Source organism: Alligator mississippiensis, chromosome 1 (genome assembly GCF_030867095.1).
Source record: "Alligator mississippiensis isolate rAllMis1 chromosome 1, rAllMis1, whole genome shotgun sequence".
NCBI classification, from domain to species: Eukaryota; Metazoa; Chordata; order Crocodylia; family Alligatoridae; genus Alligator; species Alligator mississippiensis.
Genome location: NC_081824.1, coordinates 412,855,568 through 412,995,241, shown reverse-complemented (window position 1 = coordinate 412,995,241; position 139,674 = coordinate 412,855,568). Strand labels below are relative to the sequence as shown.

At 44.9% G+C, this 139,674-nt stretch overlaps 1 long non-coding RNA gene across 1 annotated transcript; it reads left to right on the top strand.

The window, feature by feature from the left end:
- Positions 1 to 18,850: 18,850 nt before the first annotated feature.
- Positions 18,851 to 107,160, top strand: LOC132250227 (uncharacterized). Its single transcript, XR_009461877.1, has 3 exons — positions 18,851 to 19,121; positions 79,750 to 80,139; positions 106,573 to 107,160. It is a non-coding gene; the product is annotated as an uncharacterized LOC132250227 (long non-coding RNA).
- The last annotated feature ends 32,514 nt before the right edge of the window (positions 107,161 to 139,674 follow it).

Below are 139,674 nucleotides of genomic sequence, written 5' to 3'. Positions count from 1 at the left end.
GAGTGTGTATGCCTAGTAGGGGTGTATGCACCTAGTAAGTGTATGTGTGCTTAACTGATTTTTATATGTGCATGTGCAATTGTACACCATACCCTCCTGTCTAACAGTGCAATATTGAGATCCTGAGCATTGGCCTGACCCCTCAGGGCAACAATGGTGTAGAAACAATCTGTAAGTCTAAAGAGAGATCAATGGTGATGAAGGGAAATGGAAATGATCAGCTGAAACTCGAAGGATTTGAGCAGCTCACAAAGGGTGTTTTAAAGGCACCCATTTTATCACTCCAATCTGCTATATGAACTTGAGTGCAGGGCCCAGTTTATTAAAATACTGTTCTTCTACTACGCTTCTGTTACATATTTAATTTCATTTTGTAATGCTGTTTTTTGCATAATTGTTGACATTTTCTTTCATCGCCTGTACCTTGAGAACAATCTGTGTTAAATAGAAAAAACAAAACAACTACCCCAGGCGTATTAAGTTACTAGGAAGCTGAAGGGGACAAAAAGAATCAGGTTCCTACAAAAGGTAAGGACAAAGACTGAAGTCTGGAGATTCTGGCATTTAAGTTCACAGGAGTTTCTAATCCATGTTGCTGTTGAATGCAGAGGGCTGGTAACAATTGCACCTTGGAATAAAAGCCTACAGACATCTTTTGCTGAACTGAGCAAGGCAAACACTGACTGGTGACTATAGCATGTAAAATAGGGCATTAAAGCTGTAATTCACAGTCAGTTCTCTTATAGCAAAGTCATAAATGAACAAGAGTATATTGATATTATAAGCTGAGACTTGTGGTAGAGGTGATATTTTTTATTAGACCAAGTAGATTTTTGCAAAAAAATTCTTTAATTGCAAGTGTTTGGGCACTATGGGTGGGTCTTCCTAAAACCAATTAATAAAAAGGAAAACTTCACCTCAGAGCTTCCTGCGTGTGTTTTTTCTTGCCTGTCATGACTTGATGGGAGTTTATTCAAAATATGAAACACAGATAGCTTGGTGTTCTTAATTACAGTTGAAGTCAGTCTTCTTATACTTTTATTTCTCTAAGTGCCTTTTTATCTAGGTCCTCACTTACGCTCTGAGAGCGAAGCCAATGCTGATGAATAGACAACACAAGCCTTCAAGGTACCATGCCATTAAGGAAAAAACCCACAAAAAACCCACCACATGGGACTAATCACAAATAAGTCTATTTGCAATGTGGGGCTTTCAGTTTTCTGCCCCTCGCTCTCTGTGCCGCGGAACACTTGACCCAGTCTATTTATCATCTGGCTAGCAGTGCATTAAAAAAAAAAAGTCTCGAAATAAAGTCAGTCTACCTGGTCCTGGGTGTAGACAAACTTATCTCCAGTTGTACCTTTCCTTAGCCGCTTCTCATTACTCACCTCCAAGGGGGACATCGCTCTGCGGCTTCTCTCATGCCTCCGCACAAATTCAGCTCCATTGCTCTCCATCTCTGGGCCATGGATCTCTCTATTCCTCTTCTGGGGGCAGTCTTAATGCACTCCTTGGCTTGTAAAAGCCTGTCAGTTTCAATTAATAATTTTCAAGTCTCCCAGTGTGGCAAATGTTCCTGGCGCTGGCTGATGACATCATCATCTCTGGCATCTCATCCCTGCTCAGGTAAGTTTCTTTTCCTTTAACTGTTTGCAGTAACAGGGCCATGGGCTCCCTGTTACAGGCACAAACAACCGTCATCAGGCACTGGAGAAAAGATTGTAAAAGTTCTCCTGGGTACAAATGAAAGTTCATATTTCATAGGAGTTCACAGAGGAGTCAATAGATGGAACTCTTATCTGGACAGGCATTTCTTATCTGGTGAAGTATCTCTGAGCTTTGCTGTAATGGACTTTCTGTACTCAAAGCTTCTGAGTGGATGTACTAGATTTTACACCCAAAGCAGGCAGGTGAGGAGTAGGTTGACCTTAGCTTGGCTGGGATCTTCCTTGGGCATGAGTAAGATTTCTGTAAATGTGGATGACAAGAGGGGTATGGGCATTGTAATAAGGGCTCCTAGCCCTTGTTACTCTGTTGGGGAGCAGTGCTTCATGACTTCAGGGTTACAGGCAGCAGTGATACATGGCTGCAGTCTCCAAAGCTAAAGATCTGAGGTAACAGGGATAAGGCTGCTATTTACATAATGAGCAGAGATCCTGTTTTCTCTGATTTAAAAAAATTCCCCAATTTTTGGTTAAAAATGAAGTAACCTCAAATCCACATTTTTCTGTGATTAAAATTAAAAACACCACTAATATGTATTCCTGATAATGAGGAACCCCTGACCAGAAGGGGTGGAGCCTAAGGGCCATAAAAGCCCAGCTCCTGGACTGAAGAGCCAGTCTGTTCCAGGCTGGGCTTGGGGCAGGTGCTTCTTGCAGGGCTGGAGTGAGAAGTCCTTCTTCAAATATGTGGGAAGTTGGAAAAACAACAAGGGCAACATTGGACCCTTGCTGAACCAAATAGGGCAGCTGACAACTGACACCCAGGAAAAAGCTAAACTTTTTCAACAATTACTTTGCATTGGTTTTCCACCAGCCCAAGGAGATCACCTTGATTGATGACACAGGACTACCAGGGTAAGGGTGATCATATGCCTATAATTGATGAAGATCTTGTGAGGGAACAGCTTAAGAGGATGGGCATCCACAAGTCAGCTGGCTGAGAGAGAATGCACCTGAGTGCTAAAAGAGTCGGATGACATCATGGCACAACAAATGGCAAGGATATTTGAGAACTTGTGGTGCTCAGGAGAGGTTCTTGAATATAGGCACCACATTGGCCCTCTGCCAATCTTCAAGGAATGAAGGAAGGAAAATCGAGGGAACTACAGGGCAATCATTTTGACCTCAATCCCTGGAAAGATCTTGGAAAAAATCATCAAAGAAACCATCAACAACAGGCTAATGGAAGGCAATGTTCTGAGAGATGGCCAACTTCATTGCAGGTAGATCTTGTCTGACCAACCTCATTTCCTTCTATGACCAGGTGATGCATCACTTGGACAAAGGAGAAGAGATTGATGTCATATATTTAGATTTCAAAAAAGCCTTTGACTTGGTCTCCCATGATGTCCTCATGGTAAAATTGGGGAACTGCAGCCTCAACAACCTTATGGTTCGATGGCTGGGGAACTGGCTCTGTGGTCAGACCCAGAGAGTGATAGTTGATGGAACTGAGTCAACATGGCACATAGTAACTAATGGCACCTCCCAGGGCTCAGTACTTGGGCCAGTACTCTTTAATATATTCATAAATGATCTGGATTTGGGGGTCAGAAGTGGACTGGCTAAATTCACAGATGGCACCAAATTATGGGGAAGCATGGTCACTCTGGATGATAGACTGGCAATTTAGGCCAACCTGGACAGGCTCACAAGGTGAGCAGACCAAAACGTGATGACATTCAACACAGAGAAATGCAAGGTGCTCCACCTTGGGAGGAAACCCTGCAACATACTTATAGGCTTGGCAGTGCTACACTCACTAGCACCATGACCGAAAGTGACTTGGGGGTCATGATTAACCACAAGATGAACATGAGCTACCAGTGTGATGCTGCAGCTGGCAAAGCAAATAAAATCCTGGCTTGCATCTACCAATGTATCTCAGGCAAGACCCTAGAAGTCATCCTCTTTCTCACTTTACTCAGCTTTGGTGAGGCCGCAGCTGGAGTACTGCATCCAATTCTGGGATCTTCACTTTAGAAAGGATGTGGAGAAGCTTGAGAGCGCCTAGAGGAGAGCTACACACATGATTAGGTCAAGAGAGCAGGCCTCATGAGGAGAGGCTGAAAGGCATGGGACTTTTCAGCCTGGAGAAGCGAAGGCTCAAGGGTGACTTGGCGGCAGCCTATGAGTATCTAAGGGGTGTGCATCAGGAACTGGGAAAATGTCTGTTCACCAGGGCACCACAAGTGAAGACCAGGTCTAACAGTCCCAAACTACTGGAAGATCATTTTAGACTGGAGATAATGAAAAACTTCTTTACCGTCCGAGTATCCAGATTCTGGATTAGACTCCACTCAGAAGTGGTGCAAACACCTACTATGGATACCTTTAAGAAATGCTTGGATGCTTATCTTGCAGGGATGATTTGACCCCAGCTGACTTCCTGCCCTGTGGGCAGGGGACTGGACCCAGTAATCTCACAAGGTCCCTTCCAGTCATAATTGTCGGGGCCGAGGGGCTGTGGCCAGCAGCCTGGGCATGTGGGCCAGGGAAAAGGTCGGCATGGCGAAATAGAATTAGGCACTGACATAGATTCATAGATGTTAGGGTCGGAAGGGACCTCAATAGATCATCGAGTCCGACCCCCTGCATAAGCAGGAAAGAGTGCTGGGTCTAGATGACCCCAGCTAGATACTCATCTAACCTCCTCTTGAAGACCCCCAGGGTAGGGGAGAGCACCACCCCCCTTGGGAGCCTGTTCCAGATCTTGGCCACTCGAACTGTGAAGAAGTTCTTCCTAATGTCCAATCTAAATCTGCTCTCTGCTAGCTTGTGGCCATTATTTCTTGTAACCCCCGGGGGCGCCTTGGTGAATAAATACTCACCAATTCCCTTCTGTGCCCCCATGATGAACTTATAGGCAGCCACAAGGTCGCCTCTCAACCTTCTCTTGCGGAGGCTGAAAAGGTCCAGTTTCTCTAGTCTCTCCTAGTAGGACTTGGTCTGCAGGCCCTTGACCATACGAGTGGCCCTTCTCTGGACCCTCTCCAGGTTATCCGCATCCTTCCTGAAGCGTGGCACCCAGAATTGCACGCAGTACTCCAACTGCGATCTGACCAGCGCCCGATAGAGGGGAAGTATCACCTCCTTGGACCTATTCATCATGCATCTGTTGATGCACGATAAAGTGCCATTGGCTTTTTTGTTGGCTTCGTCACACTGCCGGCTCTTGTTCATCTTGGAGTCCACTAGGACTCCAAGATCCCTTTCCACCTCTGTGCCACCCAGCAGGTCATTCCCTAGGCTGTAGGTGTGCTGGACATTTTTCCTCCCTAGGTGCAGCACTTTGCATTTCTCCTTGTTGAACTGCATCCTGTTGTTTTCTGCCCACTTGTCCAACCTATCCAGGTCTGCCTGCAGCTGTTCCCTGCCCTCCGGCGTGTCCACTTCTCCCCATAGCTTTGTGTCATCTGCAAACTTGGACAGAGTACATTTGACTCCCTCGTCCAAGTCGCTGATGAAGACATTAAAGAGTATCGGTCCAAGGACCAAGCCCTGCGGGACCCCACTGCCCACACCCTTCCAGGTCGAGACCGACCCATCCACCACGACTCTCTGGGTGAGGCCCTCTAGCCAATTCGCCACCCACCGGACTGTGTAGTCATCCACGTCACAGCCTCTTAACTTGTTCACCAGTATGGGGTGAGATACCGTATCGAAGGCCTTCCTGAAATCTAAGTATATGACATCCACCCCTCCTCCTGTGTCCAGGCGTTTCGTAACCTGGTCATAGAAAGAGACTAAATTGGTCAGGCACGATCTGCCCGCCACAAACCCGTGCCGGTTTCCCCTCAGCATAATTTGCCCTGCCGGGCTCTCACAAATGTGAGCCTTGATAATTTTTTCAAAGACTTTACCAAGGATGGAGGTGAGACTGACTGGCCTATAGTTGCCCGGCTCCTCCTTCCTCCCCTTTTTGAAAATGGGGACCACGTTAGCCCTTTGCCAGTCCTCCGGGACTTGGCCCGTGCGCCAAGAGTGTTCGAATATTCCCGCCAGTGGCTCTGCAATGATGTCGGCCAGTGCCTTCAGCACCCTCGGATGGAGCTCATCCGGGCCTGCCGACTTAAAGGCATCCAGTTCTTCCAAGTGACTCTGCACCACCTCAGGATCTACGTATGGAAGTCTGGCGCCTTGCTGCTGCCTCTCTACAACCCCAGTGAGAGACTTGTCGTGCCCCTCACTTAGGAACACTGAGGCAAAGAACTCGTTGAGGAGTTCAGCCTTGTCCCCCCTGTCTGTCACCAACGTGTAGAGGTTGATTAAAGATTATTTTACTTACACCGTAGGTGGTCGCGGTGCAGGCAGGAAAACTTTCTTGAGTTGCAGTTACAAAAAAAAACACACACGTGGAGTTTGCTAGGCTCCACCGAAGACACACGAGCGGAGTTTGCTAGGCTCCGCTAAACAAACACGAACAGAGCTCTGGATACCACTCACGGAGTTTGCTAGGCTCTGTGGACCGTCTGAAATGAGAGTCCAAAAGGTGACTCTCCACGAGCGCGCAGGGTAGGGTACGTTGAGGGATTGTGCGGCAACGGAGAGAGGCAAGAGGTTGATCAGGCCCCTGTATTCTCATTTAAGGAACACGCGGAGTTTGTTAGGCTCCACAGCGCGCTTAGAGTTCTTCATGAGATGGATGTGAAGTTCTCCTTCTCCAACTTGGGCGGAAACTGCTCAAGCCTCTCATACGGCTAGCAAGCCAATAGCTAGCTGCCACGTGGGAATAATTTAGAAACAGCCAATAGTGGGAAACAAATTTACAAACAGGTGGCAGGAACTCCTTTGCACCAGGGTTTTCTCTGTGCAACTGAGAATTGCACCGTGCAAAGAAAGCTCCATGTGGTGGGAAATAATTCTGCAGTGCCGAAGCACACACAAAATCAGTGTGTCAGTCTCACCTCCATCCTTGGCAAAGTCTTTGAAAAAATTATCAAGGCTCACATTTGTGAGAGCCCGGCAGGACAAATTATGCTGAGGGGAAATCAGCACAGGTTTGTGGCAGGCAGAGCGTGCCTGACCAATCTAGTTTCTTTTTATGACCAGGTTACGAAACGCCTGGACACAGGAGGAGGGGTGGATGTCGTATACTTAGACTTCAGGAAGGCCTTCGATACGGTATCCCACCCCATACTGGTGAACAAGTTAAGAGGCTGTGACTTGGATGACTACACAGTCCGGTGGGTGGCGAATTGGCTGGAGGGTCTCACCCAGAGAGTCGTGGTGGATGGGTCGGTCTCGACCTGGAAGGGTGTGGGCAGTGGGGTCCCGCAGGGCTTGGTCCTTGGACCGATACTCTTTAATGTCTTCATCAGTGACTTGGACAAGGGAGTGAAGTGTACTCTGTCCAAGTTTGCAGATGACACAAAGCTATGGGGAGATGTGGACATGCCGGAGGGCAGGGAACAGCTGCAGGCAGACGTGGATAGGTTGGACAAGTGGGCAGAAAACAACAGGATGCAGTTCAACAAGGAGAAATGCAAAGTGCTGCACCTAGGGAGGAAAAATGTCCAGCACACCTACAGCCTAGGGAATGACCTGCTGGGTGGCACAGAGGTGGAAAGGGATCTTGGAGTCCTAGTGGACTCCAAGTTGAACATGAGCCGGCAGTGTGACGAAGCCATCAGAAAAGCCAATGGCACTTTATCGTGCATCAGCAGATGCATGATGAATAGGTCCAAGGAGGTGATACTTCCCCTCTATCGGGCGCTGGTCAGATCGCAGTTGGAGTACTGCGTGCAATTCTGGGCACCGCAATTCAAGAGGGATGAGGATAACCTGGAGAGGGTCCAGAGAAGGGCCACTCGTATGGTTAAGGGCCTGCAGACCAAGTCCTACGAGGAGAGACTAGAGAAGCTGGATCTTTTCAGCCTCCGCAAGAGAAGGTTGAGAGGCGACCTTGTGGCTGCCTTTAAGTTCATCACGGGGGCACAGAAGGGAATTGGTGAGTATTTATTCACCAAGGCACCCCCGGGGGTTACAAGAAATAATGGCCACAAGCTAGCAGAGAGCAGATTTAGACTGGACATTAGGAAGAACTTCTTCACAGTTAGAGTGGCCAGGGTCTGGAACGGGCTCCCAAGGGAGGTGGTGCTCTCCCCTACCCTGGGGGTCTTCAAGAGGAGGTTAGATGAGCATCTAGCTGGGGTCATCTAGACCCAGCACTCTTTCCTGCTTATGCAGGGGGTCGGACTCGATGATCTATTGAGGTCCCTTCCGACCCTAACATCTACAAATCTATGAATCTATAAAATCATACCCTTTGGGTCATGACAATAATGTCTACGAAATCTATGAAATCTAAGAGTCTGGGGACTGCATGGGAGAGAGTCCCAAGATGAAGGTAAGTTGGGTATAGCTGTGAGGCTAAGAGGAGTAGGGAGGCCACAGTGGGTATTTGTTGAGGGCACTGTGGGCAGTTGATCGAGGCAGGCTGAAGTCTGGGAGTTATTGCTCAGAGGTGAGATGTCCTACAAATAGTCAGAGTTGTTAGAGACTATGACAAAGATGGGTCAATGATAAGCAGACCAGAAGGAGGCACCTAAGGCGTCTCTCTGGTAATCTGAGAGCTGCATTCCAAATGCTTTATCAAAAGCAAGGCATGGCAGGTGAACACAGGGCAGCACCCTGGGAACTGGAGTGTGAAGTAAGCCTTGGGTTGCCTCTTAGAGGGTGCTTGAGATACCTTGGAGGCCGTGATGCTGTTATAGCATCTGCACATGGAAAGCCCGCAGCGTAGACATATCCTGATTAAGAACAACTGGAATAAAAGGCTGTAGGCCCAGAAAAGAGAAGTTTGCCAGAATGGCAGGCGACTGCCTCAGGCAGGCTTCTTAACAGCAGTCTGGCAAGGAGCTATCAGTAGTATAACTAAGGGTGGGAAACTGGGACATGAGCCCCAGGCACTTAGTAAAGGTGGGCACTAGAATGGACTCAAGGCTTCAGGAACACAGAGTGAAGTGGAGGTAGGATGCTGCTGCAAGGGGAGGTGTTATTGCCAAAATCTTGGTTATTCCTCCCCTGCCCTTGCACCTGCCACTGAACTGTATGCCTTTGCTGCCCAAGGTGCAACCTCTGCTAGTTACACCTCAGTTGATTAGGGAAGAGAGCCAAAACCTCATGAGGAATAGGCTGTGGCGACTGCCAGATGGTTAATGGGGTGGGGGTCTATAACAGGGGGCCTTCTCAGGGCCGATTTAACTGTGGCCCACCCACCTGTTTCTGGGGTAACCGCCTGCCTTCTCTCCTGCCACACCCTGTTGGAATTAATTAATAGATGTTAATAAGCGGGAGGCTGCCCATTTCCTGCCCCGATGCAAGGGGGTGCTATCTGTAGCTCCATTCCTCCCCTATACTGCAGCCCAAGCCTCACAGATGGCATCTAGATGTTATCATAATCACCAGCCCCCACACTGGGCCCCAGAATCCTACTAATTGAACCCCACCTGGATTCCTCTCCTCAGGTGCCTTCATACTAGGCAGCATAGCTCCCTAAACTGCTTCCCCTTTGGGTGTGGTCCCCACTGGACCTTTGGCTACTAGCCCTGGCCCACCTCCAGGCCAGTCAGAACCCCAGACCCTCAGCTCTTGGGCATTCTTCGCGGTGGGCCCCCGGCCCTTTGACCCTCCCGGTTCTGGCCCCAGCATGGACCAGTCAGGGGAAGTCCAGACAGGCATGAGTCTATGGCCTTTTCTCTCTCTCCGGGGGTCCACCCTCCAGACCCTATGAAGGGGTAACCCACCCGATCATGGGGGCTAGGGGTTAAGGTGCCCCAACCTGCCTTTCACCAGGGTGGTAACTGGCCTGGCATTTCCTGGGGGCTCCCGTGCCACTGGGAGCCCCACCAGGCCACCTATTCCCAGTAGGGTGAAGTTTTAGGTTGTACCCAGGACCAAGGAGCCTCCTTACCATCCCCTACAGCTCCTCCCCTACCTCCAGATGATACCAGCAGCCCTCCAGCCAGGCAGTGTTGTTGCCTGACCTCCAGCAGCAAAACTGCCCTGTTTATATGGGCAGCCCTAGGTTCAAAATGGCTGCCGTCATCAGGCACCTGGCAGCTGCCAGCTCCAGGCCCTTAAAGTGGCAGGCACCCGCAGTGCCCTGCCACAGGATCGCAATCCCATCTACTGAGCAAGGTTGGGCGAAGAATCAGATTTTCAAAACTGATATTGGGCCTCTAGGAAGGTTAAATGGTGTCCTCCGTGAGTCAGAGGAGAAGTCTGGGGATTTGAAGGAGGGAGTGGCGTTAATAATACCTTAAATAGAAAGTGAAGGAGGGAGCCACTTTGTACATACACATTGTGTTCTAGGCAACATCTTTGGGGTTGAGGTCCATGATAAGTCATGTTAATTATACTTGGGTACGTTCAGAAGCAGTTGTGTGTGAGCTTCCCTGTTTGATTTATCACCTTTGGTTTAACTGTTCTGTTTCACTGGGAAAGCCACTGAAAAGCGGACCTAATTCCTCCAGCAAAGCCTTTGGTGTCTAGATGCACTGATGCAGCCAGGAATTTTGTAGCAGCTTCATTTTTAAGAAAAATGAATATGAGATATGCAGAGTAATATACCAGCATCACCTAGATGTGCCAGAAGATTGCTCTTCCCCAAGTTTTCTGCTACACCTTCTCTGCCCTGGTTTATTCATGATGGTTATTGCTCTAATGTAAACCCTGCTGTAATCTCCACAAACACATGTTGCTAACCCAAGTTTTCACTGGCCTTGTTCTGACAAAAAATGATGGACCTGACTTTCAAAACCAAGCCTGGTGAATCGGATAATAGGGCTGTGCAAAGCTTCAGCCCCTGATTCAATACAGCAGAGATTCAGCCCAATTTGGTGGCCAAATCTCTGAATCTGAATTGAATGAGGAGATCCTTTAATCTCTCCGAATTGAATTGGAACCTTCCAAATCAAATCAGAGAGATTTGGAAAGATTCAGCAATTAGGACATAGACACAGCTTTAAATTTTTTTCTACATACGTCTAGGTACCAGGTGGCTCGTGAATGCTGAGATGCTGGGGCAGATGGAGTGTCCCACAGGAGCATGGGGGCTCCCCAGCTCACTCTGCAGCAGACCCGGAAGTGGACCAGAAACACTTCTGGTTCACTTCTGGATCTGCTGGGGAGCACGCAGGGCTCAGTGACTGGTGCCTCCTGGGTCTGGGGAGGGCACTGGGGTTCCCCTGAGACCAACCACTGAGCTGGGGAGGCACCAGGGGCTGGGCCCTCCAGTGCGCTCCTTGGCAGACCTGGAAGTGGACCAGAAGTATTTCCAGTCCACTTTCAGGTTTGTTGCTGAGTATGCAGGGCCCCTCCCCACATTCCTATGGGATGCTTCTTCCTCCCCAGCATCACAGCATTCACGAGCCACGGCTGGTATCTTGAGGTATGTAGAAAAAACATTTGAAGCCATGTCTATGGCCGAATCACTGATTTTTCCAAATTGGCATTGGATCTTCAGATTTGGATTCGGCTGAATCGAATCGGGGTCAGTGATCCGAATCAAAGAATCGAATCACTGTCCCTGATTCAGACCAAATCTGAATTGAATACGTCCTGTTTCGCACACACCTATCAGATAACTGCACAGATGGATTAGACATGCAACAAAGACAGCATTTTGGTATGCCTGCTATTTACCAGGTCAAGTGGTCATTGTTTGACCTGTGTAATCTATTGGAAGAGCAGCTCCTGAACTTTGGTGTTGCATGAAATCATTCCTGGCAGGTACCTAGAGTTAGAATTATAGGATGCTCAGCAAGCACAAGTCCCTCAAAATGCACTGCACAGGGTCATTTATGTGTAAACTAATGTAGACCTCTTAAAAAAAGGATTAAGATGGACATATTAAGGGTAAATTGTAAATTTATCTTGCTGCTGAGGTTCATGCTGGACTTTAGCCACTGTCACTTTCTTGAAGGGTAGTACAGAAATCTAAAGGGACAGAAACATAATTATAGAAGCCAAAAAGAAGCAATGAAAGTGTGAACTATTATTGTAGGAATACAAAAACTGAGCAAAGTTCTAAAGAGCAGTGCAGGTTCTTATCTTTGCTCCATCCCCTCTGTACTTTTTCCATGATGTGTGTGGGGTGGGAACCTGGTTTAGAGAGGATCATTCTGATTGGCTTGACAAAATCATTATAGCAGTGTGCAGCTACATTTCTGGCCCTCTGAAGCAGGAGATAGGCTCAGGGCATAGCTGGAGCATGCTGCCCTCAGATGTTTCTCAGCTGACTGATGGCCCCATAACTAGGACAGGGCAAATGTGGAAATACTTAGGATGCTGGAAGGGAAAAAGGGACACTTGACAGCATCTCTGCCCAGGGTGCTGAAATGCTAATTATGTTTCTGGGGCAAGCATAGCTTACAGCAGCCTAAGGCTATTTAGAATTACACTGTGGGGTGATAAAGCCCTGACTCCCTCAGGATCTAGGGATAGGTAGAGGAGGAAGTACCATTACTACTCTCACCCATTAAGTGTGCTGAACTAAATTTCAGAACATCTGATTATCTAGTCACCAAGTATACACATATCTGAAAACAAGGCAATTAACTACAAGTATTAAAGGGCAGCAGGAAGAGAAGAATATAAAGATGAAGGAATCTGGTCAAGGGAACAGTCAGACATGGATGGAGAAAAAGATAACACAGGGGTAACTGAAGAGAGTGCTAAGAGGTCTGAGCAAGGAAAATGAGCAAGTCTCTTGGTTCTGTCCTACTATATGCAGCAGTAGCATGACAATGTAGCAGGATATACTGTACCTGACAAATAAAATGAACACAAAGCAAAATGAGACCAAGGAAGCCTTCTTGCAGCATGGTGCAGCTTGTCACTGAAGTTTTACAAATCACTGTCTTTCAGATGATAAAAGATATTTGCATTGTCAAGGACTGTACTGATCCTATCTCTGATTTTTTCCCCCTGTTTGGGCTTCAGCTGAGGTGTATCTGCAAGTTGTTTAGAAGAATAGTCCAAAATCTTTTCAGTCAAGTATAATGTTCAAATAAAAATGGTGTATGTATGGCAAAATTCTGCATTGTGTGTGCAATGATGCTGTCTTCTAATGTTCCTCAGCTGACCGATGGCCCTGCAAGTAGGCCACAGCAAGTGGGGTACCTCTTTTGTCCGGAAGCATACAGATACCAGCCTAATGGTTCTTGCAACCCGTTGAAGTGAATGCGGGAAGTTTTGTACACCTGAAATGTCAATGTGTTGATACAATTAATTTAATGCAAGCTGAACCACAAGTGGCTGAGGCCTCCCTTTCCAGGCCTTCTCACATAAGGACAGCACTGCAGCATGTTAGGACTATGTCCTTGAGGCCTTGCTTGGCTGCCTCTGGGCATGACAGGCAGAAGTATATTATGATGAGCACTGAGGTAAGTATGAGTATTACTGTGTAATTTGTTCTGCTTCTACTGAAAGTCTAATTTTGATGATATTCAATTTGTTTTTTTCTCTGTGTTTGGTCTATTTTTTTCTGTGCACTGATGTCTTTTTTTTTTTTTTCTTCCTATTAGTGAGTTCCCACTTGGAGAGGTCAAACTGGATGACCAAACCCAGCTAAAACCCAGCTAGATTCCTCAGACTCCCCATCCCTATATTTTTTTCAGATAAAGTTTCAGGTTCTAGAAAGCTAAGGAAAGGAAAATGTATCTCCTTGAAGGTCTGTAAAGCGTGGGGGAAGGCTGGGAGTGTGGGAAGCCTACGCTATGTTTCCTCACACTTGATTTTGCTTCATGTTTTTCAGCCCTCTGGCTGTATGGAAATGCTCATAATAAAATGGAGGTTCTGAAAACAGGATCCGGTGTGTGCTAGACCATATGATCTGTAATTTTCCTTTAGTTTAGTAGACGAGCTACCCTGGGACACCTTGACATTCTGACTTAAAAATGTATGTTTGCAGGGAACCCTCAGCCTATGTGATTGTTTTAGGAATTAGGGCAAGGCTGGAAATGGCAGGCTTAACAGTGGTCATATCTGTACTACCACGTGTGCTCCCCATGCTGCCCTGAACAGAAGTGCGGCAGGCAGAGATCACTCAGCTTGTGCCAAGAACATGTGCCTGTACCATCAGTAGGACAGCAGCCTGTGCCTGTATGTATAGGCATGTAGCCTAGCTAGACTTTTGAAAATGAGGTATTGATGGCCAAGCCTTTAGCTTCTTCAGCTGCTTAAACTGAAAATGTGGGCCAGAGGAGCTTTTAAACTGTTGTTAGTTTTAGGCACTCTAGCAATAACCCCCAAATGGTGTTCAGAGGGATCATACTGAACCTTGAAATGAGACTCACAGCAAATGGGCCCAGTTTCCATTGGAAAAGAATGGTTGCTCATGCAGCGAGTTTAGGACACTTAGCAGTATCATGCCACTGGCTATTAAATGAAACTTCTCAGTGATCCCAGTCCTCTCCCCTTGCTCTGCCTAGCTGGATCTGCACTCTGTTGTTCTTAGTAGAGTATTATCCATCTGGGATTACAGCCAACTAGTAAAAACTACAGAAGACCACCGCTGCTCTCACTTACCTTTTGGTCAAGATAGCTTAACAATCAGGAAGCCATAACCAGCTTTCTAACTGTGTCTTTCCCTTGCTGCACCGAGTGGCAAAAAAATAAAAATAAAATAAAATATGAGCCCTATGGACAGGTCCAGAGGATCAGACCTAGTCTGTAACACTCTTCTTACAGCCCTTTGAACAAACTATTTTAAATCATGAATATGAAGCTAACAGTATAAGCACAGTATAAATAAATACTACACCAGATGTATAAAAGATTTGGAAAATGTAGTCAAAACAGCCTTCGGTTCTTTGCTGGAATCAGCACTTGTGGGCCAATTTCTAGATGAGTGACAACTCAATTGCAACAGTCTCGTAAGTGGTGCCTATGTTATAAATAGCACTTCTTGCTATGTCAGACTCAAGGCAAGCTTCTCCACTGTGCAGGTGTGAACTTTTGAACTGAATTCACTAGTGAATCACCAGGATCAGGTTTTACTATTGCACAGAAACGGGAACAAAGAAAAATAAAGTGCTCCGCAAAGCCTGATTGAGCAACCGCAACAACTTAATTGTATATGGGTTTTTCATTTGGTAAAACCTCTTATGCAGCAGCTGTTTATTGTTTGTATCTTTAACACTCAACTTTGTGAGTTACCTGTCTGATTTTTATTCATACTTAAACTGTAAGAACTTATTTAAAGCTACATTTATTATTTTCCCCACGCAGGCTTCATAAAGGAGTGTCAATCCTAGCAACATGGAAATGAATGCATTTGTGATTGTAATAGCATTAAGTATGTTTTGTTGGTGTCTGAATGGAAAAGCATTTTAGATGAAAAATTAATTCAAGCCACTTGAAACAGGAAATCAAATGTTGTGCTCTAATCATTGCCCTTTAAGAATTTGCTGCCAATCACATAGTGCAAAATAAAAGGAAATAAATGCAGCTTGTGCTTTAATAGGAAGTAATTTAAAGAAACAAGAGTGAGGGGCCAGATCCAAAAAGGGACTAAGGTGAGGGAGTGTTTAGAAATCCCACCCTTAGCTTTCAGGTGCGCAGCTCCCAAAGTGGAAACCATAGAACAGTGGTTCTCAGACTTTTTTAGACTCAAAGAACCTTTTGATAGACTTAAGGCACCTCTTGCTAAATTCAAGGCATCCCTTGGAAAATGTTAGATCCTAGTTTTCACTTGATTTTTGACTGCAGAAAAATAATAGAGCAGTTCTTTTGTTGCAAAGAACTCAGAAAGATCACAACAGGACAGAACATTTTTAGCACTATGGATTCCTACTGAGATTTCTCAGTTTATCTTGTGAATCATGTTTGCGCACCTACCAGTGCTAACAATGCGTGGCACTCCGCAGCACCTCTGAAAGGATCTAAAGACATCACCCAGGGCTGTGGAACCCTGGGTGAGAATCACTGCCATAGACTCAAGGCCGTGTCCAGATGAATGTGGACGTTTGGTTCTCTGGGGACAAATAGCAGTGGCACACCTTGCATTGCAGCTACTTGTCCCCGGGGACTCTTATGCCACGAGCGCTTTGGCACGCGACAAGTTACTCCTGGGGTGATAAAGGAGGCTGGGGCCAGCACTGTGCTGGCCCCAGCAGCCTTACCTGGGATCCTGGGGGGGCCTCCTAGGGCTGCAGCAGCTGTGATCCTGCTGGGCAGAGTCTGGCTGGCAGCTGCAGTGTGGCTCCAGGTGGCCTGGCTCTGCTTTTCAGTGGCACACATTGCCCATGCATGTGATGCTTTGGTTTTTCCAGCGGTCAAAAAAACCTGCAGAAAACAAACCTGGAGCAGTGCACGCATGGGAAGAACACTCGTGCAGAGTGGAGAACACCTGACTGTGAAGTATGTGGTGCTGCAGACGTGTTTGTGGCTCCATGTACTGCACAGCTGTATTCGTTTGGATGCACCCTAAGTTCTCTGTAAATTGTCAGATGTAAATTGTTCTTTGAACATCTAATGTACTTACTTGCACTTCCAAATGTGGATCAGCTGTCATATGTTTGCATGCATATACAAATATAAAAATGGTTTAACTGCTGATCTCAACCTGCACCTACTGAAAAATCTGAGTCTAGGAATTCCTATTTGAAGACAAAGGGAAATTGAAATAACTCCTTGAGATTTGGTGCCTTAAGGTGAGCTCCTCTACAGGCTGACTCCCAAATTTACTTTTTTTATCTCTGCTACTTAAAAACAAAAGACTTAATTAGAAAATGGCCGCATCAGAAAGAGAGACAGTCTCAAGTAAGGAGTTGAAACTATAAAATTTAAATTGCCATAATTTCAGCTTGTCTTCACAGAAGCCATTTCAGTCCCAATTAGAGATAAATGGGTAACAGAATTTCATATGATCAGTGTTAAAAGGAAAGCCATATGAGGAAAGGCTGAGGAATCTGGGACTCTCCAGCCTGAGGAAAAGAAGGCTAAGAGGGGACCTGGTAGCAGCTTACTGCTACACTAGAGGACTACATCAAGGGCTCAGTGAACAACTGTTTACCAGGGCACCCAAGAGGAAAACTAGGAGTAATGGCCACAAACTCCTGGAAGACTGAGTTTGTGAACTCAGGCTCAACATTAGGAAAACCTTTTTCACAGTCAGGGTGTCCAGACTGTGGAATAAGTTCCCTCCAGAGGTGGTGAAATCACCTACCCTGGAAATCTTCAAGAGGAGACTAGATAGTCACCTTAATGGGGTCACCTGATCCCAGTTGTTTTTCCTGTTTGGTGCTGGGGGATGGACCTAATGTTCTTTCAAGGTCCCTTCTGGTCTTACAATCTATGACTATGAAATTCTGTAATTTCAAAAATGTTGCTATTGTATTAAATCAGAACAAAGTATCACATTTTGAAATTTATCACAAAGCATTTTCAAAAAATCTTTGCTTTTAGTTCAGTCAAAATGTTTCCCATTGATAACACTGAAGTATTGTGTTTCATTTTTGACCTTTTAAAAAAGAATGTTACTAAGACAGACTTTCAAAAGGAATCATAATTGCAAAAGGAAAAATCAAGATATGCTTTTTTGACAATGTTGAAAGGGACATATTGATATTGTTGACATACTTTATTATTATTTTTTTAAATTGATACATTCCCATGGAAACATTCAGGCTGGATGAAAGAAAAAGTTTCAGTCAAAAATATTTTGACTAGTTCTAGTGCTGAATGAAAAACAAGTTGGGAATAGAATTCAAACATATTGAACCCATGTATTATCAGTTACCCCCACCTTTAAACAGAAATCTTATTAGTAATAAACAAAAGTCCTTTTCTCTACAGATAGCTTTTCTCTTTTGATATGGCAAACCATAATGCACAATTTACAAAAGGCATGATATTTCATATTATATTTTGTTCCAGGAGTATAGGGTGAACTATAGAAAAAAGTTTCAATTTCAAAAGGATAAGCCTGTTAGCATAATATATGCCAATAATTTCTTTCCTAAGCTATAAAAGGGATATTATTGAAACTGTATATTTTGCAACATGTGCACTCTAGCCATCTATGACAGTTTCATTGCATTTATCTCTATTATACATGACGAGGCTAAATTTTCAATAAGGGGTCCAACAGTTCCATTTCTGTTTGAACAATGTTGCTTGCACAAACAGTTACCTACAGCTTTTTGTTCTGTACCATCTGCCATTGTGGCAGCTGGATTCTAAAATCTTTCAGCTGTGCATGCAGGGATTTGTACTGACACATGCACAAATGCTTGGGTGTCCCTAAATACATGTAGGTGAGGATGCTTATAATTTGGGCCCTACATATGCAGTATTCCATAGAAACATGCATGGCTCTGTATATAGAAACATGTATTTGAAAGGACTTTAATGTATTTAGAAAAAACTCCTAAATGCCTTACTTTTCTTACTTTCATATTCAGTGTTCTTTCTTCATTAGGATGCTGGGAAAAAGCATATAAGAATAAAGGCAGAACATCATAGGTACAAAATAAGTGACTGCTGATCAGGTACATGACAAGGGCAACAACACAGCATTCTGTAAATACATTAGAAGGAAGAACAGAGGAAGACACAGGACAGAGGAAGGTACAGGTCCATTACTTAACGGGGAGGAGAGGAAATGACAGATGACATAGAAGGCTGCAGCATTCAATGCCTTTTTGCTTCAATTTAAAAAAAATGTGTGATCAGCTACTTAACACAATTTATTTTAACAAGGGGATAAGAATGCAGGGAGCATAGAGAAAGATCAGGTTAAAGAATATTCATACCTAGGTGAGTTAGATGTATTGAAGATGACAAAGCCTGACACAATACACCCTTGAGCACTTAAGAAACTAACTGAAACAACTTGTGAACCATTAGAAATTATCTTCCAGCACACCTGAAGGACAGGGGAATGTCTGAAGTGGATGACTGGAGAAGTGGCAAATGTAGCACCTATCTTCCAAAAGGGTATAGAGGAGGACCTAGGGACTAGCCAACTTTTATACTCAGAAAGATACTAAACCAAATGATCCAGAAAGAAAATAGATAAGTGCCAAGAGGATTGTGACAGGCTGTGGGGCTAGTGGCTTCAGTCCAGCTGTGAGCGGTAATGCTAATTACAGGCTGCTCAGGAGGACTGGGCTAGCTGAGGGAGACAATTAACAGCCACAGGAAGTCAGAAGGCTTGTAGGGAGGGGAAGCCAGACAGAAAGTGAAGAGCGTTGCTTGGCCAGTATCTACAGTATTGGATCAGGGGCTCTTAGGGTTTGGGAAGAGACCCAGGGGCTGGGAGACTGGGACCAGCAGTGCCACAGCACAGAGCTGAGTCACAGCCAGCCTGAGAGGGAAGACTGCAGCAAGGAAGGAGTAGCAGTAAGGCACAAGTGCCTTCTCAGGGGTTGAAGAGGACTCAGATGTGTGAGTTAACCCTTTATGGACTGTGTTTGCATTAAGGGACAAACTTATATAGGAGGTTGCCTGTGCAACAGGTGTCCCCTGGGAATATGGACTGTATCATATTTGAAGACTATTTGAGCTAGCAAAAAACCTGAACTTGCTACAGAGATCATAAGGTGATAAAAATAGCTAACTTGGAATTGTTAAGAGCATGTAGTTTCAAAACAATTTAATTTCATTCTCTAATAGGATAACTGGTCGAGTGTAAGGGAGCTGTGGATGGGGAGTGCAATTGCAGAGAGGAAGAAGCGGTGGAGGAGAAGCTGACACTGGGGGGAACTGTGGATAGGAGGTTGCAAGGGGTGCAGGAAAGTTGCAGGGGGAAGAAGGCGGGGGCAGAGGGCAAAGAGGCTACTTGACCCCCACCCCCTTCTAGCCATGCCCCACCCCAAGCCATTGCTTTTCCTGCTGTAGTGGGGGGAAGGGGCGGAGGGGCACATTCATGACAACTCTCTGATACTTAGATTCTACATCTGGAAAATTTAGGGGCTTATCTTAGGGGCTTGTCTTAAATTCAGGGTCATCTTGGATTCATGTAAATATGGTATTTGAGGATGAAAGTGAGCAGAGCAGTTGCAAAGACTTTGGAGGACAAAATTAGTATTCAAAGTAATATTGATAAAATGGAGAAGTGGTCCAAAATCAAGTTGAGAATTCCACAGAAAGAAGAAAAGAGAGCTACCCTTAGGAAAGAGAAATCAAATGACATAATAGGGGAATATCTGACTAAAATGGGGAAATATCTGACTAAGCGGCAGTATTGCAGAAAAAGATCTGGGATTACATTGGAGAGCAAACTGAATTCAAGTCAACAATGTAATTCAGTTGTGAAGAAAGAAATAATCGTGCCATGGTGTTTAAACAGGAATTTTGCATATGCTTCAAATGAAGCAATTCATTCACTCCACTCAGCACTGATAAAGCTTCAGAAGGAGTACTTTGTCCAGTTTCAGGCAGTATACTTTGAGAGATGGAGCAAATCCAGAGGAGAACAACAAGAAAGATAGCAGGTTTAGAAAATGTGGGGAGGAATGACAGCAGTCTTTCAGTATGTAAAATGTTATTATAAGGGACAGCACTGAATTGTTCTGCATGTCTAAGGGGACAGGATAAATAGCAATTGATTTACTTTTCAGCTAAGAAGCTTAAATTGAATACTAAGAAAATCTTTCTAGGTATAAGTATAATTAAGCACTGAGACAGCTGTTATTTTGGCTGTGATGGTTACAGGGAATATGAAAAGCAAGGCTTCTTTAGTAATATCACTCATTGTATCAACTGCATAATTGAGAGAGATGTTAGATGGGTTTTCGGGGACAAGTTGCTCTTCCTCAGGTCTGGCAAAGAAGCAAGAATAGCTTAAGCATAGGGGCAGATTAAGATTCACTGGGCCCCTGGGTCTGCCCCTCCCAATTGCACCCTGCCCTGCAGTCACAGGCTCTGTCCCTGGCTAGCACAGCAGGAGCAGTGGCAGGAGCAGGATGCACTGCCCCACTAAGCCTGGGGCAGGAACCATGGCTGTCCTTGCCTGTGGGTCCATGCTGGAGTTGGTGCCAGTGCCAAGGGTGCTGAACCACTGCCTGCTGGGTGCGTACAGCATTGACTGAGCTCCGTGGGGTGGCCCTTTGCCCTGCCACAGCTCAGTCTGGCTGCAGTGGCACCCAGTGAACAGTGTCTGGCAGTCACAGCTCACTGTGTCACGTGCACCCAGCCTGCCCAGGCCACTGGTTTCATCCACGCTGAGGCAAGGGACCCTGGGCCGGTGGCCTAGATGGCCCATGAGTTAATCCACTTATGCCTAAACTAAACACCAGCTAGAACGATGGCTCCATGTGTTAATCACAGAATAGAATTATAAAAGCTGCAAGAACCTGTAAATTGTGGAGCAAAGAGAAGTGTCAGAAGTATCTTCAAAACAAGAGAAGTGCAGTTGAATAGATAATCTAATTATGTAAAAGAGTAAAGCTGTTCAAAAGGGAAAAGGTTTATTATTACCTGTGGAGTACAGAGAAGTTAGAAATGGCCATTAAATTATAACAAGCCATGAAACCATTGTGTAAATCCTTTGGTTTTAGTGTCCAATTAAATTATGATTGTTTTTGTTCCTGGGTCTATCTTCCAAAGCTGTTTGTAGATTTCCCTTGAGTACATGGACTCTGAGGTCAGAAAAGGAATGATAATTCTGTAAAACTATTTCAGGCTATTGGGTGTGTCCTTTATCATTTTTCTGAGCGGTCCCTTGCAGATGCTGCACTTGAGACTTGATTAACCCATTAATCGCATCTTAAGTACGAGGCTGCATGTTAATGAAATTTATGCTGTGATAAAATAAGGAATAAGCCACAAAGCTGCTACACAATATATGTGTAATAACTTTGTGGCTGGTTCCCATTGTCCCTTAAATTGCATGGGTGGCCAGGCTGACTGGCTCTCCCAGCCTGGGGAGTGCATGTGAGCTTTTGACTCCCATGCACTTCCCAGGCTAGGAGCACTGATCAGCTGACTTGCTCCCAGCTTTGAGTGTACATAGGAGTCAAGGGCTGTGGTGTGCCCCTGAGGCTGGGAGTTGCAACTAACGGGCTCCCAGCCTCCAGGGGTATTTATACACATATTCCGGAGTGCAGGGGTGGGGGGAGGGTGTTTTAAACTGGCTCCCGTACTGATGCTCTAACTAAAATGCCACAGCATCATGTATATTCAGTGTCCCATATTTTGAAGTGGCCACAGGGCACTTTAACTAAAAGTCATTTGACCAGTTTTAAAGTGCCTCCACTGTCATTTTGAAATGTGGGACCCTGAATATGTGATGCTGCAGCAGTTTAATAAGAGTAGCAGTTCTGATTGCATTAACTGAGTTTGCTCTGATGTGTTCCAATTAGAATGCATTGGAGCATGTGTATGGGCTTCCTATGTTCCCAGCTACCTGATCTGCATTCTGATATGCTCCCAAGGCTGGGAGCAGGCATCATCTGATGGGCTTGCTGATGTATGGGGAAGTGTGATTGTTGGGATTATGCATTAGATCCCATGGCACCTTTAACATCTGCCAGGGGCCTGAGAATTTGTTCTAGAGCATATTGACTCTTTGGTTTAAGCCACATGACTTCCACGGGACATTTCAATTTCCGTACCATTCATCTGTGACAAATGTGTATGATGGGTAGATTATGATGATTCTACTGAAGGGTAGGTAGATAGTGGTAACAGCGTGTATATTCTGCTTTAGGCCAGGAGGGTGGACTAATGATCAGCCATTAATTTATTATTACAGCATGACTCTCTGCATTCAGGCATTGATAAAATGCTATAGCGAGAGGTTGCTAATAACCTTCCTATTAGAAGAATGTAGCTAAGAGCTGGTAGACTGTGCAATGGCTACTTTCTCCAACCAAAGGGCTGAACATACACAACATGCTGTGTCTGGTCATTAGCTGGTTACACAAGTTTGTAATGAAAGACTTTGTTGTTCACAATGATTGGATTTCATAGAAATACATCAGTTGCTTTGGCTGTGCAATTATATAAATAATACGTATTTGCTAAGACAACTTTCTTGCCTGTGTTTTTTTTAGACAAAACAATTAAGTGCTTATGACTGGAGGGGAAATAAATGAACTCTCCTCATAGAAAAGCAACTGGTTAATTCTCTGAAGAAAGTCTAAAATGAAGAAAATCAAATTCTGGATGCAGATTTGCTATCTGAACCACTCTCAGGGTGCATTGAAGGAGAAATGCTTTCTTTGCCAAACTTCAGTGTACTGTCATTTCAACAGACCTTTAGGAATTGAGTGTGATTTCCTGCCATGCAGCAGAATTTCAGTTTCTTTTGGGATGGATGCTTGCCAGGTTTCAAATGAATATGGTCAGCTAGGATGTTTTAGCTCACGAGGATAGTAAAGCACTTACTGCACAGCTTATGGAGATATACAATATCCCTTAAGCAAGAATGAGTTTTGGGGTGGAAATAGTAAAGACATGAAAGCTGGAATGAAGGCCAGACATTTTGGCTTATACAAAACGTGTGATGCTATTCCATTCTATATATGTTCTTAAACTATATTTAATCCTATAATATCTGAGCACCTTTCAGCAGTGCATCCACATCTGTAGCTTGTTTTCTTAGTCTCTTGTTTTTGATAGGGTTTTAGGGATTTTTAAAATGTATTTTAAATGTAAATATTACCTCTTTTATATTAAAGAAATGCACATTGCCTTTGGAGCTGGTGATGAAGTCTGTAATGATCTTTACTTTATGGGGGCTTTATTAGATAGCTCCTCAAAGAATTTGTCTCCATGCATCAATATGTTCTACCTTGTAGACTGTTCCAATGTGACAGAGGAATGTAGTGGTTTACTGTGATCTTCAGTCCTGAGCTTCATAGATTTTTTTTTTTTTCCTTTTAAATATCCTGGACTCAAGCCATGAAGCAACTTTAACAATAAGAAACTTCGAAACTTATTCAAAATTGCATAGGAAGCCGGTGTTGAGAGCAAAGGACTGGCTTACGGTATACTCAGTAACCTGTGTTGGTGAAGAAAGAGGCATCCCACCAGGTCTCAGTCAACCCAATGAGGTCAACTTCCTCATCTCCCACAAGGAGTGCCAGTTTGTCCAGTTTATCGCCCATGCTTTTGGTGTTTCCATAAAGACACCCAAGTTCACCCCAAGCTCATAGTTTACCAAGCAGTTGTGATCCCCGCCTTACTGTATGTAGACAACATACTTTTTCAGCTACCTGAGGTGTCTCCTGTACCATCTGCCTACAAAAGATTCTTTGAATCCAATGGGAAGACACCATGGGAATGCACCAACGTTTAGCATTGAGGCGATGATCATCCAATGTCAGCTTTGCTGGGCTGGCCATATCATCTGGATGCCTGATTCCAAACTCCCAAAGCAAGTTTTATTCTCCCAGCTCAGTTAAGTATGCTGAAGAGGAGGGCAGAGAAAGTACTTCAAGGACATCTTCAAGGCCAGCTTGAAAAAATGGCATGCTATCTCCCAGAATCACCTCAAATGGAAGAAGAGTCTGCTGCAAGAATGTCAGTACTTTGAAACCTCATAATGACAATGGGAGATGGAAAAGCAGAAGTATTAGAAATGGGCCAAAACAAGAATCTAGAACCAACCACGCTATGTAGAAACATGTGCCCCAGTTACAATAGAACCTGTTGATCCTGATTGGCATTGTCATCCATCTTCAGTCCCACAGGTAAGGCAATAATAGAGAACAATCATCCTTGACAGTGAGAGGGTGCTGCTGCTGACATACATACATATGTCATGTCACCCCTCCACCCCAAATGCCCTTATGTTTAGGACCTGACTTGAGAATCTAAAGGTTGGCAGTACTAAAAATGAGATTTTTATATCAGTGGCACAATCAGAATTTCTATAGAGGTAGACCAAGAGGTGGTGCTGAATGCGAGAAGCACTGAGAGTTGTATGTACATTTTTCAAAGTACCCCTATGACTGTGAAAATTGCTGAAACCTGAAATGGGGATTCCTGGAGAAAACACTTCTGATCTTCAGAAATATTTTGATCCAGTTGTAGTTAAATTAAATTAAACAGAAGCCTGCTACTTTTTCATTCACTTCTCTGTAGGATTATGAAGAATAAAAGGACTACCAAGTGATTTTAAGCGTGAAAATAAGAAGGGGAATAAAAGCAGACAGCAGAAAAAAAGAAAAGAAAAAATATGTAAGAAGTGGCTGAGGAATTATTACTTCTGCTAAGTGGCATGAGTCCCCAATCTACATGCAAATTAACACACAGGTGGCAAAGGGATTAGTCATACCATTCTACAGAATTACTTGCAGCATTTGAACCCTGCTGAACAATGAGCTGCTTAGTGGAAGGCATAAAATTACAATCATTAGAAGGAAATTAACAGAGTTGAATTAAACAAACAGGTGCTGACAAACATTTTTTTTTTTACCCTTGAAAAATTCTAAGACTGCTCTCTCTCTCTCTCTCTCTCTCTCTCTCTCTCTCTCTCTCGCGTGCTCTCTCTCTCTCTCGCGTGCTCTTTCTCTCTCTATCTATAATTTCTCTCTCTCTCTCTCTCTCTCTGAGATAGAGATATAGACAGATATATATATTTTTCTCTCTCTTTCTCTCTCTCATGCTCTTGCTCTTTCTCATGATCTCTTTCTCTCTGTCCCAGGGATGCAGGGTTGACCAAGGGGGAAGCCTCATCCAGAGGCAGACCCCAGTTGAAAGTAAAAGAAGAAAAAACCCTACCTGTTGCAGGGGTCCAGAGAAGTGAGGAGGCGCACCAAGGAAAACCACCTGAGTGGTTTGTCAGCTGCGTCTATCTCCAGCTGGAGCTGGGTGACGTCACCTGGAGAAGGTAAAAACCAGCCCTGGGAGCACAGGTGGGGGTGCGCCGAGTATAGGAGGAGCAGCGGGGAACCACTGAGAGGAGAGCGTCCAACCGCACGGCCAGCATCAGCGGCGGCAGCAGGAGCTGCAGAGGATCTCCATGCTGGGGAGGACCAGCAAAAATCAAAGGGGCCGGCAGCGAAGCCGGCACAGGCAGTGGAGCCGGTACTGGAAGCGGAGCCGGCACCGGCAGCTGCGGAGGATCTCTGTGTTGGGGACGACTGGCGAAGATCAAAGGGGCCGGCAGCGAAGCCGGAACTGGTGGCAAAGCCAGCAGTGGCAACTGCGGAGGATGTCCTTGCCGGGGACGACTGGCGAAGATCAAAGGGGCCGGCAGCGAAGCCGGCAGCGGCGGTGAAGCCGGCAGCGGGAGCTGTGGAGGATCTCCGTGCCAGGGAAGACTGGTGAAGATCAAAGGGGTTGGCAGCTAAGCTGGCAGCGGCGTCGATCACAGGTGCTGTGGGGGATCTCCACTCCGTGGAAGACCAGCGGGGATCAGATGAGCCAGCAGGGAGGCTGGCAGTGGCAGCGAGAAGAGCCGGTGAGGAAGCTCTGGTCAGAGGCGGCAGGTGCTGTGAACTTAAGGGAGAGACGGATCCTGGAGGGGATAAGAGAGACCCCAGCCAGGGTGAAGGCATGGGCCCCGGCCCAGGGGACACGCCAGCTTAAGGGCATTAGGGGCAAAGGGGGCACAGGACTCTCCCCATGGTTGCCCCTCTTTACTTTGCTTTTCTTTCTTGTCTCTTCCTTCTCGCGTTTCTTGTAGTCATTCCTTTGTTTTTGTTTTTCCACACTGGGTTGTTCCTGTGGTGTGGGGCTTCTCCGCTGGTGAGCATTCGGTTCATGCTTTTCTTTCTTAGTTAGATTTATTCTGTTCCCTGTCTAGAGCAGGGGAGCCTAGCACACTACACCAAGCTCAGGGAATTAGAGACCCCGTTTGGAGATGGAAGACCACATGAGAACACGACGACAATCAACAGCGTCTGTTGTGGAATGCATAGGGCATTGAGAGGGGTAGCCCCAAGGGCAGAGCATCACCAGACCCTCTGGCTCTGGCTTGAGCCCAAGGCACCGGTCTGCAGAGGAGGACACATGGGTACCGGGGAAGACATCAAAAGGGGCCAGTCATAAAAAGTCCTGAGGCTTGTCTCATAGGTTGGCGTGTGGCCGGGGTGTAGGAGAGGTCGGAGCCCCGTAGGCATCCACCAAGACACGTGGCAACTCTGGAGGCATCCTCCGAGGGGACCCCCTCCACTGGAGAACCATCTGAAGTTGTGGCAGGAGAGTTTGGGGGATACCCAGAAGGTCATTGAGGAGCCCTCTGCAGTCTACACGAGAGTTCTAGGCTAGTAAGACCAGTTGCCCGGGCAAAGGCAGCATGGGACTGGATCATCGAGCAGAGATGGGCACACTATCTATATCTCTCTCTCTCTGTCACTATACCAGAATATAATCTATGATGAAAGCCAGTCAGATAGGAATAATATGTAATCGTTAAATTAATTTTTTTAAAAGCCAGAGAGATTAAGGCTGAAATGACATTCATCTTTATATTTAATGATGATCAACACTATTAATGACAATGCTGGTTGTTAGAAATAGCCTTTTTCCTCAAATGAAAAACTAAAAAATGAAGTGAAGAAGCCTTTTTGACCGTATGCTCACCATATAATTCTATTACCTGTATTGGAATCGTAGAATCAAAGGACCAGAAGGGACCTGTAAGATCATCAAGTCTGGCCCCCTGCCATGGGCTCAAAAAAGCTCAACAAGGTGCTTGTCCAGCATCCTTTTGAACACCTCCAAGGGTGTCAACTGCACCACCTCTGGTGGGACTGTGTTCCAGAATCTAGTTACCTTTAAGGAAAAGAAGTTTTTCCTTATGTCAAGCCTAAATTTTTCCTCAATTAGCTTGTGCCCATTGGTCCTCATCCTCCCAAGGGGGGCCTTTCTGAAGATTTTCACCCCTAGATCTTGGTTTTCACCCCTGACATACTGGTAGGCAGATATCAAGTCACCTCTGTTTTATGTTACTCAGGCTGAACAGGCCCAGTTCCCAGAGTCTCTCCTCATAGGACCTATCCTCCAGGCCCCATATCATTTGAGTGGCTATTCTCTGTACCCTTTCAGGTGTATTCACTTCCTTCCTGAAGTGCAGTGCCCAGAACTGGACACAGTACTCCAGCTGTGGCTTCCCCAGTGCTGAATAGAAGGGGAGGAACACCTCTCTGGATCTATTCGCAACACCTTGGCTCATATGCACGCCAAAGTTCTATTTGCTCTGTTGGCGACTGCATCACACTGTTGACTCAAATTCATCTTCCAGTCGATTGTCACTGCCAGGTCCCTTTCAGATGCTGTGCCAGCCAGTAAACCACCACCCATCATACAGTTGTGGTGAAGGTTCTTCCTACCCAGATGAAAGAACTGGCACTTGTCCCTATTGAACCTCATCTGATTATGTTCAGTCCATAGGACCAGTCTGTCAAGGTCATACTGGAGCCTTACATTATCCTCTGATGTGCCCTCATTTACCCACAGCTTGGTGTCATCCACAAACTTAATCATTGCACTTTCTACCCCCTCATCGAAGTAATTAATAAAGATGTTAAAGAGCACAGGCCCAAGCACCAATCCCTGGGGGTCACCACTGGAGACGGCCCTCCAGAATGGGGTTATCCCATCGATTACAACTCTCTGGGATTGGCCTCTGAGCCAGTTGCCAACCCACCTCACTGTAGACTGGTCTAGGCTAGTACCCTCCAGTTTAATAGAGAGAATCTCATGGGAAACAGTATCAAAGGCCTTGCTGAAGTCTAGGAAAAAGACGTCAACCTCATGTCCCTTGTCCAGCTGGTTAGTTACTTGGTCATAAAAGGACACCAGGTTTATCAGGCATGACCTACCCTGGACAAAGCTGTGCTGGTTGCTTCTTAATACCACACCAGTTACGAGCTTGCTGTTGATAGCCTCCTTGACAATTTTTGCAAAGATTTTTCCCAGAACCAAACTCAGACTGGCTGGTCTATATTTTGTAGGGTTATCTCTCTTCCCTTTCTTTAAGATGGGCACCATGTTAGCCCTCTTCCAGTTGTTTAGGACCACTCCCAAATTCCAAGACTCTTTGAACAGCTTTACCAGAGACCCTGCTATGAGCTCAGCCATTTTTTTTCAGGACTCTAAGATGCAGGTCATCTGGCCCAGCAGACTTGAAAACACCCAAATGTTCTAAGAGTACCCTCACCTGTTTGTGACTGATTTCATGTGGACTGTTGTCTTCCCCATATTCCCTGGGCCTCTGGACAGGTGAACAGCTCCTGTCTGATTTCAGAAATACCGATGTGAAGTAAGTATTTAGGAGCTCTGCCTTTCTCAGGGATCAACTTTGGGACACCCCTTCATATTCAATTGGAGTTTCACAGTGGAGCTTGTTTTGTTTTGTTTTTTTTGCCCTTGCTCCCTATGTATCTATAGAAGGACTTCTTGTTGTCCTTTATTTTGGGTGCCAGCTTGAACTCCATGCCTGCCTTTGCTTTCTATATCTCATACCTGCAGACCCTGGCCATATGAGTGTCCTCCTCTCTGGATGCTGAACTATTTTTCCATTTCTTATATGCTTCCTTTTTCTTTTTCAAAAGTTCCCTAATATCCCTGTTGAGCCAGGTGGGTCTCTTGGTCCCTTTCCTGTTTTGACTGCGTGGGGATGGCCTCTTTTTGAGCAATGAGAATTTCCCCCTCTGAGGAAGCACCACCATTCCTGAACTCCCAAATCATCCCGTTGCTGGTTGCAGAGGGCCTTCCTAACTAGACTCCTGAGTTTACCAAAGTCTGCACTTCTGAAGTGTAGGACTTCTGTTCTACTGACTGAATTCCCAGCCTTTCAGTGGATGGTGAACCTAATCAGATCATGATCACTGTCACCCAGAGTACCTCCAATCTTCAGGTTGCCTACCATGTCTTCCGCTTTAGTCAGGACTATGTCCAGAGTGGCTTTACCCCTAGTCAGTCCTTTCACTGCCTGTGTCAAGAACAGGTCGTCACTAGCTTTCAAGAAGTTGGTTGACCTGCTGGAGCTGGCTGAATGGTCTTCCCAAAAGATGTCAGGGTAGTTGAGGTCATCCATGACAATCAGGTCTTTATGGCTGGCTGGCTCAGACAGTTCCCTGGAGAATGCCTGATCACTCTCCTCTTCTTGGTAGGGAGGTCTTTAGTAGACTCCCACCATTAGGTCTCCCTCTCCTGGGCCTCCTTGTATCTTGACTCAGGGCCTCAAGGGACCCCTCCCTGCAATCAAATGTGACCTGCAAGAAGGGGTACCACCCTCTCACATAAAGGGTCACACCTCTTCCCTTCTTCCCAACCCGATCCTTCCTGTAGAGCCTATAACCTTCAATATCCACTGCCCAATCATGTGTATCATCCCACTAGGTCTCCATTAACCCAATGAGGTCAAATTCCTCATCTCCCACAGGGAATGCCAGTTTGTCCTGTTTATTGCCCATGCTTTTGGTGTTCCCATAAAGACACCTGAGTTCACCCCTAGTCATTGGCTCTGTCTGTCTCTCACCCACTGACTCCTAAATTTACATCTTCACTGACTGCCTTTCTTGCATGCATACTGGCCTCCAGCTTCTTTACTATTCATTCCATCCAGGAAGAGCACACACCAACTGCAGATGCTTCTTCAGCCTGATAAAGCGTTTTTGAACCTGAAAGCTTGCTAAGAATTTTTTTTTTAACTATTTAAGTTGGTCTAATAAAAGATATCAGATTCACCCAAAGACCCTTGTCCATCATAGGTTATATCTTTTTGCATTGGAACATTTTAAAGGATCCATAAAATGATTTATTGCATTTTTGTTTCTCTTGTTCTTCTTGCTCTCTCTGCTCCTTGTTGCTTGTTCCTTTCCCTGGAAGCTATAGTTTGTAAATCTTCCACGAGGTAAGCATTCACTCACCATCTACCATTAGCCAGATGGGTAATCCTTACAAAACAAATGAAAAGATACAGATCGACATCAGTTCCAGAAACTCAGAAAAGCCTGGAGTAGAACATTTTAACCTTCCCTGACATTCCATCTTAGAGTAGCTTACAGCAGCTCTTACATTCCATCTTAGATCTTAGTAGCTGTTTTTAATCAAAAAGACTCTAAAAAGCAACTTGAATGTGAAACTGCAGAACAAGAAATCATCCACAGAATGGATTGTGATTAAACTTCATCTCAACAGGGACTATAATTCTCATTCCATTACCTGGGCAAGGTGTTGATTCCAATGTCTCTCTAGCTGTTAGTTTCCTTGTTCATTTTAACTGATCTAATTTGGTGAGGGCCAACCTTTTTGGCAGGTGTACCACAAATAGAGCACTGCACCCTCCTCAAATGCCATTCTGATCCCCCTTCCCTGCCTGAGTTGCTGATCTGCTTTCTGCTCACTATCTTGTGCTCTCTTCCCAATCTGTTGCTCTCTTTTCTGCTCCCTGCACTCATTAGCTTCATTGGCAATCACTTGTTGAGAGTAATTGTATTCCATGACTGTTTTAGCTGTGGGTCCAAAGATGGCTGACAAGGTATTCTAGGATTAACATACTCTGTTGCAACTTGGACACATGTTTTCATGTGGGGTGGGTGGCTTTGGATTCTTGATTCAGTTTGTGACATGCTGCTTATGGCACTCCTGCTTTTCCATCTCCTGTTGTTGTCATAAAGTTTCAAAGTACTGAGATTCTTGCTGCAGATTCTTCCTCCATTTGAGGTGGTCCTGGGTGACTATCAACGCATGGAAGACTATCAATATTACATTTTGTTTCAAGCTGGCCTTGAGGACATCCTTGAAATACTTTCTCTGCCCTCCTCTTGAGCATGCACCTTGACTGAGCTAGGAGTCTGGAGTTGGACATCCAGATGACATGGCCAGCCCAGCAAAGTTGCTGTTGGATTATCAGTGACTTGATTCTCATTGTGTTTGACTGTGAGAAGACACTGACGTTGGTGCATCTGTCTTGTCACTGGATTCTAAGGAACTTCTGCAGGCAGCATTCATGATTCTTCTCCAGTGACTTGAGGTGTCTCCTGCACATTGTCCACATCTCAGCTCCATACAGTAAGTTGGGTCTCATGACTGCTTGATAAACTATAAACTTGGTTTCAGATCTGATGTCACAACCTTTGGACACCCATTCCCTCAGGTGTATGAAGGCTGCACTTGCACTTTTAAGGCAATGTTAGATTTCTTCATCTATGTCAGCTTCTGAGGTACAAGAAATAATGCTCTACAGAGTCACACCATGAATCTGAGTTACTGAAGCTGGGGACTGCTTATTATGAGCTTGTTAGTCTTCTGAATGTCTAGCATCGGTCCCATTTTCTTGGATACTTTGGTAAAGATGTTGAAGCTGGTTGGTGGTCAGATGTAGTAGTGCAGTAAGGAACATGGAAAAGAATGTTGGACCTATGCTTTCTGCTCACTATCCTCTGCTCTCTACACATATGCTGCTTTGTTTTCTGTTCCCTACACTATCTGCCCCTGTGCTGCCTCTCTCCTCCCTAATCTGTCATGACACACACACAGGCTGCCCATGTTACTTGTGGCACTTGTGCTGTTGGTTGGCTACCCCGAACCAATTCACTTTTATTAGCTCTTAGCAGTGTCCCCTCCCCTTATCCCTTTCTTGTCTATATAACATCTTTTTTTTTCTTCCTGTCAATTTCTAGCATCTAGCCAAGTAGGCTGTTGCCTATGAAAGGTCATGCCTCTGAACCAGGTAGCTTCTAAGGCTGTGTCCAGATGAGTGTGGACATGCAGTATGTGGTGCTGCAGTCCCATCTGCGGGGCCACTTACCACACATGCAGGTGTGCCCTGTGCTGCTACCTTGCCTAGGGCAACGTAACCCCTTATCTTCTGCTTGACTTCAGGCTAACATAGCTAATCACTTCTTAATGTGCTCCTCTGGTTAAAAAAATATTTTTACTAAAAACCAAGGATAATAAATAGCATAGCAGCAGCTTTCAGTCATTGCTTCTAAACCATTCAGTAATAATTATTCTGCCAACAGAAAATGGCGTATACAATGGTTGCATAACGTTCTGTAATGAAGCTATAACAGCTGAGTTTGGCAATGCTCAACTGTTTCTGGATTAGATTCTTGCTTTGTGTTACAAAAAAGGCAAAATATCTGCTTTGGACAATATTGGATTTTAGTCCCTTTAAAAAGAGAGCAACATTTTTAACGGATTTAGAAATAAAAGGTTTTACTTTGTTTCAGAACCAGATTTTTATACCAAGTGAAAACAATGAAAGCTTTTTGTTGTTGTCTTCAATGGAAGCAGTATCAAGGCCTTCAGCCTTATGTCAAGGACTTCTATGGATTTACAGACAGAATTAAATGAAGTCAGGAATACTAATGTGAAGAATTTATTTCACCACAAGCTTTTAGTTGAACAGAACACAGTAAAATAATTTAGTTAATTTTCTGGCATAAATATTATTGATAAATTACTGGGAGTAACATTTTCAAAGGAGGCTGAATAAAAGCTCCATAAAATTTAAGTTCAGGACTGAATGTTCCTCCTTCAGAGAGAGAGAAAACTATCCAAAGTCTTATCAAGCAATTTTTCTCCCTAAACTCCTTCATCTCTTGACAGTATAGAAACTTAGTAATTTATCTTATCCATATAACCTGCCATTTAATTATCAGCCACCAGATGCCCCTCCTTCTCCCACCTACTTTATACTGTTAGAACACTGATGAAATTCAGTCGGGCATCCCTGTGTTTGATAACAATCATCTTAGAGCATCTTAGAGCAGAATCATTGCTTGAATCAATGACGACTCCAAGATCCCTTTCTGCCTCCATGCTCTCAAGAAGGGAGTTTCCCATCTTGTAAGTGTGCTGCTGGTTACTACTGCCCAAGCGCAGCACCCTGCACTTGTCAGTATTGAAATGCATCCTGTTTTTGTTAGCCCACCCCTGCAACCTATCCAGGTCTTGCTGCAGTCTTTCCCTCCCTGCTAGCGTGCCCACCTTACCCCAAATTTTGGTATCATCAGCAAATTTAAACAGGTTGCTTTTCACCCCATCGTCCAAATCACTGATAAAGAAATTGAACAGTGCAGGCCCAAGGACCGAGCCCTAGGGGACTCTGCAGCCCACTTCCCCCCAGGTCGAATGTGACCCGTCCACCACCACTCTCGGGGTATGACCCTTCAGCCAATTTGCAATCCATCTGACCATGTAGCCATCGATGCCATAGTCGCCTAGTTTTTTTAATGAGGATGGGGTGGTCGACAGTGTCAAAGGCCTTGCTGAAGTCCAGAAAGACTATATTCATGGCGACACCTGCACCCAATGCTTTTGTGACCTGATCATAAAAGGCAATCAGGTTGGTCTGACATGACCTGCTCCTAATGAAACCGTGCTGATTGCCCTTGAGTATCATCCCCGATGCCGGCCCATCACAGATGTGCTCCTTGATGATCTTCTCAAAGAGTTTCCCCAGGATTGAGGTAAGACTGATGGGCCTATAGTTGCCCGGGTCCTCCCTCCTCCCTTTTTTAAAGATGGGGACCTCATTGGCTATCTTCCAATCATCTGGCATCTGGCCCGAGCACCACAAGCGCTCATAAAGCCATGCCAAGGGCCCTGTAGTAACCCCTGCTAGCTCCCTCAACACCCTGGGGTGGAGAGCATCTGGACCTGCTGGTTTGAACGTGTCCAGACCCTCCAGAAGCACTCTAACCTGGTCCTCCTCAACCTTAGGTCTTGAGGCGTTCCCCTCGAGTCTGTCTTCAATCATGATGGGGGAGTCCCGGTGCCTGCACAAGAAAATGTAGGAAAAGAATTTGTTAAAGAGGTCTGCCTTCTCCTCTGGCACAACCACCAGATTGCCCAGCGTATCTTGCAGGGGCCCCACATTTCCCGGTGTCTTCTTCATCCTTCCTATATATTTGAAAAAGGACTTTTTATTATCTTTGATCTTGGATGCTAGTCCTAGCTCTATGTCCACCTTAGCTTTCCTAACAGCCCCCCTACAGGCCCGAGCAGTGGAGGTATACTCTTCTTAGAGATAGCCGCACCCCCCCCCCCCTTACCGGGTGTACGCCTCCTTTTGGCAACCAGGCATTCCTGGACGTCCTTGGTGAGCCAGGGGGGCTTTTGGGCACTCTTGTCCCCCTTGCTTCTTGTTGGAATTGTCACCCCTTGGGCCCTGAGTATCGTCTCCTTAAGGAACGACCACTCATCTTGGGCACTGAGTTCCCCTGCCCTGGAGAACCCCAGCACCTTTCCCACCAATCTCCTCAACTCGATGAAGTTGGCCCTCTTGAAGTATAGGGCTACTGCCTCGCTGCAGGCCCTTGTCACCCTGCGCTGGATGATGAATTCCAGCAAGCGATGGTCGCTATCACCCGGGTGGTCAACGACCTGGAGCCCCCTTACCAGATCATCGCCTGTGGCCAGGACCAGGTCCAACAGGGCATTTTCTCTGGTGGGACTGTGCACCTCCTGGGTTAAGTGGAGGTCCTGTATCTCGGCCAGGAACCTCCTGGAACAGTCCAACCTGTCTGACTGCTCCTCCCAGCAGATGTCATGGGTGATCTAAATTACCCGGACAACTACATCCCTTGCCTTAAGTGCCTCTGCAAGCTGGCCCGAAAATTCCCGGTCCAGCTCCTCCCCTTGGTTGGGGGAGACTCCCACCGTTAAATCCCTCTCCCCATGACCCCCTTGTATCTTGACCCAGAGCACTTCAGCTTGCCCTTCCTCCGACCCCACTTTGCTGGCAGAGGATATGTATTGCTCTTTGACATACAGCGCCATACCCCCTCCCTTCCTTCCTTCTCTATCCCGCCTGTAGAGCCTATAACCCCTAATGTTAACTGAGGAATGGGCAACCCTATGGATATGGGTAACCCTATGGATCACTTGTGGAAGTTTTCCTTCAAATGAAGGGCACTGTAGTCTAGCTTGAAGGTCTTCAAAATGTTCTCTGCTTTAGCAGCAAGATAGAAGTGATGCTTGGGTTGAGCTTCTGCTTGCTGCTTCTCATCCATAAGGTGATATTGCCTCAGCAGTGGGCTATCTGGGTCATGGTTATGTGACTGCATGCAGGGATGGCAAGAGGCCTGTATCATTTGCATACTTTTCTTATTTGAGTCCATATGATCTGACCACAACAGCATGTGCAGGCTGACAAGGACTGGAGGGAGAAGTAATCTTTGTGAGACTCTACAAAGAGATTTGTGATAAGAGTAGAATTTCTCATAGCTACTCACTGGCTAAGTCTCTCCTAGAAGGATTCAAACCTCTACAGCTCATTATCCTAAACGTCTGCCACCTCTTTCAGGTGAAACAGCAGAATATTGTCTTTCAGATGGTGCAGGGAGGCCCAGGAGGATAAGAATACAGTAGATATTGTCTCTCTTTCCATTGATAAGAAGCGATCATTAGGGAACCTGGTTTTCTCTGATTTAAAAAAAATCTCCAATTTTTGGTTTAAAAACAGTAGCCCCAAATCCACATTTTTTTCATGATTAAAATGAAAGACCACTAGAATAGAACAATATAGATATACTATATCTATATATAATAGTGGTGTTTTATTTAAATCATGGAAAGATGTGGTTTTTGGGTTACTTTTTTAACCAAAAATTGGGGATTTTTTTTTTTTAATCCGAGAAAACCAGGATCCCTGGAGATCATCTATCAGTGGCACTAAGGTAGCTTCAGTTTCATGTCCTAGCCTGAGTACAAATTGAGAAGAGTCTTACCTTCATGTAGTCCAGCTTTTACTTGAACTTTGAATAGCTTCTCTTTGAGATGGTCAGGAGTGGAGGTTTGACACTGGGGAGCGTATGACTAAAAATGATGGTTCCAGGTTATGTTTAGTCAGTATCAGGTAGGGACAAAAACCCCAAATTCAGTAAATTAAAATTGACTATGACTTATCAAGCACGAGCCTGTGTTTACTGTCAACATGCTTCTTGTTGAGAGAGAATGTACAGCACTTACCATGGAGCAAATGGTGTGTGGTAAATCCATCCCCTCTTTCTAACTGTGGTCATTTTTCTTTTTGTATATACCCTCAGTGGTAAATTGTGGTGCACATTCTTTGAAAAGAATTCTATGATGGAAAAGCACTGAACAATTCTAAATATGCACACAATCATCTGTAACAAAAGACATTTCCACTTCTATAATTTTGTACTTTTTGCTTCTAGTTCAAGGAGTTCTTAGCATTCCCTGGGCTGAATGCTAACTTGAACTTTGTGCAATTCCATTGAAGTCAACTGCTGAAATCAAAGGCGATGGATATGTTGCGAGGGCACAGTTTGGATCCATGTTCTCTATTATTTATAAAAGCATCATTGAAGCTGAGCTGTGCCAGGTGTAGCCTGCTGGAAAATAACCTGAACTTAAATAAAAAGCCTACCTCTATGCACTTTTGGAAAGATTGCCTCATGTATTAAAAGAAGAGACTGGTCAAAGCTTTTTAAGTGCACAGTCTTGATTTAAAAATTCTAGGGCAGCATGCTTTGTAGTAAAGATCAAGATTATTTGCTTCATATTACTGCTTACATTTCCTTCAGCAGTAATCTCTGTGCTTTTTTAAAAGGGAATATGAATGCTGTGCTGCATATATGCTGGTGCTAAAGCAGTTAAAAGCATTTTTCAAACACTATGAATCTTGTGATCATTCTTCATTTTGTCGCATTAGAATGGATCCATTATAAAATTGAAAAAACAGTATTTTTTTTTTTTTTTTTTTTTTTTTTTACAGTTAATTTACTTCTGCATTGATTACTTACCAAGAAAAAATTCAAAGGTCAAAAACGCTCTGTTTTCCAAGAGTTAGCTGAATGTTAGTGAGAAAAATCAATATATCATTTTAAAAGTATGATTCCCTTTGTGTGCAGTGAAACCATACTTTTTGGAGTTTGTCTCCTCCCCAAGGAGTAGGTCAGTAATATACATAACCCCTAACCACATTACTCAGTAGCTGTTGCAGGGTATGTATGAAAATAAAATACCATTTGTTTTATGTCTACCCAGTCAGACAAAGTTCATGTGCTTTGGAAAAAAGAATATTTCCAAACCATTCTGCTTGTCAACTTTGTTTAGGACTATTTAATTAAATGAAGGTTGGAGGTGGGACACTGACTAGAGTTTGGAATATTGTTGAGGCAGGCTATTTAAAAATAGGGTGTTCATATGCAGCCAATTTTGGTTTTAGTTTGAAAATCAATTGGAATGGGAGTTGTCTTTTTCCAAGAATTGCTTAACTTCTTTAAAATATTACTATAAAATTAAGTCTCTAGCAACAACATTGAGGTCAGGATGGTACTGGTACTAACACAATTTTAGAGGGATTGTGCCACAGTAAAATACTGCAGATGGTAGTGTTGTTGTCTAATGTGGAGTCGCTTCTTTTAATGCAATTTGGTTGCTAGGAATAAAGAAGTTGGCATCAGATGAACAGCTGGTTCCTTGGTACTTTACCAGTTGCCTCCGGATCATAGTTTATCTGCAAAGGATTAACTGTTTACATGATGCTGGCTTCTCCTTGTTTTAGCACCAAAATTGCATTAGAAAGGCTAAAAATGCAATTCAGTTCTCTTATTACTTTTATATGCCAGTAATCTGATGTAGCTGCCATGGGAAGGTAATTACAGCACTGAAGGGAGCAGGGAATCTGGAGAGTTGTGCAGGACACAGGATCCATGAGGTGATATCTGCATCAAAATGAGCTCCATACTCTGGAACAGCAAGAAGCTGTCAGTGCTGTAGATGCCCCTCAGGACTACAAAATCAGCAGCAGTTGCTGCCAATGGTACTACATGCATCCTTGAGTGACAGGTGGAAGATAAGATGAGGAATCCAAATGGAAGTACCAGTTCTCTTTAAATCCTCTGCTTTCTTTCTCTTTGCTACAGCTCATTTAAGGTGTCCTAAAGTGCCTCATACCTATGTTTGCTACTTCTATGTCTAGCTAATAGCTGATTCTTCAGCTCTATTCAGTGTCTTCCTGGGACTGTTTACAAATCCTGAACCCTAGAGCTAGATCATCATCCCAGCATAGTATAGAGCACAGCTGGCTGAACACTGTCTGGCTGTTTATGGCCCTCATGGGACTGTGCCAAATATGAATTGCTAGAGCACTATGCTACTCCATCCATCTCTCATCCCTCGGTACCCTTCCTATGGGTAAAGCACAGAAGATAGAAAGCTTCTCTTTGTGGATTCCTTGGAGAAATCTGTGGGCTTGGACACGTATATTCCTTAGGAAAGTTTCCCCTGCTTTTTTTCCCCTATTCTCATTTAAACCAGCAGAGATTTGTCTAGTTCACTGCTGTCTTAACATTTCAAGTGTGTGATACTGGTACAGACCATCTCTTGTAACTGGTCACCTCCAGCTTGTACAAAACTTAAACTGTACATGCTAAAAGCTGCATCAAAGCAATGAGTGCTCTCCTACCCTGGGGCAGCTGCTTCTCCTGCACAAGAGCCAAGTCTCTGTATTCCCACTCTCAGTGGGACTCTGGCTTTGATACAAGGGAGTCTACTGTTCCTGGCTCCTATTGTGAGTACCAGGGCCTTACAGAGGTAAAGCCTGGCAACCTGTGTAAATATGGAAGATTTGCCTCTCCTGCCTTTCTGCTCATGGGGCTAATAAATGCAGGGGCGGGGGGCATGGCCACTTCTAGAGATGGGGCAGAAAAGGCTAGCTAAGCCTGGTGCCAGAGAGAGAGGGAGAAGTGTGACTAAGGAGAGCCAAGAGAGAGTAGTTATAATTAGATTTAGGGCACTCAAGCTAGCTTTAGGGGCTGTGGGGACAAGGGGTAGCTTAGAGACGAGAGGGGCATCCATGGTGAAGCAAGGGAAGATTAACAACAACAGGGGAGGTGTTCTCATACTTCCTGAGAAAGTAGGGCAGTTGACCTCAGGTACCTATACATGAATGCATGGAACCTGGGAAACAAGCAGAAAAAATTGGAAGTCCTTGCACAGTCATGGAACTATAACATGATAGGAATAACAGAGACTTGGTGGGCATAGCTCTCATGAGTGGAGCACTGTCATGGATGGGTGTAAACTGGTCAGGAAGGAGGGAGAAGAGGAGAAGGAGTTGCATTTTATGTAAAAGAGCCATATGATTGCTCAGAGCTCCAGTATGAAACTGTAAATAACCCAGAGACTTTCAACAGGCCTAAGGTTAAGGGGAGAGCAACAAGGGTGATGTTGTAGTGGGTATCTGCTATAGACTGCCAGACCAAGAGGAAGTGGTGGATGGGGCTTTGATCAAACAGCTAGCAGAAGTTTCCCAATCACAAGCCCTGGTTCTCATGGGGACTTCAATCACCCTGACATCTGCTGGAAGGGCAATATAGTAGTTAACAGGCAATATAGGAATTTTTTGGAGAGTGTTGGGGACAACTTCCTGGTGCAAATGTTGGAGAGGCCAACTAGGGGCCATGCTCTTCTTGACCTGCTGCTCACAGACAGGGAAGAATTGGTGGGGGATGTAGTAACGGATGGCAACTCAGGTAGCAGTGACCATGAGATGATTGAGTTCAGGATCCTGAGGAAAGGAAGGATGGAGAGCAGTAGAGTAAGGACTTCGGAAAAGCAGACTTCGACTCTCTCAGGGAACTCATGGGCAGGATCCCCTGGGAAGCCAGTCTGAGGGGAAGAGAAGTTCAGAAAAGCTCTCTGTACTTGAAAGAAGCCTTATTGGGAGTGCAGGAAGAAACCACCCCAATGTGCAGGAAGACTAGCAAGTGTGACAGAAGACCAGCTTGGCTTAGCAGGAACCTCTTCAATAAACTAGTTACTAAAAGGAAGCATATAAGAAGCGGAAATGTGGACAAATTAATAGGGAGGAGTATAAGAGCATTGCTTGGGCATGCAGCGATGAAGTCAGGATCAAAGAGCAATTGGAGTTGCAGCTAGCAAAGGATGTGAAGGGTAACAAGAAAGGTTTCTACAAATATGTTGGTAGCAAGAAGAGAATCGGGGAAAGCGTGGGTCTCCCACAACATTCTTGCAGGCAAGCTAAGGAAGTATGGGCTGGATGAATGTACTGTAAGATGCATAGAAAACTGGCTGGAGAATCAGGCTCAGAAAGTAGTTATTAATGGATTGATGTCTAGTTGGCAGTAAGTATCAAGTGGAGTGCCCCAGGGGTTGGTCCTGGGGTGGGTTTTGTTCAATGTCTTCATCAATGACCTGGAAGATGGCGTAGACTGCACCCTCAGCAAGTTTGCAGGTGGCACCAAGCTGGGGGGAGTAGCAGGTACTCTGGAGGGTAGGGCTAGGATTCAGAGTGACCCAGACAAATTGGAGGATTGGGCCAAAAGAAATTTCATGAGGTTCAGCAATGATAAGTGCAAAGTCCTGCATTTAGGTTGGAATAATCCCATGCATCAGTACAGGCTGGCGGCTGACTGGCTGGACAGCAGTTCTGCAGAAAAGGACCTGGGGCTTATAGTGGACAGTAAGTTGAATATGAGCCAGCAGTGTGCCCTTGTTGCAAATAAGGCTAATGGACTGGACTACATTGGTAGGAGCATTGCCATCAGGTCAAGGGAAGTGATTATTTTCCACTATTTAGCACTGGTGAGGCCACATCTGGAGTACTGCGTTCAGTTTTGGGCCCCCCTGCTACAGAAAGGATGTGGACAAATTGGAGAGAGTCAAGCAGAGGGCAGCAAAAATGGTGAGGGGGTTGGGGGACACGACTTATGAGGAAAAACTGAGGGAACTGGGTTTATTTAATCTAGAGAAGAGGAGACCGAGAGGGGAGTTAATAGCAGTTTTGGACTAGCTGAAGAGGGGTTTGAAAGAGGATGGAGCTAGACTGTTTTCAGTGGTGGCAGATAACAGAGCATTGAGAAATGGTTTCAAGTTGCAGCAAAAGGAGTTTAGGTTAGATATTAGGCAAAAAGTTTTAACTAGAAAGGTGGTAAAACACTGGAACAAGTTACCCTGAGAGGTGGTGGAATCTCCATCCTTAGAAGTTTTTAAGACCTGGCTAGACAAAGTGTTGACTGGGATGATGTAGTTGGGGCTAGTCCTGCTTTGAGCAGGGGGTTGGACTAGATGACCTCCTGAGGTCCCTTCCAATCCTAATTTTCTATGATTCTAAGGACAGCCCAGAGAGGCAGGCAGTGAGCAGGAACAGGGTGCACTGAGTTAGACCGGAGTGGGGCAACTGAGACGGAATCCTGAGGGCAACTATGGGTAGAAGGGCAGCAGGCAAGAGCAAGGTAGGGAATCTTAAGGGGTGGGGCTCAGGGGAAAGACAAGGGGTGGGTGATAAGGGATTATGTAGCCTTAAAGTTGTGTCTCCCTATAGGGTATTCTGCAACTTTCCCCCAGTGACACTGTTTTGTTTTGTTTTTGACTGGACTCCATTTGGAGTCTGCCTGCTCCTAAGGTGCATCTCACAGGAGGTCTCAAAGACCCCACACCCTATCATCTCCTCAAGGTGCTTCCTCATGGCCCAGTCAATAACTAGGAGCTCCTGCATCAGGAAGCCGAGGTATCAGAAACTTGAGACACTGAGGCAGGGCTGCATGTCCTGGGTTGTGGCATGGCTCTGAGAGAAGGCTTCCAGGTGGTTTAATGTGTGCTACAAGATCAGCAGTTTCATGTGATCAGCACTGATCATTTTCATAGATTCATAGATGCTAGGGTCAGAAGGGATCTCAGTAGGTCATTGAGTCTGACCCCCTGCCCTGGGCAGGAAAGAGCGCTGGGGTCAGACAACCCCAGCTAGATGCTTGTCCAGTCTCCTCTTGAAGACCCCCAAGGTAGGGGAGAGCACCACCTCCCTTGGAAGTCCATTCCAGATTCTTGCAACCCTTACTGCGAAGAAGTGTTTTCTAATGTCCAACCTAAATCTGCTCTCCATCAATTTGTGGCCATTGTTCCTAGTTACTTCAGGGGGTTCCCTAGTAAATAGAGCATCTCCGATTCCCTGCTGCCCTCCCCTGATGAATTTATAGGCAGCCACAAGATCACCTTTCAGCCTTCTCTTGCGAAGGCTGAAGAGATCTAGGTCCCTTAGTCTCTCCTCATACAGCCTTGCTGGCAGGCCTCTAACCATATGAGTGGCCTCCTCTGAACCCTCTCAAGATTCTCCACATCCCTCTCGAAGTGCGGCGCCCAAAACTGGACGCAGTACTCCAACTATGGCCTGACCAGTGCCATGTAGAGGGGAAGCATCACCTCCCTGGACCTGTTTGTCATGCATCTGGTAATGCATGATAAAGTGTGGTTAGCCTTGTTGATCACTTCGTTACATTGACGACTCATGTTCATTTTGGAGTCAACTATGACTCCAAGATCCCTTTCTGCTGCTGTGCTGCTGAGAAGGTCATGCTCCAGCCTGTAATTATTTCAAATAATTACAGTTTTCTAAAGCTTTTACTATTTGTCAGCTTGGAAAGCAGCCTAACCATACTGATGCCTGCAGCTCAGTGTACCTGCCCCTGCTTCTATGAAGGGTTATGACAAAAAGTTTCATCAGGGTGTCAGAGGGCATGTCTAACATGTGCAATTAGGCACATGAATAAAATCCAGAGCTTATTGCTCCTCGGACAGTAGCACATTATGCTGCATCGGAGCAGCCCTGGAGGGTAGCAGGCCCAGGGGGTCAGCCTACCAGCACAGGGCTGCTTCCCAATATGCTGCAGAGAGTCTGGCTGGGGCACAAAGGTGCTTCAGTGTGGGGCTAGGCAGCTGGCAGCCCCTACACTGAAGCACTCTCATGCCCCTGCCAGCCAGTGCATTGTCTATACGTGCACTGCTGTGGAGTAAAAAACTCCATAATTACAAGTACCATCCTGCTGCAGTGTAATAAGTTTACTCCAGTCTAACAGGGGTGCATATATAGATGTGCCCAGAAGACAGAATGTAATGAGGGACATACGCTGGCCCAGGTAGTGGGGGTAACACCAGCCCCTGCTGACCTTCATTGCTAGAGCTCTTTCTATAGTTTTTTTAGAAAGAGGGGCCCAAGCAGTAGCATAACTAGGGGTGGGCAAGAAGGCCACTTGCCCCAGGCATCAAGTTAGGAGGGGTGCCAGAGTTACCCACCCCATCCCTGGTTCCTGTCTCAGTAGCATACCGAAGCTGGGAACTCCAAAACTATCCCCAGCTGCAGCTGTTGCTTTAAAAGCAAGTGAGGGCAGGCATAGCATGTGGTAGAGGTGGCAGCAGCAGCAGCTCCTCAGCTAGGGACTGTTTAGGAGTCCCAGGCGTAGGTAAGACTACTATCCTCACCACATCCCCTGCTCCCAGAACCCATGCATGCTCCCTTCCCCCCGCCCCATAGGATTTGCCCCAGCTGCCAGCTCTGCTTGTTGCGCCAGCAATCCCAGATTCTGCAGAAGCTACTTGAAGTTGAAGGCTGGTTCGTGCTTGGAAGTTACACCAACAAAATGGTGTGTGTGGATCTCTTGTCAAGCTTAAAACTGGTCAGTTTAGCTTGCACCATAAAATTTATCAACACAGACTAAAACAATGTAAACCACATTTGAGCTGATATATAAGTGTTCTCACACAAAGTTGCACAGCTGTAAAGTAAATCAGATTTAAAAAAAAAGGTGACTTTTCAGAGTGGCATTCTATTAGAGACAGGCACCCAGGATGTCTTTCCCCTTTTGCTAATGAGTTACTTTCCATTATACACCTAGGAGATACATGCTCCAAACTGTGGGAAGGAAACCTTAGACCTTGCACAGGCCCAATTACAAAGGATGATTTTTGCCCTTTGTGACGACTCCTTTCCAAAATGGCAGAATTTAAAATGGCATCAAAGACTGAATCAGGTCATAGATTTCCACTGGGTTGCCTGGAGTCAGTTAACAAGATTTTTGTGGGGGGTAACTGGTTGTGGTGGTTTGTTTTGAAAGCTGGTATTCTCATCCTTGAAGCGCTTTCTTTCATGTTCAGTAGAATTGGCTTTGTCCTTTTTACTTTAAAAGCATACACCATGTTCTCTTAAGAACTGAACATATATTTTCTCTGCCAGTGTTTTCAATAATACCACTATAAAAATGGTATAACATTTATTTCTAGTCTTGGGGGGGGAGGGAAGCTTTTTTTTTCCTACTAATAAGCTACTTTGCCATTTGCAGGGCTGAACATTGCTTTATTTATCTTACCTTCCCACGGTTTGCTGCATACATCTCCTGGGTGTGTAATGGAAAGTGACTCACAGACATAAAGGGAAAAATGGTGGTAAATATACCACCAATTAAATTCAATTGCTCTTCAAGGACCTGTGCCCTTGTTTTGTGTAGTACATTGGTGGGAGTATGAAACCTGCATTACAGAAAATACTTATTTTTATAAAAGGTGATTTGCCTAGGTCAGAAGTTTTTTAACTGTTATTTTATTTTCCCCCTTTTGTATTCATAACATTCAGCTAGAGCTATGCTGTTATTTCCAGGCATACAATTTTCAAGTCACTGAACCTCTTGAAATGGCATAGAAATGTGGCACCTCCTGACTGGCTTGAAATTGTCAGGGGCGAATAGATAAGGTAGCTTATAGCTCATCCTATTTGATCAACCTTTACAATCTGTCAGGAAGGTTATCCTCAGAGGCTGTGTGTAAAGCACACAGCCTAGCCCTATGAAGTGAGAGGAGCAGAGTAGCACAACCCCCTCAGAACACCTAGATGAACTGTGTAAAGCTTTTCAAATAGGGTCATAGGAAAATAGGTCTGGAAGGCATCTCACAAGATCTAGCCCCCTGGTCAAGGCAGAATCATCCTTGGTTAAACATAGCATGATTTGTATCTAGAGAACAGTGGCATATCCTACTCTGTATGATTTGGATAGAGTTGGATTGTTTATTAATGCATACTCATATTCTGTGTGCGCATTAATAAAGATGCATCTTGACTTAAAATACTGTTGTTAAACAATTCCAGAATATTAGCTGTAGTTTTAGCTGTATAATGAGACTTTCATCTCCCTTAAGAATCCTTTACAGTCTCAGATGAGCTCTGGTGACATTTTGGAAATTAAACTTTAAAAGAAAAAGTATTAGTAACTGAAATAAAGATATGGTAGACAAAGAAGACTACAGAATTTTCACAGGTGAATGTGAATTTAATGGATCCTGGAAAAAGTAAGAGCAAAATAAATTTTTATGTTGAATAAGATAATTTCTGGGCTTGAGCTCATGTATAGGTTGCTGAGGGCTGAAGAATCTTGCCTCTCAACACATGGGCAGCTGCACAGGCTGCTGCTACTGTGGTGTGGGCACCCTGGGGCTGCTTTTCTGGTGTCCCCTCTGAATTGGTGCCTGGGGCTGGTGGCCCACTCATCATCCCTGCTAGTTATGTTACTGCAAGAAATGGTAAATAACATTATTGATTGCTCAAGCAGCTGCCACCTTGGCACAGACGCACCGGGTGTCAAATACCTCTGACCGTAGACCTCATCTCTTTACAACATTCTATAAATACGCAATCCATGAAAGTATTATCATAAAAATGACTCAATTTTTCTGAGCAGGGACCGGGTCACCCCCACCACTGGGACCCCCGTAGGTCCCAGGGGAGGTGCACCCAGGCCTAGGGTCAGTGAGGATCTAGTCAGGGGACTTCTGGAGGGACTGGACATATTTAAATCAGCAGGTCCTGATGATCTCCACCCCAGAGTGCTAAGGGAATTAGCAGAGGTCATTGTGGGACCCCTGGCATGGCTTTACAAGCACACATGGTACTCTGGCGTGGTGCCAGAGGACTGGAAAGGGGCCAATGTGGTTCCCATTTTCAAAAAAGGGAGGAAGGAGGACCCAGGAAACTATAGGCCAGTCAGTCTTACCTCAGTCCTGGGTAAGCTTTTTGAGAGAGTTATCCTGGCGCATGTCCACGAGGAGGCAGCAGGGGAGATTATGCTTAGGGGCAACCAACACGGGTTCATTAGAGGCAGGTCCTGTCAGACCAACCTGGGGGCCTTCTATGACTCGTCACAAAATCCTTAGATGCAGGTATAGTAGTGGATGTAGTCTTTCTAGACTTTAGGAAGGCCTTTGACACTGTCTCTCACCCCATTCTCATTAAAAAACTAGGGGACTGTGGCGTCGACACCTACACAGTCAAATGGGTCACTAGTTGGCTGGAGGGCTGCACCCAGACAGTGGTGGTGGATGGGTCATTTTTGACCTGGAGGGATGTGGGCAGTGGGGTTCAGCAGGGCTTGGTCCTTGGGCCTGCACTGCTCAAAATCTTCATCAGCAACTTGGTAGAGGGGGTAAAAACACCCTGATCAAATTTGCAGACGACACTAAGATGTGGGGGGAAGTGGGCATGCTAGAAGGGAGGAATAGGCTGCAATCGGACCTAGACAGGTTACAGGGGTGGGCGGATGAGAACAGGATGGGTTTCAACACTGACAAGTGCAAGGTACTGCACCTGGGGAGGAAGAACCAGCAGCATACCTACAGGCTGGGGAACTCCCTTCTCATCAGTGCAGAGGCAGAAAAGATCTTGGAGTCATTATTGAGGTCAAAATGAACATGGGTCGACAGTGTGGGGACGCGGTCAGAAAGGCCAACCATAACTTGTCATGCATCCACAGATGCTTCTCAAGCAGGTCCAAGGAGGTGATCTTCCTCCTCTATGCGACACTGGTCAGGCTGCAGTTGGAGTACTGCGTCCAGTTCTGGGTGCCGCACTTCAGGAGGGATGTGGACAGCATTGAAAGGGTCCAGAGGAGGGCCACTCGCATGATCAGGAGTCAGCAGGGCAGCCCACAAGACAAGGCTGAGGGGGGATCTAGTGGCTGTTTACAAACTGGTCGGGGGGACCAGCAGGCATTGGGGGAGTCCCTGTTCCCCCGAGCACTACCAGGAGTGACAAGAAATAACGGTCACATGCTGGCAGAGGGTAGATTCAGGCTAGATATCAGGAGGTGCTACTTCACAGTCATGGCAGCTAGGATCTGGAACCAACTTCCAAGAGAAGTGGTGCTGGCTCCTACCCTGGGGGTCTTTAAGAGGAGGCTGGATGAACACCTCGCCAGGGTCATTTGACCCCAGCACTCTTTCCTGCCATGGCAGGGGGTCGGACTTGATGATCTGCTCATATCCCTTCTGACCCTACCAACTATGAAGACTTCTGGCAAATGAAGTTAATTGTCCATCAAAAATAATGCTTTATTGGGGGTAGGAAGAAAGAGAGAGTGGCGATCGAAGGAAAAAGCTTAATGAAGCAAGATCGCTGTAGCAAGGGTTGATTTAAAATGTGGTGTCATTCCACTACTCAAAAAATATACTTCCTGTCAGCCACTGGTAGCCTTTCTCCCCACTGCAGACCTAACCATGGGTTAACAGCAAAGTGGAACACAATAAGACAGTGTAACTATAACTGAACTCAGTGAAGGCTTGAGTGGGGCCTTCACTCCCCTCCCCATAGTCCACAGGACCTTCCTTCCCCCCGCCTTTTGAAATATTGCCCCCATCTTCCACTAAGCCTTAAGCTGCTACTCAGACTCTGACCCTCTTTTTTCTACACTACTGCAATTAACTGTAATATATTTCTGTTCTAATTTGGTACCATTTTCCATGCAATAAATGACCAGCCCTTTTGCAAAGCTAGCATACACCTAACTGAATACACTCACCCCAAAGGCTCTGGGTCTACACGAAGTCAAGCTAAATTCTTTGGCTGCTTGAAGTTTCTGTTTGCTGAACTAGCATAGGTGGAAATGCTTTCTTCCCTTTATAGATAGAAAGCTGAAGACAAGTTATTGTCTCTTGTTCTTTCAGTAAGGGCTCTTTAACTCAATCCATACAGAGCTCTGAATTCCCTGTGTGAAGAATCTCTTGGGGCAATTCTCTCTACAGTTACAGGGAGCCTTTTATGCTATAACAAACAAAGAACTTGCTGCCACAATAGTCATAGAGGCTTAAACTTCTGCTATTTCTGTGTAAAAGTTTTGTCTTATGTACAATAAATCAATCTTACCCAGTGGAATTCAAGCTTCAGAGTGGGCTGAGCTGAAGGCCTGTTGCTGTGGCAGATGTATCTGTTCAGATGAAAGATATAGACTTGACCTGACCAGGCACAAAAAGGAAGCTTACAAAAAGTGGAAACTTGGACAAATGACTAGGGAGGAGTATAGGAGTGTTGCTCAGGCATGCAGGCATGAAATCAGGAAGGTCAAAGCACAATTGGAGTTGCAGCTAGTAAGGGATGTGAAGGGTAACAAGAAGGGTTTCTACAAGTATGTCAGTAACAAGAGGAGGATCAGGGTACGTCTGGGTCCCTTACTGAATTGGGGAGGTGACTTAGTGACGAATGATGCAGAAAATGCTGAAGTACCCAATGCCTTTTTCACCTCAGTCTTCACAGGCAAGGTCAGCTCCCAGACTACTGCAGTTTGGGAAGGAGGTGAGCAGAAAACAGTGGGGAAAAAAACAGGTTAGGAACTATTTAGAAAAACTGGATGTGTACAAGTCCATGCAGCCAGACAGGATGCACCCAAGTGTGCTAAGGACGTTGATACATGTGATTGCAGAGCTGCTGTCCATTATCTTTGAAAACTCATGGTGATTGGGAGAGGTCCTGGATGATTGGAAAAGGGCAAATGCAGTGCCCATATTTAAGAAAGGGAAGACAGAAGATCCTGAGAACTACAGACAAGTCAGCCTTACTTCAGACCCTGAAAAATCATGGAGCAGGTCCCCAAGGAATCCATTTCTAAGCAGTTGGAGGAGAAGGTGATCAGGAATAGGCAGCATGGATTCACAAAAGGGAAGTCATGCCTGACCAACATGATTGCCTTGTGTGATGAGATGCCTGGCTCTGTGGATGTAAGGAGAGCAGTGGACATGATATACCTTGACTTCAGCAAGGCTTTTGACACGGTTTCCCACAAGATTCTTGCAAGTAAGCTAAGGAAGTGTGGGGTAGGTGAATGGACTGTAAGGTGCACAGGAAACTGGCTGGAGCATCAGACTCAGAGGGTAGTAATCAATGGCCCTATGTCTAGATGGTAGCCAGTCTCAAGTGGAATGCCCCAGGGGTCAGGCTTGGGGCTGGTTTTGTTCAATATCTTCATTAACAACCTGGAAGATGGGATGGAGTGTACCCTCACCAAGTTTGCAGATGAAACCAAGCCAGGGGGAGTCATAGCTATGCTGGAGGGTAGATCTAGGATTCAGAAATCTAGACAAATTGGAGGATTGGACCAAAAGAAATCTTATGAGGTTCAATAAGGACAACTGCAAAGTGCTGCACTGAAGACAGAACAATCTCATGCACCAGCACAGGCTGGGGACTTGCTGACTAAGCAACAGTCCTGCAGAAAAGGACCTGGGGGTTACAGTGGAAAAGAAAAGCTGAATACGAGCCAACACTGTGCCCTTGTTACAAAGAAGGCTAATGGCATACTGGGCTGTGTTAGTAAGAACATTGTTAGCAGATTGAGGGAATTGATTATTCTCCTCTAGTTGGCAATGTTGAGGCCACATCTGGAGTACTGTGTGCAGTTTTGGGCCCCCCACTACAGAAAGGATGTAGACAAATTGGAAAGTCCAGTGGGAGGAGACAAAAATGGTTAGGGGTCTGGGACATGTGGCTTCTGAGCAGAGGCTGAGGGATCTGGGCTTATTTAGTTTGGAAAAGAGAAGACTGAGAGGGAATTTAATAGCAACCTTCAAATACCTGAAGGGTGGTTCCAAAGAGGAAGGAGCTAGACTGTTCTCAGTGGTGACAAATGACAGACCAAGGAGCAAGTGTCTCAAGTTGCAGCGAGGGAAGTTTAGGTTAGATATGAGGAAAAACTTTCTCACTAGGGGGGTAGTAAAGAACTGGAACAAGTTACCCAGAGAGGTTGTGGAATCTCCATCCTTGGAGGCTTTTAAGACCCAGGCAGACAAAGCATTGGCAGGGATGATCTAATTGGGGCTCATCCTGCTTTGAGCAGGAGGTTGGCTTATATGACCTTTTGAGGTCCTTTCCAATTTTTTCCTAATTTTCTATGATTCTATGTCTTTTATGGATGTTGTCCCCAACACTCTCCAAAAACGTCCTGGATTGCCTTGCACTGCTGTATTGCCCTCCCAGCAGATGCAGTCCCCCATAAGAATGAGGGCCTGTGATCAAAAAACTTCTGTTAGCTGTTTAATCAAAGCCTATTCCGCCACTTCATCCTGGTCTGGTGGTCTATAGCAGACATCCACTACAACATCACTCTTGTTGCTCTCCCCTCTAACCTTAACCCAGAGACTTTCAACAGGCTTATATCCAGTTTTGTACTGGAGCTCTGAGCAATCATACAGCTCTTTTACATAATGTACAACTCTTCCTCTTCTCCCCTGCCTGTCCTTCCTGAACAGTTTATGCCCATCCATGACAGTCCTCCAGTCATGTGAGCTATGCCACCAAATCTCTATTGTTCTAGTCACATCAGAGTTCTGTGACTGTGCTAGGATTTCAAATTCTTCCTGCTCATTTCTCAGGCTCCAATGAATTCATGCACATATATCTGAGGTATCTATCTGATTGCCCTGCTTTTTCAGGAAGTCTCTACCTGGGATCTCTTGAGCATATATTGGCAACATTTTACAGAAGCAGGACACTGAATGCTGTGGTTTTCCTGCTTTGCCTGTGGCCAGTTAGGGTGTTAGGTTTATACTGTTTCAGGGTTGACAGTCTTATGTAGAGTTTAGATGATGGTTTGGATAGGGATGATCCTGAGGTAGGCAGGAGTTTTGACATCTGGAGGTCCCTTCCAGTCCTACTTCTCTATGATTCTATGATTTGCTGGCCCAGTTACCTCAGTCAGATCTACCACTATACACTGCATCCATACCAAGAGTGTTTTGCTTGTATGGAATATTGGGATTAATACATCTGTCAAGTGCTGTGAGTGCAGACTTGGCCTCTGTGTGGCATCTAAATTGGTCTGGATATGAGACAACATGGATTGCACACTAACCAAAAGATGTGACAAAAAATGGGTGATGTTTAAGAGTAATGGGTAATATTTAAGAGTAATAAGTAATGTTGGGTGAAGACAAAAAGGTAGTAAGGCCTGGTGTTAAGCATGGTTTTAGCATCTTAATGATAGGGAAGAAATGCATTCACAAATGATGTTCAACTGAACACCAGAGAAGGTAAAATATACACAGTACCTGCAGCTGTGAGTAGAAATATAAGTACTGTGGTTGTACCTCATGGCTCCAGTCAAAGCTCAGTCTCCATTGTGACTCCACTACAATCTCTTCCCCAAAAAAGCAAGGTAGGAAATGTGATCTTTGGGCTACAGATATGTGTTGCAGAGCTAGGAGTTGGCAACCCTTCTCTATGCTATACCTAGAATACTCTGTCTCATTTGTTGGCACCACAGTTACAAAAAAGGTGTCAACAAATTGGGAACAGCTCAGGAGAGGACTGTGCAAATGTTTAAAGAAATTGTTTGTACAGGACTAAAGACAGTAAATGGTCCTATGGCTCTGACATAAAAAATGGTTTCTTATTACATGTTGGAGCCAAAAAGACTCTGGAACAGACCTGGAGCCAAGATTATTGGTTTTATTCCAATAATTAGGTAGCCACAGGGAGTTTGACTCAGGCACAGGGGTATCCTTTTGCATCTTCTCAGCAATTAGGTGAGTGACAAGCATTTGAAAAACAGTGTTCAGTCTATTTGCAAACGTAGGATCCCATTTTAGTACACAGCTTAGTTACATAGTACCTGGGAAATTTAGAAATTAAAGGGAAGTCATGAAAAACCTCTTTTTCTTGTCTTTAGCTCATGCCTTGCCTTTTGACTTTCACTGCCTGGCTCTGCCAGGTTTGCTTTGGCTTATTATTCATTGCTGTAAAATCCCCAGGGAGGAAGTCAAGTTACTTTCAAAAACTAAAATCATTAAAAAGTTAATTCATAACAAGTACTTGAGGAATGATAGCTTGTGAGAAGAGTATTAGCAAGAGATTTTGCTTGCCTAATGTAACCTGTATATCTCTATCTTACTCTGGGTAGTACTTTTTCCTTGAGGTTTGAAAGATAATTTAATTGTTCCACTAAGACAAGCAAGAATAAAGTTAGGACAGAAGGCCAGCCTGAATGCTTGTTCCTTCTGGGACTAGGACTAGCAACTCTTCTTCTGTGATCAAACCTCTATATTTTGCTTGAGTCAGGTACAGGGGGATTATCTCTGCTGAGATGTCCATGGTGTGAGAAATAAATAGTAGGGCTGTGTAAAGCTTCAGTCCCTCATTCAATTTGGCTCTATTCGGAAAGATTCAGTGATTCAGATATAGACACAGCTTTAAATGTTTTTTCTACATACCTCAAGGTAGCAGGAGGCTTATGAATGCTACGATGGTAGGGTGGATGGAGTGTCCCATAGGAGCCCAGTGCACTTGGTAGCAGACCCAGAAGTGGACCAGAACTGCTTCTGGTCCACTTCCGGGTCTGCTGGGGAGCATGCAGGGGAGCCCACCTCCATCCCTCCAGCTCAGTGACTGGTGCCTCCTGGGTCTGGGGGAGGCACCTGGGGTCCCCTTGCGGCCAGTTGCACTTGGCAGCAGACCCAGAAGTGGGCCGAAAGTACTTCCAGTCCACTTCTGGGTTTGCTGCCACACATGCAGAGCCACTGGCGGGAATATTCGAATGCTCGTGGCGCACAGGCCAAGTCCCGGAGGACTGGAAAAGGGCTAACGTGGTCCCCATTTTCAAAAAGGGGAGGAAGGAGGACCCGGGCAACTATAGGCCGGTCAGTCTCACCTCCATCCTTGGTAAAGTATTTGAAAAAATTATCAAGGCTCACATTTGTGAGAGCCCGGCAGGACAAATTATGCTGAGGGGAAACCAGCATGGGTTTGTGGCGGGCAGATCGTGCCTGACCAACCTAGTCTCTTTCTATGACCAGGTTACGAAACGCCTGGACACAGGAGGAGGGGTGGATGTCGTATACTTGGACTTCAGGAAGGCCTTCGATACGGTATCCCACCCCATACTGGTGAACAAGCTAAGAGACTGTGATGTGGATGACTGCACAGTCCGGTGGGTGGCGAATTGGCTAGAGGGTCGCACCCAAAGAGTCGTGGTAGATGGGTCGGTCTCGACCTGGAAGGGTGTGGGCAGTGGGGTCCCGCAGGGTTCGGTCCTTGGACCGATACTCTTTAATGTCTTCATCAGCGACTTGGACGTGGGAGTGAAATGTACTCTGTCCAAGTTTGCAGATGACACAAAGCTATGGGGAGAAGTGGACACGCCGGAGGGTAGGGAACAGCTGCAGGCAGACCTGGATAGGCTGGACAAGCGGGCAGAAAACAACAGGATGCAGTTCAACAAGGAGAAATGCAAAGTGCTACACCTAGGGAGGAAAAATGTCCAGCACACCTACAGCCTAGGGAATGACCTGCTGGGTGGCACAGAGGTGGAAAGGGATCTTGGAGTCCTAGTGGACTCCAAGATGAACATGAGCCGGCAGTGTGACGAAGCCATCAGAAAAGCCAATGGCACTTTATCGAGCATCAGCAGATGCATGACAAATAGGTCCAGGGAGGTGATACTTCCCCTCTATAGGGCGTTGGTCAGACCGCAGTTGGAGTACTGCGTGCAATTCTGGGCGCCACACTTCAAGAAGGATGCGGATAACCTGGAGAGGGTACAGTGAAGGGCAACTCGTATGGTCAAGGGCCTGCAGACCAAGCCCTACGAGGAGAGACTAGAGAAACTGGACCTTTTCAGCCTCCGCAAGAGAAGGTTGAGAGGCGACCTTGTGGCTGCTTATAAGTTCATCACGGGGGCGCAGAAGGGAATTGGTGAGGATTTATTCACCAAGGCGCCCCTGGGGGTTACAAGAAACAATGGCCACAAGCTAGCAGAGAGCAGATTTAGACTGGACATTAGGAAGAACTTCTTCACAGTTCGAATGGCCAAGGTCTGGAACGGGCTCCCAAGGGAGGTGGTGCTCTCCCCTACCCTGGGGGTCTTCAAGAGGAGGTTAGACGAGTATCTAGTTGGGGTCATCTAGACCCAGCACTCTTTCCTGCTTATGCAGGGGGTCGGACTTGATGATCTATTGAGGTCCCTTCCGACCCTAACATCTATGAATCTATGCAGGGGGTCCCCCTGCACTCCTGTGGGATGCTCCATCTGCCCCACCATTGCACCGTTCACAAATTGTGCCCGGTACCACGAGGTATGTAGAAAAAAACATTTAAATCTGTGGCCGAATCACTGATTCTCCAAATCAGCATTGAATCTTCAGATTCAGCTGAATCAAATTGGGGACAGTGATCCAAATGAACGAATCAAATCACTGTCCCCAATTTGGGCCGAATCTGAATCCAAATCGAATACAACCCGTTTTGCACACCCCTAATAAATAAAGAATCCAGTGGGATTCCATAGCTGATAGGAAAAGGGCAGAGATAAATCAATAGGAGAACAGTTCTGCTTTTTATTCTATCTATGTCATCTACTTGACTACACTGGCATTGTTCTGGTATAAACTGAGAAGAAAATTTGACCTGAATCCATGGCAGCTCAAGTTAAGAAATGATTTATAAAATGTCACAACCAACATGATTCACAAATCAGTTAACCGCTGCCAGCAGCAAGGAATGTGTCTGTTAAGCTTTGACAATATATTCCTGTGAAATTTCAGTATAGTTGTCTCAATTCATGCCAAATAAATTTCACATGAGTCATGGAGAGCAGCCTGTCATGGAACCTACTCTTTGTGGACACGCAGTATCTTCATAAAAAGGAAATACTTGGCATTAATGAAGGAGACCTGCACCTGAGTGGATGACTGAAAGAAAGAACAGGTTCTCAGAACCCGTGTAAAATGCACATAGCTTTCTCAGCTCACTGGATCATAGTGCTTTACAAAGGAAGGCAAGTGTCACTGAAGAAATACCTATTATATAAAAACAGTATGTGTAGCATGACATGGAAGCCTCTGGCAGAAGATAATTTAAGATGGTATCTGGGGAATTTTGTCCCTTTTCCCAACAACTGTGCAGCCTGCCCAACATTCACAGTCTGGCTTGGCAGGACATGAATTTGTTGGAATTGGGGATAAAATTCCTCAGATCCTATTGTATAACTGCTAGGATCTGGTGAGCTAGCTAGTATAACTGCTAAGACCTTGGTGACTGCACCTGGGTGAGTGTAATTGGGCAGGAAGAAGCTCCCAGGCCCCAAGCTACCTGCAATGCAGTCCTAGCATTAAGTTGCATGGTATGCCTTCAAATGTCCCTGTGCAAGGGGAGCCCATCAGCTCCCAATACAGGGACACTTAAAACTATGCCATGCAGCCATGTGTTCAAATTAAAAAGTGGTACAAACAAGTCGCATATGTGTATTGCATTAAATGGAATATTAAATGTGGAACATCTTTGTGACTGTTTTTCCATTTTATCATGCCATAAGTTGGCTGAATGTGTGGCATGTTACAATTTATTGCATGCTTAACACAATAATCATGTGATAAATGTGACATTTGCCAGGGCCTGGAATTACCCTAATAAGTTAGATTTGCCAGGGCCTGGTAATAACTCCAGAGAATATACACTGGACAGTTCCAGAAGATTAAGGTAGCTTGGAAGTAATGAAGCACAGAAGGCTCATTTTTAGAACATGTAAAACTATCAAAAATTTTCCCAGTTAAGTGCATCTGCATGGCACCAGAGCTTTTGCAAGGGACCCAATCTTCCCTTGTTCTAGGAAAATGCTGTACCCATTTATTCACCTAAAAACATAAATTCACTTTATCTGCCTTTTTCCTCTCTGCAAATGTTCTCAAAGAAACTTGGAGCCTTGGGGTATAAGTTGGGTTGGCCTAGTGAAATTAAATTTCCATGGTACACATTCCCCCTAAGACTTTGAGTATGGTCAGTTGTTTACAGGTGTGTTGAACTTCAAATCCAAATTTTCCATTTGAATTGGTTTGAGGGCTGATGCAAGAATCAAAAGGAAATGTGGAGAATCAAAAACAATAAAGAAGGGGAGGGGAAAGGAAAGTAATAAGTATTTTTGTTGGTTTACTATGAAATTTGCTTAAAAATACAGTGTTAGATATTTCTTCCTCAAGGATGTTTAATAGAAAAATAAAAATGAAGTGTATAATTCAGTTGTTCAAGGAATCTCCTATTTTCTAATAGTTTAAATGATGCTCATAAATACTAATTTTTCACTTGAGTTGTAATTTAAAACTGCAATGATCTAGTCTGAAACATTGACAAGGGTGGAAACTCCTGTGATCTTGCAGCGTGAATCTTTGCAAAAGAAATTGGAATATTGGATAAGTCTTGACAACTGTGAAGTCCTAGTATGGTCCTCTGGTATAATTCTAAAAATAGTAGTTGTAGTGATCACTGGGTTCAGTAAATATATGTATTCAGTGAATCAAAACTAACACTAAAATTTATTTGTGAAACAGTAAGCAACCTCTTCAGACCCTTTGTCTGGCTCTAACTAGCTTGACTGAGGGACCATCTCCCAATTGCCAGCCACTGTAGTCTAAATAAGGAAGCATCTCCAAACTACTTTTTGCAGTTGTCCTCTGTGCCTTCTGGAGCAACTGATACTTCCCATGAGTGGTCGTTGTCTAGACTGCAAGTCTTATTTGGTGGGCAAGCTGCTGGATCCTGGATTTCCACACTCAGCATTTCAAGAGCTCCTAATTCCATGTTCTCAGGTCCATCAGTGTCACATTCCCAGCCAAGGCAGAGGCCCAAAGGAGGACCCGCGATATGAAGAATAGATGGTGGGAAGACAAGGCAAAAGAGATTCAACATCTTGCTGATGTCCATGATATGTATGGTTCTTTTAGTGCACCGAAAGCCACCGACAGTCCGAGCACTTCAAGAAAGGGAGGAAAGTAGATCCAGGGAACTACAGGCCTATCAGCCTGACCTCTATCCCAGGGAAGTCTTGGAAAAAATAATCAAAGAGACCATTCTAGACAAACTGGCTGTTGGGAACATCCTGAGGGACAGCCAGCATGGGTTTGTTGCGGGTATGTCTTGCCTGACCAATCTCATCTCCTTCTATGAGAAGAGATTGATGTCATATATCTTGACTTTAAAAAAGCTTTTGATCTGGTATCCCATGATCTCCTCATGGAAAAATTGGTCAACTGTGGCCTTGGCCACATCACAGGCTGATGACTGGGGAATTGGCTCTGAGGTCGGACCCAGAGAATGGTAATTGATGGAAGTAAATCATCGTGGTGTGCCATGGCCAGTGAGGTCCTCCAAGGCTATGTCCTTGGGCCCATACTCTTTAATATCTTTATTAACAATTTAGACATTGGTGTCAGAAGTGGACTAGGCAAGTTCACCGATGACGCCAAACTTTGGGGTAAAGCGTCCACACCTGAGGATAGGTTGGTGATCCAAGCTGACCTTGACAGGCTAAGAAAATAGGTGGACAAAAACCTGATGGCATTCAACACTGAAAAATGCAAAGTACTCCACCTTGGGGGAAAAAAACCCCGCAGCATGCTTATAGGCTCAGCAGTGCTACGCTTGCTAGCACCACAGTCGAAAGGGACTTTGGGGTTATGACTGACCACAAAATGAATATGAGCCACCAGTGCGATGTCGCAGCTGGTAAAGTGAGCAAAACTCTGGCTTGCATCCACAGATGCTTCTCAAGCAAATCCCAGGATGTCATCCTCCTGCTGTACTCGGCCTTGGTGAGGCTGCAACTGGAGTACTGCATCCAATTCTGGGCTCCACAATTTAAAAAGGATGTGGAAAAACTTGAGAGAGTCCAGAGGAGAGCCATGAGTATGATCAGAGGGCAGGAGAACAGGCCCTATGATGAGAGGCTGAGAGCCATGGGACTCTTCATCCTGGAAAAGCGCAGGCTCAGGGGGGACCTGGTAGCTGCCGATAAGTATATAAGAGGTGTATATCAGGATCTGGGGGAATGCCTGTTCACCAGAGCACCCCAAGGATGACAAGGTCCAATGGTCACAAACTCCTCCAAGACTGTTTCAGGCTGGACATAAGGAAAAACTTTACTGTCTGAGCCCCCAAGGCCTGGAATAGACTCCCTCTAGAGGTGGTGCAAGCACCTACTCTGGACTCTTCTAAGAAACATTTGGACGTCTATCTTGCTGGGATCCTTTGACCTTAGCTGACTTCATGCCCCTGGGGCAGGGGACTGGACTCGATCCTCTGAGGTCTCTTCCAGCCCCAATGTCTATGGAATCTATGAAATCACTTACAGACCAACCCCATGAGACCTAAGGATGGAGGATACCATATCAGGAAAAGGGATGCCATCAATGTCCATTTTGAAGACATTTCCAGTGAAGACTGTTGTTTATGAGAGTGTTCTCAACTCCATCCTGCAAAACCCAGTTAAAGATTATCTTGGAATCCCTCCAACCCTTGACAAAGTAAGTAAAGCCATCAAGCAGATGAAGAATGGCAAGGCACCTGGAGCTGATGGAATTGCCACCAAAATCTTCAAGCCGGGGGAAAGAGGAACTCGCATCGAAGCTCCATGCCCTCATCTTAAGGATTTGGAATGATGAACAGAGGTCCTCGTTTTCTGATTTAAAAAAAATCCCCAATTTTTGGTTAAAAATGTAACCCCAAATCCACATTTTTCCATGATTAAAATGAAAGACCACTATATTTATATCTCTATATTAGTGGTGTTTCATATAAATCACGGAAAAATGTGGATTTGTGGTTACCTTTTTTAACCAAAAATTGGGGAATTTTTTCAAATCGGAGAAAACCAGGATTCCTGCTGCTGAGGAAGTCCCAGGTAACCTCAGGGACTATGATCATGAGACTCTCCAAGAAATTCCTTTAAGTATGACTGGAAATTACAGAGGGATCGCCTTGCTCACAGGAAAGATAATTGTGAGGGCCTCCCTGAACTATCTCCTTTCGCTTACTGAAGAGCTGCTCCTGGAATTTCATTGTGGGTATAGGGCAGGGGTGAACAATTATTTGGGCCTGGAGGCCCCTTAGGGAGTTTGGTGAGCTATCATGGGTTGGATCAGTATCCTGCCTTGTTGTGCCAGGTCAGGACCTCTTTTCCTCCATCTCCCCTTCCACCACCTACAGCAGCTCACCAAAATTCCTTTAGTGGCTAGGTGGAAAGGATGAGGCTGTGGACTGGTAGGGAGCGGCATCTGGGAGTAGGATGGGCAGGTGAGGCTGAGGCTAGGGCTGGAATCATGGGGCAGTGACACCACAGGGCCAGGGTCTGGGGCATAGCCATGATCCGCTTCCCACACATCCTTGCAATGGGTGCCAGTTTCATGGGTAGGGGCATTGGGGGCGTGGATCACAGGTCTGCCCTGGGCTCTGGCCCTGTGCTGTCACTGCCCAGTGATCCTGGGGTCTCCATAAAGTACCACTAGACACTGCTCCTTGCCTGCCAACCCATGGCCTCATTCCATGTGCCCAGCCATGCATTCTGCCCATGAAGGTCCCGGATTGGTTTCTATGGAGACCCTGCCTGCCTGCTCGATCCAATGCCCCCAGCAGTGGGTGCAGGGCTAACAGGCCGGGATGCCCTGCCAGTGGGGCTGGGGCCAGCAGAGAATGGCAGCAGCAGCTGGAAGGAGCTGCTGTTGCAGGGGCTGCCAGGAAGTGAGTCCGGTTGCTGCACCACCTCAGCTCCACTGTTCACTTGGAGGTGGCAGGACCAGCCACATGTACCACTGCCTGGGCTTCCCCCATGGCTAGATGAGGCAGGACTGAGGGACCCACCATGGGCTGGACAAAATCCCTTGATGGGCTGGATTCAGCCCCTGGTATAGGGCATCAAAAGTTTCAACTGACATGATCTTCGCTGCTCTCCAGTTGCAGGAAAAATGCTGGAAACCACTCTACATGGCCTTCTCTGACCTCACCAAAGTGTTTGACTGTCAGCTGAGAAGTGCTGTTGAGGATCCTTCTGAAATATGAATGCTCACCAAAATTCACCACCATTCTTTGCCTGCTCCATAATGGTATGCAAATATTTGTTCACAATAATGGATCTATCACAGATCCCTTTGAGGGTAAAATGGGAGTTAAGCAAGGCTGTGTCATCGCTCCAATACTCTTCTCAATATTTCTCACTGCAATGCTACATCTGATCACCAACAAGCTTCCAGTCGGAATGAAGCTAAATTACCAAATGGATGGTAAACTGTTTAATCTCAGCTGACTGAGCCAAAAACCAAGAGCACCCCAACCTCAATCATTGAGCTCCGGTATGCTGATGATGCTGTAGTGTGTGTTCACTTGGAAGCAGACCTTCAGGCAATTGTCAACATCTTTACCAAGACATACAAGAGAATGGGACTGACACAAGCTCCTAATGAACAATTCCTAGCTATGGTAATCCAGATCTATGATGAGACTCTGGAGAACATTATTTCCCATACCTCAGAAGCCATCTCTTCCAGAAGTCTGATATCAATGAAGAAATCCAACATCATCTCAAATGTGCAAGTGCAGCCTTCAGACACCTGAGGAAATGAGTGTTTGAAGATTGCAACATCAGATTTAAAACCAAGCTAATGGTTTGTTAAGCAGTTGTGATCCCACCTTACTGTATGGAGCTGAGACATGGAAAATGTATAGGAGACATATCAAGCTGCTGGAGAAGTACCATCAACACTGCCTGTGGAAGATTCTTTGGATCCAGTGGGAAGATGCACGCCCCCACATTAGTGTCCTTTAGCAAGCAAACACCATGAGCATTGAGGCAATGATCATCAATTTTGCTGACCTGGCCATGTCATCCAGATGTCCAACTTCAGACTCTGGAAGTAAATGTTATTCTCCCAGCTCAGTCAAGATATACGCACAAGAGGAGGGCAGAGAAAGTATTTCAAGGACATCCTCAAGGCCAATTTGAAAAAATGCAACGTTGACATCAATTCTTGGGAGACTATTGCCTAGGACCATCACAAGTGGAACAAGGGTCTGCTGCAAGGATCTTAATACTTTTAAACCTTATGATGACAACAGGAAATGGAAAAAAACAGCATGTTAGAGACCAAATCAAGAACCTGGACCTACCCACCCTGCACAGAAACATGTGCCTGAGCTGCAACAGAGTCTTTCAATCCTAGATTAGCCTTGTCAGCTATCTTTAGACCCACAGATAAAACAATCATGGAAGACGATCATCCTGGACTATGAGGGATTGCCAACGATGATAAGTAGGGGTCTACCTAAATTGTTGGGGAACTTACCAATTTTAGCAGGTTGACTGCAGCCTAAAGTTCTCATTCTGAAGTCATATTGTGGTGGCCCCAAACCTTGGTGTTGATTGGTAGAGAAGCCTTACCCCTTGGTGCTGATTACAGAGAGGCCCCAGGGAGGAGGAGGGACAAGGGGGCATCAGTCAAATTGTCTGCTGCCCTTCATGCCACCCTGCCAGCCAGCACCTTTCCCTCCCAGCAGTGACTACCACTGGCTTCCAATGGGGAGTCAGCATTTTATTTTTATTAAGTTTCTTTCTGTTGATTTTACAGATAGCCCCCAATTTTCCTGGTTCTGTGAAATCTGCAAAACCACAATTTAAGTAGGTCCCTAATAATGAGTCTAAATAAATGCCTCTAAACTACAATCTCTATTATCATAGGACTTATAGGACTTATACCTGTAAAGCAGTGGTGGGCAACCCACAGTCCATGGGTTGGATCTGGCCCACCAAGGCATTTTATCAGGCCCACAGTGGGTCCCTCAGCCTGGGCTATGGCATGTACAGCCAGTCTCACCATCCCTGGGTGGTGGGCAGAGCAGGGGCAGCACAGCAGTTAGATTCCAGTTCCCAGCAGCCACAGTGGTGGCTACTTCCAGCTGCCATCCTTAGTGTCTCCACCACTATTGGAGCCAGATCTGCTGCCTGGACACCCCCACTCATCCATCCTATGCCCACTGCCAGGGGTTCTGGATAGACTGGGCAGTTGGGGTTTCCCTGGAGATTGGCAGGGAGCCCCATAGGCAGGGTGAAGTGCTTGGCCAGGCAGATGGGAGGCAGCAGCATCTGGGAGCAGAACAGGTGGGTGGAAGAGTGGGCTGAAGTCGGGATTGCAGGGCAGTGACAATGCAGGACTGGGGCCCAGGGTAGAGCCAGAATCTGCTCCCCACATGGCAGGATATGTAGGGAGCTGATAGTAGCTCTACCCTGGGCCCCAGCCCTCCACTGTCATTACCCCACAATCCCAGGCCTGGGTGCTACCTGACCATCTCATTCTTGGACACTGCTTCTCATTCGCAGCCCCATCCCATCTGCCCAGCTGAGCGTGCCCTGCCCACAGGGTCCTGGCTGGTCTTCATGGAGACTCCACCTGCCCACTCCATCCGGCACCCCTGGTGGTGCGTGCGGGACCAATGGGCTCAGGTGGATAGTATCAATTGCAGCCACCCCACTATTGTCTGCCAGGCCAGGTAACCTCTCACCCCACATTCTGGTCTGCTACAACTCGCCCAAATTCCTAAAGTGGCCCTCCAGCCAAAATAATTGTCCACCCCTGCTCTAAGTGTTCACTTTCAGCTCTTTCTAGCATGGAACCCATGTTCCTGATTTATGTCTTTACAGTTGTTTCAAATCTGGAGCACGCAGACATTGTAGTGACAATTCTGTACCCAAAGAAGTCCACAGAGATTGGCTTTTGCTTCAGTAGAAATAGAATGAAGACCCTTATTACGTTTCCTTTTATTGTGCTTTCAGCATACCACATTTGTACTACTTGCTTTACAAGTATAAGAGATGAAGAATATTATACCAATGTAGCATCTAGTATTTTTTTTCATGGCGGTGGCTCTTAACAGAGTACATGTTCTCTCATCCAGTCTCCCCCAGTGGATGTGGCCAAATATGTCATGTACACTCCTACATGTGGTATATAAGATTTTTATCACATCTTATACTTAACTGAAAAATTTCTCAGTGAAGAATAGATGTATTGAGACAGATTGTCAGCCAGGGCAGAGAAAATATTTTGGTATAGCTGAAAAAGGGGAAGGTTTACATGTTGCTCAGTCCTTGAGGAATTCCATTCTTCAGTGCAGATTAGAATAGTCTTCAGCCACCAGTGATCCATCCAGGCTAATAAAATAGCCATGTCACAGATGCCCATATAAGTCCTTCACTGAGGACAAAGGGAGATAGGGGTGATGACAGATGGTGCCCATAAACAAGGGAAATCTTTCAGGGCTGGGTCTTGCTGGGGTTCAGCCAACAGTGCGTCTCAAAATACTTCTGAGGGTGTGGACAGATATAACTGGTTTTAAACTGTACCAGCATAAGCTATTTCAATGTAATGGTGATACCTGCACTAATAAAAGTGGAGCTAAACGGCTGTAAACTTAAACCACAGTGGTCATGTCTAAATGTGCACTTTAATGGTCAGTAGCTTATTTTACTGCGTATTAAGAAATTAAGGAGTTGCATCAAAAACTTTGCTAATACACTAATGCTCAGTAAAAATAGGCTACTGTGCATTAAACGTCACTAAAACAGCACTTTCACTACTGTGCAAGTAGGGCAGCCGAATGTGCATTTATTTAGCACCTTGTGTTAGATATATTAAATTGAATGCGCATTATTAGCAAAAGTTCATTAATGAATGTGCAGACACACTCAGTGAAACAGGTTTAAAGTTACAGTAGTTTACTTCTGCTTATATTGGCATAGGAGCAGATTGCTGTACTAGTTATATTGGAATAGATGGTAAGTGCTCCCAAGTGGCAAATCCCCTTTCTTGAAAACAGTGTGAAATTACACCTATCCATACCTTATGTGTGGCCCAGGATCAGGACCATTCCCTATAAAAATCACTTAAAAGCTAAAATACTGTGCTTCTGAAAAGGCAGCATGGTACATTCCATTAGTCAGTTTACTTCGCTGACTAGAAAATTTATTTTTGTTGGGGTGAATTAGCCCAAGGTATGATTAAGTGTCAAGAGTAATTTTAAGTGATGATGAAAAAAACAGCCTTGTGATATAACCTTTTGCATGAAACGTAGGAGTTTAATTTTATGTCTCTGAGGGAGTTGAGTAATTTATCATAATAAATGTGTCATTTGTCAGTGAGACATTTTTAAAGTTACTTTGAAACAGTATGAAAAAGCACTTTCTGAATATAACCTCATAAATGTTCAACTGGGGTTTTGTGGAATCAATAATCATGCAGTGGCTGCATAATGAAAAGTTAATCATAAAGGCATGCAGATAGCTTGTTGCAACTTCATTTGATACACTGAAGAATAATTTGGCAAACTGGTGATAAAATACATTCTGTGAAAGTTGAATACTAACATCAATTAAAAAGGACAGGAATAATTATGATAAAAAACCCCTTTGAATCAAACTCATAGAGTGCAAGGGAAGGAAGGGACCTCTGGAGGTCATCTAGTTCAGCCCCCTGTTTAAGGCTGGATCATTCCTGTCTTAACGATTCCAGACAAGGGTTTGTCTAACCTGCTGTTAAAAACTGTTTTAAACTAATTTTTTCCTGTTGAATTATTATTTTTTAGCTGTTGAAGTCTGTCACTTCAGTGACTGACGGGGTATTTTTTCCTGTTATCTTGTCTTCCACTTGCCATGAATATTCAAAAGAATCTGCCATTGATTTACTACTACAGTGAATAATAAATAGGGGCTGGATTCTGTTCCACCTATTAAGTTTATAAGTGTACTTAGGCATCTAAGTGCTATCCTATGTGAGCCCCTGAAAAACGATTAATACAAAAGGTAGGTAGATCCTCATCCTTGCTCCTTTTTTGTGACTCAATCTTGAGTGTAAGAGGGCAGTGGGCTACAAAAATAGATGCACTTACTGGATTTTCAGGGACTTAAATCACACTAAGCATGCTTAGATGCCTAATAAGTGGAATAGGAACTGGTCTACAGTGTTCTTCATGAACTTAGTGTTCAGCTAAATGCACTTTGCCACCTATGCATGATCCTATTCCACCCTGCTGCAGTCTCTTAAAAAACTGCTATTGCAAAAAGGTTGGTGGGCCTTTCACCCTGTTGATGCATTTTTATGTTGTAGTTGTAAGGCCAAGATGGTGGCATATTACAAACAGACAAGTTAATGGCTTTTCTTGGATTTGAGAAGAGTGTAGCTTAGTTGCATTTACTTAAATGAGTAATAGGAAGACCTCTAGTCCCCATTCAGTGTTTCAAATGGGAGTCTGATAATCACTTTGGTAATGGTATACTCAGGAGGAAACTGCATCTGTGTGACACACAATAACATCTATTTGGTGTGACACTTGTCACTGAAACTTGTGCAAAGTATTACCATCCTTATATGGTAATAGTTTACAACTGCTTTTCGTTCCTGTTGAATGTCTGTGAAAAAGTAAGGTTCAAAGTAGCAAAAAGTCAGGTCATAGATTTTCTAAGTGTGTATCCAAGAAGTTAAGTACATATCTTTCTAAAACTTGCTGCCTTTCCGATGACTGATTTTCCTCCTACCCTCTCCCCACCACCAAATAAGGTAGGGAGGAGCAGAAAAGGATCCAGGATTTTATAACAGGAGAGGTGAGTGTACAGGAGCATTGACTAGAGCTGCAGAGGTGGTTGGACCCCTAGCTCCCACATCTTCTGTCCCTTCCTTCCCACTGGGATGTGCAGACTTTGCCCCAGGAGCAGCAGTCGGGGACTTTAAGTTCTGAAGAAGGTGATCATTCCCCCCAACACCCCTGTGTGCTCAGCGGTACATCCCTTCCCCCTCCCATGCCTGCTATTGCCTGTGCCCATGCTGTGCCTGGGGGTTAGGTGAGCTCCTGTCCTGGTCTAGCCAAGCTGTGTGGAGGCTGGATTTAGCCTGGGACAGTTGTGCCTGTGGCAGCAGGTGGGTGGATTCCCCTTCCCCATGTTTACTCCTGGGCTGGCAGAGAACACCCAAGGTAGCCTGTTAATTCATGATCTGTTAAAGCATAATTAGTCATTTCCAAATATACATGCATACTAAGTCAAAATGGATAATTAGTCAGCTTAAAAAAAACAAACAAAGGAAAAAAAAGCTCATTCATTGCCATCCATAGGATTTATCAAGCCAGCTCAGCCGGACATGGGGCAAATGACTTCATTTTGAGGAAACACCTTCTGTTTAGGTGATGAGCACATATAAGAGTGCAAAGCCCTTGGATAATTTGATTCCTTTTAAATAGTATTAATTCTTATGTACTGATATACTAGTAAGAAATTGGATATCAAGTAATTCTTATAGTGAGCCAGGCTACATACTGTTTGAACCCAGATTTTTGTAACACATTTTTTCTTCATTATAAATGTCAACAATAATTCTTCACCGCATTGTGAGGTGGCAGACAAACGCATCTCGCCAAAAGCTGAAAATGGCCAGCTACTGATTATTAGTGCTTTTGGGAAATTAGTCATCCTAACTGGTTTCCTTGGAGTAATGAATAACCAGATTTTATTGTGTTTATAAGGGGAGGAGGGAGCGCGGGGAGTCAGGGGAAGAGGGTAACTTGACAAAATAAATGCAGGGAATCAATGCAGATTCCAGCAGAAGGAAACTGAATGAATTATACAGATGTTTAAGTTCATAAGTGGTCTGAAATAAATTTATATTATAAAAACAATAGAGAAAGGTATTTCCTGTGTGGAGGAAAAAAAACTTCACCCTTAACATGAGAAATGTTTTTAAGGCTTCCTTTTCCCTATATAACTGGCTCTCAAGAGCTTCCTGTATGTCAGAAAAAATAACAGCCAGCCAAGAAAAGATCTCTCTTTTTTTTTTTTTTAGAGAGAGATTCTACGGATATACAAACTAAATTTGATTATACATGTATTCTCTCTGATCAACTTGGAGACAGTCAATTATGTACACTTTCAATTGCTATTTCAAGCCATAACTCAAAGTCACAGCTGTGAGCCAGAAGAAAAAGTTCTATTAAAAATGTCAGCTTTTCCATTTATTCCTTGTGCCATTTACCTTTATCCTTTGTGGAAAACTTTTATTATTCATTAGTATTGCTGTTTTTTTTCTTGGCACCGTGTTCTGTTAAATACTTTTGTTTATACTCCGTGGTAAAATTTGGAATCCAGTAAGGGAAGAAGATATTCGTTCATGTATTAATTGCAGTGCTTATTTTCCTATAAGTGTGTGTGTGGGGGGGCTGTATAACCATGCTGCAAATATTTGAGATAAAAATAAATAGCCAGAAAGAAGAGAGAAGAGCAGGAAACTCAAGGAAGTCCATGAGGAATTTTGGCAACCAGATATAATTTACCTGGGATAATTGATGTAATGGGAGCTAAAGAAAACTCCTAGGTAGGCTTCCATGTTTAAAAATAACATCTATAGTCTATGAACAGTTATATAGTTTTGCTTTACTCATGAGGCTTAAAATAGTCTATTTATCTCCTTTCTGTAATATTGTGATTTAGAATTGAATGAAACAAAGCTAAAAAGAATTTCTTTCCACTGGTTATAAAAGCCTTGCTTTGATTTGTTTCTTACTCCTCACACATCTTATTTTTAGTTTCTGTTAACAGAGCAACGTGTTGCAGAGATTTATTCTTCTGCAGCACTACTTGGTAATCAGTGATTAGATCATGACCTACACAGCCACGCGAGCTGGGTCTAGAACACAGGTCAGCTGCTGTTTGGGAGCAGATAGGAAGTAAGGTGCCAATGGAAGGGGTGATTTTGAAGACTATGCAGTAGTGAAGGAGACATTTAAAAGCTATGCATTAGTAGCAGTCTCTGCCTCCAAATCACAAAACAGGCAACTTAGAAGGGCCAAATTAATTTAGCAGCAGAGGAAAGCCACAGGCGGTCTGAAGTCACTCAGCTTTTCTGTCCAGTATCTCAGGAACAGTTTAGGGCAGTGATTCTCAACCAGGGTGTCATATGACCTTGGAACACCCTGAAAGCCTTTTAAGGGTGCCCTGGATGTTAGGTATGCAAATACCTATATAATTCACTAGATAAATTCATAGATTTTCATAGGAATCCATAATCAAAATCATTCTAACCTGTTGTGGATTTCTGAGCTTTTTTGCAGTAGAAAAAATTGCTCAATTACTTTTCTGTAGTGAAGAACAAAAGTTGAAAGCCAAGAGCTGGCATTTTCCTAGACATGTCTTCAGTTTCAAAAAGGGGTGACTAAATGTTGAGAACCACTGACTGGTCAAGGGACCACTGTAGTTGAGGTGAAAGTTTGCTGAGAATAGCCAAATATCTATAGGAACTAAGGGAAGAAATGTTGATTGTTCACTCAGGGATATGCCACTCCAAGGTGGGGGGGGGGGGGGAGGGAGTAGTGATCAGCTCTGCAGTGGTGACTTTGCTCCTGCTTCCAGCTCCCTGTTCCCTTCCCTCACGAGGATGGGCAGACCATACTGCAGGAATAGCAGGTGGAGACTTAAAGTCCCCAAGTCAAGTAAGAATCTCCTTCTTGGTTTTGCTTTGTGCTCAGTGCACATTCCCTCCCCTCTTCTCCAAATCCCCTCTCCCCAGCCATCACAGCTGCCGTCTTGGCCTGCCCTAGGAGTGGGGGGAGATCCAGAGCAGCTTCTGTCCCACTCTAGCTAGCCTGAACCTGCCTACTGCCAACACTACTGTCTCTGGGTTCAGCTGGAAACAGTAGTGGTGGCAGTAGGCAGGTTCCCTTGCTCTGACCCCTGCCAGGGGAAATCTTGGGGGATTGGGCAGGGAGGAGAAACTTGCCTTCTGCTGCCTCTGCCACTGTACCTGGCTGAACTTGGCCCATGCAGCCTGGCTGGAGTGGGGCAGGAGTGGCTCTGGAGCTCCCCCCACACTTGAGTCAGCTGGGGACAATCTTACCTGATTCAAAGACTTAAACAAAATCTCCTTGACTGCTGCTCCTGAGCCATGGTCTGAAATTGGGGGTGTGACTGCATCACTGCATCCCCTTTAGATCTGCCCCTGTATCCAGAGGGGTCCTCACAGCATGTCCCCTGACATGCGTCACAGGGGAACTTCTGTGAAAATGGGTGATCTAGGCACTTGCAATTTATTTAACAATTTTAAAAAAAGAAATGTATAAGAATAGATTTCCTTCCCAGCAGCCATCACAGCAAGCTCATATTGTAGCACCACTTGTGTCAGTGAGTCTGATGAGAAGACTAGGCATGCCAAGCTCAAGGCAAAAGTAGAAATGCCAGATTGTTTATCAGATCTGATGGTTGCAGGTTTGTTGCAACATTTTTTTGCTGATTAGCAAATAACTAGAAATGTACATGTCTTTCTAGCCTTTTTGTTCATATCAAGTTGCCATGCTGGGTCACAGGCAGCCAGGTCTGTGAGGGTTACTTGAGGATCAGGAGAAGCAGCCAATGCCTGAGGGGAGCATGCCAAGTAAGATGCAGGGAAGCGAGAATATTCATCCAGGGAGCCAAGTCAGAGATCCAGAGGGTCAGACAGAGCACAGAGTGAGGAGGCAGCTGGGTCAGGTATCCAGGAAATCAAACCAGGAATTGGGTCATGCCAGACTTAAGGTCTGCAAGCAAGTCTGGGTACAGATTTGAACCTTATTGTCCAGACACTTTCTCTTTGGGATCAGAGATTTATATTGGAAGGGCTGAAATCCTGATCTTGGCTGGCCACTCCAGTGGCAGGAAGTGGGCATGTGGGTAGGCCCAATTGGAGGGTTCTGGCCACCTGTGTCCACCTCATTCCTCTGCTGATGAGGTGGCAGACCAGCATAAGAGCTTGTGGTAGGCAGGCTGAGGCCCTAGATACAAAACCACAGCCTGACCCAAGTTCAGTGATTTTTCACTATCCAGTATTTCCTTCATTAAGGGCTAGCTCCATTATACTGTAGTGGCACACAATAGGCAAATTCCAGCATCCAGTCACTGTGACCATCATGTAGGTCCAGACGGTGATACTGTAACTCACACTGAGTAATGCCTTATGCTATAGGTGCTCTTCTGAAGTCAGTGAAACTACTTGTCCAGTAAGGTTCTTACAACTGTGAGTAACATGGTACAGATCAAAGAGGGGTGCATAGATGCAGCTGCACCACCTTTGATTCCTACTCTACCCAGAGTTTAAAACTAACTGCCTGGCACTGGCAGCAGTATTTCTTTTCAGGCAGCAGTGAAAGCGTCAATTGAATTCATGGCTCATTAAAATCTTCTAAACTCTTCAGTCCATAGATGTTAATTACCTTCTCTCCTTCTTAATGGCCTTGATGTTCTACTAATCAAGCTAGCCTTTTTTTGCCTTTCTGTTGTCTGTTAGCTGCTCCTGTTTCCCAGACCTGCAGACTGTTTTTAACTCATTCGAATTAAGTTATATTTGCTTTTGCTTTGCTGTTAAACCTAGTAATATAGCTTTAGCTCCCTACTATATTAGTAAAGCTTCTAGTTTCTTTTTACCTGTAGAAAAATAGGTACTGTGGATATGGGATTGTGCACCACACAATCTGTACCTGTCTTTTCAAAATCCTAGATGAGCCCATGAAGTAATGATATTGTTTTCTGCACCATAAAGTCAAACTAAGCTTGTTTACAAGAGCTGGGCATATGGTCTGGTGTCTTTGAATAACTTGAAGCTAAATAATCATTTTTAAAAAAGGATAGAGTGGGAAGACAGAGGAAAATTAAAGAGGATGGACCCGATTTTCCACTTTCATGGTTTTATGCCAATGAAATTCCAGATTCAAGCTCTGTATTTCTTTTATAAAGACAGAAATATTTTTTGTAGGGCCCAAGTCTTCTCTTACTTACACTAGTCTAAATCGGGATGTATTCCACTGAGGTTAATAGAGCTACCCTGATGGAATACCCATGTATGTACAAAGGAACTGGATCTGCAGCATGGATGTAAAACGCAAAATGCAAACCAAGCAGTATCCTGTCCATGTTTTTAAAAATGACACTGGTCATGTCTACATGTGTGCTTTAATGCACATTAGCCCATGGTGGGCCAGTAGGGGGTGCTCCTGCGCTGAGCCACCTATCTCACTGCACCCTACCACCTTCCAGGCTCCGAGTGCCTCCCTGGGGGCGCCTCACATCTGGCTGACCCCTTTCCTGGAGCACACCCACTAGTCTTGGGGTAATGCCACCACCACCCAGGGTCTGGAGTGATCCTGGCTCTGTGCCCCCTGGGAAACACAGGCCTAGTAGCCCTTGAGGGTACTTGGCCCACTTCAAGAACTTGGGGTGCTTCCATCAACCAATTTGAAATGCATCACTGGTTGCTGGGTAGACTGGCAGGGTCTCTAACCCCCTCCCAGTCAGGTTGGCATTGCTTAGAACAAGAGGGAGTTTAAGCCCCCCACCCAGGTATGTGATGCCAGTCATGTAGGCAGAGGGAGCAGGTTTCCTCCCTCCCTCAGGAATGTATTCAGCTCAGGTTACCTAAAGAGATGGGATGTCTGCCTCTGCAGGGACCATGTTAGCCAAATTGTCACACAGCAGAGTTTTTGGGGAGAGACAGAGGTGGCATTCTGCCACAGCCTATTTTAATACACATTAGTGTCCCTTAAAAAATTTGTGTTTTTTAGTTGATGCACATTAAAATAGGCTAATGCACATTAAGTATCACTTAAAACTGTGGGGTGCCTATACACAAGCATAGAGGAATTCCAGCGCATTGGAGCAGACTTAGTTAGCCAAGTCTGCTGGAGCATGGCAATTGCCACACTCCAGCATCCTCCTCCATCTTGTGTATCAGCATACCCACACTTAAAAATGGCGGTGGGGGCACTTGAACTAAAGCTTGTTGAACGAATTTCAGTTCAAGTGCTCCCACCACCACTTTAAAGCATGGGAGGCAAATACATGAAACACAGCGGTGCTTTAATTATAGCAGCTCCGAGAGCCACTCTAATGTGCCATGCCCCCCACCCCCAGAGCTGTGTGTAAAAGTGCTCGTGCTCTTTAGTTAATGTGTATTAAGCTGGGCTAATGTGTATTTTCCTAGTACGGTAAAAGTTGCGTTATCCATCACTTTACAAGCCGGCATACAGACTTGTAAGGTAAAAGTGAAACCAGAAGTGCCCACTGTGGTACTTCTGGTTTCATGGAGCCCCCATGGCCCGGGGCAAAGCAGCCTGCATGGGGCCTGCCTCCCTGTTCCTCGGGGCCTGTGGGAGGGGCAGCGATGAGGCGGGAGGAGCAGCAATGCACTGGACATGGTGGGAGAGGTGGTGACCTGAACAGGCAAAGACACCTGTTTGTGTCTCTCTGGTAACCAGCATATTTTGTTATCTGCTGGATAACAAAGCTTTTGCTGTACCTCACAATGGAGGTACTAGATTTAATACACATTAACTAAAGTGTGTTAATGCACACATAGATGTGCGCTAAACTAGAAGTTTTCCAAGGAAAACGCATGGATTTCACCATGTACACACAGATTATACCAAGTGTCAGGACATGCTGATCTCATTACAAGATTAATTTCTAAGTAGGATCAACACTAGGTAGGCAAATCTACTTAATGTATTTGGAGAATTTCACTAATATGACATTATTTTTCTTCTTGGTACCATGTTTGTAAATTGAACCAAGTATTTTCCTGTCTTCAAATATTTGGACTATAATCACTCATTTGGAGTCCAAGAAACATCCCTGTGCTAATAATCCTTTTAATGGAAATATCTTATTTGGGTTTTTGGAAAATGGAATGGGGAAATACAGAGATTGGCTTTCATCAACCTTACTTTCAACAAATTTTCTTGAAAACTAATATAGATTTCATTAGGTGAAGTACTTATACATTACTGTATCCCTCTTGATTTATGACCAAAGGTTTTGTATGAAATATTTAAAGTATAATGTAGCTGATCCATCATTCAAAACTAAGTCTGAGCATCTAAAACCAGAAATTAAAGTTCTTCTGGGCAGCAATCATATGAGATTTCAGAACACCACAAGGTGGGTAATTAAGAATATGTAAATTCTTACTAAACAAAGTTTAGATTAATGATACTTTCTAGAGTAATGTACTTCAGGGATGAAGATTTCATATTTTGTGGGGGTTGGTATATAAGAACATGCAGGGAGATTAGAAGCAGAAAAAAATGCTTTCTTCTTGACATGGGCACCCCATTCACATGAGTGTTAACTGGCATTACGTGCATGTGATACTAAAGTTTGTCTCAGTGCAGAGATCTGATTCAATGTCCTGGGATCACTTTAGCTCCAAATAGGGACTGTGCTTGTGGTTTGTTGGTTGAACAGCTATGCAAGGATGCTGGTGCGTGTCCTACTTATAACAACAGAGTCTCTCAATGGTGCCAAATAGACCTATGTGGATAGCCATCTTTGGGATTGGCTGGACTAAGGGAGAGACTATACATGCATGTTTACACGGATCCAGTGGCTCCAGTGGTCCACACAGCAAGTGCTGAAGCAGCATGGCTGGTATTTCAATACACAGCTGCTCTTGGGGAGCAATGGGCTGGGGGATTTCGCTTCTTGAATTGTTCTGCATCCAGCCTATACAGGGACTTCATGAGGTTAAGGGAAATTTTGCCCACACACTGAGACCTCCTGGGTCAGCATTTACTTCTTGTCTGGTTCTAGTCCCTGCTTCCAGTACAGATGATATTTCATTCAATAACTTTTTTAAATGCATCAGGAGCCCTGGGAACAGGAACTGAAAACTAGGACATCCTTCTCTGGTGAATGCCCTTGCTTTTTGGCCCCATGATTCTTGCATTATTTTCAGTACAAGTCATCTAGATTCAACAGGTGGGCTTAACACTGCCCTCTCAGTCCTTTCCCAACCCTACCATTCACTAGGTAGGGTGAATATGTACTGCAGTCTGATAAGTGGATTTGAAGAGGGACAGCTGAAATTTAGCATAAGGAACTTATGCTGATGTTTGACTAGAGGCCCAGCTATGTAAGCCTTGATGCAGCTCCTGTTTGGAGCTGACCAAACTGAAATTTTGGCATGTTTGGACATTTCATCATGGATAAAGTGTCACCTCATGCAGTACTGCTAGTTCCACTCTCAGTTCTTTCTCAGTTTCTGTGGACAACTCCTTATATCCAGTTGATGTGTAAATCTTGCAAATTCCTTCCACCTAACAACTCTAAGGTAGGGACTTTTCAATCCATTTCCATAGCTAAAACTTTCACCTAGGCTCTTATTCTTTTGCATTTTGGTTACTGCAACATCTGAATTTGACAAAACCAATCTTGTAAACCATCCAAAGTTCTATGGCAAAGTTTGTTTTCCTAGTCTTTTACTTTATCCACATCATCCCTCCCTATGCATCCTCGTCTTCACTGACTCTTCCTTCTCTGTCCCATCAAATACAGGTTTCCCTTGCTTTATGCTGTACATGCATTCCTGGAAAATGGTGCATAACTCACATTTTCATAAAGGGAACCCACTTTACAATGCAACAAATAGGATACGTTCCAAGACCTCAATGGTGCTGACCCCCAGACCCATTTCTACCAATTTTACAAGACAATTTTGGTACTCACCAACAGCAGACAGTACACACAAGCACAGGATGGTGGTGAATGTTATCATAACGAGGATGGGAACTACAGAAACATGTTGCAAACAATAAGCGAGGAGCACAGATCCACACAGGAGACTATATTTTGGCGCAGGTCACTCCCACAATGCACCGCACAAAGCAGCTGACAGCGGGCTTCCACCACACCAATCGCATAAGAGTGAATTTACCTTGTATATAACGAATTTTTGGTATAAAAGGATCATCACATAAGAGCGAATTTATACATACAGAGCCTACATAAAGCGAGGCAAACCTGTATAAGATGCTTATTTTTATTTTGAAAGACCTTCATATCCCACCTTTCATCTCCTGTCTTTTGTCAAGTCCACTCCTGGCTCTGGTTGGCTCTGATAACTACCATCTCCCAATAGTTTTGTTTTCTTCCATGCCTCCCCTCCTGTGTGGGACAGACTCTCCATAAACATTTGCAAAGGTACCTCATTATCCTCTTTCAAATCTTGCCTTAACACTTGTCTCTGCTTACAAAAATCTTGACAATGGTTAGGCTGCCACTATAGTATGACTACTGCTTTTTCGTTTCCTTCAGGTTCCCTGCCTGTTGGTCAATTTCTCGAGTCTTGTCTTAGATCAGGGACTGGCACCATTTCAGGAGCAGCAGGCTGAAATAACCCAGCTTGGTTTGAGGCAGACCACAATAACCCAGGTGCTGGCACCACCACTTATCTCTGCCTCCCATGTGCTCAGAGATCAGCTGTGGGGGGACCCCAGGTGCCCCCCCAGACCCAGGAGGCACCAGTTGCTGAGCCGGGGAGACACAGAGGGGTGCTCCCTGGTGGACTCAGAACTGGACCAGAAGTGCTTCTGGTCCACTTCCAGGTCTGCTGCCGAGCATGTTGGGAAGCCCCCCATGCTTCTGTGGGACACTCCATGTGCCCCAGCATCACAGCATTCACGAGCCACCTGCTACCTAGAGGTGTGTGTTAAAAAACAAAAACAAAAAACATTTAAAGCTGTGTCTATGTCTGAATTGCTGAATCTTTCCGAATCTCTCCAAATTGATTCAGGGGGTTCCAATTTGATTCGCAGAGATTGAAGGGTCCTCTGAGTCAATTCAGATTTGGCCACTGAATTGGGCCAAATCTCTGCCAAATCGAATCAGGAACTGAAGCTTCACACAGCCCTACTGGTCATCACATGATTGATGCCCTACCGGCCACCAAAACAAAGCAAAATGTCAAGTTTTGCAGGCTGGATAGAATCACCTTGTGGCCCAGATTTGGCCTGCAGGTTGCTGACACCTGTCTTAGATCATAAACTATCTCTTGGTCAAGGACCTTCTTCTGGGTTTGCAGATCAGCTAGCTCCTTCAGATCTTGATTCACAGCTAGTGCTCCCTGACTTTACTATAGTATATACTTTACTATATATACAATAGTATTATGACTACAATGACTACTACTCACCTTCATGGAGGATACCCATGTGACTACTACTAGTAGTAAACAGAACAGCCTCAACAATGCAGCACTGGTCTTTCAGTGTTTATTAAAGACCTTTTTATTCCCCCACAACCCTGCATTACTTATGACTATTAAAATATTCTATACCTCTGGGTATGGCTCTAGTTTCTTTGCATCTTTCTTGATCTCAGAACATTGGAAGGAAAACCCAGGTGCCTAATCTTGGAAGGAAGGAGAGAGGAGGGAGACAGAGAAAGTTTGAGACTGAGCAGGCAACTAGAAACTCCTAAGTTCTATTCCCAGGTGATTTCCTGTGTGGCATTGGACCGAGTTACTTGATCTCTTCATACTTGAGAGATAAGTTGCAACCATAATAATACCTACCTTACTGTATTGTGAGAAACTGATTAATGCAAGTTTCACCACATAAAGCACTACTAGAATATGATTAAAATGTAATACTAATCATACATGAGAGTATGAGGGGAAGTGAAATATGTTGTCAGTGGAGATTAATTGGTAGAGTAAGAGGAGGTAGTGAATATGTAGATTTGCATAGTTTCAGCATAAAACCAGGGGAAAATCAGAAGCTTTGACTCATCAAGGCACTTTTAGAATCTGGGTTCATTTAGTCCTGAAACTTTCAACAATGTTTAGATAATACAATTCTAGTGAAATAAAAACACCCAGCTGAACACAGTGCTGGTGTCAATTATATAGAATATATGTATCTATTGTGCCATCTGTTTTTGTAGACTCTTGAAAGATCGATCACATGGGCCTCCATAACACTGTCTTCTGGTGGAATTCTATATCTCATTGTGTATGATTTCTTACCGCACCATCCCACTGAATTTAACTCAACTCTTATCGTGCCTTTACATGTAATGATTTTCATTAAATTTAATCAGTGGCACTTGTGGATATATCAACTGAAGGTATATTTTTTAATTAACATTTTTTTCATCTTGTGAGGAAAAGTGTCTTACTGTTGTAAATGAAATCCAGAGTTTAAGCATAGTTTTTAAAAAGAGCTTACATAAAACCCAAAACACCTTTCCAGGTTTATTTTCAAAGCTGATTACTGTGGAACAATAATTAGGTAGTCTATGATCATTTTTGCTTCTTATTGAAGTTGTGAAGAACACTCATTTATGTTCAAAACCTTAATTTAAATTATGAATCCCTTTTTGATATTCTTATTAAAGATAAAGCTTGAAGGAAAAAGTAAAACTCACCATTTGGGAAAACTCATAAGAAATAACTATTTCTTCAAATTTCTAAAAGATCTTAAATCATTTAAAATGATTATTTCTCATTACACCTATGTGATATGAGTAAATTTGTTTGTATTATCACGGTGTATTATCAGAGAACAAAAAGACAGTGTCTGTCCCAAGGAGCTTACAATTTAAATAGAATAAAAAGAGAAAAGAGATGGCTATAGACAGATGTAATATTAGTCAAACTTTATGGATAGATTTGTTGTGATAGAGAGAGGGTAAGTGAAGTATTCACTATCATATGGGAAGTTAGTAGAAGACCTGAAGTTTTCATGTCAGACTTCTGCTCTCACCCCTACGTCACATTACTTCCTTTAAATAGTCCTACTTCAGACAACTACAATGTCATTATCTCTCTTTTTAGCTGCTCTGTATCTACTTCTGATAATTTTCCTTTGCTCTACACAATTACTGCCCTCTTCCGCCAGTTTTTTTTAAGTGGACATTTTCCTTTCCATAGTGAAATTAAACAAAAGTAATTGTTCCACCTGATATTTAACTTGGGATGTGTCTGTTCTTGGCCAGACCCGAGAAAAAGCCATTTATGCCCAAAAGTTTGTATAACATCTCTTTCATCTGCAGAGTTGGTCCAATAAAAGATATTGCTACACAGATCTTGCTAACTACAAGCAATGCATTTTAGAAGGTGTTTGACTAACTACACTATTAACTAAGATAAGGAACAACCTTTTCTTGTCTGTGTTTCCTAGGATCGAGTTTTACAACACTATTCTTCTTCAACTATGTTTAGTTTATGCAGTACACTAGGGTCAACTGTTAGCCTTTTCTCAGACTCAGTCCAGAACTGAACGAAGTGGGAGGAAAGATTCCTGATAACACCAGTGAGTTTTGGATCAGGCCTCTGAAACAGAGTCCTAATATCTTGAGCGCATTCTTTGTCTTTTAGAATGCTTATAAACATATTACATGCAAAAGAGAACCTTGTGTACAAGGAACGTGGTGTCTGAATGGTTCTTCTTATGTCAAGTACAATCCTAGAAAAAAGAATCTGAGTCCTGGAAAGAGCCTACAGGATGGGCTGATAGTGTAGGTGCAAGTTCCAACTAGTTGGAACTGATAGTCATCTACTTTTAAAGGAGGAGTTCGCTTGAGAAGTTTTGAGTTTATGAATCATTGTCGCAGGGCACTAAGGCATGCCTGCTCCTTTAAGGGCAGAAGCAGCCTAGACAGAGAGCCCTGCAAACCAGGCAGAGCTCCACAGCTGCAGGTTGCCTGGGCAGCAGGCTAATGAGGGAATTAGCTGGCACCTGCACAGGATCAGCTGACCGGAAGCAGGCAGGGCCCTGGGCACATATAGGCCCCAGGGCTGGGGCTGATAGGGGTTAGTTCTCTGGCAGTCACTAGGGAAAGGAGCTTCTGCATGGAAGAGCTATCCAGAGACATTTGGTTATGTGATCTGCTGCTTGCAAGACTAATAGGGCTGCAGAAGCTCATAAGGTACCCAGAACTAGGAGGCACACAATACTAGGGGAGAAGTTTGCTTTCTTAAAGGGGCAAAGTGTGGCCTCCATTGTTATTGTTTTGTTATAGTCCAGGGGCTTATGTTCATGTTGTCATTTTCTCTGGTGGTTTTGGGATGAGGCTATAAGGGGAGGTGGAGACCTCATTAGTGCCCAGAGGGTGCACATGATTATTTAGTGCCCCAGTGCCAAAGGGGTGCAGCTACAGGGGCCAGAGAGCCCAGTGATGAGAGGAGATTAATTAAAGCTAGTGCCTCAAAGCTGGGTCTAACACAGTTGGTCTAGGCTAGGAGGCCTCGCTACATAACAGGGCGGAGGTCAAGTAAGCTGAGGGCTTGGGCTTCCAAGGGAGGTGGTGCTCTCCCCTACCTTGGGGGTCTTTAAGAGGAGACTAGACAAGCACCTTGCTGGGGTCAGATGACCCCATTGGTCTTTCCTGACTAGGGCAGGGGGTCAGATTCGATGATCTGTTGAGGTTCCTTCCGACCTGAATATCTATGAGGCCGCAAAATAGGGAATAATATTCATATATGAATCCTTTAATTGCAGGTTTCCTTATGAAAAGCCGGCCCAGTGACGGAGAAGGCTGTATCCTCAACTGATATAAATGGGTATTGATCCATCAGAATCAATGAAATTGTGCTGACCTACACTGTTAAGAATATCAGAATCTGAAGAGGATTTTGCCCTGAAAGACAAGGATCAAATTTTAAAAATCCCAAAGAACTCAGGAATAGAGTAACTGAATGAGTTATAAGGGATAGAAAACCAAAGGATATGAAATACCAGAGCAGGAAGGAAGACTAACAAGTAAATTATAGAAAATAAAAAAATCCATGAGTTTCCAAATATACTCATGCTGGCTGCTCAAGTCCCATTGACTTTCAATTGGATTTAGGCTCCTAAGTGCATGAATCACTTCTGAAACCAGGATTTGAGGTATTAAGCCACTTTTGGCACTTCAGAAAATGTTTTTCCATGTCCATATTTATCTTTCCTTGAATGCTTTGAACAGCTTTCAAGTTAATCCATGTAAGTTTCTTTCTCCTTGTCTCTGAAAAGAAAGATCTCTATTCTATGGAGTTTTTTAGCTTTAATACACTTTCCACTTTCTGTGATTAATTTTGTTATATGTTTTTATATACGTTACCTTTTGTACTTGAAGCTCCTCAGGGTAGGTAGCTATTATTTGTCACACTTCATTTACTGTACAGCTGTGTACACAGCAGTAGTACTACATAAATAACAAAGAACGGCAATAATAATAATAGCAAAGTCAACAGAATATAAAAGAACCTACCAAACACTTTGAGAATGAGTGCAAAAATTACCAGCCCAGGAGCAGACACAGTGCATTAGAAGAGTGGTGTAAAGCTTCCTGGTCCTGTGATGACTACATGTTTGATCTCTGGACCTTGGTAAGGAAGGAAGGATTTTATACAAATGAGTATTTCTTATGGAGCGCTCTGAGCTGTGAGCTCTGAATATTTGCTTTTAAATTAAAACTGTAGATATCTTGTCTGAGGATACTATCCCATGCCTCCCATAATACAAACTCTCATTAGAGAGTTTGGGGTAGGGTTAGGATTCAGAAAGGCCTAGACAAAATGGAGGGTTGAATCAAAAAAATTGCATGAGGTTCAATAAGGAGAAGTGCAAATTCCTTCACTTAGGACAGAAGAATCCCATGTACTGGTACTGCCTGGGGATGGCCTGGCTAACAAGCAGCTCTGCAGAAAAGGGCCTGGAGGTTAGAGTGGATAATAAGCTGAATATTGAGACAACATTTTCCTCTTGTTGCCAAGAAGGCTAACATAATACTGGGCTTCATTAGTAGGAATATTGCCAGCAGATTGAATGAAGTGATTCTTCCCCTCTGTTCAGCACTAGAGAGGCCACATCTGGAGTAGTGTGTCCAGTTTTGTACCCCCCACTAGAGAAAGCATGTGGACCAACTGGAGAGAGTCTAGCGGATGGCAATGAAAATCGTTAGGGGTCTGTGACACATGATTTATGAGGAGATGCTGAGGACCCTAGGGTTATTTAGTCTGGTGAAAAGAAGACTGGGCATGTCTACATGTGTGCATTTAATCCACATTAGCTCTATAGGTGTGTACACTTAAAGTACCTTGAAAATGGCAAATTTAGGCTATTTGAGCCTAAAATTTGATACCTGTATAAAGCAGATAGCTATTCATGCAGAAATTTTATAAGTCACATTAGCGAACATGTAGATGTGCTAATGCACATTAATGTGCTGTATGTCCATTGGCTTAGGACCAACTTTCGTCCCAAGTCTGTCTGCAGACCTGCACTAATGCACCTTAGTTCATGCACATGTAGACGTGTGCCTAAATTGCTTTAATGTGCATTTGACTAATGTACATTAAGCTTAGTTGCATGTAAAAACACATGTAGACATGTCCACTGAGAGGGAATTTAAAAGCAACCTTCAACTACCTGAAGGGGGGGTTCCAAAGAGGAAGGAGCTAGACTGCTTTCAGTGGTGGCAGATAGAACAAGGAGCAATGGTCTCAAGTTGCAGCAAGGGAAGTTTAGGTTAGATTTTAGGAAGACTTTTCTCACTAGGAGGGTAGTTAAACACTGGAACAGTTTAACCAGAGAGGCTGTGGAATCTCCATCTTTTGAGGTTTTTAATATTGGGGTAGACAGCGCCTTGGCTGAGATGATCTAGTTGGGGCTGGCCCTGCTTTGAGCAGGGAGTTGGACTAGGTGACCTCCTGAGGTCCCTACCAAACCCTGATTTTTCTGTTGTTCTAATTTGAAATTGTTGGAATTCTTTTGTGAATCATGTTTGCACACCCAGCAGTTCTGACATCATGTGGCATTCTGTGGCAGTCTTGAAAGGATCTCAAGTATACTATGGCATCCTAATTGAGAATCACTAATCTAAAGTTTGAAAAACAAAGAAACCCACAGCCTAATACCAGGAATGAAGTGGATCTTGCCAGTGCCTTTTAAAAACAACCCTACTCTTTGAGTACTAGGAAGAAGGGCCTCCTCTTTTTTTGGGGGGGGGGGTGGGGGGGGTTGGGTGGTTATTGCTTTCTGCTTGGGTTGTTTATGTATATGGTTAGGACTAGCCTGTATTTCATCTGATGATAAAAGCTTGTTTTCAAATTTTCAGTGTTTTTGAAACTTGTCATAATTAAATTGCTATATTTTCATGCTGAATGTGGCAAATTCATCATTCAAAGCAATACAGCACTGGCATAAATTATAATGTTTCCTGAGGCTTCATGCTTTATAGTGATGAAAAAATACCATTATTTATGGAAAGATAAAAGGTATTAATTTTGTTTCTCAGGAGTGCTGAATTTGATTTATTTATACAAGCTAGGAATGGAAAAAATGCCTAAAATTGAAATAAATACAACAACGTGTAAATTATAATATTGTAAAATTCTATAATTAACTGGCAACAAGACTTGTTCCAAAATGTAAACTGAAGGCCTGAACTAAGCTCATTCAGTTGAGAGTGGGGTCCTTCAGGGTTTGGTACTTGGACCAGTGCTTTTTAACATCTTCATCAGTGATCTGGAAGTGGGGGTGAAAAGCACACTGGCAAAGTTCATCCATGACACTAAGCTGTGGGAAAGTGCAGCCACACATCAGGGTAGGCTGACGATCCAGGCAGACCTAGACAGATTAGGTAGATGGGTGGACCAGAACCAGATACTGTTCAACAGTGACAAGTGTAAAGTGCTCCATCTGGGGAGGAAAAATCCACAACAAACTTACACTCTTGGTGGTGCTACACTAGCTAGCACTGTGTCCAAAAGGGACCCGGAGGTTATAATTGACCATAAAATGAATATGAGCCACCAGTGTGATGCTACAGTTGGCAGAGCACTGCCAGCTTCCTTGCATCTGGGGGCAGGGCCCTGCATAGGTTGATTTGCCCCAGGGCCCCACACCTTGCTCAGGTCACCTCTGGTTCCTACCCAATGTTCAGGTAAGTTAGGGTTAGTTTCAAGCTGCAGTTTCCTCATTCACTAGCTGAAGTAGAGATTTGCTGCTATTGGCTTCTATGGATTTTTACTTGGGCCTTTAGTGTACCCATGTAGGAAGTATGATTGAAAATATTTTTAATTTAGTGCTCAGGATATCTGAGTAACCACCAAAAATGTCTTTCTTTTACCACTAGAAATGACGATCCAAAACTTACTCAAACCTATTAATCTCACACTCCCACTCTCTCCCCCATCCCATACTTATTTGTTGTACCCTATGCCTCAGTCTAGCAACACACTTTTAATAAGTGCTTTCTTATATGGAAATGTGCACTTCCTCTTTGAAGTGTGATTCCTCATTTGCCTGAAGTTGGGGAAGTTCTGGAGGAGCAAAGCCAGCATGGATATATGAAAAACAAATCATGTCAAAGAAACCTAATCTCCTTCTTTGACAAAGTAACTATGTGGGAGGATGAAGGGAATGCTGTGGATATAGTTCATCTTGACTTCGGGAAGCTTTTGACAAGGTTCCACGCAATCTGCTCGTAAACAAATTGGAGAAGAAATGTGGACTGGATAAGACTACTACAAGGTGGATAGATAACTGGCTCAACCTCAGCCAAAGAGTAATTATTAATGGGGCCATGTCAGAATGCAGGAAGTTTTGAGTGGAGTCTGAGAGGAGTCTGTCCTGGGCTTGGTGCTGTTCAATGTATTTATTAATGATTTAGATGCTGGCTTCAAAAGCTTCTTGAGCAAATTTGCCAATAAAACAACTGGGAAAGATTGTGCACATGTTGGAGGATGGAAATACAATTCAGAAGGATCTCAGGAAAAATGGAAGGTGCTACACCTTGGGAGGAATAATCAAAAACAAAAATATAAAATGGGGGACACCTGGATGGATGGCAGCTTTGTGAAAAAGGACTTGAGAGTCTTGGTAGACCACAGACTTGATACGAGTCTGCAGTGTGATGCAGGCACACAAAAAGCAAAGGCAGTTTTGGGATGCATCAATAGAAGCGTTAGGTGCAAGACATAGGAAGTGATAGTGCCTCTCTGTTCAGCACTGGTTAGGCCTCATCAGAAGTACTACTTGCAGTTCTGGGCTTCACATTTTTAAAAAGGATGCAGAGAAGTTAGACAAAGTCCAGAGATGGGCAACAAAGATGATAAAGGGCTTGGAAAGCAAGTCATATGAGGAGAGGCTGAAGGAGAGATGCATGTTCAGCTTGCAGAAAAGGTGCTTAATGAGGGGACATGATGGCAATCTTCAGATACTTGAAGGGCTGTCCTAAAGAAAAGGGAAAACACCAATTCTCTTTGACTGCAGAGAGGAGGATGTAGACTAATGGCTTGAAGTTGCAGCATCCTAAGTGTAGATTGGATATCCAGACAAACTTTTTACTGTGGGAATAGTGAGACAGTGGGATAGACTGCTTAGGGAAGTTGTGGACTCTCCATCACTGGAGGTGTTCAAGAAGAGGTTGGACAGCCACTAGTTGGGGATGATCTAAGCAGAGCTATGCCTATTTTCTACCATAAGTTTTTATCATGCTTCTGGGGTTTGCTGGTTCCTTTCCCCCTCCCCCTGATGTTTTCTGCTATATATGTCAGTGTTTTGGGGTGTTTACAGAAGTGCTCCAGGGATGGGCTGGGGCTTTAATTAGAATGGCTCCAAGAGGGTCATATGTATCGGCATCCATGCACTGAAAAATGGTGGCAGGGACATTTTAACTAAAGCTTGTTTAATGAGCTTTAGCTAAAGAGCACCCCCCATAGCTGTTTTTCAGTGTGGGGATGCTGATACATGTGATGCTGGAGTGTGGTAATTACCACACTCCAGCAGACTTGATTGAGTTTGCCCTGATGCACTGTAATTACAGTGCATCGGAACAGCCTCGCTGAGCATCTCTAGGTGCCTTTTACACCTTACTAGAGCTGTTGGGTGTTGGCTACAGCCAAGGCTGGGGGCTGGTCTTACCTCTTTGCTCAGGGTCAGACCAATCACCATATTTGAGGTCAGAAAGGAATTTTACCCCATGGTTAGATTGGTATGGACTGTTGGGACTTTGCCTTCCCCTATAGTGGGGAGCATGGGGCTCTACCTTGGACCTCTTAAGCATATATTGACAGCATTTCATGGAAGCAGGACATTGACTGCTTTAGCTGTGGCAGGTTAGGGTGTTAGGTCTGTATTGGGTCAGGATTGATGATAGTTTTATCTAGAGTTGAGATTATGGTTGTATGGAATGGTTTGGATAGGGATGATCCTGCCTCAGGTAGGGGGACTGGACTAAATGACTTCTGGAGGTCACTTCCAAACCTACTTCTCTGACTCTATGACTGGCATTTTAAAATTCTTTGTTGGATCAAGTCCCCTATCACCTTATGAAATATACTATAGGTGTAGATGACCTGAAAAGGAAGCTACATGGCTCTGGTCACCAGCAGATGTCTGGACCATTCTAGGATTAATCCTGTAAAGGTCTTAGAGACTATCTCCCCTTGAGTTTATTACAGGTGTTATAGTTTTGGTGCTGCCATAGCAAATCTATGTATTGATTATAACATGTTATTGATGTTATACATAAAGAGATAAAATGTCAAAAGAAAGGCAATTTTCATTTTAATTTTTTTTTACAGTCACGTGTAACAAAAAAGAAAAGATATGGTCTATCTTGTTAGTCATCTATTTTATCTTTGACACCCAGAAATTATCATATGAAAATCTACTGGTTACATTAAAAATGAATAATAGTAATATGAATTATAGCAAGCAAGTTTATATTTGGCTTTATACATAATTTAACTCAGAAGGCAGGGTATTTGTGGGATAACATAGGGCCTAAATACACAATACATTTTACAGTGAGATGTACATTAATTTGCCAGACAAGATGGATGGAATTAAGAGAAATTGGGGTAGGTTCACCACAAATCCTCACCTTTTTATGGAAGAGTGTCAGTGGATGGAGGTTCAGCTTGGCCATTCCTCCTATGAAAAACAAGAGCAAGAAGATGCCGGTAAGAAGATGCAGAAGGCAATACCTTTGAAGGAAAACATTAATGTTCCCCATGAAGGGTGGATATCAAAACCCACTGGGAAAAAGACTACAGTTTTCTAGGAAAAGAACAAGACCTTTTATAAAGGGGGAAAAAGACTTCTGGGAGAAGAGTAAAGGCATCCATAATAAGTATGATGCTCTCTAGAAGAAGTTAAAGTTATAATGGAAGAAAACAGAAGATTTTATGCTGGGTGAGGTTGCCTTCTGGAAAGAGGAAGATGTTTTCTGGGAGGAGAATTAAGTGTATTGTGAGAAGCAAATGTTTGTCTATGCTGGAGATGGGTCTGATGGAAAGAATTTGGGGATATTGGGTCCAGTCATCTACCCTGGAAATCTTCAAAGGGAGACTGGACAGTCACCTCGCTGGGGTCACTTGACCCCAGTTGTCTTTTCCTGCCTAGTGCAGGGGGACTGGACCCAGTGATCTACAAGGTCCCTTCCAGCCCTTAACAATGTATGAAGGCAAAGGCTGATTGTGAGCAGGGTGTGGCCATCTGCAAGAAAAAGGGAACTCTCTGGAATGAGGAATGGTTCTTTTCAAAGAAGAGAATTATGTTATAGAAAGTGAAAGATGGCCAGTTTCTGCATTCCTTGATTGAGTGATTCCTTGACAATCACAGTCAAGCACCAGGAATGGTACAGTAGAACCCCTGTACTTTGCAGTGTTCCATATTCTCTTGTCAAGGGTTTGTGAATTGACTGGGACTATACAGAACTGGAATAGATTGCTATGTGGGACCCCTGAGGTGCTCTAGATGTTTGCTGAACTTTTATTTCAATGTGCACCTTTCTCTGATTGCTGAACAGGCCCACTGAGGCACTCTAGCTGAGTGAAGTGGTGTTCTTTTAAGTAAAAGCCACAGCAAACAGCTGAGCTTCTCATCTTTAATTCTTCAGCCTGCTGCAGACTAAATGGCTTGCAGATCACCTGTACACGAATGATCCAAGCTCTTCTGTACAACACCACACCTGGTATAAATGAGTCTTTTGGAACTGAAAATGAAAGGTCCTGAGCTGCCGTGTGACTTTTTCCCTTTATCTTTGAAAAGTAAGTGTTAGTTCCTAAAAGCTATTTAGATACCTACCTCCTATTTACTTGCCTACACGCCTATGAAATCATGGAACAATTTAACTTAAGTAAGGAGCAGGGTCCCCACCTTTGCATACAATGTTGGAGAATTTACTGTCAGCATCACAGCAATTACTGCTAGTCTTACAGGCTCCTTGCTATGCTAGATGGTCAGGAGCATCTCTTAATAGTACAGATTGCTTGGCATAAGAAAGAAGGACCTCTAATGAGGTCAGGTGATCTCTGCCTAATATAAAAAGAAGTAGAGAGAGTTTTAAGGAACGTGTTCTGTTTTCTCACTGTTCTAGCTGGATGGGGCATTATTGATCAGATCCAGCTCCCACTGACATCAGTTGAAGCTTTGCCATTGACTTCTGTGGGAGATGGGCCTGTCCCTGAGAGCAGATCAGTGCAAAACTTCCATTACAATTCTTGAAACAATGGGAAATTTGTCTGCTTTCAGATTTTGTTACAAAATTAAAGATCAACTGAGGGTCATCAGTCAATTTCACATGATTTCCATGGGAAGCTATAGGAAAGCCTAGAAGTCTTGTCTGAGTTTGGCTTTCCGTTCTGGGAAAACCAAAATCATGATAATAAGTGTTAAATCCTGTGTAATCACCACTGGAAGAAAAGTTTGAACTTGTGCTAAGTTTTTTTTTTTTACTTTTCTAGTGATAAGGTATAATGAAGAGTCAATTAAGCAACTGCTGTACAATGATCTATCAAGTTTTCAGGTTTGAAGAAGTTGATGTGTGTCCAGATTTAATGCTTTGGCATAGAAATCTAATGGATTCTTGCTGAATTTTCTCCGCTGTCTGTTCATGCATTTTTGTGTCCATCATACCAATGTAAAATTGGTGTCAATAGTTGTAGAGGAACTGAAAATTACAAGTAATGTGGTGGAACCTATGACTAGCACACTTCCTCAGTGTGTCCCAGAGAAAGAGTGACTTATTCAAGGTCACATGGGACATGTACAGCAAAGAACAGGTCTAAATCTCTTAAGTTCTGGACTAGCACCGTTTACCACTGAGCCCTCCTTCCTCTCCCCAGTGTTTATAGGAAGTTTACCTTTAGCACAGGGGTGGGTAGTTATTTCAGGTGGAGGGCCACTTAACGAATTTTGGTGAGTTGTCGAGGGCTGCATTGGTGGCCCCCTCCCCCCCCCCGGCCTGCCCTGACAGCTGCCCCACCCCCTGGTCGCCACGTTGGGACTGGAAGTCCCACCCCCTAACTCCTGAACTTTGCCACTGGAAGTCCCTTCCCTTACCCCCCGGAAATACTCCTTTTGAGGGTGGGGGGTTGCCATCTTGGAACCAGAAAAAAAACAAGTCATATACTAAAAGTCAAACACCAACTATAAATATTTTTTGTAATAAAATTAAAATGTTCAGAATGATGGCTAGAGATGGACATTACACATAAACCAGTTTAAGTGATCAGAAACTGTTTTAAACCTGTAACAGAGAAGATGTTCAGTGCACACAAACCAATTTGAAAATGGCTGAAACTGGTTTAAGATAAACTTGATTGAATGTAGTATCAGATTTAACTGATTTGACTCAAACCGGTTTATGCAATGTCTGTCTCAGACCCTTTGCTGGTTTAAGATAAATCAGACAACCCCAGCATCCTGGCATGCTCTCAGGGCTGGGCGGGGCTCTCTGCTCCACAGCAGGGCTGGCCCCTCCCCTCTGTTCCCTGACTATAGCTTTGGCAAGACTGCAGACTGCCTGTCCCCCACCCCACCACTCCCTGCTAAGCAGGAGTTCCCCCCTCCCCTCTGCCTTGTGGAGAGGTGTCTGTGTATTACCTAGAAGACCACATGCTGCCTATGGTAAATGATGAATAAACAGGAAGCTGGTAATGTTCCTTTGTTTTTTTAATGGAGTGATAAACACTGAGTTAAGGGTGATGAACACTGTTATCAGTTCCCTGCTGGCTAATCAGAGCATCTTTCTGGGGCCTGACCATGCCCCCCCTCAGCTCAGTACTATGGAAGGAAGGGAGGGCTGCTTTAGCACCCCACCTGGCTTCTAGCCTGAACCACTGAAGGCATGTGCCTGCATTTCTGGGATGTCTATCCAGTTACAAAACCGATTTAGCTTAGCCAGGTTAGACTAACCTGCAAAGATAGAATCAATTCAGGCTCAGGCTTTTTGAGTGTCTATCCCTAGCTGATTTGTGTTTGCATAGTATATATAGAAGTGATTGCATAATAACTCAAAAATAAATTCTTAGTTTTGCATATTGTGTTGGGGTGTGTGTGTATGGTGGGTGTGGGAGGAGTTTGTGAGGGGGTGTGCTTGTATGTGTGGGGGCATAGGGTATGTTGGGGGGTTGTGTATATGTGGGGGTAGGGAGTGTGCGAGGGGGGTGGGGGTGTGTGGACCCCACACACTTCTCCCATGGCGCAGCAGCAGGTGGAGCACTCAGGGCTCTGGTGCCTGGTGGGGCATGGCTCCAGCCAGAACTGCACATCGCAATAAAAGGCACAACCTTCCCCAGGCCGCCTGTATTGCCGGTGCTCCCTGCCACACACGCGCCGCCCCTGCACTTACACAGCATGGGAGGGAAGCCCCATGTGCTGGAGCCAGCTGCCTTCCCTGTCAGGGTTACGCAGCACCGGAGAGAACCCTCAGCCACTGGAGCTGCCTTCCCCGCCTGGGCTGTGCTGCAGGGAAGGGACGCCCCGGGTGCCTTTCCCTGGGGGGCAGGGAAGACAGCTCGCTCCAGCAGCTGAGGCTTCTCTTCAGTGCTGTGCGCCCCAGAGGGGAAGGCAGCTGGCTTCAGTACACGGGGCTTCCCACCCATGCCTGGCAATTGCGGAGGCTGCGCATGAGTGGCAGGGAGTGCTGGCAATACAGGCGGCCTGGCAGAGGTTGTACCCCTCGCTGTGATGTGCAGCACTGGCTGGAGCCGCACCCTACTGGGTGCCCCACCGCTGCTGCTGCCACTGCTATTGGGGCTGCATGCCCTGGGGAGAGTATGGGGGGGATCCTCACACTCCCCACCCTCCTTCACACTCGCACGGTGCCCAGCCGAGCTCTGTGCTACTGCCAACCTCCTGGGCATGGACTCCATGCTGCCACCAGCCCTAGCCCTGTGTTTCTACCCAGTTGCAGATCCATTGCCACTGTTTCCCTACCTGCTACCCAGAGCCAGCAGGAAACTGGGGAAGCAAAGTAGGTCCCCAGGGGCTGCAGCAGTGGCAGAAGCTGCCTGCTGGCCCGTCAGGCCCTTCTGCCCATGAGGGCGGGAGCAAGGCAATAGGGTATGTTTGGGGCTTTGTACATGTGGGCACCTTGCTCCCACCCTCAGGGGTGGAAGGGCTGGGCAGGGCACAATTTGTTGTTAAGCACCATGAGCTGGATGAAAGTGCTTGGTGGGCCATATTTTGCCTGCCCCTGCTTTAGCAGTAGACTTTATTGTAGGCAAGGTTCCTACCTCTCCCTATTTGCTTGACACTTCCCTTTTATAATATCTGGTTTTCAGTTACTTATTAGGGCTGTGTGAACTTTTGCTGGCTGTTTCATTTTGACTCTGTTTCGACTCGTTGCGAGCTTGAAACAGAAAATCAAAATGAAACAAAGGGCTTTGAAACAGCTTCAAAATGAAATGAGGGCAGTTAAAACATTTCAAGTTCTGAAGCTGAAGTTGGGCTTGCCTGCAGGGAAACAAAGTAAGGAGAGGGAGGGGGAAGAGTGGAGAAGGACTGCTCTGACACTGACTGTGAAAGTTTGGCTGCTGAGATGCTGCTGGTGCTACTGTGCTGCTTACTAAGTTATAAACTGTTCTCATTTAAAGTGGTGAACTGACCTGAGGCTGTAGGGGAGGAAGAGACCTCATTGGGGCACACTACTGTGTTGTGTAGAAGCCCCAGTGCCAGTGAGAGTGCACCTTAACACACACACAGTCACACGTCACGAGTTTTTCTTGTCAGCAGCGTGGGCTGCAGTTTCCCAGAAACCCCTGCACCCAAAAGCTACCATGGAGCTGAGGATGGCAACCCAAGTAAAAGACAACAAGAAATTGTTTTTTAGATATATAGGGAGTAAAAGGAAGGCCCAGGGAGGAATAGGACCCCTACTAAATGGGCAGAAACAATTGGTGACGGACAGGGGGGACAAGGCTGAAATCCTCAACGAGTTCTTTGCCTCAGTGTTCCTAAGCGAGGGACACAACAAGTGTCTCACTGGGGTTGTAGAGAGGCAGCAGCAAGGCGCCGGACTTCCATGCGTAGACCCTGAGATGGTGCAGAGTCACTTGGACGAACTGGATGCCTTTAAGTCGGCAGGCCCAGATGAGCTCCATCCGAGGGTACTGAAGGCACTGGCTGACGTCATTGCAGGGCCACTGGCGGGAATATTCGAACGCTCGTGGCGCACGGGCCAAGTCTCGGAGAACTGGAAAAGGGCCAACGTGGTCCCCATTCTCGCTGTTAGAGAGAACTCTGGTGCAACGGGGGATTTCCCGCCGAATTGTAGCTTCTTTGCAGTGTGCATCTCTTTCTTGCATCGTAGTGATACACTCTGTAAAGAAGTTCCCGCCATTTGTATTAGGATTCACGCTACATTATTGTCCCATTCCTAATATAGGCACATGTGGCGGCTAACGATTGGCTTGCTAGCCGTACAAAAGGCTTGGGTATTTTCTGCCCAAGTCAGAGGAGGGAGGACGAGAGAGATTCTGCGTGAAGATCTCCAAGCGCTGCGGACCCTCGTGGACCCAGCGCACCTCCCCTAAGCAGGCAATAGAGGCAATAGAACCGAGCCTATGGAGCTTTCGCCTCTCGCCTCTCCCCGTCGCCGAGCGCAATCCTAGACGTATCCCTTTCCTGAAACTTCGGACCCGCGGACCCTAAGTAACTCCGGGGAAACTTTTCGAACCCAACTTAACTGGACCCGCGGAGCCTAGCAAACTCCATGGCAGCAATTGATTTGTCAGAGTCCTCCAACGAGGGTTCAAGCGGGAGCTGTGCCTGGAAACCTGTCCAGCCTACACCAATACCATCTTTGGGTGTAAGTAAACAATCTTTTCAATCAACCATTACGACTCCGTAACTAATTCTAACTTGCGTGTGCTAAACCGCCCCGCGGTTCTGTCCTGCCCCGCGTGCCCAGGCTGCTGGTCACAGCCCGCGTGCACCGAAGACGGGTCCGGTTCGACCCCGATTTGCCCCCGGCTAGCTCATGGCGGCCAGAATGGGATCAGAATCACCGCCGCACATGGCGACGAGGGCGGGATCGGGGCCCGGCCCACACAGGAGCCAGTGGCTGAGTTGGATGAAAGCTGGATCCATGGTAGAATTTACTTTCTGGAGCCCCATGTAAAGTTCTTTTTTGAGGCCCTACTCTTTACGAAACAACTACAAAAAATTAACTTGTTAAGCATCAAAGGCACCTAAGCTCTGACTAAAATCACAGTCCTAAAATCCTCTGCTCAGCACCTACCTAACCATAGAAATGATTCACTAGACACCCTTCCCCACCCTGCTTCATCACTTAAAAGTTCCTGTTGTGCCAAGAAGAGCAGTTCTGGGCATGACCAAAGCAGTAGTGGTCTGAGCAACTGGACACCTAGCTTATGCCTCATCTAGGTGAAAAAGAGGTGAAGCAGACTTATGAGAGAGAGAGATTTTTAGATTGTAATTTTGGCCTTAGGTGTATAAAGGCTGCCCAAGTCCTGTTTTAGGCATCTTAAGTCTTTTCCTTGGGTCTGAGCCATCAGTAATTTTTGCACTCAAAATCAGAGGTGAAACAGGGCAGCTTCAGCTGCTGCACTGACTGGCACAGCCAGTGTTTACCTGCAGCAGCAATTTTGTTATCCGCCTCTCCTAGGATGGCACTTAGAGCTTCTTCCCCAGTCGCTCCCCCTCAATTATGCTACTGCTTTAATAGAAAGACTGCTTCTTCCTAGCAACTCCTCACTGCATGCACACTTTCCTCTGGGGCCCTGCAGCTTCATACCAGCTTCAGGTCTAAATGCTCTAACTTATACCCTCAATTGAAAAGGCTTCTCTACATTTTAATGAGGTACTCAGGCAATATTATTCCATTCCAGTTGTGATAAAGAGAGGTTAAGAGATTTACCAAAAGTCACAGAACAAGGTGTAGGCAGAGCAGGGAATATGCCCGAGGAGTACTTACTTTCCATCTCTTTCTCTAACTCCAGCTGACTACTACCAACAGTGTGCTGATTTGTATTCCCATTGGGCAGGGCTATATTTCTTTCTGCTTTAATCTTAAAGCAGAGTGTTTGCAAGGATAAGTGGCTTCTCAGAGTTAATGGGTCAGTGTTCTCATTCAGTCTCTCTATAACTATCCATTACATTCTTATTAGCAGACTCCCTCCTGAGATAAGCAATGAAATGAGAAATCTCCTGTAATCACCAGCACATCGAGTTCTGGTTGCAGCATCCAGTGGGGTCCAGCAGATGCCTGAAGGACTCTTCACTATCAGTACTCTTGTCAGCTGCTTTTGGTATGTAGGCTTGAAAGACAGATTCCATCACACTCCTTAAAAGTACGTTGGAATAAATCTCTCAGTGACTGGCTGGTAACCTAATAATACTGCGCAGTAGCATATTAGCACTGTTTGTGCTGTGATGCACTACTGAGCAGTATTATTTGCCTACTATGCAGTTAGTATTTCATGTAGATACACCCTGTTTCATTTGTATATTATGGAGGACAGAAACAGACTGAGCCCACTCCACTAGACTCACAGGCACCTAGGTAGTATACGCTTCATCCTAACTAATCCACAAGAACATCCCCTATACCACTGACCCAAAGTCCTTTTCCCCTCCTTCCCCCAGGTCTCATGACCAATATAGGATCTAAGTACAAAAGGAATCTAAGCCTCGATAAATACAACATGCCACAGGGAGAGAACAGGTCTGATGCAGTATGTCATGTATTATGTGGACATTTGTAGTCAATTAAAGTCTTTTGCTGTTAAAAAAGCAAAAAGAAATGAAATATGAGATTGTCACAAAAACTGTAGATTCTTAGTTAAAGCCACCTTTTTTCTTTCTTTTCTCATTCTATTCCATTAAGCCTTCATGATGTAGTTTCTATCACTTGCTTCTCTGAGATACCTAAACAACATGAAGGAGGTAGGCAAGCATGGAGGCACATATTCCTCATTCCTATGCTTTTATTATTTTCATTTGCATTGGATTTTCTATTTGCTTAACAAACTGATTATGTTCAAGACCAGAATTCTGTCATCAGTGTATGTCTACTTCTTTAGCCCAAAGTTTTTGGCCATGTCAGATGTTCCCTTCATAGACATCTCTTTATAAAGAACACTTCATCTTGAGAGCTGCTATTGGTAGTCCTCCGCTGATGGGCAGTTGTTGAACAAAGAAGCTGCTTTTAAGTGAAAGGTGCATTGGGATCATTTGCTTTTGCTATTTACTGATATTTAGCCCTTCTGCGATTGCAGTGTTACCTTTATTACAATGTCCTTATTCTGTGGGACTACACTTTCTCCTTGCATTTGAAAACATCTTATGTCTCATTAATATTTTATGAATACATTTATCCTTGATTTTATAAAGGATTTTGAATACCATGTATCTGAAAATATATGTACAGATGTATGTGTGTCCCCTGGACACGCATACAAATATGTTTGTACATAATATGTGTGTGTATTACACCATATATACTAGGGCTGTGCAAAGCTTCACCGACTGTTTTGTTTCGACACTGTTCCAACTCGTTTTGAGCTCAAAACAGCGAAATCAAAATGAAACGAAGGGCTTCGAAACAGCCTCAAAACAAAACGAGGCCAGTCAACATGTTTCAAATTTCAAAGCAGCCAGCCAGGTGGTGGGAGACAGGGCTGTGCTCCCAGCATCTGCAGCCCCATGTGGCTCAGCCCAGTGGGGAGTGCAGTCCTGGCTCTCCCTGCCTCCTCCCACCAGGCTGAGTTCCACAGGGCTGTGAGCTACTGGGAACTGAGCCTAGCTGGGGGAAGTGCCTCCTGCCGCCGGGCTCAGTTCCCTGTGGCTCGCAGCGCTGGGGAACTCAGGCCCGCTGGGGAAGCGCTTCCTCCAGCCGGGCTCAGTTCTCCAGCTCTGGGTCCCAGGCAGCAGGAGCAGTGACCTGTGATCCATCAGGGATATTGGGGGCCCCTTCACACCTCCAGGAGGGCTGCAGGGGCTCTGCTGGACTCCTACCAGGGGTGTGGGCCCCAATCTGCCTGCCAGATCACGGGACGCTGCTCCTGCTCCCTGGCTTCTGCTTGTCAGCAGCCTGAGTTGCAGTTTCCTAGAAACCCCTGCACTGATCACCTTGAAACATGGCAAGCTTCATACCCTCAGAAGGGACTACTATTCCTGCAAATTTAATCAGAATCAGGCAAGAAATGACAATGTTATAGGCTGTTTTGTGCTTCCCCATTTATAGCCTATGGGTGAAATGTCAAAACAACATTGAAATGGCGAAACCGTTTCGATGAAACGGAATAGAACAGTGCTTTTGAAATGAAACCCAACTTGAAATGAAACACTATTCCGTTGAAATGGAGGTCGAAGTGGAATGCTGCTGTTTTGCACAGCCCTAATATATATTACTATATATAGTGTGTGTTTTATGTTTACATGCATGTGTATTCATATATATGAGAGAGTGTCTTGGGAAATATATACATTTCATACATGCACATATATACAAATACACGTACATGCATTACGTGTATGTATTTATGTGTATGTATGTACAGATAGTTAATATATATTATACTAGCAAATTGCCTGTCAAGAATGATGGGGGCAGGCGGGGATGGAGCCCCATGTCCGGCCCCACCCCCTCCTGCTGCTCTGGGAGTGGGCCCACTCTATCCCCACTCCAGCTCCAGCCACCCCTCTCTGCTCCCCCCCAGCTGCTCCAGGTCTGGCCCCACTCCATCCCCCACTGCACCACTCCGGGTCCAACCCTGCTCTACATCCCGCCACCCCCCCCGCGCTCTGGGTCCAGCCCTGCTCTACACCCTGGCCTGCCGCTCTGCATCTGCCTCCCTCCCTCCCTCCCTGCCCACTGCTTCCCCCTCCCTGCTCGCTGTTCTGCAGGGCATTGGGGCCAGGTGGTAGGGGGATGCTACCACTGATCCTCACACACTTCGCCCTAAGACAGGGTGGCATGGGAAAGCCCCATGGCTCAGTGGGCTGGGGTGTGTTCACCACTACCACAAACTTCCACAGCAATGGTTCAAACGTGGGCCCATGCAGGCAATCACTGCCCGCCCTCTCAGCAGCGCATGTGCAGTTGGCCAAAAGTTTTACAGACAGACAAACACACAGACAGACAGACTAAGCCTTTTATTATATTAGATATTCCACACATGCACGTGTGTGTATATATGTATATATATATGCAGACCTATAGATATACCATATACACATATGCTGACATATACATGCATACACACATATATATACACACATATGAGTGTGTGTATATATATACATATGCACATACATGCATACATATATTAATATTATATATATACACATATACTTGGCAATGGATGCTGTCCTGGGAAAGTAGATTCTATCCCTACCACTTCCATGTTGTTTTTGTGTGGTGCTGGGTGACTCGCACCAACTTTCTTGGTAGCCAAATGTGTGTTCCTTACCTTTTTTAGCTACTTAAGTTTTGCTCCTGAGGTTGGATTTGCAGAGGTGAGGACTAGCCAGAGCTTCAAGTAAAGCCAAGATGTGCTTTAAACCTCTATAGTGCCATACTGAGACGTTCTATGAAAAATCAGGACCTAGCCGTCTCAAACTGTGGATTGAAAACTAGTGGATACCCTTGACTTAAATTTCTCTGGATGTAGATTTTTCTCTGTGAATGGAGATTAATACCCCTTCATTTCACAGAGGCCTTATGAAAATGCATGCCATAGGCTGTCAGGAATTATTCAAATCCTATTCTGAAAAAAGGAATAATAATGTTTAGTGCACAAGGTATGAGATCATAAGGAATGAGTAAAAAAAAAAGTCTGGATAGCTGCTTGGTAAGTAAATGTTGTCCATCCTGTGCCTTGGGGGATTGAGTGAGGGGATAGTAATCAACTATGTGAGTTTATTGTGATGCATATGCACAAGGGTACTGAGGTAAGATTGTATTTTCTGTCCATCCCAGAGCATACATGCAGTGTACTACGGCATTACTATGGTTTTAGAAAGGTAGTTAGGTGTGTTAGTCTGAAGTCAGAAGGAGAGTAGATGTGCACCTTTATAGACTAACTAAATAAGACTAAATTTAGAGACTCTGGCATTGCCATTCATTCCTGTCCAGGCCTACTTCCTTTCCTATGCTGTTTGGTCACACATTTGTATCTGATGTCCAGACAGTTGGTTGGTGCTTGGCTTTTGGGTCTGACTGACTGTGGTTAGGTCAGCATGATTTTCATTTAACTTTTTGCAGTGCCCCTCCATCTTAATAACATTTTTTGTTGTAGCTAATGCTCTCCCTTGATTTTACATCCTGCTTGACTAACTTCACCTGCCCAAAAATTATTTAATAAGCATAGGCAGCTTTAATTCTGACATCCACTAACACCTTTGAATTGGCTTGCCTTGGCAGTATTAATCTTTTGACGCCTTGATGGGGTTAACTTATTCAGTGCTATAGAAAAATATACAGGATGGGGGAAGGGCCCATTTAGGAGACCTAAAGAAAATCCAAAAGAGAGAAAGCATTAAGGGTAATGCTATTTCCCTATCCAACCACATTGCGTACCATGTATTTTAAACCAAATTGCACATGTGTGGATTTTATGTATGAATGAATACATAACACCTATCATCATTTGGCTAATTTGTGAATCTAAAAGCAGGATCTTTGTTTGAGAGGAAAGGGAAAAGCTATAATGAATTCTAAAAGTGCATGTGCCTCCAAGAAGAGCTATTTACAGATGCTATTGGTACAATTGTGACTTATACACTATTCTTATACCAGAGAAGCCAGAAGACTGATCTGAGCTAGAAGGGAATCAGACCTGTACCAGCATTTCTAATACAGAACCTTCACTTATGAGACTTGGCTAATACCTCCAAAATTAGTCAGTCAGAAGCATCTGTACCAGGGACAGTGAATTAAAATAACTTTGGAATCAACCATTCACTGCATATAGCTAAAGAAAAGAGGCAAAATCCTATGTGATGGAAGAATATATTCCACACTGATTTATACTGGTGCATGATTCAGTATCTCGTAATTTCCTGGAAGATTTGTGGTGGCGAGGGAGATTTCTCCATCTACTTGTCATCTTTCCTTTCTCTCTATTCAGAATTTTCTTAATGGCTCTCTCTGATCTTCTCAAAGACAAGGCACTTCCTGCAAACGAAGTTATTGGAATAATTTCCTGTATCAATTGCATCTTTTTAAAAAATGTCTACATGGTTCTCCCAATTTGATTGGAGAGAAGTATAATTGGCTCTTTAAATGCTCAGTTTTTCATCTGCCATAACATTCTGGGCAAGATCATTTGTTCCACCCAGGCTGCAATCTAGGCAAGGCTAGGAGATGGCAGGAGCAAAGATGGCTTAAAGTTATCTTTGTGTCCCTCAGTTTTCCCACTCCCTGGGGTAAATTTTAAAACAGCCTAATGACCCCATAAACTTAATTAGAAATTACCCTTCCTGCAAAGCTACCAAACGACAACTACCTTCCATTTTTTTCCTTTTTGCGTGGTATTATTTTTGAATGTCTTTCATGGGAACACACAGTGTGGTTATTTCTGCATTTCCTTTGGCAGAATGTAATGAAATGTATGAATACTCATTTATCTACAAGTGGGTTAATCCCTATGACCCTATAGGGAAGGATGCTTCAGAAAGTCTTTAAGGCGCATGACATGGAAGTTATGCAGGGGTTCAACTGCTTGAAGGCTGATTTAGAGTATAATTTCGAGAGACGTTGTTTGATATTGAAATAGCTTTCAAGTGTGACAGGACAGAATTCATCATCTTCCTTTAAATTAAAATTGATGTCTAGCCACCTGCTGTTCTAACTGCCATGAGCTGTCCTTTAGTTCAGTTAAAAAAAAAAAAAAAGAAAAGAAAAAAGCAGCAGCTGTTTTTAGACTGTGAGGACTGAAAAAGGAAAATCACAACTAATAACGTCTTGATTTGCGACCCCATAGAAACACTGCCAATTGACCAACTCTGCATTAGTAGCTGCACACTTTAGGTGGGGTAGATAAAGTACAGGGACTGAAGGTCTTCGTTTGACTTAATTAAGGGTGCAGAATTGACTTTATTCTGGTAAAAGTAGGATGCACCCACACCAGTGCAAAGCTGCACATTGCCATTCCACTCTGGGGTAAAGCAACCCAACAAAGTGAGCAGTAAGTGTACACCAGTGTACTGGTTTCTGTGTCCTAGTTAGTTTATTTTGTACCAGGGTGGCCTTTACCTTAGTGGAAACCAGCTCCCTTCCACTTACTGGCCAGGAGCTGTAGTTGCAGCTAAGGTGGGAAGCTATGGTGGGAGAGCTGCTTCTAGTAAAAAGCAGATGCGCAAAATTGGCTTCCTGTACAGTAAATTCTGAGAGAGAGTACTTTGTAGTTATCAATTTGTTGCTACACCCTGAATGGGTTTTTGAACAGGAAGTGTTTGGAGAAAGGAAGAGGACCACGGATTCAAAGGATTCCACATTGGGTGTAGACCAGGAAAGGGCTTTTGGTTCTGTCATGCACAAACACTCCTGACACTTCAGTGTGCATAAATGAATACTGTTTTGTTTTGTTTTTTTACCAATGTTGGGAGGCAGGTAGTTTGTGCTATCTCTGCATGTATCCATTCACAGTAGCATGAATGAATGACTTATCACAAAGAAGTCAATGGGAGTTTTTCAGGCCACCCACTAGAAAGTAACACTAAGGTAGAAACAGGTGTCCTTTTTGTCAAAGGTAAGGATGTCTGTTTGCTCACAACTTGTGCTACCATAAAAATGTTTATGGCAGCACAAGAGCGATGTCTGTTTGCACCTTTAGAGGATGGTTGCATACCAAACAGGTGCTCTGTCACTGTGTAGAGCACTTCCATTGATGCTTACCAGACACACCAGTGGTGCTCTGTTTTCTGTGTTGTTTTCTGTAGTCTCCAAGCTTTGCATCCATTTCTTTTAAAGCTATAGTTACCCCTTCCTTTTCCAAATACTCCTAACACTAGGAGTGTCTTGTGAAGAATGGACAGAACACTTTTGTAATGTACTTTATTGTGCCATAGTTAAACTCATTTGCTCTCTGAGCTGAATTCTGTCATATTTGCATCATTTCACCGTCCCTTGGCAGTCTCTTTGGGAGCACTTTGGAACATTGCACATTTACACATTCATTAATGCACCGTAATTATGGAGCATTAAGTTTAGTACCTGTAATGACAAGTACTAACTTAATGTGCCATAATTGGCACTACTGCACATTAGCGCAGATGAACGCTTTTTATGTGACACTGTTGCACAGTAGAGTAATTCTACTGCACTTTAGCACGGTTTTGGCCAGCTGTGCTAATACACAGTAGAATTACTCTACTGCAATGTTAGCATTTCTTGTAGATGCACCCAGAAAGTTTTATATGATTAGCCTTCTGCCACTTCATACTTGTGCATTATGCTGTCATGGCACATATCAAAAAGCTCCATGCCAACTGAAAGAACTATTCTGAGTTAACTTCTGACAGAATAAATGGGCTCCTAGAGTCCAAGGTGATAACCTGTATAGTGCTAAAGGTAACCCCCCCCCCCTCAAGATTTGTGGTTTTGAGTACAGAGATGTCAGTCCCTTTAGTACCCATGGCAACAAGTACTATTGAAAAGCTTTACAGAGTCTTAAAATGCAGAAAAAAGGAAAAGCTTTTAAAGCCTCATACTGTAAAAGTGTAAGCAAGGCTTTTACTGTAACAGTATTACTGAATCACATTAACATTAGCTGTAGAGTTTTTATGAGCACATGATACCCCTTCCCCTGTCTTTATAGAGAAAAGTAACTATAATTTTGAGAGAGGGAGAAAGAAAGGGTAGTTGAAACAGGTTGAAGTTGTTCCTAACAGTCACTTTAAGACAGAACAGCAAGGATAAAAAATGCAGCTTCCTTTTATGATCCTGGCTCTTACTTTAAGTAGTACTGCTGGAAAGAGATGAGCACACAGACTAATCAGCCACTCCAAGACATGCTGAATCTCTTGTAGCATAAGGCTGTTCAGAGCATTAGTTTTGTGGTCCCAGGTTCAGATAAGAGAGACCATGTTGACCAGGTAGGCCAGGCTAGTATACAGAAAGAAAGACCAAAAACAAGGTGGAGAAGGAAAAATGCTGCAGGAGGGAAGGAGACAGCAGAACCCAGATCTTACTTTCTTAGTGCTGGTTAGCAGGGGTGTGTGAAGCAGGCCCTATTCGATTCAGATGAATCTAATCAGGGACTGTGATGTGATTAGTTGATTTGGATCACTGTCCCTGATTTGATTCAGCTGCATCCGAATCTGAAGATTCAGTGCTGATTCTGAGAATCAGTGATTCAGACACAGCTTTAAAAGTTTTTTCTACATACATCGGTACCAGTGTGGCTTGTGAATGCTGCAATGCTGGGGCGGATGGAGTATCCCAGGGTAGCTGCGTGCTTCGCGGTGAACCCAGAAATGGGCCGGAAGTACTTCAGGTCCACTTCTGGGCCCGCCAGGGAGTGCGCAGGTAACCCCCCTGCACTCCCCTGGCTTGGTGATCGGCCTCAGGGGGACCCTGGGTACCTCTCTGCCCCCCCCCAGACCCAGGAGGCACCAGTCACTGAGCTGGGGGGAATGTGGGGGTGGGCCCCCCAGTGCACTCCCCGGCAGACCCAGAAGTGGACCAGGAGTGCTTCTGGTCCATTTCTGGGTCTGCTGCTGAGCATGCTGGGGGGCCCCCCACGCTTCTGTGGGACACTCCATGCACTCCACCATCTCAGCATTCACGAGCCACCTGCTACCTTGAGGTATGTAGAAAAAACATTTAAAGCTGTGTCTATGGTTAAATCTCTGAATCAATTTGGAGGGTTCCAATTCGATTCAGAGTAATCTCCTAAGGGTCCTTTGACTCAGATTTGGAGATTTGGCCACTGAATTGGGCTGAATCTCTGCCAAATCAAAGCAGGGACTGTAGCTTCACACAGAAAAAGCAGATAAGCATTTTGAACAGGAGAGTGCATGCATGCCCAAAGCCTACCCTGAATATGTGTGTGAATAAATGCAGCAAAGAGAATATTGCTCTCTTGTTATGCAGGACGTAGTACTCTATTGAGTGATGTTTATGAAAATCTATGTGGGGTTCATTGAAAAGAGGTATTTCAGAGTTCCAGCATATTTAAAATGGTATATGTTGAAACTGTTCCTAACCAATAGTATGGCTGTATCTCCATTTTTTCTAGAAGGCCCAGCCCTGGCTCATGAAGTCCTACTTCGATGTGAGATGGCTGTCTCAAGAAGGTCAAAATACATTCTGGGCAGTTTCAGGTGCTGAATTGCACTGTTGCTGACTGAGAAAAAGATAGTGCTGCCTACAAAAGTCTATAGCAGCTAAAGGGCTTGGGCACTATACAACACTTGTAAAAAGGAGTACAAGTGTTTTCCCCCTGTCTGTCTGCACTGCATTGATGTACCTATGTGATTCAATCTGTAGAATTATTTTTATCAAACTTAGAATTGATGTGCACATTGCTAATGCAAGACTTTATTAACAGTCATGTGGATTTTTCTTTCCTTTTGACCTTCCTTTCTGTCATCTTTGTTTGCTAAGCCCTTATGCATCAGGAGACCAAGCAGCAGAAAACTAATTAAAAATCAGGAGTACAGCTATAAGCTGCACTGTGAACAAATGATATAAAGCAGAGCCCAAAGTAACATAATAAAGAGGAATGGAATTGCTCATTGTTAATGTACCAGTGAGTATACATATTGACGTACACATTTAGCTATGAATTGCATTTGACATGCTCATTTCCCACTCTGAATTTTCTGTTGCTTTGGGGGTAAGGCAGTGGGGGAGGAGAGAGCCTGACAAAACAGAACAGTGTCTTGCAGCAGGCCTGGCATCATCTGCTAGTTTCTGGCCATAATACTAACCAACTGCTCCTCAAGTTTCCTTCATTGCTGTTGGTCCTGGGCAAGGTAATCCACTGTTGTCTTCTCCTTCCTCTTAGTTGCAGCATGGCTGGTGGGGGCCTGTAAGTGTCAGAAGCAGGTTGTAGAAAGTATTCTTTGCCTACAAATCTAATAGACAAACTTAAAAAGGATGTTGAACCAGGGTAAGCCATAGCTTATCCTGAAGAACCATAGATAAACCTTTCTACATGGACATCTTTTTACTAGTGTCATCTGTGTAGCAAAATAACCAGATCTAATACCAATAGAATTCATGAAGCTGACATGACGTGCACCTGATCACCTTTGGATCGGCCTTCCTCTTCTCTCTGATTATAGAAAATCTCAGTATCTAACACTGTTTATTCCAATCACCTCTTAGGACCAAGCTCCTAATTTTAATGCTACTATTAGAACCAGCAAAATATCTATTGTTATATGCACACGTCACCCATGTCTTTGCATTATAATCTATGCTTGACACCCTGTGTCATGCCAGGTCATGGGTGGCCAGGTCTGGGGGTCACTCAGGGCTCAAGGGACTAACTAGGACCTAGAGAAGTAAGCGGATTCCAGAGACAAGCCAGGTCAGGAACCCAGGAATTCGGGCAGAGTGTGGAGTCTGTGGGCAAGCTGAGTCAAGAAGCCAGGAGATCAAACAGAGAGCAGGCAGAGGCACAAGCCAGAAGGAACAGCAAGGCAGTCTGGGTTCAGGTTGAGCCCTGTTGCCCAGACATTTCCTGTTCCTGGCAGGGGTTTATATGGAGCGAAGTTGAAAGGTCAGCTGACCCCAGCCAGTCAGTCTGATGGCAGGGAGTCAGCTTGACACCCTGGCAGTAAATATAACAATAAATTGCTGGTCTCAGACTTGCAGTTTTCACCACCCCCTTCCCATCTTGGATTACTTGTTTCAGGGAAAGAGAGAGGGCAGGGAGGAAAGGGGACTAGGGAAAACAGAGTTTTGTAACCCTCACCTGAGGCTGTGCATTCAAATTACAACCTAGAACAGCTGTAATGAGACTGGTCATAAACTAGTAACACTGTCTGCTTCCCTCCAAAATAATAACTGTGTTGTGCTGCTTACCCCACTATATTTCCACCACTAGTTCTGGGTCTAACCTCCTTTCTTATCCGTGGAGAGCTGCAGGCAGTCTGGCCTGTGGTATTTTTCAGATCAAGCCTCAGGAAAAACCTTCCTTAAGGTGGGACAATGGAACCATGTGCTTAGGAAACAGATGATTCACTTTTGTGGAAGGGTCTGGGTAGGCATCTGGCTGGGATGGTTTAGGAATAGTGAATCCTGCTTCTGTGCAGGTGGTGGACTAGATGACCCTTGGTCCCGTCTGATTTTGTGTTCTTGTTTCTCCAGCACTTCTTCCTTCAGACCACAGCTGGCAGGAAAACAGGGTCTGTGTTTAGAGGCCCTCCAACCACCTAGTCAAATGCATCAAACAGGCCTGCTTTTCTAATTTGCCAAATGCGGGGTTTCAACCATTGGCTCATCTTGTGTCTGGTCTTGGTTTTTAATTTTCTCCCTGCACTGAGCTGTCATGCATGGAATTCTTTCCACTGACAGCTTCTTGGAGGTTTTTTGACACAGTAGCCGATTTCGGGTGCATCTTCCCAATCTATGGGTCTTCCTAATTTCCCCTCTTCCCTTCCATCTGAGCATCACAAGAAGGCTGGCATCAGGTTCAGGCAAGATGACAGTAAACTGGGATGCAGATGGCATATCTGTTCACATTGTGGAAGAACAACAGAAATGTAGTGGATAGAGGAAGAGGGGGAAGGCTGAAATGTCATGCTAGCATGGGTAACTTCTGATACAGAATAGACAAGGAGAGAGTGAAATGTAATACTGTGGAAGAATTGTGAGAAAGCATTGGAGGACTCTTGACACTTGTGCTGTATCCTCACTATAAAACCTGAGCTGAAACTTATACCCTCAGCCATATATAGCCCAGGCTAAAAACATCCTTAAACCTTTGTGAGAGGTGTTCTTTTACAGATGATGGAAGGGCAAGACTAGGGGAAACGCATGAGAAATAGCTTAGTGAAGACATACCCTAAAAGAGAGAATTCTGCTGAATTTTAAGTTACTATGGGTGTGTCTACACATCACCCTATGGTGACGTAGCAACATAGCGATCACACAGGTCTACGTGTGATTGCCAGCTACGTTGCCGTAGTGGTGCACTCCCTGGATATAGCACGCTGCTACAACAACATGGCTGGGAAATCTCAGAGTGTGCTGCCTGCATGGCAAAGTAATCGCCTGTACTGAGCCCTGCTTTAGTACTTCACCATCCACGTCCAAAAAGACGTACTAAGCACGGCGCCATAGCAACATCACTGTACAGCAATGTGTAAACATGCCCTATGTAAACAATGTTGTTTCCCATATCTAGGCAGTGAAAGCTGTGGGGAGCTGGCAACAACATTTCTATGTCTACAGAGCCAGGAGAAGCACAGAAGTAATTTAGAGGCAGGGATTGTAACTCTTCTGTTTCCTGCCTCCCCCTTGCTCCTCCTCCACCAAATGGAATAGAACTATAAGGAAAGTATAACACCAACAAGACAACAGAAAGAATAATTAAGCACACTCTTAGCTATTTTCAACCTACCCATTCACTATAATTAAGTATGAGTCAAACAGTCCTGAGGTTCAGGTCAGGCACCCTGAGGAGCAGTTACGCTTGATTTTATTTTTGCACAAATAAATGCTGCTTTAAAATGTTCAGTGTTAAAACGAACATACTCATGGAAATCAAAGTTGCCAAATCCAGCACGCTACAGGCAGAGAGAGCACAGCTAGTTTGAAATGAAAATACTTAATCTACAACATGCACATTTCAATCTGAAACTTTCCAATAGAATCGAGGACTTCTGTATTAGCAGGATTCTCTCCTGCCAGCCTAGGCAGTGTCACTAAGACACAATGCTCATTAGGCTAACTGTACCTTTTGCTCCATGGTGTAAAACTGTGATTGAAACGAGATGCAGCATGGTGTAGACAAATGGTTCTCAACCTTTTTAGACTCAAGGCACGCCTCAGAAAATGCCAGTTCTTAGTGTTCTTTCATTTTTTTGACTGCAGAAAAATAACAGGAACTTTTTTTATTGCAGAAAACTTAAGAAGACTAAAACAGGTCAGAATATTGACACTATGGATTCCTTCTTTACATTTCTGGATTTATCTTGTGACTCAAATGTTTGCACACTTAACAGTGCTAATATTGTGGAGTACTCTGCATCACCCATAAAAGGATCTCACAGCAGGCCAGGGTGCTACAACACTCTGGTCTGGACTCTAGTGAACTGGGCACTAGCTTGGGAACCTGGAATTCCTAATGGTTGCCATGAGCACTTCCAATAGCTAACTTCTGTTTTAAATGAGTCATGTGGGAACCTGATTTTCAAAAAGTCAGGTGCATCTACATGTCTAATGTGCAAGTGGCGATTCTGTATCAACACCCACATTGTATGTGCAGTCATGTTGCATTGTGTGCACACAGTTTTGAATAGTTAGGTACTTAATGACTCAGTTTCCCTGTCTGCAAAAATAATCACACTTGCAGAGCAGTTCTTAAATTGTGTGTGTCATACTAACTATGTAAAGTGATGAGAATCCTTGTTAAAACCAGTACAAAAACACTTGAACCCATGTGGCTTTGCTGACATATTTTTCTAATAAAGACAATGTTTATATAAAAATGTATGTGTAGTTGAGCCCTGTTTTATCCAAGTACGTGCTTAACTTTAATTTCATGTTAGTGAGGCTTAAGCATGTGCTTATGTGTAAACGCATCTAAAAGAATGGCACTGAATTATTGCCTAAATAAGTATGAAAAGATATTTTAACTGGACTCAATCCATCATGCAATAAGCCATAGAATATGATTCATTGTTTTGCTTTTACAGCATTCCATGCCATTATAAACAAGTGTCCTAAAGTAATACCCCCTCCCTGACTCTCTTAACTGAAGACTTTGATATGCTGCTGCCAGCAGTGGGCATGTTTATACCTCATTAAAGTAAGTTGCTCTAAACTTCAACCAATGCAAATAACTGGTATCATTGTTTTCTGCAAATTGCTCCATAGGTCCCTGTGCCTTAAAATGGCCAAATTAAAGTCAGTGGGCACATCTACACAAGAACCTTACTGCACAGTAGAGTAAATTACTATGTAGTAAGCATCACAGTGTACACATGCAGATGCTCACTGTGCAGAATTTGATCCAATAGTGAATTAATTCTCTACCTGTAAATACAAGTAGCAAATTAACTCCTGAGTAGTTACTGCACAGTAGCACATGTATAGATGCTGACCGGGAACACATTTGCTCTTGGTCAGTCCCACCACTAGGGGTCACCTTCAGGGCCACAGGGCTGGGAGCTTCTCCAGCCACAGGCCCTTAAAAGCCTGTGGGGATGCCGGGGCCCTGGGCCATTTGTAACCAGCCTCTGGCCACTGCATCTCCCAGCAAGAGGCACCAGGCCAGCTGTGGCAGTCTGCTCAGACCCCGATGCTGCTCCCTGTGTTGCTGCGGGGCTACCAGGCCCACACAGTCATACTGCACTGGGTGCTGCTGGCACCTGCCAGGCCCAGTAGCACCCTGTGCCACCTGCAGACAGCCTCTGGTCACCAGGTCCTGCTCCAGCTGGCCCCAGGTACCTGGAGCACCATCACTGCATGCCTGCCTGTCCCATGCTGTGCCCCTGCGCTGGGCAGTGCACACACCTGCCCAGGCCTGCCAGCACTGGGACTGCCATGCAAAGGCCTGGCAAGCTGTTGAGGGAGTCATGCTGGCATCTTCCCTGATGACACACCTCACCTCCTGGGGCCACAATGTGTCCCAGGAGGAGACTGTGGACATTGTGGTGCTGTGTGGTGAGGCTGAGGTCCTCAGCCAGTTTGCTTGGAACAGGCACTCCAATGCGCACATCTAATGAGGGCTGTCAGGCTGCATAAGGGAATGTGGGCATGGCCAGTTGGTGCATCAGTGTTGCATAAAGGTCAAGACTTTGCAGGAACAGTGGGCAGAGTGGTTGGGGGCTGCCCACACTGGTTGGGGGCACTGGTTTGGGGATGCCCACAAGTCCATGTCCTTTGTGTGGCAGCTGGATGACATCCTTGTGCTCCAGGATCCTGGCCTGAGCCTCTGCTGTGGCCTGGCACCTATGGCAATCCATCAATGGGGGAGGGCCCCTCAGGCCACCAGGAGCACACCCCTGGTCTTGTGCACCAGCTCCAAGAGACTGGGCCAGTGCCTGCCCTGCCAGTGTCAGTGGAACAGCCCTGCCCAGGGTGCCAGCCCCTGCCCTGGTGCTGACCCCAGCCTCTGGCCCTGTCCTGCCTTCCTGTCCAGTCTGGCTGCTTTCCCCTGGTCCTGGGTTTCACCCCCAAACAGCATACAGAGTGGCAGGAGATGGTGCAAAACTTTATTGAGCAGCCTGTGCCCCCGCAGCTAGGCAGGCATGGGCCTCTCACATGGAGGAATGCAGTGATGCTGACAGCAATGTCATCCTTGGCTGCAGGGGGCAGGGATGTGTAGCACAGCCATAGGTAGCCCTCCAGGCAGTGACGGAGGTTGCAGGACAGGACAGGTTTGCCTTCCACACTGTCAAAGCTCAGAGCCCTATGCCAGGTTTGCAGGTGCACCTGGGGCACCATGGCACTAAGCAGCAGGAGGCTGTAGTGGGTCAGACACCCCTAGATCTACACAAACATCTCCTCATGGTTCACCCAGGACACTCTCAGCAGGGGTATGCTAGGGCCATCATGGCCCCCTGGGGAGAGGGCGGGGGAACCACCAGCTCCACGTCCCAGTCAGCTGCGACTCCCTCTCCCCTGAGCCTGGGCACCGTGGGCTTGGCAGCAGCACAGGGGATGGGCTGGCCTGCAGGAGGAGAACCCCAGGAGTGCATCTGGAGGCATGGCAGCAGGTGCTGCCAGGAGCCAGGCCTGTCCTGGCCTGGCAAGCAGGCAGGGAGGAAGGTTGCCTGCAGCCAGCACCCAGTGACACACCTGCTCCGGCAGAGTGAGCGGGGATGGGGGGCAGAGCTGCCTGTGCCAGGGCCTGCTCAGCTATTTTACCATGGTCTGTGGGCACCTGTGCACATATGCCCCTAGAGCGGAGGTAGGCAGCAGAAATATTGCAAACTCTCACAAACAACCTCTTTCTCTTGGCTCTGTAGGACCCACAGCTGCACGCAGGGGAGAGACACCAGTTGGCAGTTGGGATGCAGCTTCAGGGTCACTGCCAGGGTTATCAGGGAGATGGCCAGCTGGGTGTTTGCGGGGAGGGGCTGATGCATGGTGGTGGCCTGCTGCTCCAGGTGTGCATGGAGCTGCTTGAGGAGCTCCTGGTAGATGGCTTAGGTCATGTGAAAGTACTCAAGCCACTGCTCATTGTCCTAAGTGGTCTGAATGACATGCAGCCACTAGTCCTGGCTGGCCAGGCAGGCCCACAGGCCATGGGGCCAGTGCCCCAGGAGCACATGAATGGCACTGTTGGTGGTGTCCAGGTGTGTGTTGTCAGCATTCCTGCTGGGGCCCAGGTGGCAGCACAGGGTCTGGGTGGCAGCAGCATGGTGGCAGGGGGTCTGGAATGGCACGTCGAGCCTGTTGATGACCAAAGCAAGTTGCAGCAGTCCCTGGCAGGGGCTGTATAGTTCTGGCTTGGGTTAACTTTTGACCTGTGCTGAGAGATGACCCACTTATGGATGGGCATGCTCAGAATGACCCAGCAACAGTTGAGATGATGCAGAAGTGGTACCAACCACCTTGTGAAGTGATGTGGAAGTTGATTGGTTGGGATTGATGAGTGCCATCTGATTGATAGAAGAAGACTGGCAGATGTCAGCGAGTGAATGATATAAAAGGAGGTTGCAACTGAGGAGGGGGGCAACTTTGTGAGAGAGGCTGGAGACTGTGAGAGTTTGTCTTTGAACTGTCCGAGGAGAGACAGGTTGTAATTGAATGCCTGTGGAGTGAGTGAAGGCAAGCGTGCTGCCAACACCTTGTTCCCTGTGTGAGTCTGGTAAGAGTGGGTGAGGGCTGGGGCAGTTGATATCTCCTCTTTCCCTGTGTGTGCAGAGTTGAGTGCCACTGTAAGTGTGTATGAGTGGTGCTGTCCGCAGTGCGAGCGAGCTGCCGGTAAGAGACCTCTCATTACTCACTTCATCCAGGAAGAGCACAGACCATCTGCAGACACTTCCTCAGCCTGACGAAAGGTGTTTGTGCCCAAAAGCTTGCTAAGAAGAATTTTTCCAACTATTTGAGGTGGTCTAATCGAAGATATTGGATTTACCCAAAGAACCTTGTACAGACAAGGTGTCCTTAGACCAACACTGCTACAACCTACACCCCTTATTGCTCTCTAGCACCCTCTAGCCTTGGCATTTTATTGTTGTTTGTCATTTGCATTGTTGTATTGGGGTCCATCATTGTTATTAGTATTGTTGTTGTTTATATTATTGACCTTGATGTTGTTTAATATATTTGTTGATTACCTCTTCATTGTTGTTAGTTTTGGTTATTACTTGATAGGGGATCATTGAGAGCCACTTCCACAGAGTGATCCCTGGTAATATCTCTGATGGCCAAGAGCTCCTGAATCGACAAAAATGCTAAAGCCCACAAAGATAAAGATATGGACACTGTTTTTGTCATATGAAAGAATTACTAGATTGAATGGTATTGTGTTGAGTGGGGACAGGCTGCAGGCCTATGCTCAGTGAGGGTAAGCCCCCACCCCTTTTCATGTTACTGTCAGGTTAATCAATCCCCTAATTAGCAAGTTCTCATTTAACAAGCCTAGCTAGGTAGTCACGCCATGTGGGCAGCTTGCCAGGGCTAAGACTGATCTGGGCCAGGCAGCAGTTGCTGTGGTGGGGCAGCACAGTGAGCAGGATGGCCAGCAGGATCCCAGGGTGGTGGACGTCACTGGTGGGCTCTGGGGGTGGAGCAGCCATGGCGCAGTGGGCAGAGATTCTGGTGCCAGAGCTGCAGCATGCTAGCACCACGCTTTGCAGCCTGCTCCAGGTCACAAAAGCAGGTGGCTAGGGAAAAGGGAGTGGGTCTGCCTTTTAAAGATGTCCACCAGCTGCAGGCAGCTGCAGCCAGAGCCTCTTGCTTCCCCTGGCTGCTACTGGGGGCCCGTGAAGGGCCAGAGGGGGTGGGAGCAGAGTGCTGCCAGGAGCAGCAAATCTGCTCCCAAATGGGCACACATGTAGATGCCTGCCCAGGGTGGGTTTACTCCAGAGTATTTATTCCGGAGTAAACCCATCCAGGAGCATTTATATGTGTAGACACACCCAGTGATATTCAAGTCAGTGGCTGCAAAGTCAGAGCCTTATAGCAGAATTTGGTCCACAGAGATTTTGCCTCTGCAGCCAAAAAATTATCCAGAGAACTGAACATGTGATCAGTCCTAGGAGCTTAGTGATCTGTCCCTTAACATTTTCCTGGATGCTGCCTGTCTGCAAAAATAAACTGATGAGCGAACAAGAGAATAATGAACTGCCTTGCTAAAGTCAATAGTTTTGTTAAAAATGATCTGAGAGATTTTCTTTACAGAGTGACAATGTTCACACTACCTAGAGGCACGATGTTATGAAGTGTTATCCTCACAGCCACTAGCTAAAGTTCAAATTGGACTGAACCTTCTTTTCTTTTGTTTAAACCCCCCAACCCCCAATTTCTACCATAAACAGAGCATGACAGCAATATCGGATGGAAATTTTCTGATTACTGTCTGTCCCTAATGCCATTCAGAGTATTGCCATTTGTTTGTCAGTTGGTTTGCTATAAATATTCATCCATCTGTAGCCTATGGAGGGATTGTTTTGTTTCTTTCTGTGCTTCACAAGGTTATGGACTTCTCTCTTACAGCATGCACTGCCAAAGTGTACCCTATCTAGAATGTACCAGAACATGTCCTACCCACCCATGCTCACAGGCACACTCTAGACCTGGAAATAAAACAGTAAGACTGCACCAAAATTGTTCATAATGCCAGTTCACAAGACCTCAAACTTTGGTGTGGTTGAAAATGGCTGCTGGGGGGTAATCCCAAAATGACCTTACTAGTGTATTCCTAAGTGTGGAATGTATAAACAAGAGCAGGTAGGCAGGACATGCAATTGCTAAGGTATATCTGAAATCCTGCCACTCTCTAGGCCATAGAAACCCCACTTATAACTCCAGAGAGGTATCGCCCTCTGGTTGGGATCCATGGAAGCTGACAAGCTGATTCAGACAGTTTGCATTCCTGTTTCTGATGATGGCTAGTTCTGTATATTTCTGGGTAAGATTTAAGAAGACTTGGAGTGAACACTCAACACACTTTGCCCAGAGGAGGAGTTTCTATCTATTCCAGTGAGTAAGGCATGAATGGGAGTCTAGGATCATGGAAGGGACCTCATGAGGTCATCCAGTCCAGCTGCTTGCTCAAGGCAGTATCTTCCTTGATTAAATCATCCCAACCAAGTGTCAGCAGCCAAATCAGCTCTTGATAACTTCCAAGGATGAAAATGCCACAATTTCTCTAGGTAGCCTGTTCCAGTGCTTGACTACCCTCATAGTCAGAAAGTTCCTCCTAATCTCAACCTAAATTGCCACTGTTGAAGCTTGAAGCCATTGCTCCTAATTCTGTTCCTTAGGGTCACAGAAAAAAAAATTCCATCTTCTCTCTAATTGTCTTTCAGGTATTTGACCACTGTTATCAAATCCATCCCTCGATCTTCTCCTCTTCAGACTAAATAACCCTATTTCTTTCAGCCTTTCCTCATAAGTCTTGCCTCCCAGGCCCCTAATCATTTTTGTTGTTCTCTGCTGCCCTGTTTCCAAATTGTCCACATCCTTCTTGAAATGTGTGGACCAAAACTGGGCACACTACTTCAGATAAAGCCTCAGTGGTGCTGAACAGGGCGGTAGAATTACTTCACTAGATTTGCAAGTTGCACTCCTGTCAATACAACCCAGGATGCTGTTGCCTTTTTTTTTTGCAACAAAACCAAAATTGTTGGCTCATATTCATCCTAGGTCTACCTCTGCAGTACTGCAGCCTAGCCACACATTCCCCAGTCTGCATTTGTGTGTGCAGTTATTCTGTCTGAAGTTCTATACTCTTCACTTGTCTTGTTGAATCTCATCTGACTGATTGTGGATCATTTCTCCAGTCTACTCAGGTCTTCTGGATCCTAGCCTTACCCTCTGGGGTATCTGCAATTTGACCCAACTTGGTGTCATTTGCTAAGTGAGCACTTGATCTCATCATCCAAATAATTAATGAAGATATTAAACAACACTAGATCCAGGATAAACTCTTGAGGGACCCCACTTGATATCTCCTCCCAGCTAGATGTTGAACTATTAATGGCTACATATTGAGTAGGATGATTCAAGCAGTTATGTATCCACCTCATAGTACTTTTGTCTAGTTCGTATTTCATTAGCTTGTTAATGAGAATGTCATAGGAGGACATATCAAAAGCCTTGCTAAAGTAAAGGTATATCACATCCTTTGCTTTGCCCCCATCCCCCTCCCCGCACAGCCACAGAGCCTGTCACCTAATTATAGAAGGAAATCACGTAAGTCAGGCATGACTTGTTCTTGATGAATCCACGTTGACTGTTCCTGATCACCTTGTTCTCCTCTAGCTGCTTCACAACAGATTCCTTAAGGACCTGGTCCATGATCTTTCTAAGTGTCTAATATAACTGTACTTGATGAAGCTTATGTGAACTGGCATCTCTAAACATACAAGTTGAGAACATGTGAAAGCGCACATCTTCTTGTAAAAACTGGCCCAGGGATGTTGCAGTAATTAATGTACTTTCAGGCCATCTCAGTCCATCAGCTGGAATCTGAAGTGAGACAAATTAAAGTTTGAAATAAGGGCCACATTTTTATAAGGGAGGCTGACTAACCATTTGAAAACAAATGGTGGGATGTGATAGATTCTCTAACGCTTGCTCTTGTCAAATCAGGGCTGAATGCTTTCTGAAAAATATAATTTAGCCAAGTACAAAATATGCCTTAGTCCAACAAGTAATTTGGCTCTGGATGCAATTTAATGATCTATAATATGCAGGTCAGATTTAGATGATATAATGGTCCCCTGTCACCTTAATAACTATGAATGAAAAATGCAATCTCTCACAAACAGTAGAAAATCAGGCCTAGTAGAAATCCATAGGCTGGATCCCACAACTGAAGACAAATGCTTATATCCTTTGTTTCATAGAACTTGGTGGGGCTACTTTTTCCTTTTGGAAATATGGAAAGGTTTCTGGGTAGGGCTGTGCAAAACCGCACCGTTCTGTTTCAACTTGTGTTTTGACGGAACAGCATTTCATTTTGAATTTAATTTCAGTTTGAAACTGCTGTTCCATTTCATTTTGTCGAAACAGTTTTGCTGTTTCAACGTTGTTTCGACATTTTGCCCCTAGGCTATAATGGGGAAGCTTGAAACAGCCTATAACTTTGTCATTTCTGGCCTGATTTGGATTAAACTTGCAGGAATGGTAGCCCCTTCTGAGGGACTGAAGTCTGCTAAGTTTCAAGGAGGTAGGTTTAGGGGTTTCAGGGAAACTGCACCTCAGATCTTGAAAGCAAAAAACTCATGTCACATGTATGTGTTAAGCCACAGTGGGGTCAAAACTGGCAGGCATGCTAGCCCCTGCTGAGGCAGCGAAGCCTGCCAAGTTTCAAGGAGACAGGTGCAGGGGTTTGGGGGAAATTGCACCTCAAGCTGCGGACAAGCAAAACTGGTGACATGGGTGACACTGTGTGTTAAGGTGCAGCAGGGTGAAAACTGCAGGCCTGCTAGCCCCTGCTGCGGCCACGAAGCCTGCCAGCTGTCAAAGAGATGGGGGCAGGGGGAGTCTGGGTTCTGGGGCCCTGCACCTCTAGCTGCCGACAGGCAACACTCATGACATGGGTGGGTGACACTGTGTGTGTGTTAAGGTGCGCCCTCACTCAACTGACACCAAGGCAGAAAGCAAGGCAGTTCAAACAGTGCTGCCTTTTATGCAGTTTTTCCATCCCCCCCCTAGAGCACTGGGATCGGAAGGGACCTCAGGAAAGGATGACAGTCACTGGCCAGCAACACAGTCAATAATGAGAGCACTCCTTCCACCCTCCTTCCCCTCCCTCTCCTTACTTTAGTTTCTGTTTCCCTGCAAGCAATCCCAGCCTGAGCTTCAAAACTTGAAGCATTTTGAAAATTTCGAAATGTTTCGACTTGTCTTGTTTCGTTTCAAGGCTGTTTTGAAGCTCTCTGTTTCATTTCGATTTCGCTGTTTCCGGCTCGAAACAAGTCGAAACAGTATTGAAACAAAACTGCCAGCGAAAGTTTGCACAGCCCTATTTCTGTGCTTTATGAGGATTCTGATCTTGTTAAAGTCCCCAGGGGTGTTGTCAAGCGGGGCATTTATACAACTGCTCCGAGTGTGTGTGTGTGGGGGGGGGGGGGGGCACTTTAATTAGAGCGGTTCCAAGAGCCACTTTACTTAAAGCACCTATAGTGACTTGTGTATCAGCATCCCTGCGTTGAAAAATGGTGGCAGAGGTTCTTTAAATAAGGTTTATCAAACAAACTTTAAAGAATCCCTGCTACCATTTTTCAGTGCGGGGATGCTGATATATGTGATGCTGCAGTCCGCTGAAGTGCTCCAGACACGACTGATTGAGTTTGCTCTGACATGCTGTAATTACAGTGCATTGGATGTGTGTGTATAGGTGCCTGGGGACACCAGGGGTTTGGATCCTGATCAAGCTGAGGTGGGAGCAAGGCCCCTGAGCCAGGTGGTTCAGCCTTATCAAGAGTAGGACAGTTCTAGGTATATGCTGAAGTACAACTCCAGATGTCAGGGAAACTTAGCAGTTAACATGTAAAGGCCCCATGGAGGCCAGGTGGTAGCTCAGCAGAGATTTTCAGAATTGCATTTTTGAACTTAGGCAGAATTTGCATCCCAGACATTTACTGGAACCAGACCAAAGTCCCTGTCCACCTCCTTTGTTGATGTTTTGGCATGACTGGGACCATAGGTGGTAGGATCTTTGAGGCACAGATACATGTTTTCTCAGGCTGTGTTTTCTCTCATGTGCCTACTAGCATATAATTAATACCAGTTAATATAATTAATATCATATAATAACACTAGATTATTAAATAATTGGGGGTATTTTAATATATACGAACTGAAGGCTAATGATAAAATGGGAGACTATATACCTGTATCTATAAAGACAAAAAGACAAACATATGTAGGGATGGGCTTTTCATATTTCTTTTACCTTACAAAGAACGATCAAGGAACCAAGAACATTGCCATCCTCAGCAGATCTCCCCAGCTTTTTTTTCAAGAAGTCTGTGAAAGAATATATTTTGCTTCTCTTCACTACATGACTTTCATGCCACAATATACATGTGTGTTTTTACTTTTTTAAGATGAAGGCTTTTATTGAATTATTTTTCCATTATATCAGACAATATCCCAACTTCACTGGTACTTCACATCCTGACGGCCGTGTCATTTTGTCTAATATTTTTCACAAGGCTGTCATTGTAACAAAGGAATCATAACATTTTTTAAAAGCCAAGATGATTTCTCTTCCTATCTGCCCTGTCATCTATTACCCTTCAGACTAAATCACAGCACATCCCTAGATACTGGATGAAATGGCTTTCGTTAAACAGATTTCAAACAGAGATACACTTTGCTCCTCTTCCTCACTTCTATTTCTTTCTTATTGGGTAAGCACAAAAGGGGTTTAGCCTGAAGTGATCTCAATTTTATAATTACCAGTTCAACTGGACAGTTTGGTCTACTGACCTGATACCACATTAGAGGTGTTCCTGTGAAGCATGGGGCACCCACTCCAGACGTACTGTACCGCAAAAAATCTGTAATGTACATGTCATATTTCACACATGATATGTCTCTCCATTTATTTTCTTTATTATATTATGACCCCTGAATAAGAGACAGCTTTGTGCATATATGTGTGAATATTTCTGTATTCCATAGAGGTATGTGGTAGCAGTTTAAATGAAGTCTGTCATACTTGAATCAGGGACTTTAAGATCAGTCACCCTAAAAGGGGGCCACAGAAACACTGAGCTTCCTCCTTCTTCTAGGTCAGTACCACACCCATCTGGTTCAACCAGCAGGTGAAGTATCCCTCTACAGGTTGTAACACCATACCAAACTAGTCACAATTCATCTGAGAACTGGTTCCTCTCTAAAAGCAGATTGCTGGCAGCATTCCACTTCCAGCCACTGCTGCCATAAGGTATTGGAATTAGAAGCAGAGTGTTAAATAAAACATGTTTTCATTATACATGAGTAAATTACCAAAGGCTGAGTTCTGAATTATACCACATAAATAAAAGATAGAAAAGCCTGTTAGGTCACCTAATCCATTCCCCTCGGCTAGAGGGAGCATGGTTACTCCTTGTGTTATACAGTCTTGTATTTAGTCCACTCTAGTTTTCAATGGCTTAAATTATCCCATTCCCACAATTTTATTTGGCAGATCACTCTTTGGCCTTAGAGATGTCAACATTAGCATTTTTCCCTCTGATATTCATCCTGTGTTTTTTCACTGCTGAATTACATCCAATTACTTTTAATTTTATCCCGCATGTAGACCTAAACAGTTTCCCTGTCTTCTTTGCTCCCAAACCCATCAAATTTGGGATTGAGGGTTAGTCATAAAAGTTCAACAAACTCTAGAAGTAATCTTAACTACCTTCCCAGAATCAAAAAGGAAAATAATCATGTAAATTCTTTTGCTTTTAGAGAACTCTCTTCATGACTTTCTGCCAAACAAACTTTGCAAACCTCAATCCATCAATGAATTCTCCTCTCTGTGTCAGCCATGCATGCATGGATCCCATTACAATGTTGTTAATTTAACTGTAAGATACTATGCCTCATTCAAGAAACAAAAGGTGTAGATTTTTATTTACAAACCACCTTTTACAAGGGATTGCTTTTCCTTACCCTATGCTTTGCTGTGTCTTGAAAAGGTATTTGAAAATTCATGCTTGGTGCACTTCCAATTATCCTGGGGTAATTCTAATTCAGTGAAGGACATAAATTATCTTGGTAACACTTGAATATTGCAGTGAATTAATTAGCCCTAAAACTAACTGCAATTCCTAAGGTGCTGCTAGACATACAGCATTATATCCTCAGTAACATCAACTGAATTCATTATGAGGAATATCATTTCAGTGGACTTTTCTGCTGAAAGGCTTAAAAAGATTTAAAAGATTTCTTTTTTTATTTGTTATCCTGCTGACTTTTTAATACATAACTATTGAAAAGTTGCATAAAGCTTTTGAAAGTATATTTATAAGTGATTATTTTCAATGTTGCTGTAAGTGTATATGGAATTAGAATCCTCTTAAAATATGTATGCAACATAAATCATTAGGTGGGTCAGAAAAATTACCATCTACTTTAACTATAGTATAGATTGCAGGCATTTCAAGAAGAATCGGCATTCTGCTGTGCCTAAACAAGTTATTCATGACTAATCAACCCTTTTATTTTTCTCCTGAGTTTGGCATTCAGAACTGGAAATCATTTCATATTTAAATTCTACTCTGCCTTCTTCCCACCAAACAAATACTCCATGGAAATGCTCCCTAATTGATTTATATTTTCTTGCATTAGGGAGTTAATTTACAACTGCTTTGCAGCAACTGGCAACTGCTCTCTATCAAAGAAGCTCTGAATAGTAACATTTTTAGCATGCGTATGTCAGATTAAGCAGGCACATATTTGTTTGAGGTGAAATTCACTCTAGGCAAAGCACCTGAACACAGGTTAAGTTTCACTTGAGTCCTGCTGAAGCCCAGATTGGACACCAGAGTGGTAAAGTGTTCTCCATACAGGTGGGTTTCTGTCTCAGGACAAGAAACGCTGTAAACTCCCATGTATAAGATGCCATTCAAAATATAGTAGAAACCTGTTTATGGAGGGTTTAGATGCACAGCTATTGTGATAGTACCTCACATTGATACCAGATTTTTCATCCAAAGGTCTCAAAGTATAATGAATCTAGAACATTTTTTTTTAGTTTGTGGCAAAGGGCATGGACTTTGATTATACTGACACTCCATTTATGATGAAACTTTCCTCTGAAATAAATTACTTCTCCAAAAGGACTCTACTTCCTAACTAGTTACAACATCATCCCTGTGCAATGTTGTAGGACTCCTACATCTATCCATTATATGAATGTCACAAAGACCCTTCCTGAAAGTTCGCTTTCTATGTGAGTTTCACTTCTGACGCACAGTATCCTTCTCCATGGCCATGCTGTTTGTAGGAACTGCAAAGCTCAGTCTTTAAAATAATACCTTTTTCTCTGTGAAGGTGACCAGCCTTACCTGGGTGTTTCAGCTGGGTGCCCAAAAATGGAAGCATTCAAAATATTGAACACTCTTTAAGAAGCACATGCTTCTAAAAACAATAATTAGTAGCCTGAGGAGACAGAATATATCCACTGGGGTTTTCTCTTTCTAGACAAGACAGTTGGCAGCAATAATATCTGGCGTCTGTATAGAAGGCTTTTCAGGAAAGGGAAAACTTACAAAAAGCCTTGTCATAATCTATATAGTGTAGCACTGCAAACGTTCTTTTCAAATCTCTATTGATCCAGCATGCTGTGAGACCATGAAAACACGCAAGGGTGACATTCTAGGTCCATTGACAGTATGTGCTGTGAATGAACAACAGATGGGGTCTTTAGCATCACTGGTATTGCCAGGCAAACTTGCTCATATTGCAGTCTGTGGTATTTGTTGAAAACTGTTGGAAAGGAGTTGATAATGAGGTTCTAACTGCCATGTCTCTCTTGTATAGCCTGAGACCTCTGGAATTGAAAGTGATGGTATCATGTCCCCCAGGGGATTACAAGTTTGACCTTTGCATGGTATCATCTACACTATACATTGTCCTGATCTCACCGTATACAAGACTTCTGGTGCTTGTGAGAAGTCTGAAATTCTGAGCGTATGGTGCTCCTTGTTAACTCTTAATACACTACATTCACATGCTTCAAAGTGCCTTGTTTCAACGGGCATTCTCACAGCTGGTGTTCAGTATATAAACACAGGATGCCTTTGTGAAATTTCAGTTTTACAGCAACAAACATAGCTGGTTACTAAACAAGACAAAACTTGAGGAGTATTTTTTTAAGTAATTACAAATTGAGCCTTTGTGCCAAATGGGAGCTGAGAGTGGGTAAGCTTAAAAAGAACTGATGTGTTCACACAATAAGCACTGAAGAGTGTTTGCATTGTGTGGTCAGGTGGCCATTGGAGATCCCAACACTGTCTGAAAGAATTCAAATGGCTCCAAATGGAACATGTGATAGGCCTTGTTACCAAATTTGCCCATTACTTTGGGGTGTGCTCATTTATTAGGGATAGTTTCTAGGGTCTTGGTGATTCTGTCAATGTGCTGCTTGTGTTACTATACGGAGCTGTATTTCTCCCTTCTGCAAGCCCTCACCCCCAGTAGAGCTATCTTGCAGGACTCAATCTCAATGGGACTGGGTTCCTCCAGTCACCAAATCAGTCATACACACAAACACACACAAATTAACGTGGCACGCCTGATCTGGCCGGGCTGATCAGCATGGACAGGCTGACACCCTCATATGCCAAGAATCAGTTCATAAGAGCAACCATAAAATGCAGTCAGACACAAGCACACAGGTAAACAGAATCCCTCTGAATCCGGCTGGGTGTCCAGCTGACACCCTCATGGGCCAGCATTCAGTTCATAAGGGCACGTCTGAGTCAAACTGGGTCAATCAGCCTGTACAAGCTGATCCCCTTATGTGTTTCAAACTCAGCACGTCCCAATCTTTGGCCTCTTGATGAGCAAACCCCACAATAATTTAGGCTTCACAGGGATCTTTAGCATAGGTAAAAGAAGCGTTGCTGCAGAGCACAGGAGGAAAAAGAAGCAGAGAAGGAAAAATATACCCAATTACTACCAGTTTGCCTATAAAAGTTATTTATTGCTAAGCATATGAAATATATAATAGTACTAGTAGTAATAGACATGCAAAAGAAAAACAAGCACAAACAATGACAATACTACCCTGGTTTCACTAAGTATTTGGGGAAACTTAGCTCAAGCTTAACTGATACAGTTCAGGTTCAGAAGTTTATGCCTAGAAAGAAGAGAGAACGCTGGGAATCTCACCGAGTCCACAGTACCCAGGCTGCAAAGCTGACAGGCACAGTCTGTAGCACAATCCTTGAAGAGAGAGACGATCTGTTCTTCCAGCGTCCCAAGAACGACAGGGGATGGTGTCAGCACAGGAGTTTTCTTCTTCTTTCTTTCTCCTTTTCTTTCTCCCTGCTTCTTCTTCTTCTTTCTTCTCTTTCTTCTTTTTTTTTTAAGCACACACACTTACAGATTTTTATACCCTCAGTTCAGCTGCTTTGAAGCACCCTCAGTAGTGTAAATCATTGTCTTTTCTATTGACAAAGGGTTATCTGGTTTGGACCATCTCAGGAAACTGATTGATAATCAGGAAACACTTAAGATTAGGGAGTAACCCAAATACTTGGGAGCCAGCTTGAGATTCCTATGGATGGCAGATATCCTGATGGGATATCTCATGGTTTCTTCAGGAACAATAGATAGCTTGCAGTATCAGGATTTTGGATTTTTACTTGTTGTGCACAAGCCTCAGCTTAGCATGACTTTTCCAGATTTTACTATAGTCTTTTAACAGACTTAAAGCAATTATTGGGGTGCTCATAACCTTTTGTGGAGAGGACTCCCACCAGTCGTCTCGGGAAAGATACGACAACACCTGGGATTAGGGCTCCAGCAGGCTGGATGCTGTGATGAACCCTTAACCATTGTTCAAATGTTGCCCGTACCCCCTCAGACTCGGTCTCTTGCCTCAGCATTCCCTAACCCGGCAACCGAGTTTTAGTCAATCAAGTTTAAATAGGCCTCCCATACTGGGACCGGGGAATGTACGGCCCGAGATGCCTATTAAACTTAGAGCTGTGTGTGTGTGTCTGGGGGGAGAAAAGTCCTTAGCAAATCCAGATTAGAACTGGTCTGATAAATGCTGAGCTGGGTGTGTGTGAACATGGGTTAATTAACATTGGAAGCACAGATTCCCCATCATGCAGCGCTCTCCTGCTTCTCTGGTCCCAGAATTCACTGCAGTCTCTGCTTCAGGCTTTCTGTTTTCCATCTCTCATGTAAATGAATGGTCATCTGGTTCCATCTCGGATGCAGATGAGACCGAGGGCAGTTGTTTCACTCTTATCACCCTTATCTGGAGAGTTTTAGGTGCGTCTCTCACTGCATCTTAATCAGTTTCGTTTAGGTAGAGGGGGGGAGTCCTTTGTGAGTCAGACAGACTGCATCCTGTGCCAGGGTTGCCCAAGAATACAGAGCTGAGGCGTAATAGCCTCTTAACTTTTAAATCTTTAAAAATAGAACCTGAATGGGAGATCTATTCTCTCCTTTCCTCTCCCATGTTTAACTTAGTCTCCCTGATAAAGCTGTCCTGTTTTGGCATGCCCTGATTTTCTTTCAAATTATTCTCCTTCTGCCTGTCCACCCATTTACAGTTAGACTTTACTAACTCTTCTTTTCCCCCTTACTGAGCAGCTAGCTTCAGGGCTCAGATATGTCCCAGTATCCTCTGAAGTGCCTGTGGATTTTTAACATTTATTATCTTGGATCCTGTGGCTTGTGACCTATCTACTTTGAACTAAATGCAAACCAAATTAAGCACAAGAAATGAAAACAGAGAATTCTGAAAGTATTCAGTGCAAAATTAACTTGCCTCCAGTGCATCTGTGGCACAGTCCCTCCCCCGCCCCCAGTACACTATATCAGAGAAATCTGGTTCATAAGTGTATTAAAAAGACAGTTGCAGCCCACAAGACATCTGCTAAAGTCAAAAGTAGTAATAAAATTAAGCATGTTTGTGTTTTCACGGTTTTAATAAGTTGTGAAATCACTCCCTAGAACCCCACAGGGCATGTGATAAGTTATTCAGAGGCACAATGAGGACTGAAGCTCAGCTCTGAACTGTGCCAACTTTTGAGAGGGAGCTCCTTCTACTAAGATACCTGTGATCACCTGCAGAAAACCACTGTTCTCAAAAATGCTTTAGATATACTCTTGCTCCTGGCCTTACTCAGCACTCTGTGGTGGTATCTAAACAGCCAGTGAACTTACTTTAAAAGAACCTCTCTTTTGCCTAAGAAAATTAAAAGGGGGATAACCAGGAAGAGAAACTAATGGGCCACATGGCCTGAAGTTTCATTTGGCAGCTCCCAGGATAGATGGTGAGAGGGAAGAAGAAAGGAGCATCCCTGACAACAGAAAACTAATGATGTTAGGGAATAAGTGAAGGATCTGCAAGACAGTGATGACTGTCTGGAGCTAACCATCAATTTTAAATGCAAAAAGGGCTATAAATGACTGTGATGATTTGTAGTCTGTGATACAGCTGCCTTGACCTTTACTGAGCTCAAAAGAAACAATAACTTGAACTCATGTGGTCCTTGTAGAACATTAGCTCTATGTTTACGTCCTTGGGTTCTTATTTGATGTAATCATTCAAGCTGATGGAAGTATTCCAAAGAAATCTTTGTTTACTCCCAGAAAGTGAAAGGCACAAAAAGCCTCATGAAGAGTTCCTCCTTCTTGCTTATTAATCTGTACTGATCACTATGAGGTCCCACTGCAGACTCTGGCATGCAGCATGATAATCTCTACTACTCTGTAACATTCTGCACAGTTTATTTTACATAGTGTTAGATGAAGGTGTGAACATTTATTGCTTTAATTTTTGTATGAGGGGGTTGGTAGGAGTTTTAACTGTAAATTTTTGGTGAATTTACTGTAATTTGTAAATTTAGGAACCTTAGAGTTAAAAGGCTGATGCTCAACAGGGGTTTCTTACTGGGCAAGACCCCCCATGTGAAAAAAATGAAAAGATATTCTTCTTCAAGGGTTTTATACAGAAGCATTGCATGGTATATGGTTATTGAGGCTACAAAGACTATGTCCGAGCCTCTTACCACTCCTTTCTATGCCAGAAGATTCACTTGTAGTGAGGCCAGGCCAGAACCCCCGTCTCAGCCAGTCCCAACCAAGTCATCCCCTGAATAGATGCCACCTGCAGCAATCTCAGAGTAGCACCCTGGTGCCAGCTAAGCTGACTGAGGCATTCAGGGTAGCCAGTCTCCTAAAGACACAGGCAGTAGGCCCCACCTAGGAATTCCAGCCTTTAAGGGTAGGGACAGAAGTTTCACATAAACTGATTTAAGTGATTAGAAACTGTTTTACACTTGTAACAGACTAGAAGTTCAATACACAACCCTTCCCCCACCCCATTTCAAAATGGCTGAAACTGGTTTAAGATAAACCTGACTGAGTGTAATATCAGACAACTTATTTAGGTCAAACCAGTTTATGAAACTTCTGTCCCAGACCGCTTCCTGGTTCAAGTTAAATCAAAGTCCCCCAGCATTTTGCAGCCCTGGGCTGGGCTGGGCAGGGCAGTGCTGTCTGCTTCAGACAATAGGCCTGGCTCTGCCCCTCTACTCTCTAGCTGGAGCAGTAAGGGCTGGCTCACTGACCTCAGTACCCCCCGGCAAACCCTAGCTGGGTTCTGGACCCAGGGAGGGTGGGGTTAGACTTCTCTACTCCTAAATACAGAGCTGCCCTGCTTGCTTATTGTTGGCTGTGACTGTGGACTACAAATCCCAGAGGCACCTGGTAGCAGGAAGAAGTACTGAGCAACTCTACAGAGTCCTGCTGCTATGATTGTGGACTGCAAATCCCAAGGACCTTGGGGGCAGCAGGAAAAGGAAGTGAACACACAGCTCATGCTGGCTATATGTCAGGGAGTTTTGCTGCAGCACCCCCCAGATTCTGGCTTAAGCCACTGCAGGTATGTGGCTGTATTTCCTGAATTAAAAGTGAATGTCTGTGCATCTGCTTATTGATTAAATATTTGTAGTTTAGATTAAACTGCAAAAAGTGAATCAATTCAGCCTCTGGCTTTTTGACTGTCTGTACTTAGCCTAAAAGGTGGGCCCAGCCTGCAGTCTCCTTGTCTGGGTGAAAGTGAAAGTTCCTCCTCCTGGCTTTGTGTGTGCTTCCTTGCTCATGTTTTGGCTCTGACTCCAGCTTATGATCTTGGTAAGATCCTTAGAATTTTCTGCTTCTAGTTCTTGGCCCTTAATTCTAGTTCAGCCTTTGGCTTCTCATCTTGGTTAACCCTTGGCTTACCCTGTCTCCAACTACAGCTTTTGACTTCTGATCCAGACTTCTGACCCTGGTCTGTTCTGACTTCAATAATGGCTCCCAACTCCAGTTCTTTGGGTATCTAACCACTGGGAAAGACTGCCCATGTCCTAGTTTCCTAAAGTCACCAAAATGCAAGTGAAGTATTTTAAACTCAATACATGCATATTTTGGCTCAGTCAATATGGTAGTGTTCTGAAATGGTTTTCAGGCTCCTGACATGCAGGTAAATAAAGAAGTTTTTTTACTGTTATTCCTTGGGTTTTGTAGGTTCTGGTCCTAATTAATTATTTCTTAGCCACTGAGTCTAGTAAAATGTGGAAGTTCATTTGCATTAAATCCTGTCCCATTGCCAGGCAACGTTCGTGTTTTTTACCCTGCAAATGTCAGAGGCTTTGGGGGGTTTTCAGTAGCTCTGCCTGCTATAGAGTCATCATTTATAGCGTTACTTAGTTTGTGCAGTTTGTAAAAAGCTTGGATATTTTCAGCTGTATTAAAGCCAACATGCAGTTCAGAAAAGCAATATCACTCCTGCTATATATAGTTCTTCACTGGTAAATCTAATGAAGTATTTTGAAAGAAGATAAATTTGCCTTTGTATCTTCGTACTCAGTTTGTATTTGCTGTTTACCTTTAGGAAACCCCCTGGTTGTACAAAATAGTGTAGAAACCAGAAACGGCTAGTATCTATAATCTTTCAGTTGCCGGCATCCAGGGCTCTGGGCAGACATTATGTCTGAAGCACTCCAAATATCTTTCAAGGACTCCAGATAACGAGTGTACAGATGTGCATGGCTGAAGAATCATTTTAAACATGGCCAAAGTGCTTAAAAAATGATCCTCAAAAAATGAGGGACATCTTTGAAGTGCTTCTTGAAATCTCTGTACATTCCAGGAGAGCACAACAGGGATTTGTTCAATCCTCTGGCTCTGCTGCCCCTCCTCTCATGGTGAGAGCAGAGTGCACAGCTACTGAGTGCTCTCCTGTGGGCTTGGCTGTCTCTGGGAAACTCTAGGGGTCTTGGAGCCCCCAAAACATGTAAAGAATCCTTTTCTCCAGCCCCCTGGACAGAGCTTATTAGCTGTCCAACCCATTCTTCCCTCCCTCTTTCTCCCCCCCCCATGACACTGTGCCCCCTGGCTGCAAAGCACTGCTGCTGCATGTTGCAACAGCAATGTTGAAGTGTTTCAGTGGGGTGCCTGTACAGCAGTGAAGCACTCCAAACTAGAGTGCAATTTGGAATGCTACCAAAAGTGCATCTGTTCATGGCACAGGTTAAGACATGGATGAAAAATTCACTAGGAATGGCCAATACGGTTATGTTTTGGGGTGAGAGTTTTTTTGGGCTTTGAACAACAGAAGTTTTTATTCTGAAATTTGGGAACATCTGAACTTTTAGATTCATAGATGTAGGGTCGGAAGGGACCTTGCAGATCTTCTGGTCCTGCCCCCTGCCCTGGGCTGAGAGAAAACTGGACTCAAATGACCCCAGCTAGGTAATTGTCAAGTGTCCTCTTAAAGAACCCCAAGGTAGGAGCCAGCACCACTTCCCTTGGAAGTTGGTTCCAGATCCTAGCCGCCCTGACTGTGAAGTAGTGCCTTCTAATGTCTAGTCTGAACCTACACTCTAACAACTTACGGCCATTATTCCTTGTTACTCCAGGAGGCGCTTGGGGGAACAAGTTCTCTCCTATTTCCTGCTGGTCCCCCCTAGTAAGTTTATAGATGGTGACCAGGTCCACTCTCAGCCTTCTCTTGTGAAGGCTGAACAGGTTCAGGTCCTGTAGCCTCCCCTCGTAGGGTCTGTCCTGCTGTCCTGGATAATGTGAGTGGCCCTTCTCTGGACCCTCTCAATGCTGTCCACATACCTCATGAAATGTGGCTCCCAGAACTGGATGCAGTACTCCAACTGTGGCCTGACCAGTGTTGCATAGAGGGGGAGGATCACTTCCTTGGCCCTGCTTGTGATGCATCTGTGGATGCATGACAAGGTGCGGTTAGCCCTACTACCCGTGTCCTCGCATTGGCGGCCAATGTTCATCTTGGAATCGATAATGACTCCAAGATCTCTTTTTGCCTCTGTGCTTTCGAGAAGAGATTTCCCCAGCCTATAGGTATACTGCTGGTTCTTACTGCCCAAGTGCAGTATCCTGCACTTGTCAGTATTAAATTTCATCCTGTTCTCATTTGCCCAACCCTGTAACCTGTCCAGGTCCAGCTGTATCCTGTCCCTTCCTTCTAGCATGCCCACCTCACCCCAAAACTTGGTGTCATCCGCTAATTTAAACAAGGTGTTTTTCACCCCCTCATCCAAGTCACTAATAAAGAAATAGATCAGTGTGGGCACAAGGACTAAGCCCTGGGGGACTCCACTGCTTGCATCCCTCCAGGTCGAATATGACCCATCCACCACCACTCTCTGAGTACAGCCCCTCAGCCAGTTTGCAATCCATCTGACTGTGTAGGCGTCAGTGCCACAGTCGCCTAGCTTTTTAATGAGAATGGGGTGGGAGACAGTGTCAAAGACCTTCCTGAAGTCCAGAAAGACTACATCCACCGTGACACCTGTGTCCAATGATTTTGTGACCTGATCACAGAAGGCAACCAGGTTGGTCTGACAGGACCTGCCCCTAATGAAACCATGCTGGTTACCCCTGAGCATCATCCCCGCTGCTGGCCCTTCACAGATGTGCTCCTTGATAATCTTCTCAAAGAGCTTCCCCAGGATTGAAGTAAGACTAACAGGCCTATAGTTGACCAGGTCCTACCTCCTCCCCTTTTTGAAGATGGGAACCACATTGGCCCTCTTCCAGTTGTCTGGTACCTGGTCAGAGCACTACGAGTGCTCGTAAAGCCGTGCCAGGGGCCCCGCGATAACCCCTGCCAATTCCCTCAGCACCCTGGGGTGGAGAGCATCTGGACCTGCTGATTTGAACACATCCAGCCCCTCCAGAAGTTCCCTAACTCAGTCCTCCCTGACCCTAGGCCTGGTGGAGTCTCTCCTGAGTCTGTCACGAATCTCTGTGGGGGAGTCCTGGTTCCTGCACAAAAAATGGAGGCAAAGAAATTGTTAAAAAGGTCTGCTTTTTCCTTTGGTGCAACCACCAGATTGCCTAGCGTATCCTGCAGGGGCCCCACATTACCCACTGCCTTCTTCATACTCCCTATGTATTCAAAAAAGGACTTTCTGTTGTCCTTGATGCTAGCCCTAGTTCCATAACTGCCTTAGCTTTCCTAACAGCCCCCCTACAGACCCAAGCAATGGAGGTATACTCCCCTGTATTGTAGATCTGTCTAAATCAGCATGTGAAGAAAAAAAATGGGAGACTATGGGCACAGACTATCTCCCAACTGTATCTCTCCACTGTAACTTGGAACACCTTGCAGGACTTATTCTGAGTTAGAATGATCCCCCAGACCAAGCAGAAGTTCACTGTTGGTGCCAGGGGGGAGAGAAATTCAGCTGCTGACTGCCAGCCTGCAACTGGCTTCCCTTAGCAGTGGCCCCTTCTCCCTGTTTTCAGAATGGGAGGAGGGGAGGGAGCATAAGGAGCTCATCCTAGTGGGTTCCCAGCCAGCACTGGAGTGTGGGGTGGATGAAGTGGAGGCCCCCCCCCATCTTGGGGGAGGCTCCAATACACCCTCTCCATCTTCTATTGGGGGCTGAACCCCCAGACCGAATTCCCTCCGCTCCCTTTCTGAAAACAGTGACAGGCTGGGAGACGGTGCACACACAATTTACAAAAGGTGCTATGTTTTGAAATAACCTTATCTGAACCCTCATGAAATGTTCAGGCTTTTGCCCAATTGGCCACTTTTCAATGGTCTGCAGCCATGCACTTGTGTTGGTCATAGCTATAGACCACTTTCTGTGGCCAGATCAGACAAAAATTGTCACTTCTGTTTGTGCCCTGAAAGCTGTCTGTCCAATCTTTGAATTCTGTATTGGGCTATATGACTACAGTGTTGTCCATAACACCTTAATCCTCCAAGTGTCAGTAACTCAGTAGTGCCACAGCCATTAGGGGTGTGCGAAACAGGCCGTATTTGATTCGGATTCAGCCTGAATCTGGTGACAGTGATTCGATTAGTTAATTTGGAAAACTGTCCCGATAAGATTCGGCTGAATCCAAATCTGAAGATTCAATGTTGATTCAGAGAATCAGCGATTCGGCCATAGACACAGCTTTAAATGTTTTTTCTATATACCTTGAGGTACCAGGCACAGCTTGTGAATGCTGCGATGGTGGGGCAGATGGAGCATCCCACAGGAGCGTGCGGGGGGGCCACCTGCACACTCAGCAGTGAACCCAGAAGTGGACTGGAAGTACTTTCAGTCCATTTCCAGGTCCACTGCCGAGTGCATGGGGGACCACCCCCCCGCACCCTGCCAGCTTGGTGATTGACTGTGGATGGATCCTGGGTGCACCCCCAGACCCAGGAGGCACCAGTCACTGAGCTGGGGGTAGGGGGAGTGTCCCCCGTGCATTCCGCAGCGGACCCAGAAGTGGACCGGAATGACTGAGGTGACTTCAGGCTGAGATTCTACTAGACAAGTTGGTTATTTATATATAATTTGAAATAAGTCCCTGACTTTTCTTGACAGGCAGTGCTACGTTGTTTCCATTTAGGGCGTTTTGTTATATTGGCCATTATATATTTGTTGTTCAGTTTGTATGCTGCCCTTCTGAACAAATGCTCAGGGCTTCAGTCATGAACTTTCCTCTTATTGACCTTTCCCTTACCATTCGTGCTAAAGGACTGTGTTCACATAAGCATTTGAGGAAATGCTTCTTGTGTATGAATATCTGTATTAGCATGCACTTAAGCATGTTTCTACACAAACAAGAACGTTTGTTATATAATAGTTAATATTTCCAGGCCAGAAAAGTACATTTTTAACTTTGTAAGATTTTGCAATTTTTGTAAACTTTGCCTAAATTTACATAAGTAAATTTAACCATGTCAAGTAAATATAACCATGCCCTGTCTTGACTAGTGATTTGTTATGATCAGGGATCCTGATTTTCTCTAATTAAAAAAAAAAAAAAAAGAGAATCCCCAATTTTGGATATAAAAATGTAACTCCAAATTCACATTTTCCCATAGATATATGTTAGTTGCATTTCATTTTAATTATCACAAGAAAGTGTGGATTTTGGGTTACTTTTTTTCATTTGAAAACTTAGGATTTTTTTTTAATCAGAGAAAACCACGATCCCTGGTTATGATTAGAGCTACCAGTGTAACTGATCTAGTATAGATAGGCAAAACTGGAACTTTCACCCATGGGGCATACTAAAGGGTGTTCTAAAGCAAAAGGTAAACTTTACGAGTGTTGGCATGCTTGTTACTAGGTACCTGCTATTTGTTGGTTACTAATCCTCCATTTGTTTTTCTATTTTAATTAAAAAAAAAAAATACCACTTAAGTAATGGAGGCAAACTTGTGATTTTACAGCTCAGCCACAAATGTTAAAAATGAATTGCAAATAGTTAATAAGAGTTATTCACAAAACCCTACTTAAGTTTACTTGTGGCTGATCAAGGTCACTTTTAACTACATTATGTAACAAACTGGTCAGTCCTATTCCCAGCCTTGATACTGGTGGTGTATTTTTACATAGTGTTTTTTTTTTTTTTTTTCCCTGCTTCTGTCATTAAAATGGGCTGGTTGCAAATGAGATACTGGCATTACAAACTTGTATCAAAGCTAACCCGGGTGGTACTCCAAGGAGGTACCTCCTCTCTAATTGAAGAGATTAGAACAGGTACACAAGCACTGTAGGAGGTGTAGGGACTCTCCTCCCCCTATAGAGCACAGCCAGACCACCAATGGGGCCTTAACCATATACTTTTTAATGAGAGAACAGTACTGGGAACATAACAGGCACAAACCAGGGGGTATAGGGGACACTACAATGCCCCGAGGGGCAGGATTCAATAAAGGTTAGATGCTTACAATCGTTGACAAGAGACAGGGTTAATAAAATCTAAAACGCAGACAGCAGAGCAAACAATACTGGTTGGTGAAATATAAAGAGGCACAAAATACAGAATGTCAAATAACAAGGAGTATAGGGCCTAGGTACCGGGGGGGGGGGGGGGGGGGGGGCGGAAAACACAATGACCCCTTTCCACTGCAACAAGGATTTCTCTTTGTTACTTCACTCACCCTAAGTCACCCCAGCTGGGACTTGAACTCAGATCTACCACACAACCACCAGTGTTAGCACTGCTCCAAGCTGCTAGGGGTCTTGACTGTCCAGGAGCCCTGGCCTCATGTGGAGCTTCCAGGCCTCTTATTGGAGGAGCTGGAAGCTGAGCTGGGAACTTCTCAGGTTGCTGCTCAGATCCTTGCTGGAGTTGGGGAGCCTCTTCTGCTGGTCACAGCCTTTCATAAGGGATCCTGGAGCCCAGCAGGGAGCCTCTCCTGCCTGCTGCATGCCGCGCTGTTGAGGGTCCAGCTGCTGCCTGCAGGTCCCACTCCTTCAGGTTCTTCTGCTCCTGGCCCAGCTCTTTGAGACTCCTTCCTTATGGTCCCTCACTGGTCTCCCCTGAGTCAGCCATGCTGCCCCTTTTATCCCCCTCCAGGTGATCCAAGGTGCCAATCAGGGGACATGGAGGGTGAGTTTCTGGGGCCTGATTGGTGAGGAAAAGGAAACCCAAGTCCTCCAATCATCTTTTACCCCTTAAAAACCCCTGGGCCAAATCATTACCAGATTGGTGAGGAAAGGGAATCCCAAGTCCTCCAGTCATCTTTTGCCCTTTCAAAACCCCCGGGCTAAGTCACTGCCAGCCAGCCCGTCACAGTTGCAAATGAGATACTGGCATTACAAACTTGTATCAAAGCTAGCACATATGTAGTTTTTAATGTGGAGAAGTCTGTGTTGTGTACCCTTTTTTTCCTCTTTTTTTTTGGCCTCAGTTCTTTGTACATGCTGCTTGTATTCAAAATTGTTAAGGAAATTCTGGCAAAGCTATTACTTCTGGTGGTGGTGGATATGAGGTATTTACTAAGGATTCTACTTCTCACCTGCCCCCCATAGTGACCTGACATGTAAGGAAAACTCCAAGCTGTTAGTTTATACATGGATTAATTATTTCTCTTCTTTGAGAACAATAAAAACTTATGAGGACTCTCCTGTGAAAGCATGCACATATATTTGTAGCATGGTTACAGTTCTAATTCAGAGTGATGCTCGCACCTCTCCCTTGTTGAGAAACAGGTGGTTGTTTTCTTGACAGATTGGCACTGCCCCGCTGATGGGAAAGTCTGTTGTGCTCAATGGATTTCCTGCTAGACACATATACAAAGCTTCTTTTACTGAATGTTTCATATTGCTTTTCTCTGGTGACTTGTTTTGCTCATTATGCCTTTGTTCTGTGATAAAGGATGTCACAGTTCCCCAGCCGGGACCAATACTGCTTACAGTATTCTGATTGACTTCCATTGTTCTTTTCTCTGGATTTTGCACACAAACGCAGCATGCTGATCCACGTGTACTACTTTGAAAGAGATTTTGTGCAGTTTGTGTGAACAGATTCTTTTGCTGATATCACAGGCTTTTGATGGGGCGGGGGAAGAAGTCAAAGTGATTTACAGTCTGGTATTTCTTGGGTTTATTTCTGACTTCAGCTATTCAAGCTGATATTCATGAAACCATGAGAGATGATGGGGGAGGTACTATAGGACTGGCCAGCATAGTGCCCCTCTTTAAGAAAGTCAAAAAGGAGGACCCAGGGAACTACAAACTGGTTAGCCCCACGTCAGTACCTGGGAAGTTACTGGAGCATATCCTAAGGAAGTTCATTTGAAAGCATCTGGAGAAGGAATGGCTGATTACAAGCAGCCGGTATGGATTTACTAAAAACAAATCATGTCAAACTTGATCTCCTTTTGACAAAGTTAACTACTACCTGGGTGTTGATGGCTTAAGAATGGTAGTTAAAGGTTTGCTTTTGGGGAATTGACCATTGCAGTAGAATGGTTCAGGATGGGCAGCAGGGGTTAAGTGATTTCTAAGAGTCTGGGTCACAGTTTCACACAGCCTTGGAAGTAGACCAGCTGTGTGAAATGTATATAAACATATAGGCCAACTTATATAAACACCGTCTGGGAACTGGAGACATGTACTACACTGCCCATAACACAAGGTGGCACCAGCTAAAAAGGCTCCAGAGCAGGGTACGGCTGAGTCCTGGTTTTGAGTGAAGTCCCACAGGGGTCTTTCCTTGGCCCAGTGCTGTGTTTATTTTAATAATTTGGATGCTTGTTGAGAAAACATGTAGATGACACAAAACTAGGAAGTACTGTGAACATGTTGGAGGACAGGTGTGCAATTCAAAAGGATCCTGACAGGTTGGAAAGCTGGGCTGAAACTAACAAAATAAAGGTCAATGCTGACAAATGCAATTGGGAAGAATAATCAAAAACATGAATACAAAGTGACTGACACCTGGCTGGATGGCAGTGCTATGTCTGGGAGTCTTGGTAGATCAGAGACTCAGTATGATTCTTCAGTATGATCCAGCTGCACAAAAGGCAAATGAGGTTCTGGGCTGCATCAATAGAAGCATTAGGTGCAAGACTCAGGAGATGATAGTGCCTCATTATTCAGCACTGGTTATGCTGGCTCTAAAGTATTATGTGCCATTTTGGGCTCCAAAATTTAAAGAAGATGTGGAGAAGTTGGAGAGAGTCCAGAGATGGGCAACAAAGATGAAGGGCTGGGAAAATAAGTCACATGAGGAGAGGCTGAAGGACCTAGGCATGTTCAGCTTGCAAAAAAGGTCCTTAAGAGGGGACATGATAATAGTTTTCAAATATTTCATAGATATTAGGGCTGGAAGGGATCTCAAGAGATCATTGAGTCCAGCCCCATGAATATCTGAAAGGCTACCATAGAAGGAAAAACACATTTCTCTCTTCCTACGATGAGAAGGATATGAACCTGCAGCAAAGTAGGTTCAGATATCAAGAAATACTTCTTTCCTAGTAGAACAGTTTGCTGGGGGAATAGACTGCCTAGGGAAGTTGTGGACTCTCCATTACTGGAGATGTTCAAAATGAGGGTCGAGAAGTATTAGTCAGGGATGATCTAGGCATAGCTATGCCTATGTTCTTTTGTGGGTATTTCCTATGCTTTTGGGTTTTGCTGGTTGCCACATGAGGCTGGGAGGGATTTTGATTTCTTCTCCCCCCCACCCCCAAGTTTTCCCTCATCCTCCCCTGCTGCTGTGTTAGCAGTTTTGTGGTTGTGTATTTGAAGGAAGACTTTAAAGAGGCATTGGCTCAGTTGACTGTGGCCAAGGCTGAGGATTGTGACTGGTTCAGCACCAATGCTTCTGTTGGGACTTAAGACTGGAGATTCCTGACTAGAGCGTCTTGTCCCTCTGCTCAGGGTTAGACCAATCTCCATATCTGAGGTTGGAAAGGAATTTTACTCCCTGGTCAGATTGGTACAAACCATGGAAGTTTTTTTACCTTCACTGCAGCAGTGAGGGGCATAGATCTCTTCCTGAGATCTCTTGAACGTATTTTTAACAATTTTTGTAGCAACATGACATTGGCTATCATGGTCCCCCTGCTTTACCTGTGGCAACTCAGGGTGTTATGTCTCATGTTGTCAGGACTGATTGTGTAGTTTTGCTAAAACGTTAGACAATGGATTTGTATGGGATAATTTGGATATGGACTAATCTGCCTCAGGCAGGGGGTTGGACTAAATGACCTCTCAAGGTCCCTTCTAGCCCTACTTTTCTATGATATTCTGGTATGATTTCTAGATCCTCATTTTGTTTTTAGTTTGGTGAGTTATAGTTTGTTTCAGAAATCGAGCAAAGCACAGTAGAAGCAGCTCCTGAAAGTGGGATTAAATCAGGTACATGGAGGAAAATTTACAAGGCTTAAAAGCTTTTCATAATTACAGGGCAAGACATTATTAGTAAAAGTCTCATGTAAATAGCTTACTCTTCCTCAACCCCCCCAAAACAAACAAACAAACAAACAAACAAACAAACAAACCCCAAAACCCTAACAATCAGTGCACGGCTTTATTGATCCTTATAATTACCTCTGTACTCAACACGGTTCTGACAGCATCCAGTTTTACTTCCGAATTAAAAAAAGACTAAAATAAAGGAATAATCAAAGTCAAGTCGCCACAAACTTTCAGCAACTTTTAACTAAAATGTTCAAAGATTGAGTGAGGGGGTTTGTTCATTCAGTCTGTATTTTTATTTATTTTTGGCTTTTTGCAAAAAGAAAATTTGAATCTTTAGTGTTATGAATAAAATCACTCAGGATACTGGCACATGACAGGGAGGCAGGACAAATAGATATTAGGCACAGATGCACGATAGTGGTGTGGACAGGAGCGGAGGGGTTACCAGGGGCTTGGGTGGGGCTTATGGGTTGCCCCCCCTCCCCATATGTTGCCCACCCCACTCCCTGGTGGCACTGTGGGAGCAGTGTAGACCCTAAACAGTGGGGGTGCTACTTAAAACCCATAGCAAGGTACATGTGGACACTTCTGTCCAAGGACATTTATGAGCTGGTTCCCCATCAGTGATGTTCTCAGAATGTTTCAGGTGTTTTGTTTGTCCATACCCTAAGACTCAAACATTGTAAGCTTCTCGTGTCATGTGCGGTGTTTGTGCAACTTGCCACTGGAGGGTAGGAAGGAGAGAAGAAAGGCTTTTAAGGTAAAGTGATCTGTATAGGGCAGGCATATCAAATGTATGGCCTGCAGGCTACATCCAGTCCACAGAGCATGTGATACAGCCTGTGAGTCTTAGACTGACCCTACATACTGCATGCAGCCTGTGGAGCCAGTCTGGTGTGTGGGCCGGAACAGGTGCCACAGGCACTGCACGTGGTATGGGTTCAGCATGGGGAACATGGTGCATGTGGTGCCTGTGCTGACCCAACCCTGTGTGCCAGCTCCAGGGGTGGTTTGGATTGGATTGTGCCAAGCCAGTGTGCAGGGCTGGTCTGGCAGGGTGCAGAATGCAGTGTGTGCTCTGGGCTGGTCCCGTGAACCATGCCCACAGTTCCAGTTCCAGCCCATGCACCCTACTGGCTCTGTATGCTGCATAAGGGTATCTGTGGTCTGATCTGGACCAGTTTCAGCCAGTGAGCAGGGTTAGTTCAGTGCATGCAGCAGAAGCCCTGGAGCAGGGCCAGTGCTTGTTGCATATGGCATGAGGAATGGACCATATGTAGCTGTCGCAGGGCACCTTAGTGCCTGCTCCTAGAGAGGAGAAACTGCCAGGGAGAGAGCCCTGGCAGAGCTAATTGAGCACAGCTGTGGGTTGCCGGAGCAACTAAGGGGAGCCAGCTGCCTGTAGGGGGCAGGGCCTGGCCCTTATAAAGCCCAGGGCCGGAGCCAGGTTGGCAGTTCTCTGCCAGCAGCCAGAGAGGCAGGAGCTCCCTCAGCTGAGATATGGGAAGGAGCCTGAGTTGCAAGTACAGCTCATGATCGCCCTGGAGGCTTGAGCTATGATAATGAGTTATGGCCATGCGGCTTGTGGTTATGTTACAGCCTAGGGGCTTGTGGTTTTGTGTTGTGTTTGTGTTATTACACCCGGAGGCTTGGGTGAGGCTGTAGGGGTTGGAGGAGGCCTCAATCACAGGGACCCCAGAGAGTGTGGGGTGCCCTAGCGCCAAGAGGGCGCATTATCTTCATAGCGCCAGGGAAGGCGCAGCTCGCACGCCAGTGTGTGAGCAACTGGCGGCGAGGAGTGCGGCCAGCGGGTCGCGGGCGCAACCCGTAGGTTGCGGACGGGGACCTAGACCCCGGATTGCGTGTGGGGGAACATAGACCCCCGCCCCAGGAAAGGGGCAATATTATTGAGTAGCCCAGTGTGGGCACGGCGAACCCCAAAGAGGGGGAGCGCCATTGTATGTTATTGAGTAGCCCAGTGTGGGCACGGCGAGCCCCAAAGAGGGGGAAGCGCCATTACGGAGGAGCCCTAGAGGGGCCATATCAAGGAGCCCGAGACGGGCATAGCGAGTCCGGCCGCAGGCTAGTGCGGTAACACCCCTCAGACCGAGGCAGGGCACTGCGGTTGCCCCGAGAAGACAGGGAGTAGCAGCGCGGTGAGCCAGGGTCAGAGAGGGTGCCTGTGCGGTTGGCCCATAGGGCCGGAGGCCCGCTAGGGAGTCCCTGAGCGGGACCGTACCATCAGGGGAGGCCCAGCGGGAGGCTGGGCATGAGAGAGACAGACCCAACAACGTCTATTACATCTGCGAGGCTTGGGGCGTGGTATCAGGGGAGGTAGGAGCCACGCATAGGCCACAAAGCTAGGGTGTCCAGGGAACACCCACCATATTGGGAGACCCCCAGGGCTCCGGAAGAACCGCGGGGACAGAGGTCCCAAGTAGCCGTGCCCAGGGAAAACACAAGGCAGCCTCCCATCATTATATTTACCATCAAAGACGTGGCGGGCGAGAATTAGAGGGTGCCTTGGGCCGGCCTGTACACGGAGCGAGGGACCTCAAGGAGATCATGGCCCTCCGTGAGGACCCCGCCGTGACACTGGTGCATTGGCCTGGAAATGGCCGTGCACGGGGAAAGAACCCGTGTCCCTGTGAAGGGGAAAACGAACCTTAGGGCTAGCACAGGACATACCGAAAGACGAGGCAGTGAGATTGAGGGGCTTGAGAGGCAAGCCCAGATCAAAGGAGACACTGCCAGTTTAGAAACCGAGAGATTGAGGATGTTGGGTCTGGTTTAAGACAAAAAGAGTCATGGCAGGTATAGAGGACATGGAGAGCCTGAAACAAGAGAATTTCACCTGGCTATTAAAAGTGAGTGAGTTAGAAGAAGATATTGCGCGGCTAGAGTGGGAGCTGGAGGTAGCCCAATCCCAGAAGGAGCAGGCGAAGGCAAAGGCCGCTGGATTGGAACAGTGGGTACAAGCAGGGAGAAAGGAAGGAGGTCCTAAAGGAATTAGGCGCCTGATTGCAGTAGAGGCAGAAAAGACTCGAGCACTAGAGCGGCTTATGGCAGAAGAAGCCAAGAGGAGCAGACGGAGAGAAGAGAATCTGCAAGACACGCAGAGGGAAATGTCAGCATGGAGGGCAAGATACGATGCACTCCATGAGCGAAACCTATTCCTGGAAAAGGAGTTAGAGACTAGGGAGAGAGAGAACGAGGACTTAGTCCCAATTGCGAAGCATGGAGGTGGAAAAAGGACACCTGGAGGAACAGGTACGGTCCCTTGAAACCCACCTAGAAGCCAGCTCAGCTAGAGAGGCAACAAGTAACGCAGAGAAAGCAGTCGCAGCTGCAAAGGCTGACCCTAAGGCAGCAGATTCGGGCTTTAGAGGCAGCAAATAAAACGTTACGAGCAGCAGGTAGTCAGACGGCTACAAAAGGCCAAGACTCTAGGGAGTTGGAAGGTCCAGAGGTGACAAGTACAGCAACCCAAACGGGAGCAGTGCAGGAGGACCTGGAAGGCTGGCAAGAGCGTTGCTTACTAGCAGAATACCAGGTCGAAGAACTCCGAGAAAAGCTAATAGAGAGCTTTGCCCAGGCAGAAGAAGCAGGGAGAGCAATAACAAAGGAAATAGAGAAAGTAAGAGAATATATGGCCAATCATGAGGCATTAGAAGAACAGAAGCAGTCCCTGGAGACAGAGGTAAAAGCCAGAACACAGGAGTGTGCACAATTGCAGGCCCAATGGCAAAGGGTAGAAAAGGAAAAAGGCCAACTGAGGGAAGAGATACAGTCCCTGAAGGCCCTATTAAAAGAGAGCACAGCCAGGGAGCTAGCGTGCCGAGAGAGGATTGAACAACAAGCAGTACCGGCTGCTCAGATACAAAGCAAGAGACTGACCATGATAAGCAGCTTGTTGGAGGAACATGCCTCCATGATTAAGGCAGG